General features: G+C 43.0%; 4 protein-coding genes across 7 annotated transcripts in view; all 4 read left to right on the plus strand.

Moving 5' to 3' along the window:
* Positions 1–544, plus strand: part of adamts7 (a disintegrin-like and metallopeptidase (reprolysin type) with thrombospondin type 1 motif, 7) — a gene marked incomplete at its 5' end in the record, with an annotated part of 85287 nt that extends 84743 nt beyond the window's left edge. The window contains one exon of the mRNA XM_083680584.1: positions 341–544. Coding sequence (XP_083536710.1) covers positions 341–489 — 149 coding nt within the window. The 3' untranslated portion in view covers positions 490–544. The remainder of the gene's footprint in view (positions 1–340) is intronic.
* Positions 545–12802: 12258 nt separating this feature from the next.
* LOC310811632 (neuronal acetylcholine receptor subunit alpha-7-like) lies at positions 12803–28483 on the plus strand. The gene is made up of 10 exons (XM_083679860.1): positions 12803–12926; positions 16933–17072; positions 17809–17853; positions 18775–18884; positions 20388–20467; positions 22140–22307; positions 23128–23322; positions 26119–26205; positions 26614–26723; positions 27008–28483. The coding sequence occupies exons 1-10, from the start codon at positions 12872–12874 to the stop codon at positions 27551–27553; spliced, it is 1536 nt and encodes a 511-aa protein (XP_083535986.1). The 5' UTR covers positions 12803–12871; the 3' UTR covers positions 27554–28483.
* Positions 28484–29547: 1064 nt separating this feature from the next.
* On the plus strand, positions 29548–70973 carry trip4 (thyroid hormone receptor interactor 4). Its single transcript, XM_083680050.1, has 13 exons — positions 29548–29687; positions 30590–30765; positions 31130–31260; positions 31585–31803; positions 32306–32384; positions 32502–32601; positions 32770–32985; positions 33268–33394; positions 33941–34134; positions 34328–34452; positions 34624–34715; positions 47308–47410; positions 70551–70973. The coding sequence occupies exons 1-13, from the start codon at positions 29608–29610 to the stop codon at positions 70613–70615; spliced, it is 1707 nt and encodes a 568-aa protein (XP_083536176.1). The 5' UTR covers positions 29548–29607; the 3' UTR covers positions 70616–70973.
* Positions 70974–90505: 19532 nt separating this feature from the next.
* LOC310812440 (zinc finger protein 609-like) lies at positions 90506–137828 on the plus strand. Of its 4 annotated transcripts, none has more exons than XM_083680997.1 (9): positions 90506–91336; positions 119883–120108; positions 129099–129186; positions 130799–131888; positions 132202–133545; positions 133770–134205; positions 134523–134879; positions 135117–135195; positions 137433–137828. In XM_083680997.1, exons 1-8 carry the CDS (start codon positions 90578–90580, stop codon positions 135188–135190), a joined length of 4374 nt encoding a protein of 1457 aa, XP_083537123.1. In that variant the 5' UTR covers positions 90506–90577; the 3' UTR covers positions 135191–135195; positions 137433–137828. The 4 variants fall into 4 exon arrangements, with proteins under 4 accessions (XP_083537123.1, XP_083537121.1, XP_083537122.1 ...); XM_083680995.1 differs by having other exon boundaries at positions 135117–135186; positions 137433–137490; XM_083680996.1 differs by having other exon boundaries at positions 133773–134205; positions 135117–135186; positions 137433–137490.
* Positions 137829–144179: the final 6351 nt, after the last annotated feature.

Genomic DNA, 144179 nt, shown 5'->3' on the forward strand with positions numbered 1-144179 from the left:
CTTCAGGCTACATCTTAACGGTCCCTCCTAAAGACCTCTTCACCCCCACTACCCCCCTGTACAAGTTTCTCTCCTGTTAATAAAAAAAACTAAAAAAAAGCCAATGGCCCCTGGTCCGAGCATTGATTATTTTATCTTATGATGACTGATGGATAGATGATTCACTTACTTAAACAAATGTATTTGTTGTAAGTTGCTTTGGATAAAGGCGTCTGCTAAATGGCATAAATGTAATGTAAAATGTAATTAGGATTTTCCTATTTCGGTTTACTCACATGAATGACTCATAGGATGTAAATGATGTAACAACTCTCTCTCTTTCCCTCCCTCTCTCCCCCAGCGCTGTCATGTCTTCGTGACCGTCTCACGTTCCGTTTCTGTCAGACCCTCCAGTGGCTCGGACGCTGCGCCCTGCCCACTGTCAGAGTGCAGTGCTGCAAGACCTGTGGACAGCGTTCCCGTGGCAACGAGCGCACATCCCGTCGCTGAGATCCCAAGGGTCAGACACAAAGCAATCTGTGATGGACCCTGTGTCACACTCACACACAAACACACACACACACACAAACACGCACGCACACACACACACAGACCCATCTGTCGTTGGAAGGGTGATTCATCTGCAGGATACACACACTCTCACACTCACTGTCACGTGACAGACATCTGTCTTCCTAACACTAGTGAGGCACTCCTGAATCTGCAGCTGAGAGTTTGCCTGTCACTACTGTTGAAAATAGAACATTGTTGGTTTGTACAGTTAGGTTGTAAATGTTGTACATTTTTGTTTGCACTCTTTCACTCTCTCTGATAAATCTGAGTTGTATCGTATTTGAACTACAGTAAGAGGAATCATGAAGCTAGAGTAGGTGGTCTCATGTCTGGTTTACACAGTAGCAACATGAAACCTGACCAGAGTACTAACCTACAGTACAGTAGTATGCAGCCGCTACACATTAGCTAAACATAATTATTATTTTTTAATACTTGTAGCTTGTACAATGCTGTCAATTGATAGCAGCTGACACTGTGCAGTATGTCCAAGAAAGAAACCTGAGCAAAAGTTGGTAGCAATCTTAGGGCTCTATTTTCAGCCAGCAAAACGGACACAGGTCCAAACGCAGGCGTATTGGCAATTTGTGTCGGCGGTAACAGGTGAAATTACCACAGCGCTGGAGTGCTGTCTTGCCTGCACTGAGGTGGGTGGAAGTAGCTGTAATCGAGGCATGTTTATGACAATGAGCAGGCCAAGTACCATCAGTTGCACTGAAAAATGTTGGCCTTGGAAATAGCACTAATAACATTTCAGACACACCCCCTAGTGCCTCAGTTTTTACGCCGTTAAAATATAGCCCTTAGGGTGAGATTTTCCTTCCTACACATGCAGTGAGCAAAGACACAGTAACACTTTCACCAGGATAGAAAAAGTGTGGAAATGACTTACACATGACGGAATCACAATCTGTCTTAACCGTTTTGAAGTTACTGCAGCACATCGTCTGTTTGATGTGTTGTAGGGGCTTTGCTCACTGGGTGCTTGAGGAAAATCTCTGTAGTTATAAGTGGAACACCTTTTTTTCCTTTACTTCTCATTGAAAATGGTGCTGAGAACATTCACCTGGTGCTAGAGGCAGCCACAGGCTCCAAACTCCTTCAGGTGTTGGGCCAGGTGTTGGCTGGCCAAGTGCTTTATCTACTTGAATCCTTTATTCTAGTATTTGTCTCTAATATTCCAGTTATCTTAATATAATTAATCTTTAACGATATTTGACATTGAGGGAGAGAATTGTTTTTGGGTGAAGAGAGGGATTTATTGAAATAATGTTATTGTTGTTTTATGCCATGTTTGGATATTCTGATGGATATAGAGACTATGGTCCCTCTTTAAAATAAAGTTGATCTTATAAAGGTCTTCTGAAGCCTTCATAAAGCCCAAAATCATACTATACAGTATACAGTATAGTCATCTATAACAGGTACTTACACCTGTTGGGTTTGTAAAGGGTTTCTGAAGGCTTTGTTAAGCCATTATTTAATGTCATACTTTGTTTAAAGTGGGACCAAGGCTTTTAACCAACACAAGGGAGGAATTGAAATTAATCCATAATTTAATTTATCAGTGCATTGCTTCTAAATTCATTTGTATTTCTGTATGCCTTTATAATTGAATATTTCTTTGTTTTATCAGTTTGAAGATGTGGACAAGTATGCTTATTCAGGCAGTATGCAGACAGATATATGTCTTCCACATTCAAGTCGTTATCTATTTCCCCTAACTAATAAGTTACTAATGAAAATCCATTTTGACCCTTGGATTTAATTTCCTGTGAAATAATGTTTTTTAAAAATGAAATGTATTCAAAAGGTTTTTTCGGATCCTCGAGTTGAGATTTCATGTTTTAAGCAGTAACACCAGAGGGTGTGCTATACGGTATATCCTGGGCATCGGAACGGCTGCACATCCGAGTGCCGTCGACCATCAAAGCTTTGAATGTGTTATTGCTTTAGTATACAATGGGTTTATAGCAACTATTCTGACAAAGAATGGTGTAGTTGTTTATGCCCTCCGCCTATAAAAGTAATTAATAAACTATCACTTTATAGTTAGGGACGCGGGTTCATTGATAGTTCTGGAACGCATGGTCTAATCTGATTGGCATGGCAACCCAGTAAACAAATCTCTACCTGGCTGGTTTCTAAAACCTAGCTAGCCAGTTTGGTTTGTAGCCGCGTAAGGATGACAAAAACAACCAGGAATAATAATCCATTATTGCCAGAATCCTTCCATTGTTCTAGCAAAGTTTTCATTATTGAAAAACACGTTATAAAAAAGCTACAATATTTGAAGAGTGTTTATGGCGTATGTATACATTTTGCAAGTCAAAGTGATGAGGTACCCCTGCTGATATCGTGGATAATGGCTGGAATGCTTCCCGGCCGATCACAATGCTTGATTTGACCAACCTGTTGTATACAGTAATTCACACCATAGCACTGATAAACCTTTCACTGTTTTCCATCTCTGAGCTCTTAGTTTTAGCCACTTTATTGTATGATTTTGTTTAATAGCAGATGATGTGTTGATCTGTGACCACTACGATATTTGTCACTTTTGATTTTGAAATGTCATTTTTAGCGTGACCCTGCACCTCAGTTACCGAGTTACTCAGTTGACAATTGGCTATGCTACATCATCATTACTCAAAAACCTGCCAGAGGGTCAAGATATTCACAACCCAACTCCACTAGTCCTTATTCAGGGATCCATTTTGACTTTACGAAATAAGGTTTTGTAAGAACATTTGAAAATCGAAATGTGCAATTTATACATGATGTATTCTAAATGTAACTTTGTATTTCTGATTTGGTGAGATGTAGAGTCAGTGCTCAGCTCTGTACTGTATTGGAACAATCTCTAACCAACCTATTAATAATCTACTTAAACTTAAACCAACTGCTCATACAAGCCATTTAGTGGTGCCATTTGTGGATAAAATGTTGTCAAGTTTTTTAATCAATAGTACATTTTTATTTTGTATTTATGCCACTCCAAATAAAGTCCTCAAAACAAAATATCTGATTGATGCTTGATTCTATTGCATTTCATGATTTTTAAAAGAGGGAATTCCATACAAAGTATTTCCAATCAAAGCGCAACAAATCCGTTGGTCTACAGTAGTAAGTGTTCAATCTGTATGTCTCTCTCAGCTGAAGCCACAGATCTGAAATGATTTATGCATGCATGACGCACTTGAGACAGACGCCAAAATCCTCCGAAGAATCCTCAGAGGAAGAAAGGCAAGATTTTAAATCTGTTCTTCAAAACATTACTTTAATGATTTTCTCACTTCTTTATTGGTTATTCCTTATCCAGTCTTCCTTATCAGACAGGATGAGCCTGCAGTGAATAACATTTATATTACAGACCGAGTTCAAATTATAAATTGGGTAAATTAATGGTGGTTTTGAAGACAGAATTGTTCAGTTTTTGCCTGAGGGACTTTTGTTCTTTCAGCAAGGACTGGGAGGCTGTTTCTGTTATTACTGAGTTAACTTTGTATGCACAGGGTGCAGTTTTGTCAGCCCTTTTGAGTAACAAAGTTCAGGTGTTTGGGTAACTGTATCTGAAGATGTGCTTGTAAACCCTTATTAACACAGATAATGCTGTGCATCCTTTCTGCCACTGTAGATATGTGAATTGTGGCTTGGACTCCAATGAGGCTTTACTAAGGGGCTCTCACAAGCCTGAGGCTGAGAGAGACAGTAAAGCCTCTCCATTGTGCTTTGTTTTGTTATGGGTCTTAACTGCTTGTTAAAGGGCTCAGTTAAACAATACAGCGTAGCTAGTCTGTCCTTGCTCTACCCTATGACAGTAAGAGACCCACTCTGCCTGTGTGATACCCACGCAAGTGACATAGACGTAACATACAAAGCTAGCATGTACTTTAGTACTGCTGCTGTGTGGTGAAATAGGGTAAAAAAATAAAATAAACATGTTTTGTGCACCTGGTTGAGGGCTTTGCATTTAGTTGATAAGCAATGTAATCTTTTTTATGATATCATTCTCAAATAATTTACCCAGAAAATACCTCAAAGACGATTTGAACCCACAACGTATTGGTTGCAAATTCACAGAACCGTGCAGATTATCAGCCAACCATAATAAAAGGCACAAGGCTCTATGTTTTGAACCAAATTCGATCTGTCTGTAGACATCAAACAGTCTGTATAACCAGACATCAAAGTTTGTGACATGAAGTGAAATGTACCATTTCATTTCCCTAAGCTATCCCCAAGCATTGTTTGATGTTGACAACAGTTTGCCAGAGTAATCTTTACAGATGGAAAAGGAAAGTTGGATTTGATCATCTATCTATATAGACTAATAAAGGTAGACAGCATTTGACCCGAGGCCAAGCTCTAGCTAGACATTGCTGCTTACAGTGAATAACTTCATTAGTAAAATCTCCAACCTCCTCCGACCTGGGGGCACTGAGCCCAACTCTAACTCTTCTAAATTACTGTCACTCACAAACAGTCCAAGGGCAGTCTTACCTGTACCTGTCCTGAGACGACCCTCTGTTAATCAACAGAGAGGGCTTTTGAGTAGCACAAACATGCAGTGCGATGAGCCTGTCCTGCACATTCATTATCATTCAGCAAAAAAAAAAAACATCTAGAAGCAGGGCTGTTGCTCCTTTTGCCCCTACCTGTGTACATGCCTGCCTGCGCGCACACACACACACACACACACACACACACACACACACAGTATTCCGCATCGTGCCCCGTCTAATTATTATCCAGGAAACCAATACTGTTTTAGCACACTGCTAGACTATACATACAACAGCGCTGGAACCTCTATTCTCTGTCTAGACTCTAGAAGAATAGGCAATTAATACACAGGAGATTGCTTGGAGAACTTATTTTAAATGTTAATACTCCACCAAAGTGATTGCACTGCTGCTTTAGAAATCTACCACCAAAGCCCAGTTAATACGACCTAAATACAATAACATTCCAAATAGCTTTGTGATTCAGATGGCTTTACTTGAGTGAGGTTATCAGTTCCATTATTCTCCAAGGCCTTTCTATTATGTAAAAAAAAAAGTGTGAGTACTCTTAGTGTAGGAGTTCAGGTAAAGTCATGCACATTATCATTTGAAAGGTCAATCTCAAATATGGTGATTACTGTTCTTAAAGGATCACACACATGCCACACCACACACTGATATACTCATGTATTTCATATGTTCAGATGAGATGCTTTCAAAGATCTAGTGGGTTTGGTGTATTACTTTAATATTATATGAGTAATGCTAGTATTGATACTATTCCATAAATGTAAGTTATCAGTAACCTCATCATACTAATCTTCAATGATCTATGAAAGAACCCAAAGTAGGCAATACAAATGTTTTCCTCCACTTGTGGGACAAGAATGGCCCAAACTCTATTACAGAACAAGGGTCTACTGTTATCATATGAACATATGTTCCAGCTAAGTAATTGATGATGATGCAGGCTGTGAGACCTATGTTTAGAAGAGACACAGCGCCCCTCAGTGGTGACTGAAGTGTGTTACAACTAGGGTATATGACACCATATGCAAGATAACAGAAATGTCAACATAAAGTATAGTATATATATATATATGTCGGTCTGTGAGTCCTTAACCTGTTAAGTGTATGGGAGACTTACGGTGAGGTTTCTCCTGCTGAAGTGTTAGGGGATGGGTGGGTTAGGTGAGACCAGATTAAAAACAATGAATGTGTATACTGTAAATGATGATCACAAGTCTTAGCAAATGTATACAGCTGCATTAATTTGGGAAAATCCAACAATGTTTTATTTTTTTAAAAAAACGTTTGTTTTGTGTCAGCTTGATTGTGTTTGTACTTGCTACAGTAGACAGATATTTGATGGACGCATCTTTAACAAGTTCCCCTTAAAGTAGGTGGAAATGGGCCTAATGTGGTGTGTAATCCAATTATTCAAATCTGAACCATCTGCTTCAAGCAGTTAGTGCATCACCACCTGTAACTGGAACAGGGACCCAGGGGGTCTTTGGAGCTAAAGAAAGACTAATGTCATGTCGTGTTTAACTCAATATTCCCAGTTAGCAGAGAAATGACTGAAATTTCTCTGCCAGATAAATTACTTTGCCAGATCTTGGCAGGCATGTGGATGTGGCCCAGTTATCACTTGATAAACAGCCAGATATGGGCCAGGTCAGATTGCTTAAGGCTTAGATGTGGTAATCGTATCTGGCCCATTTCTGGGCCATAATTCCAAGTGGTAACTGGGCCACATCCACATGTTGGCTAAGATTCGTCATTTTCATGGTGATGAATGGCCTTAAGTACGGCACACCAGAGCAAATATTCTGGCCCAGGCTTGGTCTTACTCAGATCTGGCCTTGTCCTACTCAAATTATGGTCAAGATCTGGCAACTTTACTGCAACCAGTACTGGCAACTGTACTGCCCACTTATGGTTGCATTGTTGCCAATATTTGGTTTGCTTATGGCACCATAACAGGCCCATTTATAGATGTACTGATGAGTGTGCTGAGGTCCAGCTTTATGTATGGCAATCAGACCATGGTTGCATTGTCAGAGATGTCACATTTGTATGGTAACTATAGTTCTGTTCCTCTATTCCAAGTGGGATGCATCAACATTTCAATTGGGTTCACTATGTGCTTATTTTTTAGAAGATATACAATTAAAGAAGACTTTTTCATCATAGTCAGAAAATTATTTTCCATAAAATTAATCTATGGGTCAGGAGAAACATAACCTTTCAGATTTGTTCAATTTGCCAATGCTAACTTCAGCTAATTGTAGCCACTGCTAACAAAAAAGGTGCTATGGAAATACTGATTGAGTTTTGAATTTGTGGCCAAATCACCACAAATTCACATTTAACCAAGTATTTCATTTGATGATTTTTTTTTTATTTGGTTGTACAATTTAAAACTTGGTTGAATGCCCCTAGCACATAATTTTTTTGCGGGGGCTAAAATGATCTGATGTTAGCTGATTTGTTTACACAAATCCAAACCATGGATAATGCTACATTCGGAAACTTGGAACCTCAGAGTTAAAATGAACATAAGTTACTTGCATAGAGCTTCCTATTGGTTGGTTCTGATACTCTCCAAGTGGGAAACTCAGGTATCATCTTTCTACAACAAGTTTCCAAGTTGCAAATATCCTAGTTCCAACATGTCATGAATGCAGAAAAAGCTTTTCCTGGCCCAAAGATTACTTTCCAAATAAGGATCCATCTGATTATGTATTAAACATTAAATACGTTAAGTCAAACCATTGGGGCCCTAATTACAAGAGAACTGTGCTACCCAGCATACCAGCACCACAGCAATCTAAACAAATAGCCTTCGGCCTACTGCCAAAGATGTCCCACCAAATAACACTGAGGCCATAGCTTACATAGTGAACTTAGTGTGTTGTGTCTTAATTGGCCAGACCTGAGTCTAATTGGGTGTCTCCACTGTGGAGGATGTCAAGTGTTTGGGGAGCTTTTTGGAGGCTTGTTTGCTTCTCCAAGTTGTATAGAAATAAAGATGTATCGATTTTTCTTCAGATGGTCTGTAGGTTTCATCTCATTCGGTTTTTATGAGTCTGTCAGTGTATTACAGTCAAACTCTTCAACATCAGGTGAGATGAGTACATTTTCTTGAATGGTCTGTGTATTTCTAAACAGACAGCTCATTTATGGAAATCTACTCCTCTAGTCTTGACTGGTTTTGATAAGTTTGACTGGAACAAGCTGTAAAACTGCTAAAAGATGGCCCATAAGCAAATTCACCCAGTGTCACCCAGTACTAGTCCCCCACATTTAGACCAAAAGTGGCAGGGTCAGATCTATAGCTGTCCCTTGAGCAAAAAGGGCTTCAGAGGGTCACTTGGAGAGAGATGAAACTAACGTTTTATCTCATCCAAACAGTTATGCAAACATGATCAATTATACATTCATTGGTGCTTGTTGTGGCTTGTTAAAAAGGTTTGGCACAACAGCTGGGGGCAGTATTAAAAGAACATGAATTAATTGATGAGTTGCAAGAGGAGAGCTTTACTATTCCATGTGTTGGATCATTACTCCTGATAATAGGCCTACAGCAAATGTAGAGAGTAGTAGCTGGAGCAGGACTCAACCTGTGACCTAAACCATTAGGGTATATACCATTCGGGAAGAAGAAGAAGAAGAAGAAGAAGAAGAAGACGAAGAAGAAGAAGACTCTTTATTTGGCCATGCAATCAATTGTAGGAATTTCACACATATATATATTCTCATTTGAAATAGCCTTTCAAACCATTTGAACTGACTAATCAGAACAAATGCTGTGTTGAATATAGGCTAGTATATTTTCACAGCTTCTCTGAGTAATGCATGTGACTAAGCCCCCCCCAGACTACTCCAAGTCTGTAAAAGGCATGGCATGTAATTCTGTGTGATGATCACCAGATGTCAGCACATCTTTAGAACTTACGTGTTTTCAACACTCCCACTTCTTGTTGGTTTTATCTTTTGACTGTAAATGGAAAATAGATGAGAAAAAAAAAATCTGTGTCATACTTGAAATATCTTGAAACAACTCTACATGCTGTACTTCAAGGTTATCAAGGATGTTTTACACTCAAATTTAAAATGTTCTAGGGCTATCCTTTTAAGACTACTGATCCTTGGTGACAGAACGCATTTGGTCAAGGTGAACAACACTCTCTCTCCCCTGCTGTGGTCACCAACTGCAAGGGTGTGTGAGCTCACCCGTCCTCTTCATTCTGTACACCAACGATTGCACTAGTCAAAACAAACATCACATCATCATCATCTTAGACGACACCGTCCTACTGGTCCGTCTGGCCCTGATGGATGACAACAGTGACCTCTCACTGTACCTAGACAACGTAAACAGCCTAAACAGTAAAACAGTGTAAACAGTGAAACACCACCGCACCGTAAACAGTGTGGTGGTGTTTCACAAACTCTCTGGTCCTGAATGTCGCAAAAACACAGGAGGTTATCTTTGACCCCGGGTCAGTGGCTGACCGGAGCCAGGTTGTCATTCACAATGAACACAACCAGCAGGTGAACTCCGAAAATACCTGGGTACATGTTGACAATGTCCTGAGATGGAGTCTGTGCTAAGGTGCAACAGTGCATGTCCTTTCTGCAGAGGCTGAGGTCTTTCGGGGGAAGCTCGGAAATACTCAGCTTGTTCTTCTGCTCAACTGTCAAGAGTGTTTTGCAGGACTGTGTGCAACAGTACTGTGTGGTACAACAATGTCATGGCACAGGCAAAAGCCAAGGTGACAAGTCTGCTATAAACAACTTCAATTCTACTATTTTCCCTTTCTGGTCTTCAATAATTCTGCTCTGAAAACTTTCTTAAAAATAAAGGGGAAATAAACAAAAAAAACAGATAAATGTGTCATACTCGTATCAAACAACAATACTGAACATGTCAATTGTAAGATGTGCACTACAGAGGAAGACAACCTGTCACAAGCACCAAAGTTGTGGCAGCAAATAATTTCAAGGTCGTGTTAGATAATGTTCCCTTGTCACATAGTGTACCTGAACAGACAGAAAGTGTGTTTTTAAAAAATATTATAACAGTGATGTTGATATTCCCATGCATCTTAGATTGGCTGTATGAGTATAATTGTGTATTCAAAATTGAATGTCTCGCCCTGTTCCTTAGTTTATGTTTGTCTTTGTTTCATGTTATTTATTTATTGTTTCCTGTTTTATTTTGTCTCTCGTTTCAGACACTTCACTTCCTGCCCCTGTGTATTTCCCGCCTGTGTGATGTCTACCCCGCCCTGATTGGTGTCACCTGTCCCTCATTATCCTTCCCTCTCCTGTGATTTTAATCTGTGTGTTCCCCTGTCTCTGTGCCAGTTTGTCTTTGTCCTTTGAGCCAAACGTACCAGCAATCTATCCTTGTGTTATTTGTTTTCCCGGTTTTTGATCTCCGCTATTTCCCTGACTGCCTGTTGCCTTCTCCTTATCTGATTTTATGCCTTACCCTTTGACTGTCTACCTGTGTACCGAACCCTGTTTTTGGAAAGTAAAGACTATTCTTTTGATTCAAGATTTCAAGAGTCGTGAGTTTGAGTCCTTTGTCTGAGTAGTCCTGCCATTACAGTATGAACTATGGACTCAGACACTGTGCGCTCTGCACTTCAATCCCAGGGAAACTTTGAATGACGTTAACATTAAGAACAGGTATCCCCTCCCTCTTATCTCAACAGCATTTGAACTGTTACAAGGGGCTAAGATCTTCACTAAGCTCGATCTTAGGAATGCTTACCATTTAGTAAGGATAAGGGAGGTGGACAAGTGGAAGACGGCCTTCAACACTCCTAGTGGTCACTATGAATACCTTATGATGCCTTTTAGACTCACCAATGCCCCAGCTGTGTTCCGGGCTCTGGTGAATGATGTTCTCCGAGACATGCTTAGTCAGTTTGTCTTCGTCTATCTGGATGATATCCCCATCTTCTCCCCTGACGAGGAAACCCATGTCCAGCACGTCCATCAAGTTCTCCAGCGCCACCTCGATAACCAACTTTTCGTGAAAGTGGAGAAGTGTGAGTTCCATGCCTCCACCCATGCCTCCATCTTGGAGGACAACATTCAAGGTCAGTGCTGTTGCTGACTGGCCCACGCCTACCAGTCGCAAGCTAGTGCAACATTTTGGGGGTTTTGAAAATGTTTACAGACGGTTCATCAGAAACTTTATGGTGGAAGCAATGTTGTTTCATGTTTTCCATATCCATGGATTCCCTAGGGATGTGGTGTCAGATCGGGGGCCGCAATTCATTTCTCAATTCTGGAAGGCTTTCTGCTCTCTTCTCGGGCCGCCATCAGTCTCTCCTACGAGTACCATCCCCAGTCCAACGACCAGAGCCAGCGGCTCAACCAGGAGCTGGTGACCTGCCTACAGTGTCTCGTATCCCAGAACCCAGCCTCCTGGAGCAGTTACCTCATCTGGGTTGAGTATGCCCACAACACCCTGCAGGGCTCTGCTTCTGGTCTCTCCCCCTTCCAGTGTGCCTATGGTTATAAGCCCCCGTTGTTCCCTGACCTGGAGGCGTCCCGTCTGCTCAGGCGCTCATTCGCCAGTGCCGCTGCACCTGGAGCCGGGCCCGGCAGGTGCTCCTCAGGACCTCAGCCCGGTACAAACAGATGGTAGACCGCCGGCGAACTCCCGACCCACCTACCGGCCTGGGCAGAAGGTCTGACTTTCCACCCGAGACCTCCCCTGCGTGTTGAATCCTGCAAACGTGGGTGTTGATATGGTATGTGGGTGTTGATCTTCGCTATTTCCCTGACTCTGCCTGTTGCCTTCTCCTTATTGGATAATATGCCTTACCCTTTGACTGCCTATCTGTGTACCGAACCCTGTTTTTAGAAAGTTGTGGAAGGGTGGAAGTGGACAAATGAGGAGAGTTACTCCAAGAGGGTTTACACAGTTTTATTAATGCAGATAATAATATTTGCACGAACAAACTGGGGTCTCTGCAGAGTAATCCAAAGAAGTTATGATCATGTCTCCCCATTATATACATAAACAAGTGAACAATATCCACCCTTTGACCCAAAACCCATTGGCTTAAAAACATTTTTTGGATCAGAACATAACATAACGTAATTTTGCCAAAAACATAATAGTTGCAACATCATAATGACTTGTTTTTCTTACTCCTGTATCAATACCAACATCTGGATCCTCCACAAAGTAAAGACTATTATTTTGATTCAAGATGTTGAGTGAGTCATGCGTTTGAGTCCTTTGCCTGAGTACTCCTGCAATTACAAAAAAAATCATATTTTTTATTGATTCATCTGTTAGACGTTGCTGATGCTTGCAGGTGACATATAATGGATTGCATCTGTAATTGTATATCATGTTGATTCATTTTGGTGTTAAATTGACAAATTGCGATAACAACTCAACAATTAATGTTCTGAATTAAATAAATCATGTTAAAATGTTCTTAAAAATGCATGAAAACACTTGGAATGCAATGGTGACATGTACGTAAACCATCATCAATTAAGTTGTACCTTAGACACCACTTGAAACCACAATGAATAGAGGGGGAACACTATCTGACAAGGGAACACATACTGACACAAAACCTCCCCAGGCTTCTTGTAAAACATAGGAGGCGGGACTGCGAAACTATCTGAAGCTGCTGTCCCCTCTCCTTTGCTACCCCCATTCTCACAATTGTGTGGCTTGACAACTACATCGATGTGAGGAAAGGTGTGTGGCATGCTGATATTTTTATGAATTAAATATATTTTGGACTGCTACGGTTCCTTTCACCATGGGTGCATGTAATATTGTCCTATACATAGCAGTCACCGCCTGCTTATTGAAGGGTAAGTCTTTCATGTCTTTCAGTCTTATCTTATGCAGTTATGTTGATGCGTTAATTGCCTGTAGCTTTTCGACATGTCAATCCATACAGCTAATACACTACAGTTCCTACAGTTACATGTTCAGTGTAGACCATGATATTCCATGTTTTCATTTAACAAAAATCCGTTTGTTAAACATATTCTAGGGTATTCACGCACTCTCCCCAGAGTGAGAGAAAACGCGCTTCATAATGTTATAATAATACATTTTAGCAAAATAGTATGATCCTTCGTGTTGTAAATCGTTCAGTGATATATTTCTCTAACATATCATCCCCAAAGTCGGATTTGGTAACCTCATGCATCCGATAATAAGCACCAAGCACTGTTGACAGAGTACCGCTGTCTCGCAGCAACTTTTGAGGATTCTACATGTTGTGGTGGTCGTCTTCAAATATGTTTCCGCAGGTCACAAACAGCTAAATTAGAATGACACGAGCTGAATTAAATGTAAATGTGCTTTGAAAATAAAAGCTTGTTTTTTGTGAGAAATCTTCAAAAAGTAACAATAATGTTTGCGTTAATATGAAATGCTACATGGCAAAATCGATATCTACCTTACATCTGCATTGTTTGAGATTTTTTACCACTTTTTTGGGGGACTCCACAAATTTAGTCACCCTAATTTTGGCTTCAAGGGTATAAACGCCAATAACCTTTGAACAGATTCTGACAGACAGACATGCGGTTTTGATCAGTGACTTGCTTAGAGGATTATCTACACAATGAACATATATGACATTTCTTTGACTGGACACCCTTCCTATTCATGCATCAACAGGCATAGATAGTTTATAAATAGATACAACATGCGTATTTGGATCACCAACCTCAGTTTGTAGATGGCTGTAAAATGCACAAAAGTAATAAAAGATGATTTACATTTAAGACCAGTTACCTCAGAACTGCCATGGAATACATGCATGCATGCAGGTTATTTCCTCTGTGAAGCATACTCCCCATTACATATGATGTGTAGATATGATCTGCATAAAAGCAATTTGACAAACAAATAAAGCAGAAATATATTGTGACCAACCTCCACAATTATATGCATCATGCAATATGCATCTCAACATATTTTAGATTTTTATTCACATTTTGCATCAGATATAACCATGAGGAGATTCAGTCAAATGATAAATGAATGTCAATCTATTGACCATTGTTACGGGCTCTCCATTGGTATTGACATAGCACCATGTCTCACTTTCATTGTCACAGTCATCTTTCCCACAGAGAGCTCCATTGTTACAGTTATTGAATGTAAACAGTGATGGACAGTGTGTATTGTAAAATCAAATCAGAAGTGTATTTATCACACTGTATGCACAGCAGTGATACAGCACAACATGATACAGCAGTAAACAGTACAATAAAAATGAAAGCTACCTCTCAACAGTGCAATACATGCATAGGAATCAAATATAAGAGTAATAAAAATACAAAACACAATATACAATCAGTAGTACTAACAATGAGACAATAAGTGTAGACATGCGTGAAATAACTGTACTGTACCGTGCTGTTCTGTACTGTGCTGTTCTGTACTGTACTGTGCTGTGCTGTGCTGTACTGTGCTGTGCTGTACTGTGCTGTGCTGTACTGTTCTGTACTGTGCTGTTCTGTACTGTTCTGTACTGTACTGTGCTGTGCTGTACTGTACTGTATGCAGACAGTGATGGACAGTGTTTGGCATATAGACAGTGTTTAGCATTGGTTTTCAAAGCTGTCAGGAATTGTCATGACTTTACCTACTGAGTACCAGTACCCCTCCACCCCCACCCCCTTCCTGTCTGTGTGTTAGCTGTGTAGGAACACGACTCCTACATTAGTGGGTCTAGTGCTGGTAATGTAACGCTGTGGCTTAGTGGGTGTAACTATGCAGTAGCTATCTCACTTTACCGGCCTATGGCTTGTTGCTCACCCAAATCGTTGCTCATCCAAACATGTCAGCCACTGTCATATTTATGAATAAGCCTAGTTCTTAAATGTTTTTGCTTTTTTAAAGAGGTTGTCTCGCAAGATAGAGTAGTGATGGAGAGAAGCTTCAAATCCTAAGCAACCTGCCGAATGGTGAGTAGATGTTGTTTAAAGTACAAACAACATGTACCAACATAGCTACAGCACTCGTAAGCAGGTGTCAAAGCTGTGTCCAATGCGTTTTCAGTAGGATGGAGGTCCAGGAGAGGACGCAAGGAGTCTTGTTCCTAACATTTTAGAAAAGGCTAATGTATCTACTCTCTGTCCATCACTGTTTGCTGAGGCACTCAAATTAGTGTTAATTATAGAGAGAAAATGGGTAGCGAGGGAGAGAGATGGGGAGGTGGAGGGAGAGAGAGGGGAAAATGTGTGTGTCCTGGACTGCCTTTATGCATCTTACAGACATTAGGGGTCTGGTAAATATAATCAACAAATACAGGACTTGCTTCAACCCCCCTATATAGTTGTTAGCTCCCTTGGTATGGGCAAGACATCAGAAAGCTTCTTTGTATTTCGATATCAGTAATGTCCCCTGATGAATTACAGATACACTTTTGCACAATAAACATGATGTCATCTCATCCGTGGTCAGACTGAAATTGGATTAGGCAGGGGCCCCGGGACGTGATCCAAGGGGAATTCGATTGCAGAGACAAAGACATGCTTTTAACTAATCTCTCAGCTCTGAGGCTCCTTGTATGAGAGGAGAGTAACTGATGAGAGATGCAGTCAGCAGAGAAATGACGGCCCAGATCTGGCCCGCGTCTGTTTTCTACCGGCATTTGGATGTGGCCCATGTACAACTTTCTTCCCCGGGCCAGAAATGGCCCAGCTCTGGCTGACATTCCTGAGCCTTATCTTTGCCATGAAAAGGCCAGACTTTGGCTAGCATGTGGATATGGCCCAGGTCCCAACCACACTCATACCAAAGATGGCCCAGTAGCTACAGGAACTTATGAGGGCCACATTCCTCATACCAGAGCTGGCCCACAGCAAATTGCCAACTCTCAGCCAGGGTGGTTCCCCACATTTGGACACATTTGGCCAATATAATACTTGCCATTTCCGGCACTCAGCCATATGTGCTACAACAAGCCCAGATCTGGCCCACAAGTATCTGCTGACTGGATACTGTCGATACTTTTGAGAGAAGTTGGAAACAGTCGCAAACAAACAATCAGTGGACTCGCCTTGATTTTTCCCATGCCCCAGCCTAAGATGTTAGAGAATGAGTTTAAAGGAAGGAAAAGGCTTCTTTGAGGACTGAATACACTGTGTTACTGTTCCAGTTGTACAATACAAATGACTGATTACTATTTAGTACTACTAAATCCTGAGTTCTCCACAGAGGAACAGTGTCTTTCGGTGTGCAGGCTTCCAAGTGCATAGAAGGAAAAAAACAAGCCCTCACTGGATTGGTGGGATTCCCAATTCTTATGTTCTGTTTTTTTCTAGTTTGCATAATGTCAAAGCTTAGTGGGTGTAACTACGCGGTAACTATCTCACTTCACTGGCTAATGGCTCGTTGCTCACCCAAATAGGTGCCTGAAGTTTTGTTTTGTATCCAAACATGTCAGCCACTGTCATATTTATGAGTAAGCCTAGTTCTTAAATGTTTTTTGCTTTTCTAATGAGGTCGTCACGCAAAATAGAGTAGTACAATTTGTATGCATAATTTAATGTGAATAAAAATTGTACACAATGTTGTATTAAACCGAAAAATATTGTATTGTCTGTCTTGTCTTCTGTATACGTCAGTGAATCTCTCCACCATGCGAACCTTGGTTGTGATGCAAAAAAACAATATTGTATCTTGTATATCTCACTGTGCTTGACAACTACTTAACATGTTCCAGGTTTGACTGAGAAAAGGGACATCACATCACACATCTGTGCAGTATCAACAATCCTCAAGTTAGATTCATCCCATTTCAAAGTAGATTTCCTTACATTTTATAATGCTCTTATTTTCTTTCCCGTGCAGTGTCTCTTCAAGGGGCTCCCCAGCGGAGGCTGTACAGGGACCTGATGAGCAACTACAACCCTCTGGAGAGACCTGTGTTCAACGACTCCCACTCCCTCACGGTCAACTTTAGCTTCAGTCTTATGCAGATTATGGACGTGGTGAGTTGCTATGCAATGCTACGCAGTGCCAGTCCACCAGAGTTAGGTCAAATGGTGTATTCCATTGGTTCCATTTTACCTGCCAAACTAAGTGTTGGACTGCAACTGAATATCTCAGTATTGCCATTATACATGCAATTATTGAAGTGCTATAGCACACAGCATTTTACCCCAATTCATGTCTACTGTACACTTGTTTACAGTTTAGACATGCTAGGTTTTTGCCTGAAAAGAGAGTTTGAAAACCCTCCTGTCTCTAAGGATCAGTTGATATTGTATTGTAATTAGCAAGTCCAACTATTGACTAACTAACTATTGATCTTCAACATACTTATCATGTTGGGCTTGCTTCAGCATTTGCCTGAAATCCAATCTCTGAATTCTTTTCGGCCTGGCACTACAATTCAACTTTAAAATATGTTATGATTGACTCCACTTAAATAAGTTGCATTCAGATGTTTGATACTATTTAGACTTTTTAAAATACTTTTTAAAGTCGCATAAATTAACATTGGTTCCAATGAAGAGCATACTGTACTGTTGCTATGGCCATACTCAAAACACTACTCCTCTTTCATCCTTTAAGCTTGACTGTCCAATCCAACTTTAAACTGTATCCATTGCCATATTTAGTCCTTGCAAGCCTAAAAATGTCAATTTCTAGTTGATATAGCTACAGCACATTGTATTGTCTTCAGTCTAACATTCATGTTCTCTCTGTATCTCTGGATCACAGGATGAGAAGAACCAGGTTTTGACAACCAACATATGGCTACAGCTGGTAAGACATTTATTTTTATTGTCTGTTTCTATGTGAGTTTGTTCTAAGATAGAGATACTGTATTGGGAACTAGAAACTGGGCAATGAGGTGCTGTAGATGTTTTATAACACAATGTCCATTCTATGCCACTACCCTCCTGCTTCAGCAATACGTTAGGAATACATTATTGTTTTGTCTGTTTAAATCACTTTTAAGAGACAACAGCCCCCTAACAGATGGATTTGACCTCCATCCACAAATGCAGTATACCTCAGACTGCATTTATTGACTATCCATCCTCTTTGGTCCCATCCCCTGGTGGGTTAGGGAGAGAAAAAAGCATTCACAAAATGAAATCTTCTGAAATCATATAAACAAATTTCCAATTAGATAAACTATAGTACAAGATGGCCTGGGTGGTCTGTTTCTGGTAAAATACATATTGTAAGATAATGTGTTCCTTGCTACTCTTGTTTATTACTGAAAGACACAGATCTTTAATCTGATCTTTCCTTCCCGTAAGATACAGTTATATTTATTTTAACAGAGAGCTCTCTCTCTGTGATGTCTTTAGTCCTTTTAAGGTGAACTCTGGGATTCGAACAACAACAAAGCGGGGTGGGGCTGGAGAAATGTTACCACGCTCAAATTCATGTGATGGCTCCTTGTTTCCTCAGTTATAACCACATATGTATATGTTTCCCCGTCACAGCTGTTTACATTAGTCTCCCTGGATGGTGGATACTTTGTTTATGAAACGGATTCGTTTCACCCAACGACAGAGGCCATCACTCTAATGTAAAGCCCTTTGAGCACCTGTCTAAGGTGGAAAGGCGCTATATAAATCCAAGCAATTCATTAATTAGTGCACTTAAAATGTGTGTGGAGATGTGTTAAGAATATGACCAATGTTCTATGTGTCTGTATGTTTGTCTCTTCAGTACTGGAATGATCACTACCTGCAGTGGAACACATCTGAATACCCTGGTGTGAGCAATGTCAGATTTCCTGATAATCTCATCTGGAAGCCTGACATTCTGCTGTATAATAGGTAAGCATTATTAAAGGGATAGTCCACTTGAAACAATTGGTCTAAAATAGAGATGAATCCACATATCACAGCATTTGTTGTACAAGTATTTGCTTAAAAATATTGCTAGTATTATGAGGCATGCTTTGATTACATATTATACAACGGTTAGATACAGTGCCTCTGATTGGCATAATCTGATTGAAGGTGCATTTCAGCCCTGCTCAAATAACACTAAACAATCTCTTCACTGTCTATTTGAATGATCACTGTGTACAATGTGACAAGAAGAATTCCCAGGTTTCCCAGGCTTATCTCACAAAATGCACTTCACTAAATAAAGATTGATGATTTTACTTTGCTTGTTACATGAGCATGATTCAGGATTTGTGAATTGCACCAGCAAACCCATTTGATGGTTAGAATGTTCCCAATTTTGAGTCGCAGGTGCACTGAGACTCTTGTCACATTGCTGCTAATAATGCTAATAATATAATCCTCAAAACAAGTGAAGCAGTCAAACTGACATGCTGACCCATATCCAGCAATTAGTACTAGCACTAATGTTACGAATGCAGCTAGCTAGCTAACATGCCAGTTCAGTAGCTGGCTTTCATTGCCATGCCAGTCATATTTCACCTAGCAACAAACCTGTGTCCCTGACGACGGAGGTAGTTTTAGGAACTATTTCTCTAGGTGGAAGGCAGAAACAAATACAATCTATCACGAAAAGAAGCTCCAGGACTCATGCTTAGTGTCATAATTGTTGCTGTCGGTGTAAAATTGTTGTGGTACAAAAGCAGTAACACACTTGAGGGTGTGCTGCTGTATATCGTGGTGTGTACTGTATATCGTTGGCACTCAGCTACCATAAACCATGATATAGCACACCCTCTCATGTGTGTTATTGCTTCAATAATGTAACTTAAAGAAGCACTTGTAGAGGACAAAATGAAAATTAGATATACCACATATTGTACAATTATATGAATATTTGAAATGTTTGTCGAAAAAGGAACAAGAAGCATACAGATCTCTTGTGGAATGGACTCTCCGACAGAGGGGCTCCTGCATCACCCAATGATGTTCTCAGCCTTGTTTGTCTCTGTCCCATTGAACAAAACCTGTGTTTCAGACTTGATTACACTGCACACACCGCAGTGGCTGTTTTTCTGTTAGAGCGTCAACTCACAAATGCACACAGACACACACACACACACACACACACGCACACACACACACACACACACACACACACACACACACACACACACACACGCACACACACACACACACACACACACACACACACACACACACACACACACACACACACACTTGGCTTCTGCTGTGCTACTGCCATGTAATCCTTTGTGGCTACTTGTACATGGTGCTATAGCAATGATTTATAGGGCTTGCTGCACAGTGGTTTGTTGTGTATTTCACAAAAGCATGAGTTCAAATTCAACACAGTCATAACATTATTGTGTACTTTACACTAATGTAGACCAATGCTCTCTATAGTGCTGATGAGAGGTTTGATGCTACCTTTCACACAAATGTGTTGGTCAACTCCTCTGGATCCTGCTCCTACCTGCCTCCAGGTAAGTGTAGCATGTACCAACGTCTCTATAGCCTTTGATATGTTTTTTCACTACGAGTGTCCCAGATGGAGGAAGTTGACACTGGATTTGGAAACCAGCAATCCAAAATGTAATCTTTTTTTAAAATCGTTAAAGGTCCAGTTCTGTATGTAGATTTACGCTTAAAATTGATAGCGATCCATGATAAATTGGTAGCGACCAAGAAATTAGATCACATGATAAAGAATGTTCAGTGAAGAGCGCTGTTTTGGTCAAAACGTGGAACGTTTTACATAAGGCTTGTAAGGGAATCAGACACTCCCTTCTCTTTTCTTCTCTTCTCTTCTCTTCTCTTCTCCTCTTCTCAATTTTTTATATAGTATTTTCATTGTATCTATTTTATGCTGAATGTGATATCCTTTTCATTGCTTCATTTTAAATATGTGAACTGTGTTGTACCCTGTTCTTTAAATGCACTATTGATACAGTTGACTTTGAATTCAATCATCTGTAGCTGTTGAGTGGCTGAGTTTCTTAATCTTGGTTCAGGTCATTTGGAAAAACACCTTGCAGAAGATTGAGGCTCTATTTTGTTGATGCATAGACCTCTTTGAGTAAAGTGCCTTCCTGACCTAGCCCTCGCTCACCCTGTCAAGTATTGGAGGCTTATAAGATCCATGATACTGACTAATCAACCCATGCACACACACACACACACACACACACACACACACACACACACACACACACACACACACACACACACACACACAGACACACACACACAGACACACACACACACACACACACACACACACACACACACACACACACACAGAACTCTCTGCCACATGAGGTGATTACTGTATTCATTGGCAAACTCCACTCTGGCTTTTCCCTTACTGTGCAGAAATACATCACTGGGTCGCACTACCTCAGCATCCTTTAATCAGTACGAGAGTACATCGCATTGACAAATTGCTTCATGAACTTGAAATTAACTGTCATTGAATCCCACAACCCACTGGTACGAAGCTCCATTTTAGTCAAGGCTCAAACAATGAGACAATTTCAGTAAGTGCTTCACAGCTCAACCAAGTCATCAGTCAAAGTCTGGAATGGTTGGGTCGTATCAGTGGAGACAAACAGAAACTTAGGCAGATCCAAACCAAATTGATTTTTTAAGCATTTGTCTTTGCTGACAGGGCTCTCTATTGCCTGTAAATTGCTGTCCCTCTATCTATTTCCCTCTCTCTCCATCCATTTTCCTCTGCCTTCTCTTTTATTGCCTTTGTGTCCCACGAGAGAGTTCTTTTTCCATCCTGTCATATCTTTGTTTAATGTTGTTGAAGATTATTTCTGTGCATGTCTTTCTTCTAAATGATAACTGTGTTCTCTCAAATCTGATTGTCTGATTGGATTATTATTATTTTTGGGGGGGGATGGATAGGGCTCTGACTTCATATCATATCACAATGTCTGTCTTCCTCGTCTTCTCTGTGTTTCACTCTGTTTCTCTTTCGTCAGACTCTTTTTTTTTTACATTTCCTTATCTCTCTCACCCCCCCCCTCTCCCCCTGCCCTCCCCCAACCCCTCCAACCCTGTCCTTTCATGGCTTGAGTGTCATACTGCTTTTCTTAATCTACAACACCTTCCCCCTCAGTTCGTTCTCTTTCATGTTCTTCCACACAGGCATCTTCAAGAGCACCTGCTACATTGATGTTCGCTGGTTCCCCTTTGATGTCCAGCGCTGTGACCTCAAGTTTGGCTCCTGGACCTACGGAGGCTGGTCTCTGGATCTTCAAATGGTTGAGGCTGACATCACTGGGTACATTGCCAATGGAGAGTGGGATCTCGTAGGTAAGAGATTAGAGAGTAGAGTTCAGTATGAGCAGTACAGTTCAGACTGCAGAAAGGTTACAGTCCTCGTCTTCATATAGAATAGGACAACTTACTAATTACACCATCAACATTTACAGAATTCAAGTCTGCCAAGGCTGCCCTGGTAAGTAGCCCCTCTGCGTTTAACAGGACAGTTTTACCCCAATCAGTACTGTATGTTCATGTTTTCATCATTTCAGTTTATAGTGTCATTTATCTTGAAGGGTAGATAGGTGCATGCTGAACTACTGTATTTAAATAAGACACCAGCATGCAAGAAAAATATTTTCCAAGCAGAGAAGCCAGCCAGCAAAGTGCTTAATTAAATTCAGTAAGCACCATATGATGTGCGAATACAGTCCATTAGTCAGGATGTCAGTAGTGTTGTGGAGTCCAATCTCACAAAAGATCTATACTCCTATAAAATAAACATCCTTTGATCCCCCATGCAATGGATAATGTCATGTTGTTAATGACAACTGTACTGTATCTTGAAGGTTATACCCAAGCAAATTATTAGCAGATTTTAAATCTGTTATTATTGAAGTTTGAAAGAAGGAAATAGAGCTGCTCTGTTTGAGTATTGGGTAATTAGGGGACTGTAAATAACCTGTGTGTGTGTGTCTATGTGTCTGTGTCTGTGTCTGTGTCTGTGTCTGTCTGTGTGCGTGCGTGCGTGTGTACATGCGTGTATGTGTGTGTGTGTCTGTGTCTGTGTCTGTCTGTGTGCGTGCGTGTGTACATGCGTGTATGCATGTGTGTGTCTGTGTGTGTGTGTGTACGTGTGTGTGTTACACAGAGGTCCCCGGACGGAGGAACGAGCGCTTCTACGACTGCTGTGAGGAGCCCTACCCTGACGTGACCTTCACGGTGGTGATGCGTCGGCGCACTCTGTACTACGGCCTGAACCTGCTCATCCCCTGTGTGCTCATCTCCACCCTGGCCCTCCTGGTCTTCCTGCTGCCTGCTGACTCCGGGGAGAAGATCTCACTCGGTGAGCTCAATCCACGCCAGGCTGTGCTCAATCTAAAGCTGTGCCTGGGTGTTTCTGATGTGATCTTGTTTGAAATGGCCATTTTTTTACTTATTCTTTCATGGTATTTATGCCTATAGTAAGAAAAGCAGCCACTGGAAAATATATTCATGAGTAGCATCTGCAGCATTTCAGGCGAGTTCATAAGCATCTCTGCAAACTCAGGTTTTAGTCCTCAGTTTAGTTTATGCAGGGAGACTTTGACTTATAATTTAAGACTGAGAGGAGCCCATTGAGAGTCATATTTCAGTCTGGCTGACTGCCTCTGCTGACTTCAGCCTGTATAAATTGTGGGAATTCTCATTTTGGCGAACCGAGAGCATGCAGAGGGACGATTTATACAGAGGAGTCTTGTTCAAAAGATTAGGGTGCTGCATGCAGCTGGTTTCCGGTTTTAACAGTGCAGTTCTAAAGAGCCAGATGTGCAGTGTGTGTGTGTGCGTGTGTGCGTGTGTGTGTGTGTGTGTGTGTGTGTGTGTGTGTGTGTGTGTGTGTGTGTGTCCGTGCATGCGAACTCCAAACAGACAACCAAAGAGCTACAACAAACAGAAAATGTGTTTGATACAGTCAGTCAAAGTCAAAACCACTAAAGTATATTTTACTGTAATGCATGAATTATTACTAATACTCGTATTTAGGGAAGAATCACATATGGCATGCATCATGAAGGATTTATTAATCAAATGTTTTTTTTAAGCATGACCATGAAGTCTATGAATCATTATCTTCTCCTCCGATGAGAACTTAACAACCACAGATGCTCATCATATAGCTGTCAAGAAGTGATCAATGTATATAGGAAAATGTATTTCATAAATGCATTCATTTCAAGCTTCAATTCCTTTAGAGGAAACTACCATGTGCAAATGAATTGTAAAGAGCCAGGGAGTGGTGATCATTTGAAATATAGGAAGGAATATCTGGGCTTTGCAGAAGTCTTAATGGTCCCTGAAAGTGCACTCACACCTGTCAACATTCTGTCCCAGAGAGTGAGTCATTGGTCAAGCCTCAGCTCTTACAATCAATACCTATCGGAAATTAAATACGCCAGCCGTCTTCTCAGTTTAAATCTTATTTATACGTTATGCAACACTTCTTTTATTTATGGAGATGTGCTCTAATTAAATCTGAAAACGAATCGATTGAGTAATGCGTCTTTGTTGTTCATTGCTCATAGTTGTTGATCCATTTATTATCTAACTTTAGCTGATGCTCTGTCTGGGTGGATGAGATAAAGATAGATGAGATAGAGATTGATTAGATACTTTTTTCCGTAGCTTATCAGTTGAAAACATTTAAGTATTTGTACTTGAGAAATACATATAAAAGTTATGATGGTCGGTACTTAAGAGAAGTAGATTTTTATGTCAACCCTAAATATTATGTTCTTGTTTATAAACACATAAAAGCTTCAACAAAAAAGTTGCCTCATAGTTTATCGATTGAGTTGAAATTGCTTCCTGTTAGTTACATTGTTATTTCAGGCAGGAACATTCACGTCTTTAGTTGAACCATTTATCGAATAAAAAATGGATATACAATTAGGCTTGGTGTATCTGGATGGTTCCGCTCTATTGAGAGCTCCCTGCCTGGGAGTTATAAATTAATATACATACAAGTATATTACATGGCTGGGAGCCCATGCATCTATCAACCCCTCGATAGATACAGAAACAAAGCAGGTGGCGGCTGGGGGTGGTGGTGGGAACAAAAACAATAGTGACACTCTCATAGAACAACCAACAGTGACACCAACAATATTGTCGGCTACAGAGAGCTGCGTAGACTGACCACTGAAATAGGCCACCATATCAACATGTAACGACAATGTTGCAAACATGTGATTGTATTGTATCTGTATCTGTATTGTATCTGTCAACTGACAGACAGCTAGTACTGACTTAGAGTGTCCTGCCTGAACTAAGCTCGCCCCACCAATTTAAAATTGTCCCTAATGTGACATTTGAGATAGGCCTACTCATATATGTGACACAAATCCCTTCAAAAGGTTGAGGCTCTGCTGAAAACTAGCTCTGAAATAAGAGGAAGTGGCTGTTGCCATGGCAATGGGAATAGATATGTACTCTGGGAGTTCTACAGCAGTGAAAGGTGTGTCCGCTTGCGTGGAGACAACCAGGGGCTGACTCCTAATCACTTGGATCAATCATCCCCAGTCTTGGAATCTGGGATCCAGTGGGCTTGGCCATGCAGCAAACTCATTAGTTAACTTCAGGGGGGCATCGCATCCAAATCTCTTTCCACAGGTGTTTGATGTAGTTCCCTTCCCACCGTGATCATTTATGTACACAAACCCTGCGGGCCTTTACACAGTAGTCCAGTATGATGTGCCACAAAATACAATACTAGATTAAGCTATTTCATATTCATCAGGCGTTATTGTGTAAACTTCAGTGGTCCAGACTTTGGTATGAAAAACATGAAATTGAAAAAAAGGAAATTAGCATCATAATAAGACGGAGACAATACTGGTTGTTTGCACATAATAAAGAAGCACAATACAATGCAATGCAAGAATAGAACAGAATAATAAGTGACATCACGTGTGCTGAAAAATTCTGGCCTTGAAAATAGCACTAATATTTCAGCCCCCACCCCCACTCGTCAGTGAACAAGCTCAAAAAGTTATATTTTTCACCCAAATAACTGTATTTCTTTACTACAACAAATATGTTAATGTTAATGTTAATGTTAAATGTTAATGATAAGTTGAATCCAACTGTTGAAATGTCCTTCTAGGGATCACAGTGCTGCTCTCACTGACCGTCTTCATGCTCCTGGTGGCAGAGATTATGCCTGCAACCTCGGACTCTGTGCCTTTGATTGGTAAGCTTGTTTATTTCTAACGTCAAACTGCAATATGACTTGTAGGCTGAAATTTTTTTTTATGTACCGCTACAACTAGAGGTAGAAAATCTGTATGAGAAACAGTACCTCTGGGAGTTTACCCAAGTCAGGATAACAGTATTTACAGTACCACACACATCTGTGAGAGTTGTTTCTCAGGCTTAAACACAGTGAATCGGAATGGGGACTAGAATCTCCCAGAGAGATAAAATGATGCCCATTCAGGAAATGATAGACCAGGCATAGTAGAGGAAGTCAGATGCTCTGTCATTTTGCCACCTCTATCCCGTCCATCTGGGTCAGATTCACTTTCTCTGTCTCTCTTCCTCTCTCTCTCTCTCTCTAATTTCTCACTCTAACTCCCTTCTCCCCTCCTCTGGATTGCAGCCCAGTACTTTGCCACCACCATGGTCATCGTGGGTCTCTCTGTGATAGCGACGGTTCTGGTCTTACAATACCACCACCACGATCCCGATGGAGGCAAGATGCCAAAGTGGGTGAGTATCTTTTCATCCGAACCCATTACCTAGAACAACAGTGGAATCCTATTAGAGGTTAACTCAGAATTCTGTTAGTCACCTACAGATTACCTCAAAAATGTAGAGTGGATTATAATGATGGTTGTAACGGATTGCAATTATATAGAGTGCTTTTCAGAAGGTCTCAACGTGCTTTATAAGGTACAGTAGGGGAACTCATCAACTCCATTAGCGATGTATGGTACACCCACCTAATGCTGCACAGTGGCCACAGAGTCGTTCTGTTGTTGTTTCTCTCTAAGACCCGGGTGATCCTGCTCAACTGGTGCGCGTGGTTCCTGCGTATGAAGCGCCCTGGCGAGGACCGCGTGCGCTCTGCCTGCCACAACAAGCGCCCCCGAGGCAGCCTCAACAGTGACCTCAACACCAGTGCGTCTGCCCCCCAGGCAGCTAATGGCAACATGCTCTATATAGGCTTCCGCGGCCTGGAGAGCATGCACTATTCCACGGCTGCCACCTCCCCTGACTCAGGGGTCCTCTGCGGTCGCATGATGGGCAGCAGCACAGGAGGGGAAGACGAAGCACTCTTACCCACAGGGCAGACCGCCTCAGTAGGCAATGCGGAGCCGGAGCTGGCTAAGATTCTGGATGAAGTGCGTTACATCGCTCAGCGCTTCCGCGACCAAGACGAGGAGGAGTCAGTGTGTAACGAGTGGAAGTTTGCCGCCTCAGTGATCGACCGGCTTTGTCTCATGGCGTTCTCGCTCTTCACCATCCTCTGTACCATAGGTATACTCATGTCAGCGCCTAACTTCGTAGAAGCCATCTCTAAAGACTTCTTCACTTAATGGACTCACAACACTCTTGTCTTTAAGCCGAAAATGCACTACACTGTGTTATTAAAACCGTATGGTTACATTCTTGAAACCACACGATATACAGGTGTGCTCTATCCCAAATTGGTGTGTAAATCTGCCTCTATCATCAAAACATGAGTGACGTGAAGGTCTGTACTATACATTTGTTTGTTACTATAAAGTCACAACAAAGTTTTCACGTTAATCTATTTCACTGTGTTGCATCAGGAGTTTGATTCTCATAGAAACTGTGATCGTAACACAATTTATTTCAACAAGTGATGTGTCTTAGATGTTACAGCCATCTCAGATGAATAAAACTCCATGTTGTGTACAGCTTTAGGCCTATACATTAACGAGGCTCCTTCAATGTTAAAAGGAAAAAGAATGTCCATTCAAACTGTTGTTCTGCTCCACTGAGTTAATAAAGACGATGACACAAACAACTGTAACATCTGTGTTGTTCAGTTGTGTTTGTCATTGTGCTTATTCTGGTTAGCCTTGATATGGCTTCATAAAGTGATGTAAATGTTCTCTGTAAAGTGATGTAAAGAAATATTGTTGGGCTCTGTTCATGCTTGTTATGAAGGTCATTGTGGGACTTTTTTTCTGGTACATAAAGTGTGTAGTTTTTGTGATTTGAAAACATTAATCTTTAACATTCAACATGAATAAACAGTCATTTTGAGTTTTTACAACTTTATAATCAGCATTGTACAACCATATTTACATTGTACTCCTGTTAGTGTTAGGGTCATATTTTTTAACCTATTGTACACTTTTAAAATGAATAACACCTAATTAATGTCCTTTTTATGTATCACCAGAAAAAAAAAAGATGGATCATGTGCTGTTGTTTCATTTTCTCTTTTTCATTCGATTATCCAGCGTGTACAACATGTATGTTAATGTTCTGTTGACCCTCTCAAATAAATGTACTTTTCTAGATCTGAAATATGACGTCTTGAATTGGATTTCAACTGTACATCATACTTAATTTGCAGATTTGAATGTTTCTAATTTAAAAAGTTTGTGTGCATAGATTTGTGATATGTGTTCTTGAAATGGATATTTGGAGTGACTTAAGAAATATCATTTACAATGAGAATGTTTAGCCCTGATAAACTACTGTACAATGCAATAGGCCTATCCATCAAATCATCAGTATCCTTCATAGGTTTATTTTGAACTTAATTTCCTTATGTGGGACGACAAGGAAGGAGATCTCAAGGAGAAGTCATTGTTCAGTAAGCATCACTTTTGATTTTGAACGTTTATAACTTTTATACTTTTATTTTGGGATAGCTGAACGCTGTGTAACACTTATGGAAGTAACGCATGACCCACTTCGAAAATTGTATTTTATGAAGACAGTGGGCATATTTTCACACATTTCCTTCGACTTAACATTTTGATGGGTGGTAAGGATGTTTAAGGGGCTCGAGGTGAGAATGGATGTGCCAACTGCGGTCAGACGTTACACACAAAGACACAAAAGTCAGTACCACCATGACCTCTAGCGGCCGGTCGTTACGCCTACATGTATCCCTAAACTTCTAGTGACTATAATCCTAACATTTGCCGCTACGAAAAGACATGTGATTGTTCACATTTTCGTCAAATGAATGAATGATGCTCTGAAATGATAGCACTGTAATTTGACATGTCTACACATTTCCTCAGTCTAAATCGGGAGGAACCCTTTCAGTCCTACACTGTTTCCGATGGGAGAGGAGTATTCGCTGCAACGTGTGCGACTGTCACGTCGGGTGATGCTAAATGGGATCCTTGGGACGACCCTACCATAAACCCTTACCCTATTCTTAACATTACCCTAACCATAAACCCTTATCTAACCTTAACCCTAACCCCAATATTAACCCTAATTTTAACCGTTTTCAATCTCAATTTCGAATAGGGGTGACGTCAGTCAGGTCGTCCCAGGCATCCCATTTTAGCATTTGTCCTGTCATTACACCGGCTGACAACAACACTGGTGTGTGCAGTAACATAATCAGTCTCGTCATAGAAAGTTTCCTTTCACAATGTCGGATGCTTTGCTTCGCTGGTGTGTGGACCAGCTACACCACGTATTTGGCTTGGAGGCCAGTGATGACATAGTCCAGTAAGTAGACATTTGGTGAGAGAAGTAGACATTTGGTGAGCTAACTCGTTGATAGTGGTGACAGCACTACTAGTACCGTCAACCGTAGAAATAGAATATAATAAGAAAAGAACGACAGCATCGTCATCATCCAGGCAGCACAAGTTGTTTTCCCAATAGCATAGCTATTCACAAACACGCCACATTGGTGTCATCATTGCTGTAGCTAATGTTGACAGAAGAAGGCTAGCTAGCGATCATAGCTGTTTATGTTGTTTGGTTGATGAGTTCAGATGGCCACATGGTCATCGAAAAGCTGATAGAATCGATGATCAATTACGCCTTGTCACCTGCTTTGAAAAGCAAAATAAACAGATCCGATTATATGATTCAAGCAACGTACGATTCAGCCATACGTGCCTGACTAATATCTCTTCTTAGTGATACATATACCCCCTACAAATTCATCAACAGCAACTTCAAAAGTCCACAATCACTCCGTACTTAAGCTTACCGTGTTACCTATGTTTGTCCTGCGCTATTACGTGGTTGTAGTTGAGTGTTGAAATCCATACTTTTCAATAAAACCTGCAGCAAATACAACCACTGCTTATATTTTCACAATTCTCTCTTGTTCCAAACTATTACCATAGATCCCCCTAATAGTTATTGGAGACAGTATCGAATGAGTGTGGACTTTTGAATTTGCTGCTGATGAATTTGTAGGGGGGGCATATGTATGACAAAGAAGAGATATCTTCATTAGTCATGCACGTATGGCTACGAATTAGGCTAACACATGAAAAGCCTCAAGTGTTGTTATAGGTCCTTATGGCTATAACTCCTGTTCCATGACAGTTCCACCAATTGTACTAGAGTACCAGTGATAATCAATACAAGTGTCATTGACACTTTCTCACCAGATATATTTTGTCCATTGACAATGAGGAAGAGATTGCAGAGTATGTTGGGGACCTCCTTCAAGGCACCGATGGGAAGAAAAAGCAGTTTATAGATGAACTCCTGGACAGGTGGCAGAGGACTCAGAGACAGACCCCTGATGGTGCTGGCCTGTTCCACACCAAGGACTCTATCTCAGGTAAGGCTGTGTCACCAGGCTGCCCCTGACACTTCACTTACTATTCTAATAGTTAATTTATTTTTCTGATTTAGATTTATTAGATTTAGATTTGTCTTCTTTCTGAAGCTGGTAGTTTAATTTATTCACTTAGGCATACTCTATCTTTGAGTAAGTTATGTTGATTTCACATGGGACTTGGCTGGGGTTTCTTGCCTGTATTGCTCATCTTTTCTGATGTGACATATTAGAGCAATGGATTTTGAGGGTCTTTGTAGCACTTCCAATTGCCTTCCATTTCATAATAAAATCAACTGTTTAGATTTCAAACCCTGTGAGGAAAAAACCCTGGGAGGGAAGTTTAATCGTGTCTATACGTTTTCAGATGCTCAAGACCAATCTAAGGACTCCCAGAAGAAGTCCAAGCGTAAAGGAAGGAACAAGCAGGAGGCCATGACTGTTAGCCAGGTGGAGCCTGAGCCTGAGGCTGTCAAAACTCCCATTGATTTGATGAAGGTGAGGGGCAATCTCTCATCCAACTAGTGTAGTTCAGAGTTATAACATATGGATTGTTTTATTTCCTTCTTACCTTAATGGAAATGTATGGATGTGGAATGAATGGTAGTTGTCTCAATGTCTGTATGCTTGCTTGTTTTGGCATGTTGTCATATTTGGTTAATGTAAAATGTCTTGTCTAGAAATTCAACCTGGGAAATATAAAAAGCTATTCTATTTGATGTCCAATTGAAGTGGAAGGATTTCAACTCTTATTCAGGTCATACTAAACTGGAATGGAAAGCATCATTCTACCATTCAGTTTTACACTCCTTTCTCTTTCAGGCCCAGGAGAGTGTTAACACCTCAAGTCAGAAGAAGAAGAATAAGTTTGTGAACCTTTATAACAAAGAGGGCCAGGACAGGCTGGGTATCCTGCTGCCTGGACGCTACTCCTGCGATTGTCTGGCCCAGAAACACAACCTCATCAACAACTGTATGAACTGTGGACGCATTGCCTGTGAGCAGGAGGGGTCAGGGCCCTGCCTCTTCTGTGGAAACCTGGTGAGAAAGAAAATATTTCTGTTGTGTTGGAGTCCAAAGGTCTAGCTTAATGCCCATGTTCATGTATGTTTTCCTTTTAAAGTCAGACGGAAATTACATTAGAGTGACAACAACATAGCACAAACTCAAGGGTCAACGTTTATTTTAAGGTAAAGTTAGTCAAATCAGATTTTATTAATTTATAGATTTTCCTCAGCTCAGAAATTGAACGAAAGCTATTTTACATATGCTGTAAAATACAAAACAAGGTGGTGCTCATGGAAGCAACAAAATCTGAGTGTCATTATTTTGTAGTCAACTTAGATATAAAATGTACCCTTTGAAAGACAAGAATTACAAAGAAAAAAGAGTTGGGGCATTACTGTGAGGGTCAACTAGTGATTTCCATTTCAGTCCGACTTTAAGTTCTTCCCATAGCATGTCACAAATGTGTTTCTATACCAATGTTATGTATAACCCTGACATTTGAGGTTTTGACACTGTCTTCTTCATGATTTCCCAGGTATGCACCAGAGAGGAGCAAGAGATACTGCAGCGGGACTCCAACAAAAGTCAGAAACTGCGCAAGAAACTAATGGGTGGTGAGAAGCACAATGTATTGGATATATCTAATGTGTAAATAGCACATGAAAAAGAAGTTACATTTGTCTTGAAATTGTGTCTGTCTGTGTCTGTCTGTCTGTGTGTCTGTGTGACAGAGGACAGGGACTATCTTCCCCACCAGGAGGCCAAGATGAAGGCAGGGCTGGAAAAGGCTCTTCAACACAAGGATAAACTGCTGGAATACGACAAGAACAGGTAACGTACCATCCAGATAACGTCATATCCTGTTCAAAACTCTCTTAGCAAAACCATAACGAGGATTGATGGATTTATGCAGACATGCACTAATCCAGGGTCAATAACCATACAAGCTTAATGAACACTGACAGGAATGACATCACAGGGCTCTTATCAAACCAACAGTACAAGGCGAACACAGGTTCTAGACGATGAGTCAGACTATTTTGCCACCGACTCCAACCAGTGGCTGTCGCCCAGCGAGCGCGAGAACGTTCGCAAGAAGGAGGAGGAGCTACGTGAGCTTCGCCACGCCTCCAGGAAAGACCGGAAGATCACCTTGGACTTTGCCGGCAGACAGGTGCTTGAGGAGGGAGATAACCTCAACCAGTACTACAACAAGTAAGGAACTTCCAACCCCTACGGTCCCCTAGCCCCGAACTCTAACCTTTAACCCCTATTCACTTGAAGGAAGGAATACTTTATTTTTTTGTATTCACTCCTAACCACTCAGGGTTTAATTTGATCCATTCTTAATTTGGTGGACTCACAAAAACTAAGACTGTTATTGTGTCCAAAAATGTTGTTTAAAGTTACAATTATTTTTTTTTTTAAATGCCATTGCATGTAAATAGTCCTGTGATAGCACAGGCTTTCAACAATGTTAAATAATTACCTTCTCAGGTTTGACGAGTCAGTGAAGGCCCTTAAGACTGGCTCACAGGTCAAGTCTCCACAGCGTTCAGAGGGACCAGGGAGCCAGCCGCTCAGAGAGTTGGTGAACCCCAACATCGTGCAGGCTGCACCGGAGGTGGGTATCTACCTGCCACATGGGTCTGGTGACCCGATATGATACAATATATTATATTACAAGCTTACAATTTATTGCAGTTTATGTCATTCTACTGCTCATAGAAATGATGAGGTATTTGCTCATGGTTAAAAGTGTGTGTTGGTGTCAGGGTTGGGGCGAATTCGGTAATTGGGGAAAAAAGGGCAATCATTTTCAATGGCTTTTCAATTCATTGAGTGTCTGGGCACACTGTATGTTCCAATAGTCAGCAACTCAACTGTGAGTGCTGAAAAGAAAACGCTTTCGGAATTGAGTTTTAAAACACTCCCTGAATTGATGGTATTGAAAAGGAATTCACCCCAACCGTGCTTGGTATTTTTGTGCGTCATGTCTGTCTGTTGGCAGTGTGTTTGTTTCCCTGCATAATCCAGTAGTATGTTTCCCTGCTGTGTATGGTTGTATTGGCCTTGTATCTCTTTCCATCCATACTGACCACATGCTTCTCTCTCTCTCTCTCTCTCTCTCTCTCTCTCTCTCTCTCTCTCTCTCTCTCTCTCTCTCTAGTGGGTGGATGTGGGAGGGGGTGAGAGCTTCCGGAGGAGGCAGGATAAAGGCGTTGTCGCTGAGAAGGACCGGGCAGGGCCGGAACGTTCCAGGCTCCGCCTGCAGGACAGAGAGCTGCAGGAGATGGCAGATGGGGGGTGGTGCCTCAGTATGCACCAACCGTGGGCCTCACTGCTGGTCAAAGGCATCAAGAGGTATGGAACACACAACGAACAGACAGCCTTATTATTATTAGTGTTATTATTATTATTATTGGTCCAAGGCTGCATTAGAAAGTACATACTATAGCACAAACGAGCCACAAGCCTTGCTGTAGGACAAAGGCATCAAGAGCTACATGATATAGGGCTATTTTATATGTGTGTGTGTTTGCGCGTGTGTACATAGGGTGGAAGGGCGTTCCTGGTACACGTCCCACCGGGGTCGTCTGTGGATTGCTGCTGCAGCCAAGAGACCCACTCCTGAGGAGGTCACTCAGGTGGAGAGCATGTATCGCCAGATCTACAAGCGAGGTACACACACACACACACACACACACACACACACAAACAGTAACATGAGGATGTTTTATCTAGAGTTGTAGAGTTGGAATTGAGCTGTAAGCTGAGTTGGTTATGTAGTGTTCATTTTGACTGATTCCATATGATCTGCATGGCTCATTGACTGCCCTTCTATCTCTTCAGATCCCAAGTTTCCTAAAGACTTCCCCACTGGCTGCCTTCTGGGCTGTGTCAACATGACTGACTGTCTCTCCCAGGAGCAATTCAGCGAACAGGTGTGTCCCGCCATCTATACACACACAGGTTGCATGCATGCACACTCACACATCAATTCTATGGGGATATACACTCACTGAGCACTTCATTAGGACCACTATGCTAATACTGGGTAGGGCCTCCCTTTGCTCTCAAAACAGCCTCAATTCTTCGTGGCATTGATTCCACAAGATGTTGGAAACATTCCTTTGAGATTCTGGTCCATGATGACATGATTGCATCACGCAATTTCTGCAGATTTTTCAGGGGCACTTTCAAGCTGTGAATCTCCCGTTCTACCACATCCCAAAGGTGTTCTATTGGATTCAGATCCGGTGACTGGGAAGGCCACTGAAGAACACTGAACTCATTGTCATGTTCATAAAACCAGTTTGAGACCCCATTTGCTTTGTGACACGGTGCATTATCATGCTGGAAGTAGCAATTAAAAGATGGCTAAATTGTGGCCATGAAGGGATGCACATGGTCAGCAACAATACTCAAATAGGCTGTGGCATTCAAGAGATGATTGATTGGTATTAACGGGCCCAAAGTGTGCCAAGAAAACATTCCCCACACCATGACACCATGAGAAGGTGTAGAGGAGTTCCTAATAAAGTGGTCGGTGAGTGTATACTGTGTATTGTATTGTATCTCTGGGTTGTTCGAAGCTCTCATGGCGTGTGTGTGTGTGTGTGTGTGTGTGTGTGTGCGTGTGTGTGCGTGTGTGTGTGTGTGTGTGTGTGCGTGTGTGTGTGCGTGTGCGTGCGTGCATGCGTGTGTACACACCATACTCACAAGTTTAGGGTTACTGTGTGTGTGTGCGTGCGTTTGTGAACCACACACACATTCCTACAACACAGGACACCCTCTTAGCACTGGCAAGACGCATTGAAGACGTCTGTGGACTGTTTTTCCTCCTGCTCTGCCAGGAAAACACACCAAGAGACTAACTAAGGGTCTGGAAAAACTGATGGGATTATTAACTCTCTATTCCTGGAAATATTGTTGCAGTGTGTTGGGTGGCAGTTCCACAGGGTCGTTATCTTCTTAGTTTAAATGTGGAGGAAAACTAAATGATTAAAAACTACATTTTTAGCATCGAAGTTAATGAGAGGTTTACAGCGTTACTGAGGTACTGAAGCCTTTTTATGAACAGTTAATAGTGGTAATTGTTTATTTTTTTTTATTGTTTCTGCTTTTTTTATTAGGCTACAGGTCAACCTGAACTACAGTATTATTCGGTCACTCACATCTGTAGAGAATTCCTTTTTAGATTTCTTCACTGCTGTGCAGCATCTCAACAGCAGAGGGCGACGTGCACCACAGTAGCACCGCGAACCAGGCAGCCTGACATTTTGCTACAGTCTACAGCTAGCTGTAAAAAAAGAAAAAACAGCCATCGACCAACCATTCCTCACAGATTACCGGCATCCCCCCCTATAAGATCAGCAGTAATGTGTGATCATGAAACACACCTATTGATGCCAACCAGTTCTAACTACAGCAGTATATAAAGAAACCCTTTGGCTTTGGGGACAGGAGATTTCGCTGAGATCCCAGCGTGATTAATAATAAATCAATAGGGTGCACTGCTGCTCTCTGTAGTCTCGTCTTTTATCCTTCACCTTTCATGCTGCGGAGATGCCTGGGCCCTGTAGGCCCACAATCTACCCTGAATGTCTATGAAGCCGTGTGCGGCTCTCTGAAGACAGCTACTGTACCGGGGGTACGTCCCGCCCCCGTTTTATTCATGATTTGGTCTATTATTTGGCGGTGGTTGGGTTTAATTTAGAATAACTTGGTTTGGTTTTCCTCCCATTTCTTCTTCTTTATGTGTGGTTCCTTGGGAGAAGGGAGTGGGGGTTGGAAAAGAGGGGAGATGGGGGAAGGGAGAGAGAGGAGAGGAGAGGAGAGGTTTAAGACAAAGAGACCTGAGGTGTTGTTATTCCAATTGTCACATGCTTGTTTTAGTCACTAATGTTGACCAGTGAAACCATTATTCTGTTAAGTAAACAGAAAACGGACTGTATGTTCATGTGCTTTCATACATGTAGATTTTGCGTGTGTGTGTGTGTGTGTGTGTGTGTGTGTGTGTGTGTCGGGGGGGGGGGGGGGGGGGGCAGGGAAGCGTCGCCCTACCTCAAGAGAAAAAGCATGTGTCTAAAATACCTTGCTCTAGGCTTTATTTCGTCAATGCGATCGTGACTGTGCAAAGAACGCTAACTGCCTCCCTCTCCCTACCCCCTCCCCACGCACATTCACTCACCCCTCACACACTCACTCACCCTCACACACACACATTAGCTTTAATGAGATATTGACACAGACACAGTTGTTGAAGTTGTGCACGCTTCTTTTCTGCTGAGATACTAACTGCTTTGGGGAAGTGTAATTGCCTCTGATTAGGTTGCAAGGGTGAGGCTGGTGTGCGTGTGCGCGTGCGTGCGCGCATCCTTTGACTTTGTCGAACAAATAGGAGTGTTTGTGTTTAACAAAATGGCCTGGTTGCTACTCTGGGCTTCTGATAGGACCCCGGCCTGGTGGGACCTCTTGAGTTCAGGTGTCCGTCTTCCACCGTTTGTGTTGTTTTGATTCTTTTTGTTAAAGGAGAGCGTGTTGATATATTCCAGACAGGAGGAATTGCAGAGTGGTGCAGACAAAGAGGACAGGACAGAAAGGGGCGAGACCAGAAGTGGAAGTCTGGTCGCTGGGGTGGATGTACGTGTAGCGTGCTCGTGTCGTCAGGCAGGCAGACCCGCTCCGCCACCCCCCTTTGTGCCTCGTCTCCTTTCTCTCCTCTCTCCTCTCTTCCTCCTCTCATCTCTTTCACAGCCACTGAATCAAGTGTAGAGTCTCAGCCATTTCATCCTGTGTGTCTGTGTGCGTGGGGAGCAGAGGACAGCCGTAAATAAGACCCATGCAATAAACCCTCCCAGAAGAAAGAAATGCAGAGAAAGAAAGAGGGAAAGGAAAAAAAAAGAGAGGAATAGATAGACAAGCAAGACCAGGGCATATGGAATCACTCACTCCAACCGTCCTAGCCGTTGAGCAAATCAGCTGTTCCATGTAAGGTAATAGGAGTAAGCATATCATTGCTAGTGCCTTTTGAATACACACACAGAGGCTGGCTAGCTCCCTGGCTGTGCCGCCGTGTGTGGGAATGGATTTACTGTACTGCACTGGGGGAAGGGGCTGGGGCGGGGGCTGAGAGGGGAGGGGGTGAGGGGGGGATGATGAATCATTCCCCACGAGGCTTCCAGCCCACTCTGAAACCTCCTCCTCCCGGTGATCCACATCCTGAGGGGGGTATGTGGATGGACAGAGAGGGAGGTTGTGAGCCATCGAGGAGGCATGGGATGAAGAGTCAGTGAGGTGAGGATATTAAAAGGAAGGGTCCTTTTTATATGAGAAAATAAATATCAAGACATAACCAGATTCCCATCTGTTTGGCTTTAACAATCCCTCCGCTTATTAAACCACACAGTTCATTGATCTCCCTTACCCTCCTCAAGCGTAGTGTGTGCACACAAACAAACACACACACACACACACAAACCCTTCTATCCCTCACCCCCTGGTGATTACCGCACAGCCATTAGTATCCATCCTCCGCCTCTCTGCCGCTCTGCTCGCTCAACAAGGGATAAAGACACACAAGACCTGCCTGCTGCAGAGAGAAGGGGGGCGATGGGATGTGGGGGGAGGAGAGAGAGGAAAGGAATCAGATGGATTTTCCTCCACACGTGCATTCTTCCACATGCGAGTCCACTCGCATGTGAGCGTTGTCAGTGTTGCAGCTAATTCACAACAGTAGGACGCCCACGCCCCGCGCGCCAGCGTCCCTACGGCAGCCCCTCCCTCCCTCCCTCTCTCTCTCTCTCTCTCTCTCATAGAGCTGAAATGGATTCGATCGATCCACACTCTTTAACAAGAAGCTTGATTTATTTTTCCCTACTCTATAGCTTATTCAGCCTTAGCGCTGTCTCAGTGATTACAGGTCAGATAGCCTCATCTTATTCTCTTAAAGTGGACAGAGGGAAAAAGCCGGCCCCCTATTTCTCCTTTAGTGGAGCTGAGTGCTGCATCGATCCGTATCGACGGACCACAGGGCAGGTCGCGTGGCAAACCAATCTGTGTCAGCGAAGGTTCGCACGTGTGCGTGTGTGTGCGCGCGTATCCGCGGACACCGCTTCCATAGCTCATATCATAAGTATCGTGGCCAGCGGGTTATTAGAGCGGCGGTCTGGCCCCGCCCCGTGGTGCGTTGCCTCTCGCCTCACTCCCAGCTCTTGACCAGACCTCTAGAGCGGCTCCTCCTGTCCTTGTTAGTTGTCAGAGACTCCCAACTCATGCCTACATGCATTTCCTTGTGCGGTAATGTGATATTTATATGCTGGAAAGCCTTCCTGCCGGCCACACACACACACACACACAGAGAGTGTATATATTGGAGACAGGGCAAAGGAAGTCAGGCAGGTCTATTTTCCCCTCCTCTCCTCTGTTTGTAATGTTATGTGAATCTTCAGCAGCCCTGCTGTCTTTCTCTCCTGCTGTCTTTCTCTCACACCTTGATCTTGTTCCTGTCAGGGCTGTGAAGGTGATTGTGGTCGTGAAGAAATCAATCTGACAAGGAACAGGCTTCATTATTGTGTGGCTTCATTATTGTACGCGCGTGTGTGTGTGTGTGTGTGTGCCTGTCTGTCTGTCTGTCTATCCCCGTCTGCCTTCCTGTCCGTCTGTCTGCGCATATGCCTGTGCATGCTAGCAAGTGTGTGAGAGGGACAGGCATCGAGCACTTACTCCAAGTTACACACACTCTCACACACTCCTCCCCCGACTCCCTGTTTCCGTACTGGGCAGTTTGCCATGGCAGAGAGGTGAGACAGACACCATGTGATTCTGCAGCGGTGTGTAGAATGCATTCAGCCAGGCACTGAATGACAACCAACCAGCCGACCTCAGCCACAGGTTTTATAACTCCATGAAAAATACATGCGTAGGGCCATCTGTCAGACTAAATGGCTGCACTACTTAGAGTCTCAGCACCGCTTTCCAGACCACCTCATTCAGTTAGGATTGTTGACAATACAGACAACTGAACATTCACCTCAAGTGAGTTGTTTTCGATGTTGGAAGGCAGAGGGAGAGAGAGAGAGAGGCAGGCAGGCACACACACACACACACACACACACTCAATGTTGATGGCAATTAAAAGCAAGTGAAGAGAAATAATTGAATTCCAAGCTAGATTATGCATTAAATGTTGAACAGGTTCAAAGGATATAATAAGATACGCTCCACTGTCAGCGGATTTCTAGTCTTTCATTCCGAGCATTGTTGGATGTGGAATGAAGCAGAAATAGGACTTTGTCAGGGTATGCTGCTATTCTATCAGATGGATAACATCTCCAAACAATGAAAGCTTGTCAGATGTTTTATATATTCTCCCCCGAAGCTAAAACCAGAGATATTTTTATCCTCTCATACATAACGGCTCAACAGGTTGATTCCTTCGGGAGTATCCAGCCTCCTTGTGCTCTGTTGACCAATTCATGTTTGCCAGTGTCCTTCTCCTGGTATTAATGTTAACTGAGGATTATGTTGCGAGCATGGGGATATGCTAAATAAGCCAGTTGTAGTTGTAACAAGAACAGTGTGCAGCAGTATGTCTTTGTTTGATCGAGTACAACAAGACGTAGACTGCTTTAAATGCAGTGATCCATCAGGCAACTTTCTACTAATATGTTTTTAATAAAGCAGAGTCAATATGTTTGCCATTCCTTTCAACAAATCTGGTGTTCACTGTGTTTGGATGTCCCAAAATGGCTCCCTGCAAGTGACAGTTTTCTGTTGGGAGTAGGGCAATGAAGGCAGTGGATGACGGCCATCTTGCTTTTTGGGGCAGTAGAGTAATAGGGTTGTATGTGTTTTGAGTGGAGGGACTGCCATAACAGACTGGACTCTTTTTATATGATTATTTTCTCTGACACAGCCACCATGCTTGAGGCTTTTAGAGCCCAGTTTTGGTATTGGCCATGAAGCCAGTCCTGTCACCCAGGCTGGTGCCTGTCCCTAGTCTGACATCTGGCTGACATTTAGCCTCTTTGGTCGCGTCACTGTTATGTGGTTGCAGACAAGCCATCATTTCGCTTTAGAGGAGAATGCTTGACTTTGTGTGTGTGTGTGTGTGTGTGTGTGTGTGTGTGTGTGTGTGTGTGTGTGTGTGTGTGTGCGCGCTGCACAGAGCAGGAGGCATCACCTTGTCAGGCTTCCACGAGCAGCATCAGTGCTACAAGCATCTGTCTTCATGACAGAGGGAAAGAGGGGGGGGGGGGAGTACAAAAGAGAGAGAGAGAGGGAGGAGCGAGGGAGAGTGGGCTTCAGTTCTACTGCGGGTCAGAGATTTCAAACTCAATTGTTTCCCTCCGGCTGAGACATGTCTGCTCAACATCTTCCTCATGGGGACAGACATCAGAGAGAGGGCTGAGGAGGGAGAGTAGAACGCCACTGCCTTCACTATTCATCCCTCTCTCTCCCTGTGTGTCACACACTGTAAGGCTAAGAGGAGTGTGTGTTGGGGGGTGGGGGGCTCTCCCTCTCCCTCTCTCCCCCTTTCTCTGCCCCACAAAATCAAGGCAAACATTCACCTCAGGAGACGCGTTTATAAACTCTCCCTCTCCATCTCTATCCATATTATGAAATGAAAATTCCCACCGTGAAGCGGTTTGTTACCTGTCTTGAAACCAGAGCCGTTCGGCTGACAGCAACCCGCGCTAAAAAGAGCTGGATTTGTGGCAGCGATAAAAGGACATTGTGGAGGGAAAATAATACGTTTTAATGCTTCAGATTCCCTGGTGTTCTTTGAAGTCTCGGTTTTAAAAGCAGACATGGTAATTGTCCCCGGGGGGGGGGGGGGGGGGAGTGTGTGTGTGTGTGTGTGTGTGTGTGTGTGTGTGTGTGTGTGTGTGTGTGTGTGAAGCTGGATTGAGGCAGAGGAAGTGGGTTAAAGCTCTGTGCTAGGTAGAGAGGCTGCTCCTCTGGCTTGAACTTAATGTGATGCAGCTGTATCACCATCATCATCATGTGTACTGTAGCGGATATAGGGTGACATAACTAACATTGTTAGCAAGCCATATTTTGGAAAATGGACATTCCTGAAGTGGTTTTATTTTTCCCTAAATTATAATTCGGTTGAACACTACTCGCGTGGGAATCAGTGAAAATGATTCGCTGTTCCGTTTTGAACTGCCTATTGGCTGGTTGGGAGTGTTCCAAGCACGTTCAGGTCTCCACCCCTCACTTCTGAACCCTCTGCCTTGAATTTCCCCAGAAAGAAAGACTGAGAGCTGATGTTAAGGATACTTGACTAGAATATCTTTTCTATACTATACTGAAAGAATTTCAGTTGCATGTTTTATCTCCTAAAATAACCTCAAATAAAAGTCAGGATACTCCACTTTTGAAAAAAAGTATTGCTACTCCTTACATTTTACATTTACATTTCATTTATGGCATTTAGCAGACACCTTTATCCAAAGCGACTTACAACAAATACATTTGTTTAAGTAAGTGAATCATCTATCCTTCAGTCATCGTAAGAAAAAGTAATCTATGCTAGGACCAGGGCCATTAGCAGTCACAATGATAGAAGAAGGAAAAATTACACCTAGTATCGGGTTGGACCCCCTTTTGCCTTCAGAACTGACTTAATTCTTTGTGACAGATTCAACAAGGTGCTGGAAACATTCCTCAGAGATTTTGTTCCATATTGACATGATAGCATCACGCAGTTGCTGCAGATTTGTCGGCTGCACATCCATGATGCGAATCTCCCGTTCCACCACATCCCAAAGGTGCTCCATTGGATTGAGATCTGGTGACTGTGGGGGCCATTGGAGTACCTATACCTGGCGTGATTGTATAGGGGTCTCCAGAGAAAGGTACACTAGAGTGTGTTTTCCATAGTGAGGGGTCTCCCTCGTCTCCTTTCAGAAAACCTGGGTTCCATTCGGAACCTCCTAGTTTTCTGTCCTCAGCAGGAGGTGATGTCATTAACATGGGCTGGGAAAGTGGAACTTGGCTAAGGCAATCTGTGTAAATCTCCCCTAGCTAAAACACATGACTTCACCCGTCAGCACGAACGCTAGCTTAAATGGCTAATGTGTGTCTTGCTATTAACCGAGGCTCTCCCCGCAAGTGAATCATTGTTTGTTGAACACCAAATCCTGCTCCACCCACTCGTCAATCTACTGGAGAGCTTTAATAATGTCTGTGGTTGTCATTGGCAGTTGAGTAGGCCGATGTTAGCTTTTGCTGTCAGTTATACCATAGCTAGAACTGTGTTATAACATATACCTACCACTTACGGCATGAAGTCTTACTTGACTGTAGGTGAAGTTGATGTATCATTGCCATCTTCAGCAAACGTCAGTCTGAATGAAGCTGTGTTTTTTGCAGTTGAGTAGATTGACACAATGGAGTAACTGAAAAACCTCTAGCTAGTGATGAGCTACTAATAAGCAGACATTGAGGGTATTAATAATGTAAACATACTAGAGCTAGGGATGGACACTTTTAGATAATTAATGTAAACTCTCCAATTTGACACCGGTTGGTTCTTTGAGTGCAGAAGTGTGTTAAATTATTAATCCCATCGCTACAGCACAACTCAATATCTCTGAGCTGGAGAGAAAAAGCTACATAAGCTGCTCACTCTGATATAGTAGTTTGATATTGATTTTGATTTCTCCCGCTGCAGACCTGTTGTGGTCAGTATATGGTGGTGGTGGTGGTCATAAAGATTTTTCAGCTGTAAAACTAAATGTGTTTATATGCTGTTGGCTGCTACAGCTAAAGGGGTTTTGGAGTTTTGGACCTTGTAAATGTCTCTGGGTGTGTTGGCTTGTAAAGTAATGGGTTGGTCACTTTGTTTTTCTACATAAGTGACCCCATTCTGTCTCCATGCCTCTACTCTTTTATCCAGCAAGACATTCAACACATTTGAAACTGAGTTCTTAGTAGCAGCCCTACGAGATAGCTGTTATAGCCATCAACAGCGAGATGAAGGTGAACGGTCCTCTCTTTCAGTGGCTTTGCAATGCAGACACAGGTCCCTGGTGCCTGATATATACAGAGGTTAACTGCCTCTCACCTCACAAACACGGCCTATCAACGGGACCTATCATATGACTCGGATCATACGAGTCCATCTGTTTCTTTATGCTTAGGGTAAAAGCAGCCTTGACAGAGCCACTACTTACATCATCACCACCTTTTCCTTTCTGGGAGGCTCGGATCTCCTTTCTTTCCTCTCTTGCCTCTGCATCTCTATCCCTCCCTCATTCCCTCTCTTACCCTCTCCTTTTTCTCTCTCTGTGTACCTCTAAACCCTCCCTTTATTCCTTTCTGTCTCTGTCTATTTTATCATCTCTCTATCCATCCCCATTCCCTCGCCTCCATCCATCCCTCCCTCCCCTTATTCTCACCCTCGTCATCTTTAAAAGCCTCCCCCACAGCTCTCTGCTCCTGTGGCTCAGTAGCTCCCTCCCTGCCAATGAAGGCCTTTTTATTGGGCTGAGATTGAGTGCAGCCAAGCGGATCCGGGCTGGAGCTGGAGCTGGAGCACAGCCCTATTACCACACAGCCTCTACACATGCCCGGCCTGGCCCATGGCCTCCCAAACGGAGATTGGTTGTCACTGCCGCCCCTAATTGCCGACAGCAGATGAAAAGGGCCATGTTAGAGAGGGAGAGGGAGAGGTAGAGAGGTAGAGGGGTGGAGAGGTGAGGAAGGGAGTGAGTGAGAGAGGGAGGGAGGGAGGGAGGGAGAATGAATAGTACTAGTTTGTTGAACTGACCCAGACAAGCAGAGACCCATAACTGTGAGGGGGCCCTGGGCTGCATTTCTTGGCTTTTTTGGGGGGTTTGTGAATGATGATGCTTCTCTAAAGTGTGTGTTTCACCCTACCGCCCCCCTGATGGGCAAGGTTAGTGTTTAGGGTAAGCGGATCCTGTCAAGGACATGGGTGGGGGGGTAATACCCACCCTCCCCCAGCTAAAGGCCTTCCTGTGAAATGTATTTCTCTTTTGCCTGAATTTTACATTATGATTGACTTGGCAGAGTCTGCAAGGCAGCGAATGGTGAAGCTGTAACCTTTCTCCCCTTCCCCTTGTGGTCCTCTGTGGCTTAGTTGGTAGAGCATGGCGCTAACAACGCTTAGGTTGTGGGTTTGATTCCCACTGGGACCATATATACCGAAATGTATGCACTCACTGCAATGTAAGTCGCTTTGGATAAAAGCGTCAGCTAAATGGCGTGTATATATATATATATACTTTCACAGGAGGTTGTGTTTTTGTTCAAAGGGGCTCTCCTCTGTGAAAGGTTTCAGTTGCAGTGAAGGTGCTTGCTCGACTCCCACCCCTTAAAGTGCTGTGTGTAGCCTTGAAGCTTTTACCAGACCACAGACTTTCAAAGAAGATTCTGTTGAGACTCAACTATTTCACTCACTGTCCTTTCCTTGGCCTTTACTGTCCCGAACATTTTGTTTAGGAAACATTTTTTAATGAGGGAAGCTACTTTCTTAAAAAGGGGTTGACATCGGTCACCAAAACCATAGCAACGGGGTCGGGCAGAGGCAGCAATACAAATTTTAATCACTTTTTTGAAAGAGTTCAACCAAAAATTGGTTTTAACAGCAAACACAGACCTACAGTACGTGATCTGTTTAGTTCTGGAGCCAGTGTTTCTGTGGGAGTTCAAAATGTAATTCCTTTGTTAGCGTGTCAACGTTGACTGCATTAGATCACTCCTGATGAATGTGGAGTGTTTTAGTGAGTGGTGGTGCTGCCTGGCCTCATGTCTCATGCCCTTTTGATTAGCCCAGTGTGGAAACAGTTAGGCTGGGGGGAGGGGAGGCAGAGAGACGCCTGGGCCACATTCAACTGCGCTAAATGCTAATTAGCTAATGGAGGATGAAAGGGCAGCCAAGCGGCTGGGTCTCAGATGGGCGCTGGGTACAAATGTGCTCGATTCATCTGAATGTGTTGAGACCACCACCACTTCCATTTTGTTTCCCCTTTTTTCAAAAGCTGGAGAAACAAAAAAAAATGACCATCAATTCGTCTCACGTGCTTTATTAGTATAGTGAGGCTGTGCACCGGTAAGTGGGAAGACAAAGCAGCAGGAGAAAATACACTTGTAATGTCTGACTGCACCAGTCTTAGACATACACCTCCCCCCACGTCTAGTTGAAGCAGGGAGGGCTTCTCTTTCTCTGATCTGCTGGTCATAATTGCTGCACTGGGACACTTGCTGAAAGGATGTCGTCTATTTCCCCTGACTGACATTATGACAGTACAGTGGATATGAGCTGAGGTATTCGCCCATAGAATGCTATTTTAGTTCTATGCCTGCGTATGTTATAGTGCTCCCATGTTCCCGGTGTACAGCTGAATGTTTTGAAGTTTAGTAACCCAACCCGGATAATCACTCATTGTTGAGCCGTTACCAGCCGTTGGTTCTAGATGCTTCTATTTCTATCTTCAAAATCAACTTGCTTTTGTTGTCTTATCATCTTATTGTTCAATGTTGCGGTGTATAGGAGGATTAATTATGAAACATAACCATATTTAAGAGGGAAACATTCCCAGGATAAACGTGCCTCCGGTGTTCACTGCTGGAGATCTTTCAGACTTGAATGGAAAATCATCACTTGAATAGGTGTATCGAAAAAATGAAGAAACTCCCATTTTAGAACCTCTACTGAGCCTCACGGTTCCTGAATGTTTTTCTTCTTTCATCACAGACCTGATATTACAGTCAATCCAGCATTGACTGTGATCTGTTATAAACATCTCCATCATCTACCCAAGCTAGTCAGGGACCACAAACACACGCAGATAGACCCCCCCCTGGCTGTCAGTCCACTCCCCTAAAACCCCTGAATTTGTCACAGCCTTTAGTGCTCCTTTCAGAGAGACAGAGGTGTAACGGGGGAAAAGTGTTCTGTCATGAAAAGCTGCGTGGCTTCCTGCCTGCCGAGATGGAGATGCAATCAAAGGCACTATCTGATAGCTGGAGAGGAAATTGGATGAGCTGAGAGCTGTTAGCTCTGACAGATTGCAAAGATGACTCCTTTATCATGGAAGTGTCAGTCAATTCTCCACTCTCACCTGAGCAGCCAATCAATAAGCATGGAGAGGTTATGTCCCAGCCTTCTATTCTGCAGTGGGTGGGTGTCATACAGTCTGTCATAGTGTACTGTCTCATTAGGAGTTGAATGTGGTGTGATATGTCATATTGCAGGCATCAAGCTGTCATGGGAGAGATTTGCTAATGATATCATAACAAGCCTGAACAGATAATGATTCAACCCCCCCCCCCCCCCCCCAATCCCCTCCACACCCTCGAAGACAAGTTTGATTAAATTGGATCATGTCATTCTGATTTATAATGATTATACATAACCTCAATGCATCCAATCTTAGATAGTCTTCACAACAGTAGTGTCTCCAAGTGGAATGTTAAAATGGGGAAAATGACTGCAATGACTGTGCTTTGGCTGTTGGTGTAACTGTGTTTTTCCTGGGTCTCTCTCCCCCCCTGCAGTTTCCTCAGTCCTGCGAGGAGTCTGCTTCCCCATTCGTCTTCATCTGCACCAACCCCCAAGAGCTGGTGGTTAAATTCCCCATGAAGGGGAAACACAAGATCTGTAAGTCCTGCCTCTTTCATGTGGCACACACACACACACACACACACACACACACACACACACACACACACACACACACACACACTTAGCCTGGCCTCTTTTATGTCGGGAGTCAAGCCGTCTGAGGAAAGTCCCCACACACTGTACATCTGCAGAAGTGTATGCTCTGCACACATTGTACACCTATTCACAAGTGGTACACAAACACACACTTGCATTGTACACAGTCACACACACACACACACACACACACACACACACAGTCACACACACAGACTCTCACACTCACAAAGCCATCTGTAAAAGACTAGATTTTGCTTTCAGGTTGCCCAGGGGAAGCAAGACGTTGGAGCTGCATTGTGTATTGTGTGATTTATAATAGACCCGGCACAGTCTCCCTGCTGTTGCTAGGACTGTACAATCATGTAGCTACCTGAGAGCTTTTTCTGTTCATATTTCAAAAACCCCTCAAACATGAAGGGTTGTTTATTACACCTTTTTGTTTTCTGGTTCTCCAAGATTGATCGGTGCTCTTTGAGAGATTCCAGGTAAAAGGTTAAATCTATTATTTTCTAGCGGAGATGATTTGAGCGGTTCTGTCGACTGTGTTGTTTTTCCTGCGTCTGAAAAGAACAGCGCAGAGGGTGAAGGTCCTTTATGTATAAAGACAACCATTCAGCCTCATCAGATGCATTCTCTCTGAATACAATTCTTTCTGGGATAGTTCACTTAAATTAGAGCATACTATTCAGAGCATGCTAACTGTGTTCCCAGCCACTCTCATTGTGTTGCATTCAACAAAGCCTCTGTAGCTATGGCCTATAGCTAAGTAAACAAATACAAACCTCACTGACTCTCCAGGTCTACATTCTAGGGTAGTCATAAGATGAGGCAAATATACACTCACCGAGCACTTTCTTAGGAACACTATACTAATACTGGGTAGGGCCTCCCTTTGTTCTCAAAACAGCCTCAATCCTTCGTGGCACTGATGTTGGAAACATTCCTTTGAGATTCTGGTCCATGGTGACATGATTGCATCACGCAATTCCTGCAGATTTTTTAGGCGCACTTTCAAGCTGTGAATCTCCCGTTCTGCCACATCCCAAAGGTGTTGTACTGGATTCCGATCCGGTGACCGGGAAGGCCACTGAAGAACACTGAACTCATTGTCATGTTCATGAAACTAGTTTGAGACGACTTTTGCTTTGTGACATGGTGCATTGTCATGCTGGATGTAGCCATTAGAAGATGGGTAAATTGTGTCCATGAAGGGATGCACATGGTCAGCAACAATACTCAAATAGGCTGTGGCATTCAAGCGATGATTGATTGGTATTAACAGGCCCAAAGTGTGCCAGAAAACATACCCACACCATTACACCACCTCCACCATGAGAAGGTGTACAGGTGTTCCTAATAAAGTGTTCAGTGAGTGTATATTTTGGGTAAATTATCCCCTTTGATGCAGTAGATCACACACCAGAGGTTCTTACTCCCAACTCGTTTTTATATCCAGCCTTCTTTCCCTCCTTCCATTCCTCTCCATCCTCTGAAGGCCTTGTGGTGGTCTCCCGGGAGACAACCTTTGAACCTCACAAAAGCACTGCCTGGAGGAGGACGTGTGTGACCTGCTGTTACGAAGCAAGTCCAGTATTTAGAGGGGTTAGCTGGAGCCATGGTGACAGATTTCCTCCCAGTGTCAGAGGCTTACACTGCTTACTCTTCCCCCTCCATTTCTGTCTCAACACATGGGTCAATGGATCTCTGGCTACTCGCTCAGTGGGAGTGTTCTTCACTTCTCCACAAGTGTGTTAGAGAGAACTCATCCAGCCATCAACATTGTGTGTATGTGTGCGTACGTGTACGCACCGATCTTACCCTTTCAACCACACACACTTGTCTTATAACATAACCACTTCATCTCTCTGCGGTGAGGCTGAAGGTCACTCTGGCTGTTGAGAGCTGTCAGACAGGTTGAGTGCCTCTCTCTGCTATACTCTAAGCCTGTGTTTGACCATCTAGAGGCAGGGGGCTCTGTTGCAGTATGTTCTAGGCCATCAAATTCTTCTACCCTCCCCAACCTCCCCCCACTCTCTCACACACACACACACACACACACACAAACACTTGATATGGATCAATGTCGCTCCCAGGACCTGTCAGTCAGCCAGTCAATCAGGTCATTTCATGAGGTACTGCTGAGCTGATCCATGCTTCTTTATCTGCTGCTGTACAGTTTTAATAGTATTCTGCTAACAGCCTTTAGCATTTAACGGTCTGAAGACTCTAGTATGTAACCCAGTTCATCTTTAACACCTTTATACACTTTGTTTAATTGGGTCTTAACTTTTCTTTATGTGGTTTGGCTGTCTCACGCACACACACACACACACACACACACACACAAACAAACGCACACACATGTATAGGTATCTACAGTATGTCAGAAGCTTTTCAACAGTGTTTGCTATATGTGATTAAATACAGTACTTTACACGATGTACATACAGGGCAGAATTCAGTTAGAGGCAAACAAATCTATATTTACATGTTCAGTCTGAAAAGCAATGTGTCAGGGGAGGCAAATGATATATTTATTTGTTTGTTCTGTAATTTAGCCCCTTATCTTATAAAGCCCCTCAGGCTGTCTTGTCAATGTCATGTGCATGTTTGAACATGCATCAAGAAGCTCTGCAATATGTATGTTATCCCTCAGGATACATGCATATGGAAATAACTTGATATTCCTGCTGGAGCCTCAGAGGGAAATTGCTCTACGAACCATCGACTGCAACTATTACCTTGCGATTGCCCCTTTGTTTCACGTGTGAAAACAAGCCACCATAGGATTGAAAACAGAGAAAGCCAATTAGCGAACCAGTGTCCGGCTTTTTCTCCTGAGGTGGTTGTGCATTCCCCCCCCTCCCTCCTCCTATCTCCTTCTCCCTTCTGCATCTCCCTCTCTCCTTCTACCTTTTTTCTAACTCATCCACTGGAAGACAGAAAGAGGTTAAAGAAGAAGTCCCTTTTTCATTATTTATTCATGGGTTCTCATTTCATATTCATGCTTTTTCCAGGGCTATCTGGGTGTGTGGGGGAATTTTGCTGCTGTGGATGCAGCAAGGACAACATCGGGTTTCCACTTCAATATGAGCCTCATGGATGAAGGAGAGAATAAAGAGAGAGAGAGGGAAAGGCAGATGGATCGAGGGAGAGGGAGAGGGATTTATGTGTCTTTCAGTAAATGGGAGGCAGGCCTGAAAGGTGACAGGCAGAGTTTATTACTGGTCTGTCAGCCGGTTAATGGGGAGAGTAGAGTGGAGCGTTACAGCTCATATAGAAGCTCGACCAGGCAGGATACTGTGTTGCCAGCACAGAGCTCTCAGTGACGGACTCAATGATAGCACGACCCAGAGGAACTAGTGGCAAGACTACCTTACAATATATCCCTATTTCTCCTCTTCTCCAATGTTTCTCTCTCTCTTTCCCCTTTCTCTATCTCTCTCCACTTTAGTATATTCTGTTCATTATTCCTCTACTCTTTCTCTCCTTTCTCCATTCTGTCCCCTCTCTCCCTCCCCTCTTTCTTTCAGTTCAACCTTCCAGGAGTATTGATTTTGATGGGTTCTGTGGCGGGGACTCAGACAGATGGGGTGTGTGATCAATGTTCCTGATTAGGCAGAGATTACCCCGAGTGTGTGGAGGTAGCGCTGCCTCGGTAGCATCGATCACACTTAGACTTCTGGCTTGTTTTTGTTAATTTGTCAGGTTAGAATTCCCAGATCTATCTCAGGTTTATTTGGCTCGTTCAAGCAGCTTGGAGAGTTAGGATGTTCATATGGGCTTTTTGTATTTGAATGGTCACAGCTCCATTTAATGGGAAACAATTAGAGCAATTTGTTTACGTTTTTTTTGTGTTGCAACAATTGGTTTTTCAAGAGACGAGGAAGATGGCGTCAGTCCCACATGGTGATCACGCTTCTGACCAATTACCATGCAGTCACAGATAAGCATCACTGGCAGATGTCGTGCCTGGGGCCAATTGCGTCTTTCTCGTGCTGTTTCCCCGAGCAACGCATGTGTAAGACTAGAGTGGGAGGCTAGGGAGAGGCTAGGACAGAGCCGAATAAAGTGTATTTTTAAGCCATTACAACAGCTTTTTACGATCAAATGACCGCATGCAGTGTTTCTACATACTTGAGTGATATGAAAAACCAAAAGGAAAAGTGATTAATCCGTATCATTTTGATGTGAATTTAGTTGCTGTCATGCCCTCCTTTTGGCAACCTGTCTCCGACCAAGCCTGAGAGGCTTGCTTTGAAAGAGGCTTTTGTATCGTGAGATGCATCGTATTGTGTGCACATACCACATTCCTACAATTGATGAGAATTGACTGCATGGCCAAATAAACAGTCTTCTTCTTCTTCTTCTTCTTCTTCTTCTTCTTCTTCGTATTGTCAGTTCCAGTCGGCTTTGCTGTCCGTTGTCAGCTTATGCTCAACTAGCTCAATTCAAAAGAACATGACACTTCTCATTCCCACTCATTCAAACCCTGTCCGTTTGAGGAAACACAGATGCTATAGCTGTTAGTGTCAGAAAGAGCAGCCATGTTAACAGAGCTGGTCTTTTACAGTCCAAGTGAAGTCTAAGCAAACAGTGCCTGTGTTTAGACCCGGTGTGGTTGAGCAGTGATCTGGGAACACGGTTGTCATTTCTCCGTGACTCCAAACAGACCGTGACTCCAGTGCTCATTACAAGAGTGGGTCAGACCACCAGAGCATGGAAAATAAATAATGCAGAGAAAAACTGAGTGCTGTTGCCATCTCACCTCAATACACATATACATACATTGATACACACACACACACACACACACACACACCCCTATTTGGCACCTGGTTGAACCCTTAGTCCTGGTGGGACAACTTGACATACCTTATCCTTTCTGGCACCCTTATTTAGTTGGTCGACTTCATTTGGATCATCTTTCGTTGTTGCCTCAGCTAATCTTCCTGGGTTCCACACAAACTAGGTTATAATATTAAAAAACAATGATACACGAAGACAGAGACAACAAAGTAGAGTCAGCAGCACACAACAATCTAAATACAAACTGTAAGATGGTGGTTCCCTTAAGACGTCCATGTGAATGGCCTCTGGGCTGTGTTCAGCAGGGCATTGTAGATACAATTCTGTTGTGTGTGAACAGATATGCCTCTCTGACATGTAGAGTAAAGAATCAGCTCATGGAATTTCTATCTGCAACGTTCAATACAGCACGTTGCACTCCTGTCCTGCCACCCAGTTCAACCTCCCTTCTCCACATGGCTCTCTAGTCTATGGGGTTTCCTGTGTGTGTGAGCAAGGGCCAGCAGCTTCAGTCTGGAAAAATAGCCGCAAAAAATCTAATTCTTTATCTTAATTTGATTCTAATTTGCTCCGACAGTTGCATTGAAAAGTCCAAGATGAAAGAGTTGAGATTCCGATGAAGAGGTAATGACAATGGCAAGTCGATGGTGATATTCCCCCCACAACACACACACACACACACACACCCCTCCCCTCGGCATGTTTAACTCGCTCTCTCTTAAAATGTATTTCCTACTTTGTTAGAGCCCTTGACTCTCTGCCCCCCCCAGCGTCTGCCAAGACAGCCATTTAAGCTGTGATTAAAAATTAATTCCTGAGTGAGAGGTAGCCAGAGAGAGAGACAGTGAGAGAGAGGGAGGGGGAGAGCAAGGGAACAGAGGGAAGGAGAGAAAGAGAGAGCGACAGACAGACAGAGAGGGAGGGAGGGAGGGAGGGAGAAAGCTATGGTGATAACAGAGAGCACATTTTGAGAGAGGAGCAGTCCAGGCAGCTGCTGCCTGATAGTGGGTTGGAAGGTCTCCTCAGTACTCTGCAGTGTTCTGCTGCCTCTCCTCATGCCCACCATAAATATTACATTAGACCACTACAGGGTCCCTTGTGTTAGCAGAGAGTAGTGCAGAGTACACACTACACACACACATACACACACACCCACAAACATACATACTTTCACGTATGTGAAAGCCCTACAGAGAGCAGAGTAGAGCAGAACAGCCGTGGTACAGAAGTGTACGAGTCTGGCCCACACACACTCCTCCCCTCCCCCACAGTGTGAGCCTTTTCTACATCCCATACTCGGCATGCGCAGGCAGACGTGCCAGGCCAGCAACCAGACCAGTTTTCACACTGCATAATCCCTACACTGACTCACAGAGGACCCCTGTCTTGTTATGTGTCAACAGCAATTATATCAAAGTGCACCCGCGAAAATGATTTGCTGGCATTTACGAGATCGTTTTTTTTTTTTGCGCTTTCTTTTTGCGCGTTTTGGGTCAGGCAATGATGTCTTAAAGGGATCCTTTTTGTCGGACTTTACCACATTACTGACTTGTTTTGAGCTAAAAAAAGTCTCCCAGATCTAAACGGCGGAAACATTGCAGATGAAAATAGTGGCACAAAGCCATGCCTGCATTTTGCCATTCATTGCATCGTCATGCTAATCATAAATTATCTCATACTCAAACAAGGTCAATGGAATAGAAGGGGCGGCCATTTTGAGAGGCTATCCTAGTTGGCTGTAAGCTAGTGTCCATTAGACATACATAGAGAGACGAGGAGTGTTCCTGGCCATTATCAGTTCAGGAGCCGAGGCTTTTGCTTCACGACCTCCTCCTCATTCTCCCACCTCCTCCTATTCCTACTCCACCTGCATAGTTTTTCATCACAGTGTTTTCATTGAGTCCATTACACAGCCGTAATGTGCACTTAGCCATCAAATCTATGCACAGTGGAGGCCGACGTGCAACTCCCCCAGTGCACTCTACACATAACCTCCCATACATCCTGTAAGAACACTAATCCCCCCCTCCCCTCCCCTCCCCCTCACCCACTTTCCTATTGCTGTACACCACCCTTTTTATGTAATTTTGTTAATACTGTCCTATTTCGTGGTTGCTGCTGTAGGCGCTTCAGGTGTTATTTGCAATGCTAATGAGGCAAGCAACGGTTTGTGGGGAGCTGGCTGGAAAGACGGTTATAGTCTATGGCTCGCTCAAGCAGCTTCTATAGGAAACGGACATGCTGGTATATGTGGGTCACCATGTTTACTCCCGCAGTTCATCCTACTGTAGGTCCCATGAAACCTGAAAAAAAAAAAAAGATAATTGAAAAAAGAGCACAATGAGACTAGCCCCTTTAACAGACACAACTGCATGCTAGGTAAAGGACGGCATTAGCCACAGCTTTCTCCAGTTAACCAGGTTTGGGCTCAACTTTCTGAATTTCAATTGTAAGAAGTGATTTGAAATTCAATGCCTGAATTGAAAACAGACTATTTAAGTCATTAATTGAATTTGGATTCATTGAGAATAAAAATGTGAATTGGCCCTAACCCTGAAATATACTAGCTGCTCTGTCCAAGCTCCTAGATAGTGGGTTGTGGAATTCCACTGTAAGCCTCCAGCAATCCAACTAATGTGTCTGGCAATCCCTAATGTACTGAAACTATCAACGACACCCCCAGCTTCAGATTCACAGAGGTTTTTGCCTCTCCCAGCAGAGCTCATGTTCCATATTAGCAACCCATCAGGGTTTTCACACCAGAGAAAACAGCCACATAGGAAGACCTATTGGGAAGTATTACATTATTTCCCAAAATGTACAAGTGTAAGTCTTGTTGAAGAGATGCAGTGCAGACAATGCAGTGCAGTACATTATTGCCTCGTACCAGATCTGTATGTGCTTTAGCCAAAACCCACAATAGCCATAGGAGTTGGCTCAAGCACATACAGATGTGGAGTCAGGTAAGTGTCAGGCTGTGCATCTGTAAATAATCTCCCTGGTCTTGCATCGTCAGAGTGGATGTAAGAGAGTCAGCGATGGGGGAAGGAAGAGATGTCAAAGTAGCTGCGGCTCCATCTCAACCAATTCCACCTGCAGGCAGCTTTCACTGAACCTTTCCCCTTTTTTCTTTAGCTCACCACAGTTCAAGCCATATAAAACTCCTGCTGCGACCAGAGCTAAAGAAAGTACTCTGTGAATGTGAATGGATTCACAGGGAACTGTTAGCAATGTCACCATAGACAGTTCGCTACAGATGCTAAAATGACTTGATAGATCTGTCGAGAGATGAGAAATAGCATCATGTTCACTTGCCCCCAGGGTGAACACAGCAGGTGGTATTAGCTTCAGTGTTTAGCTGTAGTCTTGTTTGGAGTCTATGGGAAGCATTTTTCAAGCCTTGGTTTTGCTTCTATTCGGTACTTTGCCACCCACGTCCTGAATTCTGAGGATATGCATACATTATACACTCAATGTATTATTCCATTCATTAGTGATTCCTGTTTCACCTGATTGAGTATAATACCTCAGGCTGGGTTGAAGGCGACTTAGTTTCAATCAGCAACTCTTTACTTGAACCCATGAGGCCTACGTAGATGAAGCCTACATGTAGATGTTTATGCTCATAAACGGAACACTCCCTAAAGTATGAGGCAAACGAATATAAACCTTGCCAAGTATGACTTACAAAACATAACATCATCAACTGGTAGTGATAGCTTACCCCGTCTTGCCTTCAAAGACTTTTCAGATCTCCTTTACTGGTGGGGTTTGTTTTCGCATTGCTTTGAGGATCATATTAACAGAGCTTCTAGACCAGACACATAAAAAAAACATGTTTGTGAGACAGGCTTGATACGGTGTTGTAATCGTATTATAGTCAATGTTAACTGCTACATCGGGTGCTTGTCTAAAGCATAGATGTTTTGAGGCTCCTGTAGCAGCAGTGTAAAATTATGTAATCTACACACATAAACACCATACAAAGTGCCTGAAATAATTATTTTGGCATGCTTTGAACACATTCCCTCTGTGTCATTGTATGGGAATGTAAACATTAATAGTAGTAGTACATACATACAAGAGTAGTACCTGTCAGAAAAAGAAGCTTATAAACCGAAATACAGTTTACCTAGTTTATATTTGGAGGTAAAGGATGTTCAGACAAACCCCCATTCGAAGATATTCAGATTTTACAAGGTACTCAACATTTTTTCTGCTGTCCATGCTTCTGGTGTAGCAGGTAAAATGACTGCACTGGCGGGACATGCTTTGCGTACGCTGTATATAACAGTCTTGTAGCTCTGTTGCTCTCCAAGCGTCTGAGCTAACCATCTTAACCCAGGATCAGAACCCTGAGCTGGATGATCCCCAGTCTGGCCTGACCCTCACCCACAGCTCCATCCTCACCCTCAGCACATCCATGTTGGACCAGCAAGCTGTCTTTGTGCCGTACTCATCCTGAGGTGAGGCGGGGGATGAGTGAATGAACTATTTATAAACGCCCTGGGAGTGCCACTGAGCTCCAATATCTTTTCTTTTATAGCTGCTGGCTGTGTGAATATTAGGGCTGTCAGTCAATTTGTTTTCCTATAAATTGATTTATCTTAAGGCATATCTACTTCTGAATCAGATTCTTTTTGCTGCGTCTAGCAAAAAAAAAATAGAGGAACCAACCAAGTTGTCAGGAAGACGCAGTCTTCGTGATTTACCTCCCTCTGTTTTTCCTCTTTCTCTGCATGATGCTTCTAATCTAGACACATGCTTTTAGCTTTTTCACTGCATAGCCTATTTGCTAATGAAATCAGTGTGTGTGTGTGTGTGTGTGTGTGTGTGTGTGTGTTGTAACGTGCCCTAGATGGCGAGCTGTCAGCCTGGCATCATCCTGTTTACTCTTCCTCCTCACCCCTTGCTCTCGTTCCCAGATACTTCCGACAAACGCTGGTGGACCAACTCGTCAAACTTACCTAAAGCCATTGGCTTTACCTTAATCTTCTCCCCCCCCCCCCCCCCCCCCCCTAGTGCTTGCACACCACATGTGTCTGATTCTAAGCCCTGCCTTGCAGTCATGTGATTGGCTGAAATCAGAAATGACAAATACTTTACTAATGAATTCACTCCCACTCAGGCCAGGTTTGAGCCCATGTTATTCCAGGCTTATATGCGCTGTGCCCAATAGCCTGGGGACGAAGTTACACCCCGCTTGAGAGCACATGAGCTCCCAGAGCAGAAGTATGTTCACAAGTGTCAGCCCCAGCTGAGCCTCTTCTTACAGTGGGGTTACGAGCCAACCACATCTCCCCTCAGGATCACAAATAACCTGATTACCTCTGGTAAAGGGACACAAGCTGAGCCTACAAGCTGAGCCTACATACTTGAGCGTTGTGGAGTGCTTGAATGGAAGGTTTGCGAGCACACAGTAGGTACTGTACCTTCTTGTTACAGCATAATAGTTTAATCAGCCCATTCCAACCCCCTACCCCTCTGCTTCACACGCGCCTCCTCTGCCTCTCTACTTCTTTGTAATTATCAAGTGTGTTGTATAATGCCTCTGGTTGCTTGTTAAGCTCTCCAGGAGCGGCGTTGACCCACTTTACATGTGGAGTTACTGAGCCCTGGTGAACATCTCCTCTCCTGAACGACTCTCTTTTTCCCTCCCACACAGCAAGAATCCTTGGTCTCTCCCTGTACACCAGTTGTCTTCACTAATTTTTCTTATGGAGCCCCTTTGGCAAATCACTTTCACGTAGAGAGCTGTCCTGACTGTATGTTAATAGAATATCATAGGCCTGTAATTGGCAATAAGCCTAGCAACAGTCATTTTGTATTCGTATGCAATGCAGTATTTTTATATCATAACATATTTCACATGGCTAACAAAAGCACCAATTATGACAGCACTAGTGTATACTGCATAACAAATGAGTGACTGTTTGGATTTAGGCTAGGCTCATAATGCAGAATCAAAGAGAAGTCGTGTTCGCTTGAATTACAGTAAGCGTACTGTGAAATTGGCCCTGTCTCAAGCCAGACGGACACTGCGATTTTCACAAACGCAGCCGATTCCAACCGATGAGAGTGTCTCGACTGCAAGACAAATTACCCACGTCACGCTGTCTTGATGCAATGTACACTGCACAAGCAGACCCGATGGTAACTCACACCGGGCAATGTGATCGAGCCCCCTCTCACCCTCCCCTCCAATATTTGTTTATTGCCATGGCAACGGCAGGCCACAAAATAGTAAGAAATTGCAGCGGTAGGCATAGCCTTCTTATGCACAGAGAAAAAGGCTTAAAAAACTAAAGGTTAATTTGGACACGATAGCCAGACGCTGACAGCAGGTGCTGTCTATTCTTCAAAAAGCAGTTGGAATTGCACAGTGTCTGTCTGGCTTAATTTAGAGGAGTCAAGACTGGAGCTGAGTGGCAGGATGTGAAGAGCAACACTGTCATAAAACGAAGTCTCCGCACGCTCAGCAGCAGAGAGATGGGTGCACTCGTAGCACAATAGAGTTTTGTCGGCAACTCGATACGAACGCATATTAGCTAAATGACACCTAATTTACGAACCATACTTCTTATTATTGCGCAATATCAAAATCCGGAAATAGACGCTGCCCGAGTAGTTATTCACACCGCGTTGGATTTCCGCTCACACCGGCTTGCGAGCCGTGCAATAGGGAGCAGAAGTGGACATGATGTACTGGCAATGTCCGGCTCAGTGTCTGCTATCTTTTAGAGCTTAAATGTAGCCATTGTAAATACTGTGCAATGTGTAGGTCTGATTGGTAGATATGTGTCTGACGGGATCATTTACCGTGATTCAATCACCATTTAGCATAAAACCGTTCGGTTCCATGCTTCATTTCCCAGCTAAACTCCACAGACCCCACTTCCTGCGCCTTGCTCTAGACGCAGCTAAAGATTATCTACCATGTTAAGTAACCTTAGCAAACAAATCCATCGTTTCAACTCCTTCTCATTAATGGGAAAGATAGAATGAACATTTCTGCTTTGATGGATAATGTTTGCAGTCATGGGACTGCAACGATTTATGACAACTTCCCAGGGATATTTATTGTATTTTCCAGGGATATGTAGTTCGGTAGCTATGTTTAAGGTACACAGTCTGGTACCCAAGCTGTTTTTTCAAGACTACCCTTGTTTGATAGATAATGGCACATTAAACAACGACAGGGAACCTTTAGGACAATGTTTTGCCTTTTTCGGCTGTAAAATGGGTCATCGTATAAGACTAGACACGACCTCTGAGCCAGACGTAAAAAAAATATTCCTGCTTCTGCCCCCTATAAAAACTACTGACAGGCTTTTAAAATGTTATCTTTATCAAGAGCCGCAAGTTTGGTCAAAGAAGCAAAGCAGAGGCCAGCTCTGCACTCTCACCAGGGGTGCATTCAGAATGCTGAAACGCTTAGAGTACTGCAGATAGGAATGGCATGTACAGCTGACAAGATTGCCGTACTTGCTCTGTGACAAAGAAAAGTAGTTGAAATAGTTGTCTATTCAAACATTTGGTGACGTTTTACCCTCTTGAATGTGACCCTGGTCTCTCTCACCTTCCCTTAGAGGATGAATTGATTTGAGAGCACCATGAAGAGAACACACTGTCTGTAGAGATGTTCTGTGGCTCATGCACAGGATGACAGATGCTGTTCAGTGACTAGTATGCCAACTCTGTATCTGTGCCCATTTTAGCAGAACTCCACAATAAGCACTCAGTTGGTCACTTGACTGGAAAGTGAGATCATACAAAGCATAACACTGCAATATGCTATCATGAAATTTAGGAGCTCCTTATTATAATGTTTATACAGCCTTTTGATTGTTAGGGTATTTCACTGTTAACTATTCATGAAAGTGTAATGAACTTTGAAATTGGACCATATAATATTCAAGCAAGGTTTCATGGAATCTGATTAGCTTTACATGAGGGTCAAAGAATCTGCTTCCAAAGTCAATACTTGCTTTCAGGCAGAGTAGATGGGGATACTAAACAGTAATTATCTATTAAAAACCCTGCCTGCATATCCTTGCCAATACTGAAGTGCTGCTGGAGTAGCTCTCTGAGCCTGAGACATCATTGCCTTCCTTGTCTTTTGGAGGTCACACACTCTGTCCAGTGTTACTGATCTATCTCTGGCTCAGCCAGCTATTAACGACATAGCTCTCCATAAAAGCATGTCAGACATTCAGAAAATTTGGACCGTTAGATACACCTCCCCCCCCATCCCCAGGAAATCTGTAGCGTCTGATGGCGTGTCTAAGGCTGTTCTGCTGCCAAGGCCTGGAGATGGGGAAGTGTGTGAAGCAGGGGGTGGGCTACATTGATTAAATAACTCACTGTTCTTTAAGAGATGACGGATCCTCAGTTAGACTGCTTTCCTCGGCCAGTTTCATTTCTGGGGCGGCGATAGCTGTAGATCTGTAGCTACTCATAGAAAGTCCAGTATGAGACATGAAACAATGCTATGCTAATGAGGACTATCCATGACCATGAAGAAGCTAGCTGCATGTCACATGAATAATGAGTCCTCCAAAGCCTAGATTTAATTGTTAAACCTCCTTAAGTCTTGTAATAGGAAACACAACAACAAACCCTTAATTAGGAAGAGGCTTTGCCCCCCCCCCCCCCCCCCCCCTCTCTTTCCTCTCCCTCACCCCCGTACCCTCCTCTCCATCTGCCCCCTACTCTACCCTTTTTGTCGGTTGGTTATCCATACATATTTGAGGTGTGGGTTTGCTTTGATGAAAAGAGGAATGCAACAGTGGCTAAGGGTGGGTGTGCTTTTATACTGTATGTATGTATGTATGAGCGTGGCATGGCTCAATTTCCATTTTTATTAACAATCCGGTTACCTCTGTCAGGGAGACTGATAGAAAGGGGCCCGGCAGATCAATGTCAGCGTGCCTCTGGCATGCTAAGATGCCTGAGCATGGTGTCAGAGAGTGTGTGTGCATCACATCCTTGGAGGATGTCTTTCTCTTCTTTTCTCCCCTCCCCTCCCCTCCCCTCCCCTCTCCTCTCCTCTCTTCTCCTGTCCTCTCCCTCTTGCTGAATGGAGATTGACAGTCCCATCAGCATTCCCCCTTTTACTGACAGAGACACATTCACAGCCTTGGGAGACTGTAACATAACCTTGGGCTAACATGACCTTGGGCTAAATGGGTACTTCCCCAGGCCCATCGGATCTTCATATCTACCACTGTTAATAACTCTATGTTCACAAATAATTCATTCAAAACGGCAAGCTGATATCAAAGCCTTGTCAGAAATGATGATTGCTATCGAATGATAGATGCTTAACTAGACCCATCATGGTTTGTTTTTTTGGATTCTGCCTTCAAAATACCATTGGCGGCTCCTGAACTAAGCATGTCAAATACCTGCCAGAAGTGATGATCGCTGTCAACAGATCTCATTTTTCGGGAAAGCATTGATGTTGATCCTGTGAGAACTGCTGATTGCTCTGCTAAAAACACTGAGTTAAGTGTACAAAGTCATTTTAGACAGCTCACCTGGAGAAGTATGAATAATGTTGACATCCTGGTGGGGTTTGACTGTCAAAAACAAGAATTTCCTCTTCATGTGCTCTGTCTAAGGCAACTTAGTTGACACACACAGAGTTATTACACACATGCAGTAGGTCTTTTACATACTGCAGATGCTGCAATGTTAGCTTCTGTACTGTATGTATCCAGTGTATTCAAGAGCAGACTGTGTGAGCATGTGTTGCTCTCCCATGGTACTCACACTAGAGTGTGATTGGTGGCACCGCACAGAGTTATTTACCATGGGGAGATCAGGGTGAGGTAGGTTGGTGTTGGATGTAAGCATAGCTTCTCTCTCTCTCTCTGTCACACATGCACACACACACAGATGTCTCAGTGTGCCCTTTGAGCAAGGGAGTGCTCCAATGGGTCATTTCCCCAGAGATGTGCCTTGCACTTGAACTGACCATTGAATAAACCAAACGCTACTGCACACTGCCATGTGGGAACAAAGCAATGCACAAAGCCCCCATCTCCTGACGAGAGAGAGAGAGAGAGAGAGAGTGAGAGAGAGATGCCCGCAGGGGTGTCAACAGAGGTTTAAGATATTCAGCGAGCTGTCAGCACTGACACATTTCTCCCGCTGCACTGCTGCACATATATGGAAATCCAGCCTCCTCTGAATGCAGAGCACTAGATCAGCTTCAATTTATTCCCTCTTCTGCTTTCTCTCTCTCTCTCTCTCTCTCTCCCCCTCACTGTTTTTATACATCTCCCTTTATCTCTGACTCCCTCTGCTTCTGTTCTCAGCTTCTTCCCCGTGAAGAAGATGTGTTTAGTTTCCTTTACACGGTAGAGTGTTGGTAAGGCAACAGAGTCTAGGTTTAACACTCAATCAGTTGTGTTAGGTTCAATCATCTACAAGGTGTGTTGTGTGTGTGTGGTGTGTGTGCGTGCGCACCTGCTCTTATGTGCGTGTGTGTGTATGTAACAACAAATTAATTTCTCCACTCCCTCTCCTTAATTAGCAATGATAGAACAGTGATAGCCTTTTACTGCCAGTGGTGAAATACAATTAGTCAGTCACCCAGCCTGTGGAACAAGCTATCTCCCCAACACACACTGTGTCATCAGTAATCTAGTCTCAGCCTAATCTAAATGCCAGCGTCTCTCTCTCCCTCACTCCCTCCCTCCTGCGTGATCCATCCACAGCCCCCGCTACATTTACATTCTAATTAGATGAGGATAGGCTGTTTTATACAGACCCTTCTTCATGATGGGGCTATATTCACACTCATTCCCTGCCCTAGGCGACTATAGGAGAGATCCGAATGTTTGTAAACAAACGCCATTCTAGCCTGCTGGGCAGGACAGCTACTTCCTTTCTACACTGGAAGCCAATAGTTACTAGCTAGCGAACAAGAAGAAGATAGTAGTTTAACACCTATACTGAAATCATGCTGTGTCTGGGGGGGTGCAAGGCCACGTTTAGGAGAGGTAAATGCAAATGCATATTTCCGTCAGGTAAATGCAAACCAGCTCAAAGACATGCTTGGATACATTTACATTTAGTGGAGGACATAGAAAAACACATTGACAACGAATTAGGCCATGGTTATCTCAATCAAAAATGCCCAAATGCTGTCGTAAATGGGTGGACGGTCCCATAAAGAGAATATAAGGTTATGCGGTATTTCCATTTCCACCAGCGAGAAGCCTAGATTAGCCCCTTACGTACAGCTGATGCCAATGTTGGGGCTTGAGCTACCTTATTTTTCGACATTCAAGTATGATTATTTTTATTCAAACCTGGCCCTAAAACAAGACAGCATTCTAGTTGTCGCCTATGGCTAGTTGAATTGAGATGTTAAATAAAAGAGTTAAATAAATGCCAATTATAGTAAGTCTGCAGTCATTCTTTTATTTATTAAGCATCTGTTCTATTTTAGCAGCACAGCTCTTTGCAATGAATGTAGTTGTCTCCTAAAGTGTTTCATTTTAGGGACGGGCACTGAAAATGACGCTAACGTGTTATGGTGCAATGCATCTGGTTTGTTGAAATTTCAATATGTCAATGTTTTTGCATCTTTCCCTACTCACAAAACACATAAATAAATCAAATGTAGCAGTGTTCATTGCCAACTATACAGTATATTCTCAGGCAAGTGGTTTTTATGTTCTTGCAATGGCCTGATAAAATCTGGTGTTGTGGCCGAGCACTGGCCTTTACGTACCATTTGTACGTTTTGTGGATAGGCACACATTTGCCACTATTAGTAAACGTAGCATATTGTATGTTTTCAGATTTGTCAGTGTCTCCAAAGAAAGCAGCGTGCTACATGTAACTTTCCAATACTTTCAGTGCATTTTACACTCGGGTTTTAAGAATGGAACCCTCCAGGACAGATAATGGCTTCTTCTAACTGGAGTGCATAGCTACGCTCTGTGCACTAGAGCCCCATATCTCTCTGTAACACACTGTACTGCAGCAGCCAGTAGCTGGGACTAAGAGCCCACGGTGATTGATAACCACCGAGGCAGCAGCCCCTTCTAGACATTACTCCTGGGTGCAGGAGAAAGCTGCTCTCCCTGTTGGGCCACATTAGGATGGCCGACCCTGGGTACTGAGAGATTAGTCACTACTGTGTGGAGTTCCCCAGTCACTGTGTAGAGAGAGGGCAGGTTACAGAGATAAGACTAGAGATGGATTGAGCAGAGTTATTGCCACACTATGGTCTGTTTTCTCTTAAAAGAGCAATTTTGGAAACCAGAAAATGGTCAACCCATCTTAGAATGATATAAAGAAGGTTATACAACGGGTTGGTCAAATCAAGCATTGTGATTGACCGAGAAGTATTCCAGCTGTTCCGATATCATCACTTTCACTTGCAAAATGTATACATAGATACATCAATCATGAAAACCTTGCAAAGCAAAAGTCGTCTCAAAATGGTTTCATGAACATGACAATGAATTCAGTGTTCTTCAGTGGCCTTCCCAGTCACCGGATCTGAATCCAATACAACACCTTTGGGATGTGGTAGAACGGGAGATTCACAGCTTGAAAGTGCACCTGAAAAATCTGCAGGAATTGTGTGATGCAATCATGTCATCATGGACCACAATCTCAAAGGAATGTTTCCAACATCTTGTGGAATCAATGCCACGAAGAATTGAGGCTGTTTTGAGAGCAAAGGTTGGCCCTACCCAGCATTAGTATAGTGTTCCTTATAAAATGCTCAGTGAGTGTATTTACACAAGGAAAATTGGAGCTGTCTCAGTATGACCTTTATAAATAAAAATATCTATTAATTCATCTCAGAAGCGCTAAGGAAGGCCAGCTCACCCTCATATAGAGGGTGCAGTGATGAGTGAGGGCTTTGGAGTTGGTAACAAACCTCAGCGCCCCTTGGTACACAGTGTCCAGCAAACGTAATGAGACCACAGAGGCATACTTGTATACAATATCACCATAATCACTTACAGGCACAAATGTAGCAGAGACGAGACTTGTTCTCACTTAAAAAGAAAAACATGACTTATTCCCAAAATAATTCCCCCCCCCCCCCCCAAAAAAAAAACAACTTGAGCCTGAGCTTTTTCCCCAAGACCTTAGATGTGGGGTTTAAAAGTGAGACCCTCATCTATCAAGAAACCCAAGTGTTTGCAAGTTGCTACTCTTTCTGTTTGCTTGTCCTGCTTCGTGACTATACTTGGAAAGAGACTGGTTCCGTTTTAGATTTTGTGAAAACCATTAACTTTGTCTTTTCAGTATTTAAAAGCAAGTTCAGCTGATAGAGCTGAGTCTGAACAATAGTAAAGGCAGGACAGTTAACATATTAGGTGACTTGCCATCAAACTGAACACACTGAGTTCTATCTGACCGGTAGCCATTGAACCATGAGACTGCCTGATCAGATAAACCTATGATGACAAGTCTTTGCAGCATGATGTCATCATCAATGGTGTCAAATGCCTGAGACAGGTCGATAAAAAGGGAGACACGGTGCTGTTTCTTATCTGTGGCATCAATTACGTCATTAAGGACTTTTGCTGCCGCAGTAGTCGTGCCGTGTTGTTTCCGAAAACCTGTTTTGATCCTTATGCTTCTACACTCCTCAAAAACCAAACTGGCTAGCTAGCTTTTATAAGACAGCCAGGTCGAGATATGTTTAGTGGGTTGCCATGCCAATCATATTACACCATTCGTTCCAGAACTATCAATGTACCTGTGTCCCTAACTACGGTAATGAACTACTTTTATAGCCGGAGGGCATAAACCAATACAATATATCATGAAAATCCCCACTACACCATTGCTTGTTGTCAGAATTATTGCTGCTGTAAACCAGTTGTATAAAAGCAATAACACACTCAAGGGTGTGTTATATCTAGGATATCGGAACGGCTGTGATGGTCGACAGCACTCTGCTGCGCCTCGTGCCCATGACCTCATTACAGCCATTCCGATATCCACGATATAGCACACCCTGGAGTGTGTGTTATTGCCTTAATTAGAAACAATTACATCCCAGTTGAAACATGGAGGCACACATGGCAGCCAGGAGGATTTTTCTATTTGGGTCTTGGGTTTCAATTGAGCTGAGCTCTTCATACAGGGTGTGCTTCCTGGAGAACTGTTCCAATTGAATACCACTGGGTTATTTATTTCATCCTTGACTGACCTCTTCTACCCACACACACACACACACACACACACACACGCCACCCCATTCCCCTTGACAAGGTGTGCGGCAGCAGGTACAATTGATCCAGCGTCACACCCTATTTAGGCCAGCAGCTTAAACGAGCCATCACCCTCCCTGTCCTTGCTCCTCAGAGTCCCCACCCCACCATGCTAGCTCTGTCGTTTCCTTCACCACTAACCTGTCAGACACAGGCCATGTTCAGCTGCTGTGTGTGTGTGACTAAACCAGCACAGCAGCAGTGGTGGAAATCACTCAGCCATTTCAGCCCTTTGGTGTCTGTGAAAACAACTTCAGGGGGGAGAATGGAGAGAGAGAGAGAGAGAGACATCCTCCAAGGAGAAAGAGCTTGCTTTGAGAGCAGACAGCCAGTGGAGCAGCAGCCGTGTTAAGCACACAGGAGCAGCAGCCTTCCCTACTCCTCAACCTGTGAATGTAGCAGCTAGCAAGAGCAGGACAGGAATTTAAATTAGGTGTGACTAACGCGAGTATGAGAATACTGCATGCGTGCGTGCATTTTTCCTCCCCCGCTGCTGCTGAAACATTTGTAGATATCCACTTTGCTGCAGTGGAGAGCTGGTGGGCTAAGGTCTGGCATGTGGAAAGATTCCACTTTGAGGTGCACGCTCTGGCTTGAGTCTGTCTATCGACACGCACGCCGTCTTGGGCGCACAAATTAAACTTGAGAGCTTGCAAGTGTGAGGTTGAGCGAGTTAAAAATCGAGAGATCTTTTTTTTTTTTTATTATTCTTCCTCTGAAGAAATATTCATCAAATGGAAAAACTCAAAGGTTACTGCGTTCTTACAAAAACACTTGCTCAGCGTCACACTTGCAAGCCCTCAAGTTTAATTTGCGTGCCCAACACTGCCTATGCGCGCTCGGTAAAGTTTATACGTTCGCTCAACTGAGTTTAGGCTCGCTCGATGAGCAAGTTTCTTGCTCGACAGCGCCATCTCGCACGTGCTTGACATTTGTCACTAATCTGACATCATATGAGGCCAGATTCAAAAAACAAGATGGATGCCTGTTGGACACTGGTCTATGGCCAGTTTTACATTTCCTCCCTTAGATTTTGGGGTGGGTAAGCTGGTCCTAGATATGTGTCAAAGGGCAACTTGGTTTTTTGGCCCTGTTTGCGTCGTGGCCAGAAACGAGATGCCCTGGTGGGTGTAGCCCCAGAATTGCTTTTTTGAGAAAGACCTGCTGAGAATACAAAGATTTATTTGTGTTCTTTGCTAGGTAATCATTATTCCTAAAATAGAAAATCAGCCACAGTGAGAAGGGAGCATTGCCTTTCATTGTTGTTATAAGGTTGTTAAGTAAGTGTTGTTGTCAGTCGGCCCTCTCGCACTGTAGTAAATACTCCTTACAAACCTCTTCACTCTATCCTGGGTTTTGAGAGACAGAATTTCAGCAACACATTACCTTCTCCTGTCTGTGTGTTGCGCGTGTGTGCGTGAGAGCTATCTTTCTGTGGACACACTGCTGCACCTATTATTGCCTCCTCCCCAGCTGCAGTGTGGGTAATAAACCTCTCTACAGCAGCCTCCACACTGAGCAGCAATCAATGGGAAATTATCTCAGCCGATCGATGAGCTTTCTCCCTGTATCTCTTTTCTCTCTCTCTCTCCTCCTTCCCCCTCTCTCTCTCTCTCTCTCACACTCCCTGTCTCTGTATATTTTCCCGCTCTCTATCTCTATTACCCCCCCCCCCTCCTTCTCTCTCTCAACCGTCTCCCCCTCCACTCTGAAAGCAGCGTCTCAGCAGCCCTACACGTTAAACAGAGTGAGGAAAGCTGAAGCAGCCTGTGAGCCAGAGCATTACCACTTCCCAGAAACAATCAGCCTCGCTGGCAAAACAACCCTCTTCATTACACACTTGAGAAGTGAACTATCATCTCATGATTTCAGACTTGTTTTTTAGTGGGTTGTTTTTGTGTGGGGTTTTTTGGAAGGAGTGTGAAATAAGGGTAGCAATGTTAAATGAAAAAAAATAAAAATAATAATAAATCTTTTATTTGGGACAGATATAGGTTTGGACATTTATTCTAACAGGCTTTCTCACTTTGCAGAAAAATGAAATGTTATCTAATCTTGAATGGATTGATTGAATAGGACCATTGTTTGTGAATATGCATTCTTTGATCATGTTCAAAGGTTTCATTACGGCACCCACTATCCTAACCGTTTTTGCTGACTGCCATAACGAGACAATCCACAGTCACTCCCACTCACCATGGACGTTGTGCTCCAGGCATAGCAGACAGACACATACGTACATAAACACACTAACAGTATTTTCAGACACATTTGGAAATGGTGAGCAAACAGTACTTCTCTTTAACACTTTGTTTACACTGCCTCTAACCAGGCACTGTGTGTGTGTGTGTTTGTTCGTGTGTGTGTGTGTTCATTGTACGTGTGTGTGTGGGAAGAGAGACACGAGATGGATAGAAAACAGAAGTGACAACCTCCGCTGCCTGTTACACTTACATCATAGTTTTCCTACCACAGCTACTTGGAAAACAGGGCTAGCTAATGTCAGCACCAACTGTTTTGAATAGCATGAGAGGTTTTGGACTCTTTGAGGCGCTAGATTATTATGTGCTTAGACATTAACGGCTGGTTCCACACAGATTATCAAGCCTAATATGGGTCTCTGCTGGGCAGAGGGAGTGCTTGAGTAGCCTGGATGTACTGCAGGGGAGGCTGGTGGAGACAGACATCGGAAGCAAGCTCATTGTAATGCATGGAATGGAATGAGGAACGGTATCAACGTGTTTGTCCATTCCATTACAATGAGCCCATCCTCCGATTTCTGCCTCCACTGAATTGCTGTGCTGTGAATGAGCTCTGTTGGGGGATGTTAATGTTGTTAAGGGGCTTTGGAAATGTGGTTTGGGGGGGGGGAGGGTAGGGTTATGAAAAGAGTACTCTAATTCCACTTCTTTTATTATGATTACTAATTCCGTCCTATCATGTTGAAATTATCCTCCACACTGATGGCTATACACTGAACACTTGTTATAATATATATATATATATATACACACACACGAACTTTATTAGGAACATCTGTACACCTTCTCATGGTGGAGATGGTATAATGGTGTGGGGAATGTTTTCTTGGCACAATTTGGGCCCATTAATACCAATCAATCAACGCTTGAATGCCACAGCCTAGTTGCTGACCATGTGCATCCCTTCATGGCCACAATTTACCCATCTTCTTATGGCTACTTCCCACATGATAATGCATCATGTCACAAAGCAAAAGTCACATCAAACTGGTTTCATGATAATGATCATGAATTCAGTGTTCTTCAGTGGCCTTCCCAGTCACTGGATCTGAATCCAATAGAACACCATTGGGATGTGGTAGAACGGGAGGTTCACAGCTTTAAAGTGCACCTGAAAAATGTGCAGGAATTGTGTGATGCAACATGTCATTATGGACCAGAATCTCAAAGGAATGTTTCCAACATCTTGTGGAATCAATGCCACAAAGAATTTAGGCTGTTTTGAGAGCAAAGGGAGGCCCTACCCAGTATTAGTATAGTGTTCCTAAAAAAGTGTGTGTGTGTGTGTGTGTGTGTGTGTGTGTGTGTGTGTATATATATATATATATATATCATGATTACCTCCAGCCCAGAAAATGTGACTCTGAAAACCACATTGAAAGTATAGGGATGTTCTTGTCCCATGATTTTTGACCACTAGGTTATAAAGAGTTGATCCTTATATCCCTGATTCTATGTAAAACTGAATGCAGTACATTGAAATAGATAAATTAAAAGACATAGCTAATTGTCCCGACAACAAAAGCCTGTGGACTAATCCATGCTAGCAGTGGGATAAACAGCCTCTGGCCTTTTCTCTTGTCAGCTCTCTCTCTCTCTCTCTCTCTGCTATCTGCTGAGAGGTCACCTCTCTTCAGTGGGCTTTGAGCTTTTAGAAAGGTCACTCTGTCCCTTTGATGGTGTTTTGATTCATCCCTTCCTCCCCTCTTTCCTCTCTCCCCCCCTTCCCCTCCCCCTGCCCCCTCACAGGGAAGCTGGAGAGCCAGTACCACCAGGGTGCCAAGAATGGGTTGGTTCCGTCGGCAGCAGTGTGACATTGGAGAGAAAGGGCAAGAGGAAAAGGAAGAAAAGGACAGAGGAAGCGTGGCTGGTCTCAACTGGAGGAGAGAGGTTTGACTGGGGCTAAAGGGGGACGCAGCACCAGATTGGATCACACAGTATCTGCCAACTATGTTTTATCAGGAGTTCCAGTTAACAACATGCACACTGTATAAATGTGTTATGAATCCATGTCATCTAATTAAAGGATTTACAGTTGGAGGTCCATGACCAGGCAGAAATGCACCATGCACAGGAATGTCAATAGCCAAGATCTCTAGCTAGCCTACATTCTGTTATGTACAGTATGTTCTTGAACAGCTGTATTTTCTGCAATAAAAGATATTCAAGTTGCTTTGATTTTTTTTCCTTGCTTCCTAACAATTAGCAAATCGGATGGTGGGGAAAATGAATGAGAAATCATTTGAAAGAATGTAATCGTCTCGTTTTAAACATATTTGTCTTTTGTATGTCCTTATTTCCAGATACAGTACATTATTTTAGTTTTTCATTATTTATTTAAAATCGTCATTTTCACCACCTTCATTTTATAGCTAATTACGTTCCCCAGACACTTCTGCCCAAATGCTAGGAAGGTCTGGTGGACCAACGCATCAAACTGGCCTTCGTTTACAATACAATTCTCACATAGCCATTGTCTTAATTGGCTTAATCTACCAATCAATCATCTCCCACATCACCTCCCCCCAACGCTTGCACCCCACGCGTTTCTGAAATGTACTACCACTAAGGCCAGGTTTGAGTCGTCGTTATTCCAGGCTTATATGGGCTGTGCGCAAAACCTAATTCGTCTTTTACATTCAATGAGGTGGCAGTAGCAAGAACATGGAATGTTCAGTGTGACTGAAGTACCAATTGGCCACAAGAGTGATTAAGTCCCAGTTCTCTCTTCATCAGGTCACAATGGCTGTCAGAAGCAGGCCTCTGGGCTTCAGGCCTGGCCTCAGAGTGATGGAGTGTCCTCATGATGACAGCACCATCTTTGCCTCAATAGGAAATAAACAAAGGTGTCAAATGAACACCATTACTCCAAACAGAGGCCTGGTCGGAGAGCTATAAATACACTGGTTAAATTGGTTAGGTTTTATTTACTCTTATTTATACCATTCTCAACCTCGCACACAAAGCTCTCAAATGTCATCTTCAAAAGTAGTCCTGTTGTGACATAGCAAACCAATATAACTAGCTATGTTGCTCTATGATTTAACTACCCTTGTGCTTGTGTGTGTTTATTTCCTTCAATGTTTTGAGTGGCTGTTTGACTTGAGCTGTTTCTTGCCTGATGTTTTTTTGAGAGACGTTGCATGAATCACCACCACACACACCCATTGCTAGTTGTGGTGTTTTTGTGTACCCATGCCTAGCATTGTAATTCACCATTGATTAGCCTAGATTTACTCTTGTTTGAGTTGCAGATTAACCACACAGCCCCCCCTTTCTCCACAGCATTCAGCAGGAGACCACCTAATTGCACCAAGCCTCCCAGTCATCTCAGCCACCCAGAGAGCGTAAGAGCTCTCCTTTGTTAACTCCCCCCCCCCCCCCCACAAAAGGTGTTCCAGAAGGGGGTGTTCAAGAATTCGCCAAATTCAGCCTCACTGAATCAATGATGACAGTTACTTGCCCTGTGGGTGGCCTTCAGATCAGGGCATTTCTCTGGATGAGAACAAGACACCCAAGTTCACACAAACACAAGCTCTGTTGGTGTTATTCCCTGCATTCAAACATTCACAATTTCACTAAGCATGTTTAAATAAACACTGCATAGATCATTCGCATCATTTCTCATGGGCAAATGATGGAGAGATCTAATTATGTTAACAAAAGGCCCAGTGTGAGTCGTTTGAATGAGAGAGAGCCCCTGGTCCTGAGTGTGTGCTGCTGTGATCGCTGAGAGAGAATGAACACTCACGGATGGAATGGAATGCCAGTGGCAGGCAGCTCTTCCTGTTTCTCATCACACCAGGCAGCTTCCTCGCAGCCGTTTCCTTAGGCCTGAAACAACCAGAAGGTGGTTGTGTGTCTCTAATTCCTAGTAGGCCTGGCTAGTTGCCCGTCGCCTCTCAGATGCCCCATTTGTCCTCTCACATCATCCACATGAGTAGATGACCGAGGGACAACCCCTGGAATAGCAGCAGCTTCCGGTGCTTTCCAAAAACAACTCATAGCACGCCCCCCCCCCCCCCCTCTATTTCACTTGTGTTGGTGTGAAAAGTGCAAAGTGGTGTAGATAAAAATGATTGTAAAATGTCCACCAAGCCTCTCAGAGGACTAGGTGCTGTTGCTACAACCTTACATACCCATCCAATCCTTTCAGGTCTACAGAAGTGTCTAGGGACTCAGGGGACTCAAGGACTCTAGGGACTCGAGGAGTTGTTTCTGGACAGGGCACACCCTCTCTCTTCCCCTTAAGGCTGCTGCTGCTACTCCACAGGCTGTCCCTCTGTAATCCACTCCTATAAACCGGAGAGACAGAACAAATGAAGGTACCTGAGGCTATGAGCTCTATCTAGGTCTCCCAGGAATTGGAGAAAGCACCTTCCTAAAGTTCCAACTCCAATTCCATTCATTCTAATCCATACTGTAATTGATAACTGAATATGCTATTAGAAAGGCAAAATGCAATTTGGATAGTTTCCAATTAGATTGACCTGCATGTCCAATCACATTTCTGAATGTTATTGACTCCACCCTGTGGTTCACCCTCCTACACCTGCCAGGCTAGAATTCACTAAATGAGTAGTGGCTTTTGTGTGTCTTCTCCAAACTGGGATGTGGAATTATGCTGAGGAACACTTGAAAGTGGCGGCTGGGGAACAATACAGCACAGGAACATCTTGTGCCCCATCTATCTATATGTCGTAAACCACCACTCCTACCAGAGGTTTTACTATAGGTTTCTGGCCAATGGTGATATACGTTTTATTATGTGTAAGCAGGGTGAGATTTGCTGGCCGGGGATGGTGGGTATTCCCCTCCTTCTGCTTTATCCCTTCCTCTGATCAGTGTCTTGTATCCCCTGTGGGGAAACGGTAGGCTATATCCCCACTTCTGATATGCGTTTGTTCATTCATTTCAAGAACAGATCCTAATGCGTCACAGCAAACACAGCGAATTTCAAATTTTTTCGCAATGCTTTTGTTTTTCGGGAGAGGCCTCTCAGACCCTCCACTCTGAATGTGTGCAAAGTATAGAAACACTTCTGGCTTGTGGCTTAAGCTACAAATCGCACTCTGTGTGTAACACAATTTACAGTAACACAATGTGCCACATGTAAGATGTCACCCTGTAAGAATGTTGTCTTTCATATGTGTGTTAGGGCATTCAGGATTTCTGACCAATGTATTATCAAAATGAAATGGAATAAAAAGCATTGTTAAGAAAGTGAAAATGGAGATGACCATGAATACTGTGTTGAATCATCCTGAAATCAGCAGAGATTATCCACAAGCTGCCACCGTCTAATGCTTCATTTTGTGACAACACCGATCCAGTCAGTTGCTATCTGTTCTCTGTCTCCTCCAATCTCCTCCTCCAAGGTCTTCTGTTCTGCCTGCATGGAACACATCATTTCCACATCACACCCATGATTGCCTGCTTGTGTGTGTGTGTGTGTGTGTGTGTGTGTGTGTGTGTGTGTGTGTGTGTGTGTGTGTGTGTGTGTGTGTGTGTGTGTGTGTGTGTGTGTGTGTGTGTGTGTGTGTGCGCGCGCGTGCGTGTGTTCATTTGGCATGCCACAGATTCTTTGATGTAAGACAGGGTTATAAAGCTGTTAAGTAGAGCAGAAGTCCTGCTGTCTGCAGCCTCCTCATTTCTGAAGCTGTAGCCTGCCAGCTCCAGTGTTCATCTGCGGAGCCTCCAGTGTAGCTCATGGCTCGTCAGCTTCGCTTAGTCACGAGGTCTGACTGAGGCAGGCCCTGACAGCAGGAAGTGAAGCACATGAACTTTTGAACGCCCCGGCTCCCTCAAGGCTATTAAGTGGGTAAGATGGTGTATGAAAAATCTGACATCAGCTGAGGAGCTGACCTTGTCCCCCGGAGACGGTGCTGGGAAGATGATCAGATTTATCAAAGGTTGTCTTCTGCCTCCGAACGCTCTTGTATTTGGAAGTTTTTGCTATAGGTGTTTGACCAGCGACAAAAGGTCTGATAAGAAACATCAAGACACTATCCACCATGCGCCCAGATACCTGTACATTGCTTCTTACTAGGACTTCACAGGGTTTCTCAGTGCTGTATAGCACTTGTCAGCAGCTGAGAAGATTGGAGCGATTCCTGAGTAAAATCAAACAACCAGCGTATGTAACCACTATCATGAAGTAACCACAAGGCTTTCTTCTTTTAAGATGGGGTGGGTTCTGCAACAGATACAGTATGTGATTACTGGTATGCTAGATTTTCTATTAGCATATCCATCAGAACATGATGGAAAAGAAACACACTGAATCATTTTCTTGCTGCAGGCCTTATGGACTGTGTGGTTTTGTCATTTACTCTCTTGACCTCCAAAGTGTTATAAAATGATAGCCATCATCCTCCTCAGGAGTCCATTATCTTCCACACTTGTCAGGGAGATCAAATATAATACACAATTGTCTCCCTTAGCTGCCACATTGTTTCTCTCAATTTTCACAAATCTCTGGTGCTTCTATCAAGCTTTAGCACTTCCTGTCTGCTTGAAGAGGGAACATCTGAATTAACAATTCATGTCATTGGTGGGGTGACAGGCGGTTGTTGTCTAAGCATTACATTTTATTTTGTTGCCTGAAATTATTCATAAGAAAAAGTACAGTAGGTTATGGCAATATTTTAATTGGTTTCCTGGATGAGCACCAAAGCTCAATGTCTGGTAAAGACAAATACCACACAAATCAAGCCAGAGCCTCTGTACTTCCACATGACTGACTGATGAGCCATTTTTTAGTTAGTGGTAATATACGCTGTCAACACAGATGGTTCTTTAAAGGGATGTTCCACCCCCCAAAAAATTTTCTGGTTTGGCCCTGACCTTGGTTGTAATTGATTAGCCCAGGCAGTTTGTAGTTACATATTTTGCTTCCTTAGATAGTTAGTATATTTTGGGCCCCATTCATTCTGGAAATATGTCCTTGCACTTTGCAGACACTCCAATCCAACTCATAGTATGACAGAATCCCTCTCTAAAGACATTGTCTGCATTATTTTTCTGAAATGTCACTTTGTTACACTGTAATACACTTTTGCATTTTGTTGTCATGGTACATGGATTACAGTGTAGTAAAGTGACTTTTAAAGTATGCAGAGGGGGGATTCTGTCATAATATGAGTTGGTTTGGAGTGTCTACAAAGTGTTTTGGACATATTTCTAGAATGAATGTGTCCCTATGGGGCCCCATAATATGACTACTCAGTATCAAAGGGAGACAAATATGTAGCTAAACTCTTTCTGGGCCAATCAGCTACAGCCAAGGTCAGGGCCAAACCAGGGGAAAAAAGGGTGGAACATCCCTTTAAGGACTTGGTTTGAAGCCTACGACGTGAAGAGCGAGTCATCAGTGATCTCTCTCGCCGCTGTGCTGTTCGCTGACCAATGGAGACTGACTGGTTGTTCCTTTGGGGAGCTTGGCATGAGTGTGCCTGCCAGCGGGGAAGCAATGCACATGGAGGAAATGTGAAAATGGAGAACAGGACAGTGGCTTGCTACTGTTCTCTCTCTCTCTTTGTGAAAATGAGCACATTAATTCAGTCCCCCCTCCTCCTCCTCCCCCCGGCCTCCCCGTGCCTGTTGTCTCTGTTTGTTAGTGAGATGATTCCTTCTGTCATGTCAGAGGCAACATTATCATAATGTTGCCGGGGAAACCAGCAGCAGTGAGGGAGAAAGAGAGGATCCCTGTAAGCCGCCACCACGTTTGAAGCGAGTAAACATGAAAGGCTATCTTATCTGTGCTGTAGTGCTGTATGAGCAATGGCATCCTGACATTATTTTCTCTTGTGTCTCCTTACTATAATTCTTCTTGCTGTTATATTAAAAAAAAAAGAAAAAGAATTACCTTGGTTGAGAGATGCAAGTCTCTCTAAGGAATTGCATTTCAGTATAGGACCTCAGTACGAATCTTGTGAGAGCTGGGCATAGTTCATGCAATCAGAGTTGCACACATTCTCTGATTGACCTGCACACACAGCACTTTGAACTGTTAAAAGGAAAAAAAGACTGAGGATCAAACATTTGCCTCATGCCTCACATTTTTGTATCTAATCAAAAGCAGAATTGAATACCTTCAAGCCAGTAAAAAACACTATGAGGGAGAAATGGGCCACAAATGTAAGAAATGTTATGCTCTAGTACTGATTATGTCTTCTCATATTAATACCTTTTTGTGTGCAAGGGATTTCCTCCTGTCTCCATCGAAACCAATAACTGGCAGAGACTGTGAGATATTCTACCCTGAAATATGTTATGGCCAAGCACCCACATGGGAAATGTCTTATGGTCTGTAAATATACACTTGTTATGAAGATAATGACAAATGCAAGTGTGTAAGGAGGGGAGTTATTGATATCTTTAATTGGAGAGGCACTCTGTAGAATGTTGTTGCCTATGGGAACTGAAAAATACTGTATGTGTTATCACTTGTACATGCACATGTTTAACACTGCGATCAAGCATGTAATGCTTATCATGTAGCCAGAATGGATGATAAATGTTTAATTATATTGACTTCATACATGTAGAAAAATGAGACATTGGTTATTTGTAACATTTTACATTAAGATTGCCTTTATAAAGGGTTTATAAGTAGTTTGTTGACTGTTCATTATGTTGTTTATCTTATAAATGCTTTTAAACATTTACAACTCATTGGTTGAAAAATTATAGTTGTTTGGAGCTACAAACATGAGCTTATGTGGCACAGTGACTATACTGTTATTAAAGGTGCATTATGGAACATTTAAGCTTTCTAATGGTTCTAAATGACTTATGTTGACAATGTTTAATTGGTAGCAATCAGGGAATAAGATCCCTTGAAAGAAATACTTCAGTTACAAATGCTGTTTTGATAATGAAAAGCGCTTTCTAAAATCGAGTGTCTAGGGGCGACACCTAGGTTTGTTTACAACTGCCCAGGGATGTTCTAGGGGAGTGGACTCATCAATTTTCGCCTATCTGTCTCTGGTGGCTGCCTCTTCAAATCCTGCTCGCATGCAGAAACACAACAGCTCATGTACAACACTGCAAGTTCATTTCGGGGGGTTTATATTATTATTAGGGAGGATTATTAGAGCCTCTTTTCACAGGCGAGAAGGTCTCTTATCCTTATATTGGCATTCAGAGATTAAGATCCCCAAAACGTGATTGGATCTTCCTTGAACACAGAAGTCGAAATTCTATTGTTGTTCAATTCTATTGTCTATTGTTGTCTACATTGTTATTTTTATTTTTCGTCCTAGATTTCTTTATGAAGCCAGCTAGTTACAAGTTATGAAGATGTCCATCAGTAAAAACAAACAGCTTGTTTGAAGTTTTTAATTTCAAAACAAGTGCTGGCTTGTGAACTGGCTTTGAACATCAACTGCCCTATCACTTCTGACTGCTCAGTAACCATTTAACAAGCTATGTTCATGACTCAAGAGTGTGGAGCGTGCAGAGCGCTCAGAGTCTTTGTGGTGAGACAAGGGAGGATGTTGTTGTTTGGAACTTCAAACTGAATTTCGCCTCTGTGGCCAGAGGTGGCAGATGTCCAACAGATTTACGCCCTATTTTTAAACCCTTACCCTTTATATATATAATAAAAAAAACTCCATAAAGACAAATAAAGGCCTTGTGCCTAAAGCTTGGGTAAACAAGTTAATTGATAATCCTGGGGAAAACCTTCTGAAATCATAATCCGTTCCATCCAGTTCCGTCTATTAGATAGTTCAATCCGAATGGAGCATGTGTCCAGGGTTTCCCGACAACTCGTTCTGCTCGTTGGTTACATTGTATCCATCTCCTGTATTGGAGGATACGCACAGTCAACAAGATAGCGCACAGAGTACACCGAAAGCGAAGGATTTAACTTGGGCAGAAATCTATTCTATGTTGGATTTATGATTAAAACTTTGAAAGGTTTGAAACGGAACCTGAAAATGCCCGCTCGAGCCGGTATTCTCGATTTGGAACGGGATCTCGAAGTGTGATGGCTGGAGTCCAGTGAATCGCTGGCCTCCGTTGGATTTCTTGGGGAGTGCACATTGGTCTGTGGTTATTTTTGATAGGTTTTTTGTTATCATTCTAGTCCATTACTTTCACTCATTTGCATTTGCATCTATGGAGTGTACATAGACACATCGTTGGGACCGTGGTTCACAATCCGGGTAAGTGGTGTCGGAATTGTCCCCTTATTTTTTGATGTGGTGGGAGTCACTAAAGCTATTTGGCTAGGGGAAGCTAGCTAGCCTCAATCCAAGAGCTCATTGTCTGAGATACCATGCTAGCTAATACAGAAAGCAAGGTTCGCAGTGGTAACTAGTTACAGTGTAGTGGCATAGTATGCTATATTGAAGGAGAAAACAAGTGTTTTTTTATCTATCATATTTGGCACTAGGATAGCTACCTAGCTAACTAGCTCAAGAATGAAAACAGAAAACAATATTCTGCAACAGCTCGTGTAGTAGAAGCTAACTAGCTAGCTAGCTTGTCAGCTTAGCGAGCTTGAATGACACGTTTCTCTCACCGTTACTACAGATGAGCAATGTTATTACAATGTATCAACAACTGCTAACCCACGTTGTCTTTCTGTGCTCCTATCAACCGCGTGTGGTGCGATTCGAGGTTTAGCTATGTTTTGGTCACAGCAAGCTAACTGCCTACCAGTAACCGGTCCTTAGGTCAAATGTGGTAGTAATGAGAACACCAATGTCAGTAGGTAAACTCGCTGGGGCATTCATTATTTGAATGCTCAGCCTCATGCATTGTGGAGCCTGAGTGTAGTCTGTCTGCTATTCTCCCTTGTGCATGTGTAAGCTTGTCAGGCACTGTGTTCAAATCTCAGATATTTCCCCCTCTCAAGCATAGTTAGTTGCTGCCATCACACAGACTCCTTTCAGATTGCTTATAGTTGGTTGGAGTAAGGTTGGGTTTGAGTCCCTCAGGTCAGTGGCTACATAAAAGCCACTGGTTATGTATCTGCTAAATGTATAAAGTCTAAAGAGGAACACTGATCATTTGAAGAAGGTTGAACCATGAGGGTTGAACCTGATCAAAACATGGTATGAAAGTGTATCCATTCACCTGAATTGAGGAAAATAACATGAGGTCATCCCATATGCATTAGGCCTAATACAGACAAGAGACAATAGTACATTTAATCAATGAGAATAGGTTTATGGATTGGATGATTCTTTGGCATACAGTGCAGCTCAGTAAAACAAACATGTTTGTTTTTTTCATAGCTTGGATCAGTCATTCACCATTGGAGGTTGCATTACTCATGTAGGGCTGGTGAACCAGTAGGCCTAATAACAGAGCTTTAGCCCAAATCACACGGTAGAAAGGGATTTTCAGCTTGTTTTTAGAGGCCTACAGCATCTGATAGTTGCATTTCAGGACAGCGGATTAAGCCTGTGAGGCTCCAATCATCTCATTGAGGCACACCAGTAGATGACAAACTAGATCGGATTTAGGCTACTAAAAGGTAGCTGGCAATTCAAAACCTCTCAGGGGAATCACTTACAATCACTTGAACAAAGCCAATTAGCTAGGTTGGCTAAATGTGAAGCCTAAATTGGAGGTTCCAATTTGTCAGGCAAGTTTTGAAACAAAGTGTGATTGATTTGGATTGATTTTCCTTGGATTCCTTGGAACACAGTAGGTTTGGACAGGTAGGCCTATAAGGTAGGCTATTGCCAGGTGAATAAGGTATTTAAGCGAAATGTATTTCTGTCAATACCGTCCACACAGTCTCCACCTGTATTTTGCCATTATTCGTTTAATAAACATTGTCCAAATTAAACTTGCACACAAGCATCACAAGGCATGACCAGTAACTCTTGTCTAAGGGCAAGGGGTGGAGGAGGTCATAAATCGGACTTTTAGGCTGGTAACTATGGCGAAAAACTAGCTGTAGATTTCGAGTCAAGTCCGCTAGAAGGTATTACTATATGCTGGGGTATTTTGGATGGAATGTATACCGGTTTGAGAATTCTAATTTCAAGCCCAAGCCTAATACACAGTATCAAGGGAGATATTTACGTCTTTACTCTAGGTCCAGATAACAAGTGTTTGCCTGCTTTTGATTGTCACCTATCATTCAAATGTATTGATGAAGCTTTCAGTCCATTGTCTAGGCAACCACTGTTGGCAGGCCATCATGACCTATGCAGCTTCTTTACTGTGCTTCACCATCACTTATCAACACACCAACAAATAACAGATGTAACACAAAGGCATAGGTTAGTCTACCCCCCCCCCCACCCCCACCCCCACCCCCCCAATACAAGTGAACCAACTTAAAAGCCCATCTCGTAGCGTGAGGGACCTATTAGGACTTCATGTGGCAGAGTTTGCGAGAATCAGGGGAAGAATAAACCTAGAGATTAATTGAGGGCGATACAGATTAGGCTACTGTTAGGCCTACTCCTCAGGTGACATCCTGTATATTACTCTAGTTTAGTCTTGAGTCTTTCTCTCAGTCTGATGGAGTCTTAGGACGTGTTCAGACTGAAATATATGTTTTGAAACGAGCACGTTTCATCTTGTCTGATCAGACAATGTAAAAGCTCTTTTGGTGATGCTCTGACTGACAGACACTCCCCGTGACACGTTTTGTTTACCAATGACGTAATTTGAAATTGTAGCTAAACTTCCTGTTCCGAAATAATATGTAGCCTAGATACGCCAAGCGCGTGGAATTCAAGGAACCATGGAATATTCCGAAATGCACTGATCGTGCACTTTATAACTCTGCAAGTGTGAAATACCAAATATTTTCAGACGATGGGAAACAAACTGAACGCAGTCTGAATACAGCCATAGAATGCTGAATTTATCACTGATGCTGGAATTGACTTTAAGTTAAGTTCAGTTATACAGCACTTTATAAGACACACAAACTAGCCTACACTACTGATGGTGTTGTCAATGGTTCCTGAAGCATAGTCGTTCTTTCAGATCTAGGGACTTTTTGTGTTATTGTGGCTAAATCAGTATAGAATTGTCCTGATTTCTGTAATTGAGTTTACCCTCACTGAGCTCAGTCTTTGCAAAATACAGGGTTGTGGCTAATCCACTCAGTGGTTTGTCTGGCTGTGTCTGGTCTCTTTGCATTCACAGTGATTTACGCAGCAGGGACATGAACTGAAAATCAGTTGGGGCTCAAATTCATTGGTCACTATGAGCCACTGGATACACACAACATGTCTCTGGATAAATTAGAGCTGCACTGCACCATGCCAAATTCCTGACAGAAATTATTTGTAAATTCTCATGGGGAAACATGAATGATGAGCTATGATTATAGAGACCATGTCCTACTAAAAACAGGGTTCCGCATTACAGATAAAGATGGCTTATTAAAGAGCCTGTTGCACTGTTCATTGTCTTCAGCGTTACGAGAATGATTAGGCTTAGTTGCCATGGCCAGGTCCTTACCTCCCCCTCTCGTCCCTGGGTAGGCTAGGCTAATTATTATTCATTTGGCCCGTTTCTCGACAGGTGTCGGGGCTGTTGACATCCTGTTAAAATAAGGTGCTTGCCTAATTGCATTAAACATATTCAACGTGCTATTGCCTTTGAAATGTGTGTGAGTAATGCAGACGCTTTTTAGAACTGTCTTTACCCCCCCCCCCCCCCCCACCATTAATCACTACTTCTCTCACCTCGCTCTCCCCTGACAGTAATAATTGTTTCATTGCACCACATGGCTTGCCTGGCATTTATTCTCTCTTTGTGCCAAATATTTGTGTCTCCTTATAGAGATTGAAATTGTTAAAGGTTAGGCTACACAATTAGCCTGCTGGAAGTTTAAGGAGTCCAGGTTGTAGGCCTAGACTAATAAGTCTGGAGTGGAGGGATGCCTTGGTGTAAGGTTTAAGATATTCAGTCTGAAACAGGAATGTCTTGGTTATCCAACATGCCAGCTGTGGCCAGTTTAAAGAGTCAGTTCAGGATTTTGGATGCTTTACCTCATTTTCTACTTGTTGTGTTGTAGGCTCACCCAGACACATTTTTCGGTCATAGTGATTTTCTTGAGCAACTATTGCTGGGCTTTGCTGCTAGCATTATCCATGCTAGTGGAAGTGGAATAAAAACACAGCTCTCAGTATGACTACTTACAAACATCTCCACAAGAAGTTCTACAGCCGTATCATGGCCTATACACGCATGTCGATATGAAAAACGTAGTTATTTCCGCTATTACAAGCATAGAAGTACATTAATCGAACCGAGAACGCTTTCTGTTTTGAAACACAGGCACTTGGTTTGGAATTGGTCCCATGAAAAATGGGCATGCTCCAAGCCTAGTGCCTGTTCTCAGTTTGAATAATATACATGTATGCTTCTAATAGTGGAAATAACCAATCATTTTCATATCAGTCATGAGATGAGCTGTAGAATGTTTTTGAGTACGGCTAACTAAGAGCGGTGATTTATTCCCAGTCCACTTCCACCAGCATGGCCTCTTATGCTAGCGGCCAAGCCCACAAATAGCTTCACAAGAGTGCAATTATGACAGGAAAAAGTGCCTGGATGAGTCTACAACACTCTAAGTAAGTGGACAATTAGGCATAACATCCAACATCCTGAACTTACCATTTAAGAGCACGTGTGTCTTCTTTTTGGCCAACTGAGCTTTTTTCAAATGAAGGCACTGTAAAGCAGTTCTGTAAAGCAACATTTGGAGTCCTGTTGCATTATCATAGATTTTGTATGCTGAAGGGGTGATGTCTCAAATCAAATAATTTTTACCCTCACTGAGAAGTTTGTAAAACCTGTCTGGCTACCATGAACCGTAGCACTTTGTTTGTCTAGTTGGAAATAGCCTAGTTACTAAGCCTATACAAGGCTTAAAGGCCCCAGTCTAAATTCTAATTTTGTATGGTATTTGCACAATGGGATGTTGAAACATATACAAATTGGAAAATTATGCATTTTAGAAAGCTTACATTTTGAAAAACCTGCTTGTTTTTATAACCCATTTCATCGAGGCGGTGTATTGGCCACCTTTTAAACGTCACAACGTCATTTTAATAGAACAGTCACCATTAGGCTAGTCCTTAGTGTTTGCTTTATGTTAAGCAATGGGGAGGGTAATATGCAGTAAAAGTAAATGCACATCAATACACACCTGCATCCTGGCCTCTGTTGAAATAGTACTGCATTTTCGAGCTCTTCCCACTCAGTGTCAGGCTCGGGCTCATACAGAAACTATTAAAAAAGCTTTAATGCATTTGCATTGCACCTGTCTGTGTACTAATAACCTTGTATTTACACAGTAGGTTACACCAGTGCTTTGTATTGGAGCTGACTATGACACAAGTGGGATAGTTTTTTATTACACCTGTGTAATAATATCTACTTGCAGTTGCTTAATCAAATGACTGGTCTATGCCTATGTCATGTCTACCCTAATGAAATGTTATTACAAGTATTGGATTTCCTGTTTTTCTAAATATGTCTTATCTTCTTAGATTAGACTGAAAGAGTGGGCTGTAAAAAGATTTTGCTCGAGGCAGTTTTCATGGTCATTTAATAGTCACCTAGACGAGTGTTGCATTTGCCTAAGTGACTGCATATAAGAGGTTATCTGTCTGGTGTGTCTCAGTTAGCTAGTTAGCTACGTTCTTCTTTATCATTGCACTCACATTTATTTTCTTTATTTTTCTTACTTTTCAGGCTTTCGCCTCGAGGTTCATCTGCTTTGGTCTGCAGTAAGATCAAATATGTCGGGTTCTTATCTTATCACTTGACAGTTTGTCATTATCAGAGACATTTTGACTTTCCACAAGCATAGCGTTTATATTTTCGACTGGTCTTTTTACGAGCGCTTAGTCAGCAGTAGGCTACATGGTGTCTCAAAGGGCTGGACATGATTTACAGTGGACGGACGCTTGACAGATTTCTTCCCCTCCTGACTTTTCATGTGGCTTTTCAATAACTGTTAGTGATTGGGCCTAGGCTAGATGTTTTCCTAAGCTTTTGCCAGCTGTTAAAAAAGGAAGGCTAGGACATAGAACATGAGGAACTCTGTCAACTGAATAAAGTCTGCTTGAATTCCTGAAATTCCATATTGGTACGTAATGGGATTTCTTTGGGTGTGAAATGAATGTCAGAGTCATTTTACCGATGCGGGGAGGTAATAGACTACAGGGTGCTTCTCACTCGCTCTCACTCTCTCTCTCTAAAAAATAAGCCTGTTCACTCCCGTTATTGCTTCCCTCCTTGTTTCATAGCCTAAACTGTGTAGAGTGGGCTTATGCTATTTGAGGCCTTGTTTGTTTGCTCAACCTCTGTTTCTGTGGCAGTGTAAACAGGCGTAGAGCAGTTAGCCTATTCTAAGGTTAAAGGCATGGTTCACATCCTTAATGGCTAGAATGCAATGTATGGTAGATCTTTGCTAATCATCGTACCATTTTAGGCTAGCTCTGCCTAAGTGTCCTGATGAACCTTAAGGTTTCAGCGTCTTAGTCTTTTAGACTTTACATTTGGAAATGTGTGGGCAGTTAGTTTATTTATTTAGTTTATTTAGGCATAGGCCTAGCTCAATATTTCATCCCTATGCCGAGTTAGAAAATGTATTTTAATTTACCGAAAGCTGGTGTCAGATTGAGGAAAGATTTGTACGTATTCAAACAGGGCCCACGTGTCTGTAGGTCCCTCTGTAGAGATTGGCTGTTGTTATGCAGGAATCATGTCAGATGGCGAAGCTGAGCTTGTTAATGGAGTTGCTCTTTTTTCATCCAGGCTCCTCTTTGAGCACAGGAAAAATCAATCTGGCAACTTGTCAGCCTCTGAAGATGGGGCCTCCCTTTCACTACTGGCAACGTGAGAGTGTGTTTTTCCTTCCTCCCCCACTGTATCAATTGCCTGGAAGAGATCAGTGACATGAGGCCACAGAAAATTTCTCTTCAGATCCATTAGCCAGAAGGCTTTCGCTCAATTTACTAAAGCATTTTCCCCATGGGCTCAAGGTGTGATCACAGGACATGATGACAAAGTAAAGATCCTACAACAGTTTCACTTCCTTTGACTCAAGTTCAGAGCAGGCCTAGGCCGTCTACAGTATAGTGTAACCTAATTTCCCCAAATATAGTCAATTCTGCAGACCTAATGTAGACATTTAAACAGAGTAATACTGGCATCGCTTCTGCCAACGTTGCAGAGACGTAACACTGGTCTCTAATGAGCTCTGCTGCATGCCACAGGAAATTGAAGTCCCACTGTGATTCAGGGAGCTAGGCTACTCCTCAGTTCTCACATTAACATTTGCTGAGATGGAAGCTGGCTGACCTGGAGGCTCATGATTCCCCTCACCTGGAGCGCCCTGTGCATTTCTATTTTGGTAGCCAGCTCAAGCACACAATCCAATTACATGGAGGTTACTGTGTGGCTGTCTTTTACCAGCAGGCAGAGAAAAATTGCTCCTTGGCCAGACTCTGCACATTCAATTGAAGTTGTTATTGGGTTATTACTCTGCCACAGTAAATTATTGGGTAGCTCATGGCAGGTGCCACAAAATATCGTTCTAATCTGCCGACAACTTTGTCAGCTTTCTCTGCACCATTCCCCTGTGGCTTGCACAGTAGTGTGGAGCAGAAGGGGGGGGGGGAGGAGACTTCTCCCTTCTTTCATGGCCCCTCAAACAGCAGTTTATTGTTAAGAAACTTTCTCCCCTGGATCCGTTCACTGAAGTCACTGTGATTGATATTCTGCCACACGCTCCGTGGATTACAGGGTAAGCTGTAACATCAGATCGATTCCAATAAGACAGAGTTTGGAGAGAAGAGCAGAATGAGTGGCAGTGTTGCTTGTAGTCACCAATTTAAGTTGTTGATCCCTGGTTGACTGATTATGCTTGTTGTCATTGCTAGTTTCTCACAGATGGAACCCTCAAACATTCAGATGCTGAACCTAAATCAGGCCATTTAATTAGGGTGCAGCTTAAACTGGGGGAATACATTCCACAGTGAAAAGACAGAATATACTTGTAATACGTGAGCAATAGATCAGGCCCGTCGCTAACTCGCTATTTCTTGAAAGTTGTTTTCTTCTGGACAGTTGCGATAGAATCACTCCGACAGGTTTTCTGTGATGGATGGCTGGAGGAAATTGGATCTCAGAAAAAAGGGACAAGCACCAAGGGGGGTAACATCACCTCATGCCTCTCAGTCAACATGCTGCCTACTGGGATGTTTCCTCAGTGGGGCGCTTTAAAAATGGGCTTGCACTGCAGTTCTCGTTAAGGGCAGTACAGTAGGTCAACTGGTGATAGAGTTACAACCCTTCTTTTGTGGAGGTGTTGGACAAATTGGACCCCACAACTGTTTACCCAGCCAAATAGGGGACAGCTGCGTTCTCCCCCCACCAACGACTGCTCTTCCTTTGGGGAGAGTCATCTGCGAGTGGTGAGCAAGCAGGGTGATCAGATTAGAGTTTACCAGTTCCTGGTGGTGAGTTCCATGAATTGGCCCTTAGAAGAACCTGGTGAATTGTGGGCCTCCTATAAGAAGTCTGGCAGCCATACCCCCTCCGCTCCAGAGCAGCTGAAGCAGGCGTATGGAGTGTCCGAGACCGTCTAGTCCAGGCGTCTGCAACCTTTTGGATGTAGCCTGCCAGCTCCTTATGTTTTCAACCAGCCCTATGTGCCAACGGAATGTTTACCGTACCATAATGATACACATTTGCAATAACGCCTAAATAATAACGCACTCCGACCAGTCATTTGAGGAGCTACGTTATGTCTGCAAGAAGACAGGAATATTTAGCGCAGATCTAACAGCACGAAAAGGTGATGCACTCTGCAGTATTTAAAATTATCTTTCCATCAACAATATTAAATTAAAAATGGTTATGGTCCATTTGCATGCTGCAAGGCAGTGGGACATTACATGAGTAGCCAGAGCTGCATAGCCTAAAAAAAAATGGCAAAAGAACGACACAGCTGCAAGATTAGTCAGACAGCCTATTTAGTACTTGGCAATAAATCCAGTTATCGAAACAACAAAACAGCTAACCACCACCACACACGTTTTTAGACCGCCAATTTAAATGTTTTGTTGCGATGCCCTCCATCATCAAAGTACTCAAACCTAGTGATCGAGGCATTCGAAAATGAAAGGCCTGGGGGCTAACAACAGAACAGAAGCTCTTTACAAACAGGTCAGGGAGATTTGGTCCAGGTCCCTTTGTGTACTCACTGTTTGGCCCTGTGTTTTAGTCAGTGGGCGTTTGCAGCAGCACAAAGAGAATCGTCAGAATTCAGACCTCTCTGAGTAGTATTGATCTCATCTCCCTGCCTGCCCCCCTCTGAAGAGTCTTTTGTGCTGTGTTTATTTGCCCCTGCTGCAGGTTCCCTATCACAGGGGGAGACGAGCACTGCAGATGTGAGTGTTAATTATTTACTAGTGTGTGTTGGTTGGTTGGTTGGTTGGTTGGGGGGGCGGGGGGGGGGGGCGGCACACAGTGCTCTGACAGGCAGGAGGCAGGGTTTGACTCTGCTCAGCCTCAGCCCTACCCGAATGCGCTGCGCTCAGTCAGCGACATGTGAAAGAGAATGGTAAATGAGTTTATGGAGGTTATTTACAGCCTCTGAAGAGGCACCAGTAGCAGCAGACAGGCTAAAGCCCGCTGCTCGTGGTGGTTTTATAGGAGGCTGTCGGAAGGGCCACCTGTTCGGGCAAGGCTAGGGGGAGTAGGCCATTGGAGCCGTGCAGGCAAGCGTTCAAAGTGCATGATGATGTCTCTTGGACAAGATCAAGATCTGGGTATCAAACATGTCTTTATCAGTGTTTAAATAGATACAGTAGGTGAACAAAATGAGTTTTACTAATTGAAAGCCACAATGTAAGAATCACAGGTTTCCATTGAAACTTCAGCACAATGCAGCGGTTTCCCAGACACAAAGGCCTAGTAAAGGCCTATTCAAAACACATGATAACTTGGCTGCAATGAATATTGTGTTTTACGTAAATGATCCTTTTGTCTGGGAAACTGCCCCATTGTGCTCAAGTTACTTTACACCCTCAATCCCCAACCATCAGAAGAGGTGATGAAAGTGTTTTCATGTCCATGCTTGATCTGTGCGAGGGAAACCACCCCAATAATGTGTTTGAAAAGGCACAGCGTGAACATCAGCGTGTAGAGCAGGGATAGGCTGGTGGGGGGGGTGAATGAAGTATACTTACTATGACAGGGCCGCAATGCCACGTACGTACACAATTAACCAATTTATGCATTTAATATTAATTATGTCTCATAACCAGTTGTATTATACCAGTAACAATCAACATTCTCACTTTATAATTGTGGAGAGTCGAGACATTAACATAATCTCACAATACAATTAAGAATAATTTAATAAAGGTTCTTTAACAAGGTTTTTTTTTTCAACATAGCAATGCATCCCTGACTATTTAAAATAGCTTTTTCTTGCTTTAGAGGATTAGATATGATATAAACAACACTATTGGACAGAACTTGAATGAATTCTGATATTTAAAGGGGCAATCTGGGATTCAAACAACAACAAAGTGGTCACCCCGTCACTTCTTTGGTAAACAGCTGAAGGATGGGGCTGGAGAAATGTAACCACTCTCAAATTCATAGACTATGAATAGCTATGGATGCAAGGACTGACAATCCATGAGATTAAAATTATAGTGTGAATCAAGTTTTGAAGCTAGCTACCCTATGGGATAGGATGGTTGAAGTAAGCTCATGAGGCATTTATAAGTTAATCTTTTTGTCTTTCGTAAACAATGGTTATATATCATTAATTTAAATGTCTGAATATGGATGCATCAATCCCAGACTGATCAGTTGCCCATCCCTAGTCTAGGGCATGGAAATGAATGGTGCTCTAGTCAAGTTATCCCGACTAGTGCTGTCTGAGTGTTTCTTTCAGCTGGCTTGTTGATGCAGGGTTGTCAGTGTCTACTTGACAGAGCATGGCTATGTAAACCATTTGAGGGTGAGTGAGGCCAGTTAGCCTGTTCCTCATCCATCAGCAGTGACACTATCAGCACTCCTGGTGGAAAGAGAGCTAGTCACTCAGAACAGCATGGCTACATTGGCTGTCACTCAGGATTTAGACCGACGTTTCCCAAGGTTGCCATGGTGACTGTGGGAAATGGTTATGATTTCTGAGCAAAGCCATAGCATGCTCTGGGATTACTATGGGGTTTGTTTAATGTTCAGACGATGTTTAAAATAGATGGTCTCTTGGCCCAGAATGCAATGATTCCCCCCATGTTTTAGAATATTTCTATGGTAAGAAGTATTATGTTATGATTTCTGCTTGAAAAATATAACCACTCTCAAATTCAAAGACAGAGTTATGGGTGCAACTGACCATCCATGGGACATCTATCACGTATGTTTACTAATGTGCATCTTAGCTTTGACGTGCCCTCGTGGCTGGCTGGGAGGTGCAAAGAACTATGGATGTTGTAGGATTTCAACATTCAGACATATTACTTCTGGTCCGAAAGGCTATTTTCTCACGTATTTGCTGGCTAGACAATTTAGACAACAAAGACCCCTAATAGTATTAACTGTTGAGTCGTGGTGACAATCTGTGAAATGTTCCTTTTAAAGTCTAACATCTAATTAACTCTCCTTTTCTTTTCTCCTTAGGGCAAGATGTGGGTAAATGGGAAGGGGACACCTAGACCTTAAGGATTCTCTTACCCCTCCCCTAGTGCCCCAACACTCTGAGAAGGTGGCAGACCTCATCGAGGCAAACCTGGGCCGTTGGCACTAAGATGTCCCTAAGTAGTGGCACTGCAGGCGGGAAAGGTGTGGACTCGAATGCGGTGGACACTTACGACAGTGGTGATGAGTGGGACATCGGTGTTGGAAATCTGATAATCGATCTCGACGCCGACTTAGAAAAGGACAAACTTGAAATGTCTGGCACCAAGGACGGAGGGGGCATGGCAGCACCGCCCAGCGCTGTAGCGGCTTTGCCTGAAAACATTAGGTTTGTTAGTCCTGTGCCTGGCCCTCAGGGTAAAGAGAGCAAATCCAAATCCAAACGGAGCAAGAACTCAAAAGACAATAGTAGCAAGGCCTCAGCTGGAGATGGGGCCAAGAAAGACACCCAAGGGCGGACCCAAGGGGAGCCAACAGGCACAGCGGCCATTGCTGGAGCCACTGGCAATAATTCCACCACTGCCAAAGGCATTGAAAAGGGTGGCAAAGCCTCTCGAAATGTGCCCAGTGGTAAAAAAGACAAGGATGGGGCAAGTGGGAAAAGTAAGAAGGAGAAAAGCGAAGGAGGGCCAGTGGTGGCTATAGCTATCTCTGAGAAGGAGGTGGTTTCTCAAGCTCAAATAGCGTTGGGGGGCAACCGTAGTGCCCCCTTTGAAAACACACAATCTACGGACTTGGCAGGAGCCGATCAAATGGGGAATATTGCACTTGAGTCTGTTGGGATAGTCCCGGCGTTGACCATTAAAACTGAGCCAGAGGAACTAGACAACAGTGAATGCAGAACGTTGAAGAAAGTGAAAAATGAAAAGGTAAGCTAATTGGTGTCTTCACTTCATTTACTGCTGTGGATATTGTGTTTTTTGTAGAGATTTATTTTCTAGGTTTTGTCTTTAGTGAGGGTAACGCTTGAGCTGTGTCTCACCGCCTATTCTCTCGTCAGGAGATTGCTGTTTATGTGTCAGTTGTTATGATTATCAGTCAACACAATTCTGACTGAGGAACAGCTTTTTCCCCCAGGCCATAAGACTACTAAATAAATAACACACACACACACAGACACAACCACCCCCTATATAGTGGCACACCACACCACACACACACACACAAAGTGCAATCCAACCCCTGTGCAATATTCTGCTGAATGTATATTTTTCTTGCCTTAAATGTATATCATTTGAAATTTTATTTTATTGCCTCTTATATTTTTTGCTATTATATTTTAATAGCATCTCACACGATTGTACTTGTATAACCCGAGTGACTTAATCTTATAATCAATTCACACACAACAGCTTTGGCTATAGGCTAACAAAAATATCCTGACTCTCATTTGACAAACAAGAATGTCATAGACAATCATGTGGCTTTTGGCTACAGTTGAATTAGTCCAATTCCACCTGTGGTGATTTAAGTAATCCAAATGTTCAACAGGAAAATGAATAAACAAGGCTACAGCTCCTTGTTAGCTAACTGTTCTTAGCTTGCTGATAGTAGGGTTAATTTTCTTCTCCCCTTCAAGCATGGACATTGTAATGCAAGAAACTCATGAACAGTTGCTTAACTATTTACCCGCACTTATCCTGTCCCCTCATTGAGCTGGTCTATCAGTGTGTCTATTGTGTGCTCCAGAGTAGTCTTTTCATGCTCTTCTGAGTACAAAAGACAGCAGTGCAGGGAGGTGCTAGTGGGGGCTGTTTTGTCTGTTGTTGTGTTCTATGCCTGGTGGGTTTGGTTATGCTAGGTGGGGGAGGGGTAAGGGCAGAGCGCGCCTTCGCTTTCCCTGCTGCTGTGAAAGTGAAGTCGGGGGGGGGGGGGGGAAGAAGAGGAGTCCCTTTGACTCCTTAAACCCAAGCCCTGTCAGGAATGTCAAGCTGTAGAGTCTCCTTAGATAACTCATGTGGAAATCTGAGGACCAAAGTGCGAGCAAACAGAAAATAATAATTCCCACGCGTCCTGGAAAACCTTGAAAATTGAAGACTAGTCTGCCAGGTCTGGAAAACACATGAACAATTAGAAAAACAATAAAATGTACTGGAAAACTTTGGAGGGTCATGGAAAAAAAAATCATGTAAGATAACAAATACGTTGTCTTAACCCTTTTCTCTGCCATAATAACTCTATTAAATAAGCAGCTGCATCAATTAAAAACGTAGCATAGCTTGTTTCCGTGCGTGACGGAAGAGTCCGGGGAAGGCCGGTACAGAAGTGCAGGTTGAAAGCGTCATTGACTGCGCCCTTTGGCTATGGTCATCAGAAAAGTTGGGTAGCATGTTGGATTAGCGCAACTGCAGTTGGCATGCCACACATACTGAGCTGCAGTGGTGTTGGCTACTACCACAACTGGTGAAGTTTACCAGCGTGCAAAGGTTACCTACTGGTTAATAGAGAGGGCAGGATCAAGTATTGGAAAGAACAAGTCATTAATACAGTTTAGACCATGGCATGAGTGTCAGTGTGTTGTGGTTAAACAAGGCGTACATTAACCCTAATTGCGTTAGTTTGGTGATTATAGGCCTACACACATTGTTTTGGAAAATCCCTATTTCTATCGGTTCTGTTATGTAGCCCATTAGACTAACTTATTTTATTGTAATGCCTTGTGGGGAATAGCCTATGCAGTCTTCGCTGAAGCAATTCATGGGTGGGTTCCTGTGTCGCCAAAGCAAAATAATGAAAAGATACAACGGTAAAACATTTTTAGTCTAAAACAAGATTAACAAAGTTAATTATTTGCATTTGAACAGTACCTATGTTCTCTCAATGTGAAATATGTGCTGTGATACATAGCACTTATTGACGCAGTATTGCGGGTTTCCCAGTATTGTGGATTGGTAGCAAGCAAACTGCTGCTGAAAACTATCTTGAATTGCATGAAATGCGCTTACAGAACACCACATTTTCCTGGGAGAGGACTCTCAGCCCCTCCGCCCAATTTAGGATTCGGTATTTATTCTAAGCCAATTGTTCTGCCACACCCTAGTTTTAGCGGAAAAGATGCCTCTGTAGTGCTTCTTCACTGACTTGAACACAAGACTGTTAGTAAGTCTTGGCTAAGGCTATTAAAGTAGTACAATAGAGGGAGGGTCAATATTGCTGTTTGAGGAGAGTGGAGAGTACAAAGGGGGAGGGGTGACATGAGATACCTACTGAGGCTGTGTGACAGCCAGCCATTGACAGTAACGGTGTGCTTGGTAATGTCTCCCTATTATTTATCCTAATATGTCATCGAAAATGTCCGGGAAATGTCCTGGGAAATGATTTCTTGAAACACGTGGGATACCCTGAGAGCTGAGCATGGACAACCTTTAACAAAGAAAAAGGGACACTGGTGGCTCCATTGTACCCTGACTCGGAGGCTCTGGACAACGGCTTTTCTTTTACTGTATTGAGATTCTATGAAAGGTCTATTTCACATTCTGTGTAATGCTAGGCCTATTATTTGATGAAAATAATTATGTTTTGCTTTATGACATTGAATATATCTTGATAATGTCACGCCATTACTCTTTACTCCACTCGTTCTATGGTTAAAGGGATATCCCACTCAAAATACTACATGATTTTCGACATACCTTAGCTGTATAGTAGTTGATTCACCCAGACCTGATGATTCAAGTAGGCCTACCTAGAGCCAAGGTAGATAACCAAGGAATATCCCTTTAAAGTCACCTCTGGCCAAACTCATTATCAAATCTACAAGAAAATATCAGGTGTTCATGTAGTTTGTTTGGTTGTTGTAAGGATATTCCATTTGGGGAAGTCTGATATGAGACTAGTAAGGATTCTGTACAGGTTTGACTGTAACATTCGATGTAATGCTTTAATTTGTCATCCCAAGAGCACTTCATTTTTTTTTTTTAATTTCTTTCTTTTACAATGATGAGTCACTAACATTCAGGCTCTTATCCTCTTTGATTGAGAGTGTGGCTGTGTGCTCGCACCGTCTGTGTCTTAAGATGTAGCCCCCTAAAGCATTGGCTCTTGATTCTGGAATAAATCATTGCTGCTTCCTCAACTTCAACACTGCCCGCACTCTCTCCCCCTGCTCTTATACAAGCCTGGAGGAGCCAGGCATTCGTCAGCTGCCTCGACATGATGCTAGCCTTGACGAATGGAGTAGCTCTCATGGAAAATTACATTGGCAATGTCACTTCAAACAGGGAAGGAGGGAGAAAGAGTGACTGCTCAAAGAGTTAAGGAGCATGGCCACCACTCAGGGTAGTCGCTGATGTGCAGCTTGAGGAGAAAGCTGAATTTCCTTTTCTTGCCTGTGTGACAACTGACTTCATTCCTTTTAGCTAGTGCCAGGGCCTTTAAGGACTCTGAAGACGGAGGGAGTGGATGAATGAGTGGATTTTGTATCGTAGTGACAATTTCATAGAATAGCTCCCCTTCACTTCACAAACTAAGCTAATAACCCTACCTGCTCATGTGCTGGTTTGTCTAATTCTATCACAAGGCTTTGGAGCTGTTTGCTGAATTGTCCAATTTCAGTTTTGTGTGAAAACACGTGTCAGCACAACAGGGGGAAAAAAAATCTTTATTTTTCTCTCAACCCCCGCCACCAAACTCAGACTTGTGCTAGGATGTTTTGCCATGATGAAGCCACATTGTTTTGTCGCACTACATCACAAAACACTTTACATTAAGTTGCCCCTATAGCTGTGTAGTAACACTTAACTCTAGTAACAACGTAGTATTTTGTTAAAGTATTAGATAGTAGCCTACATGGTAAATTGTGTTGAGCAGTTTGTGTAATAGGGAACTGTTATTCTCATTCCAAATTGTACTGCTCCACACCATTACTATGCAATAATAAAGCCATTACTTATGTAGCCTACTATGTCATTGCGTGTCTACAATGTTGTTACGAGAGTTGTAACAGCGTTACTAGACAGATGGGCGCAACTCCACATAAAGTGTTACCAAACCCTCTTTTCTTGAACGACTTCCAACTCTCAAATCTTGATTCAAACAAACACCAAGAGTAACCGATAGACAAACTTCAACTCATCCAATTAGTCATTCTGATTCAGGACATGAAACGCTAAATGACTGTTCTTAATTTCTCCCTGTAAAGCTGATAGGGTCCAAATTCTCAGCCCTAGTTTCAAACATTAGACAGCCCCTTCATCTGATAAGCAGACATGCCGTGCTTTGCACACTGCTCTGTTGTCGCCTCAAGCCACCGTGGAGAAGTGATTCCTCTTGATCAGCAGACGTGCGTGTTACGTTTGATAGCAACTAATGAAGAGCTCTCATTCAGGCTGCCATGAAGTCTCTAGGTAGCTATGGGGAATATATTTTGTCCTAGGTTTATTTTTCAGTGTTTAGACAAGGCAAGTTTATTTATATCGCATATTTCATACACAGAGGCAATTCAAAGTGCTTTACATAAAATAGTTAAAAAACAAAAAAGCATAAAAGACATAAAAAATAATAAAAGTCACAGAGCATTTTAGAGTCAGAGTACAATTATTAGCAGCAATTTAGTAATATTAAATTATAGGCAAAGGCAAGTTCTATTGGTAAAGATGATTTGTGAACCTAGGTTTATTTTTTTCCCTTAGTGGTAGGCTACCCAAGCACTCTGGCCTAGCTTGGATTGATTGGACTGTTTGTAAAATAGGCTAGATCAGGGGAGGCATTTTGCCGCAGCAAGCTCAAGGGTGCTGTGATTCCTGTAGTGCTGCCTCTGCCTGTTTCAAACACTTACCTTCAGGGAGCCCCTAGTACTCCAGTAAAACACACACCACACACACACACACACACACACACACACTACCACACACTACTCTAGTAAAAGCAGTCAACACTAGGCTAATTGTTTTCCACATGTCTGCCATTAGCCTCTGTGTCTCCACAACAATCTAAAAGGCTTTGAGGTTACGAGCTAAGTACAAACACAGGGCTATAAAGATGTGGGGTTGGGAGTACGAGGGAGGGCTTGCAACAATAATTCTACTGCCCACTGATTAAGTCAATATACTGTCTAGGCTAGTTTTTGATGTAGGATGAAGTGCTGATGATGGTCGAAGGTCAGTTTAACTTTTTACCACCTTTTTAATGGTTACGTTGGAGACATGGATTGGTAAAGCGATCTTAGCCTAGGCTACTTCTAGCCTTGGTTTCTCTCAGATCCAGAAACATTAAGGCTGGAGGTTGCCTGAGGTTGCCGTTAGTAATATGTTTGCTTTAGTCTCTCTTTGTTTAATTCTCTTGTTTTCAAGCATTTGAACTCCTTTTCAACTGAAATACAAGTATACAGTAAACATGTTGTGCCCCACGAATGATGTAGCTCCCCTCCTTGAACATGTGAATTGGTGACAGTTATTCAAACGTATGATTGGAAAGTTACCAGAATGTGTAGTGCTTATTTGATTCATTATCAGTCTTGCTTCTTACAGCTTTGCATTTATTTGAAGGCAGTTCACAGGTTTGAGGTAGGCTGAAAAATGATTGGAGCATGTAGTACTTATTTGATTAATTTCCAAGGATTTGACAGTATCATTCAGCCAAGTTTCGTCAACATTGTCCCAGTGGTGCCGGAGATAAAGCGTGTGACATACGTACAGACAAAGACCAATCCACAGTCCCCTCCCCGATTTTATCGTGGGGGACAATGAAAGGTCTACATAGACAGAGATAGAAAATAATGATATTCCTGGGATTACCATTTATTTTCTGTGTATTGTTCTTAAAGAGTTAATACTGAGACAAAATATCCAACTTTTGTCACACTCTGAGGTTCTCTTTATTGCCTCAATCTATTTAGTTTTAATTTTGAAATGCCAGCAAAAACAATCTTCAAAAGTATGTGGAATGTGTACCAGTGTTGCTACAGGCATCTCTGCCGTATGTTTAAGGAATTAGCTTTGGTATGTAGGTCTTGCTGCCTTTCCAGCTTTATCCTAAGCTGTTCTCCACTCGAAAAGGCCTGGTTATCTGGGGTTGCTATTGTTGATAAATGATGAAAGTCTTCCCAGGCAGGTGGATCCATGCCTCTTTTGTTTTTTTACTCAAGGTCTGAATGATTAATCAGTCCACTCTCTTAAAAGGGTACTATAGCCTATTAAGCTAGGTGTGAGAATTAGTATTACTGCTGTCACCATTGTTGCACCATGGGTCATGGCCTTGAAATAGGGCTGCTTCAAAATAATTCATAAAGTAGCAAAATAGGCAACATGTTTTTATGCTGCTCATGGATTTTGGAGCTCATGGATTTGTCTCTCTGCTTGCCTTTAGCACTCGGGGTGTTCAGCGTCACCTTATTGAGGCAGAGTTGAAAACGATAAGAGAAGAGTCCTCCAGGCAGCTCTGGCAGAGTTAATCAAAACATAATAGCCTAGATTTTACCTCAGGAACAGGGTTCTGCCCCATCCCCCATGGCAGTCCAGAGGCTTTGCTCTGCTAGTGAATGGGAAATGGAAATGCTGCGGGCCACTGAGTTTATAGTCCTGTCGGACAGTGTTCCAGGAAATCCTCGTCAAGAGCCATGAGAAAGCCTTGTGTGGAAATATTTAATATTGGAACCGGGTCCTCACTGGTCATAAACTCTGCCTGTAGACGTTTAGTGGTCTCCTTGACCTGGAGAACACTGGGGCTTGATTTGTGCCCTCTTGCTCTCTCCTGTAGGCAGCTTGGGAACACTGAAAGAGCTGCTTTTGTACACAACATTATGGCAGAGATTTAACCTCCGCGAGTTTTATGATGAATGAAATGAACTCTCACCATCAACAGAATGATTTAGAAAATGAGTTGTTCCTAAAACAACGCTAGAATTGCCTTTTTGAAATGCTTTTGTTATCTGTTGACTATTCTTACCGAGTCAGAGTCTGACGGCGCAGCCTGATGGAAGTGGTGCTGGGAGGTAGATGCATCTGCTGAAAAGGTGGTGTATTGCGATCAAAAAACTTTAGGGGTGTGGGGTCTTGCCGTCCCCAGTTTTTAATTTCCTGTGCCCTCAGAATCTCAATCGAGAGATTAGGCTATCTTTTGACTAATGCGTTAAAATGTGTTGTCTCTCAGGATTCTCTTGGACATTCCTTACAATTCTATTTAGAACTACAAACAAACAGTTTTCCGACTTCAAAAGATCCCCCTGGATTAAAATGATTACAATGATGAGGACACTTGTAAAGAATGTCCTATTGCAATTAGTGAATACTAGCAAGTTCTAAACATGTTCATGTTCTGTAGTAACCAACTTTTTCCATAACAAACGGGCTCTTTGTCAACAGTGGGATCTTCCTGTTTTTCATTAGTTCCTGAAGGTGTTGCAATAAAACGTAGACTTTCACAGTGCTTGTCTTGGAGCCTATAAACCGTGCTGCACCATGCTGAGAGTCCACATGCCACGGTGTTCCTCCTCTAAGTTACTATAACAAGGTGACTTTGGTGGGAACGGCACCACTGCATCCCCCATGCTGAAAGATAAAAGGCATATGCCAGCGTCAGTTTCCATTATGATAATTGACAGTTTTGTGGGGGTTTTTTTCCATTTAATTTGTAAACATTGCGTTCTACAACAGAGAACCTGACTTTCATATTGACGGGTGAATTACCCTCGTGTTGTTAGATTGTAGATTCAAGTGGGGTAAATGTAAGAGTATGCGTAGCGTTATCATGTTGATTTTACAGTGAGCCTGTTATGTGATGTCTTCTCTATGTTCATGTTATGGTTTTTGTTATATGCCCTAGTAGTTCATATTGAGCTCACATCCATCTCTTTTCCTCAGGTAGTCTTTTTGTGTCAAAGCCTGAGCTTTTCCCATACACAGCAGTAACCTCATCAAATATTGATGGAGAGGTTGGCTATGGATACAAAACGTCTTGAGCTTGTCCTGCAAAAGCCATCACTGATCTGCAAAACAAAGCCCTTTCATGCCTTGTCTTTCCCCTCCCTCCTCTGTCTCTCCTCTAAGCTTTGTACAAGGCGTGTGTGGATGTGGGTGTGTGTGGTGTGTGTCTGGATCAGTGTGCTGTGGGGGGAAGGGAAGAGAGGCGAGCTTGTGCTGCTAATTCAGCTCATGAAAGACATGCAGCGAGAGCAGCTGTCTTCCATTGTCAGCCAGCAAATTTCCAACGCGCCTCATTTCGCCTCTCAATGCGTGAGTAGTAAGGGGGGGGGAGGGGGAAGAGAGAAACAGAGAGGAACAAACAAACAAAGAATGAGAGGGAAAAGAGAGAAGGCCAAGATTCAAGATTTTGAGTGCCTCAATGTCCTAATAATACATGTATATTCCAGCTAGGCTAGGCATGGTGAAGGAAACATGGCTGTGCTGTGGCGAGGGGGAAGAGAGAGGGCACATGGGGGGGGGGGGGGGGTAGAGGAGGGAGGAGGCAGAGGGAGGAGAACGAATTGAGAACTGAGGTTAAGGAAGGAAAGGGGGGAGGGGAGGACAGCGTTATGAATGGATGAAGTCTTTAACCCCATACACACTGAATAGTTTGTCCGCGCGCACTCTTTCAGCTCTATGGGGCTGGTGGAATGGGAGGGAGAGGCTGGTTGAAAGGGCTGGTCTATTAAAGCAGACACAGTTCTAGGAGTTCCTGAATCCTTGAGGCATGTGGTCTGATTAGCAGAAGAACAAAACCCATACAGTGGGGAGGAGCAGACGTGGCTTTTCCCCTCAGCCTGGAATTTTCTGCCTGTGCGGGAAAAACTGGCTCTAATGTTTGGTTCTGAACCACTGAGGTTGTAGCCAACGAGAGCATGCATTTTGAGGTTGTTGTCTGCTTTTGAAGGCTTTGGCTTGGTGCATCAGGATGTCTTGTCTTTGCCTAAATGTGGCTTGTCTTCAGTTGGTTTGTTTCCAAATCTAAACCCACCTTTTAGCCAAGGACTTGCCCAAATAGTTGTGTTATGATACTCTGACAATGAAACATTTGAGTTGGCTTCCTCCACTAGAGAGACATTCATGACTCGACCACTGATGAGGAAATGTGGAGTTTATTTTATCAGCTTGACGAAAATGCGGGTTTGTGTGTAGGTGAGAGAACTCTTTAAAAAGGTTTAGCAAGAGTTTTAATGGTGGAAATACGGAACCCCCGCCAAGTTCCTCTGTGTAGAGAACATCACTGTGCTGTGGGAGAGAAGAAAGGATGGAGAAATGGGTTGGAGAAAAACAGGAGATGTGAGAGACTGATTGAGTCTGTTTGATGCTGTCACCCTGTGCCTGCCGTTATATTTATCCTTTTTACAACCTCAGGCTAGGGAAAAAATATTATTCCAGGATTGTCCAACAATTCAAAGAAACTACTGCTGTTATATTATGGGCACACTAGGGATAGTATGCTACATTTTCAGGCTTACTAGTAGCCAGTTTGTTTTTGAGTTTCGAGACGGTTCACTGGAAATCACCTACCTTTCTGCCTCTTTAGAAGCCCCTTATGTTGGCGAGGTTACGTCCTAGAAATCCCCTAATCCTTCGATCTGATCGTGTTCCGAATCTCAGGTTTCTTGCTACAGTTTAGAGTAGGCTACTTTTGCACGTCACGTAGGCCTGAATATGTCTGCTCGGCTATATTACTCCCTAACTCAACAAACTTATCCTACAGCAACAAACGGTCACAAGCTTTCATTCCTACCTCTTAGCTCAACCTGCTGGTGTGGGCAGCCTAATTGGTCAATTAAAGCGAGTCGGTATGAAGCACCTGCATTCATGTATCACCCCTTTTCGCTGCCCACTTTTTATAGGCTTGCAATGGGTGTGAGTGAGAGTTTACATGTGAGCCTGTTGTAGAAAAGGTCGTTCCCCCCTCCCTACGCTCGTTTCCCTCATAGGAAGTCCATTTTACTGCAGATTGAAAGAGTCTGGTTTCGAATGGCATTAGCTTCATAAAGGTATTTGTCAGAGAGGCTTTGGCCCTGGTGGCTCCATTCTACCCTAGGACAATTCCTAAACCGGGGTCTCATACATTAGCACTAATGGGTAAGAGCCAGAGTGTCAGAACCATGTATTACACATTGGTACCTACTCAAACTACTACCCCAATTTAAAACTTAGACTGCAGAGCTATACGACTGCCAGCTCTGGCAATACAATTAGGCTATCTCGCTGTGAAGTCTAATGCATTTTAACCTCCTCCTTGGGGCCTCTGTAACTTAGCAACTGTACCATTACCAACAGACACCATTCTAAATGGTCAAAAGTCACATTATTTGTCAAAGCTTTCTCAACTGGCTCTCAAAAAACTAGGCTACATGTTTTCTGAGGGTTTGTTGGTTTTGGAATTCTGCATTATAAGGAGTGTGATGTATTAGAAACAGACTATGAAGAGGCTGCAAAATAGCTTACTCCTCCTTGCTTTTAAAACCACAATGTCATCAAACCACAGCCTACTTCATCAAACTCAAATCCATTTTTTTTAACGATAAAATCTTGCCAAATTGTTGCAGTTTTCATCTTTTGTTATCGGTAACACTCTAAAATACGAGGTCTGAGCATAACAGGGCTAAGCTTTTGTGATAATTTTAGTAAGCCTTTATGATATTGTTGTTTTGATATTTTGGAATCTCCAGAGACACTGACCAGCATATGTGTCCTCCGTACAGAATTATCCTTGGCTTAATCAACTAACCACACAGTGTTGGATGGCCAAGTCGACAGGTACACTGATACATCTTGGCCTAACAGTCTTTGGCTGTGGCTTTGTGGTTTGAACCTCTTTTACACTAATGAGGTTAGTGTCACAGAGAGGAATCCTTTAATGCGATTAAAAGCATTCTTAAAGACAGTGGCAACAGTTCAGGGAGAGCGATGTAGTGTGTTGCTCGGTAACATGTCCCTGATACCTGTGGTAGTAGCCTAGTTCTAACACTTAACCATGTTTCATGTTACATTTGCACTATTGCTACTAAGTTAATAGGCCTGCTTCATAATTGCATAGCAATAGATTTGAGATGTTTTGTGTTAGCCTACTACACAAAGAATAACTGTTCTTTTGACTTGATCACACCAATGGGTCTTGCTACTATGATAGGTGTTGACAACCATTTGCTGTTGTTTGCACCTGCTCCATGTAGCCTGCAGCAGAAGACGGCCATACAATGTGTTATGGTGGGCAATTCTCAGCACTAACAAATCCAAATGGCTCCACTCTAATAGGTCAGTCCAGATACCACAGCTTTCATTTGGGCTTTTCTCCAATCCTGCAACTATCACATCCCATTTTATCAACATAATTGAATATCATCTAGCCTTAATTTAGGCTACACAAGGCAGAAATAGCTGGCATTCTTTCCTAAAATGGAAATTCACCAGAATCTGTTGCTACATTTTACGCGTAGGCATTTGTAGATGCCGTGTGAGTGTGTGTGTCTGTGTGTGCTTCTTAAAGCTGGGAAGTGCGGATCTGAGATGAAAGGATTTTCTGTCCCATTCTAATCCAGGCAGACAGCTAGGCCCTTGTGATTATTACCACCCCCTTCTCTCTCCACTCATCTCTGTGAATACAGGGCCTTTCTAATTCACCCTTAAAAGGGTTTCTGAAGGGGATTATGCAGCTGATAGAAATTAAAGAGAGAACACGGCTGTCCTTGGGGAGCAACATGTCTAACATTTGTGATTATCTGTCGAAGCTTGAGAAGCGCATAAATATGGGGATTTTATTTGGAGAGATTGTAACTGGTGCTCATATTTGAGACTGCCTCTCTGCACCATCCCCCACCTGACTCTAACCTCACTAACCCACTGGCCTGGTAAGTATGGAATGCATTTTTGTGGCAAAGAGATTATCAGAAAATGTAGGCATATGCTTGGTTGTTCCATATAGACAATGTTAACTAAAATGTTAACAATGTTAGCAATCGAAAGAACAATTTTCAAGGACAAATTTGACATCTTACATTAAAAACAAACACACAATTGTATTCCCTTTTTAAAGCCTAAAGATAATTGGATTAATGAAATGAATTTGGGATAATTGCCCAACCTCTTTATGACATTGAGCAGGCTTAATTAAACCAGATGGCCCCTCCTTCGTTGTGGTTCTGCGTTGGTTTGAGTCATGTTAGCCATAGCTGTAAGGCTTGTGTTCTTTTCTTGACAGTCAAACTGTAGAACTGTTGTAGAACATGTGTGGAGGAATGACGTGGTGTGTGTGTGTGTGTGTGTGAGAGAGAGAGAGCGAGCATCTCACAGCTTACTGACCTGGGCCTCAGGCCAAAGACTTGGACTAATGCGTCATCACCACAGAATCACCTAATCCTCACCCAAATCAAATACTCCTTGATAAGATTTTTATTGGAACATCAACATCCAAACCCTGTTGAATTGTTTTTCTTTTCCTTTTTCGGCCCAGGTTTTGATGCCAAGGCCTTCGAAACCAGGTGACACATAGCAATTGACTTTGGCATAGCCCACACATGGCATAGCCAGTTAGTGTTCACATGACATTTACAGTCATTCAGTTTGCAGCACAGTCTGTCATCAGGGCCAACATGATGAACAGAGTGCATTAAACAAACACAAAGTAAAGAGAAGTAGCCTAGTCCTATGAGACCTCATACATTGACTAGTACTCCATATAGAGTTATGAGGGAGCCATCAGGGCAGCCAGGGACCATAAACAGCATAAACACAGTGTTTGCAGTGCAGGGTAACGTTGCAAGTATATTTACTGCCAAACACGAGCCGTAACATGTTTACACAGCCCAACGAAATCATGTTTTCTCTCTTCTGGCAACGTGTCATTTCTAATGTTTGTCTTTCTGTGGAAGACCAACAGTTTGAGTAAACTAATAAAGGAAACCATTTTGTTAAAAGGTCTCTTTATTCCTAAATGCAGCATTGACACCTCGTGCTAACTTCATGATACATTACAATTGGCTTACTTTATGAAGCAGCTGTAGAACAAATTGTCAAGACATTTTATTTCATGTTTTTTCTTCTATACAATCATTTAAGAGCTTGCTTTCGCAGATCTGCTTTTTAAGAAGACATCGAATCCAACACGACACACTTTTATTTACACATTCAAACTCTTGCTCTCTGTATCATATACGTAAGTAATTGCATGATTTACCACATTAAAGCACTAACTGCCACTTGTGATGAATGTTAGCTCGTCATCTGCTTAGCCTTCTACTTAAAACTTGGTTCAGTGCAAGCAGGAGAGGCAGTTTTCTTTCTCAGACGATGGTACCACATGCATCAAAGTCACCTCGCAGAGGAAGAGCCTCTCTGATGAATGCTGATGTGCTCAGTGTAGACTGCAGTAGAGTGTCCTTGAATAAACTAAGCCCTACACAGATCGTCTGCTCTGTATAGGAAAAGCTCCTTGTCAAAACACGCTTCTCTGTTGGCTTCATCTCCTCAAACTATTTTTCTCCCACCTCTGAACTGACCAGTTAATCTGGATCCTGGTCAATAACATGCTATCCAGGAATGAAAGCTGTAGATTCATTTATTCTGCTGTGCTGTGTTGTACATTTTGAATGAAACAACATGATTTCTTTTGTCGAACCGGAATGAGATTACAATATGACCGTTGATTAACTTTTTGTTTGTGTATCTCAATACTCCCTGTGGTGTGTTGCTCCACAGATGGTCAGAGGGATTTACGAATTAAACCTGGCGTAGTTTCTGCAGGCTATAGAGAATGCTTTCATTTTATGTTAACTTCATATGCAGGAGCACTTGGATTGACTATGTAAGTAATCTATTATTTTACAAAGTATTTGTTCTATCAACTCATCCACATTTGGTTAATTGTTGATGAGGTCACCATCAGTGCCTGCTCCATTTACATTTTCTAACTTTGAGACAACAGCACTTCACAAAATGGCTCCATTGTTTTTTTTATGCAGTGCCGGGGAGAGGACGTGAATGCGTCTGGATCAATAAAGGTGAAGTTAGTATGGAAATTGGCTCCTCTTTTATAGGAGAGGCTAGGGAGTTGTTGGGTCCTTGGATTATGCTGAGCTTGCACACTCAATTATGTTTTATTAGTGGGCCTGCCTCTTTCTCCATCTGGAAAACCAAATAGTATTTAATCATATCAATTAGGTATAGGTATGGCTTAAAGAGAATTAGAATTAAGTCTAATCACTCAAGTTAAATGTAATTATTATGGTATTTTCCTAATGTTAACAACATAGCTGGGGCTAATATTCAAGAACTCCTGTCGATTGGTTCTTGTGTTGGATAGAGGCCCATGCCCAGAGGAAAATAATAACGAATAAGGGAAATATGTAGGCCTTGGCCTAATCCTCATGCTTTGCCAGATGAGCCTGCTGGCCTTCATATGCCATACACTGCCCTTCATCTCCATGTCAACTGCTGTTTGTTTTGGCCTTTTAGAACACTAAGCTCTCCATCAACGTCATTCACTTAACTAGTTGATATGAATAAAATGCACCCCATACTGAGACATTAAAGGGATAGTTCACCCAAATAACAAAATCACATATTTGGTTCTTTACCCTCAAAGGAGTCTATGGACAAGGACAGACTTCAATCTACACATTGGTTCTGTTTATTTGGCCACTGTCACTAAGCCGAGTGCTTATGACCACAGCACAGACGTGGGGAAAAACCATGGTATACCACACCCTCTTGTGTGTTATTGCTTAATTGGCTTACCTTGTTGACTTGGATTCGCCACTATGTAAACATTTCACAGCAAATTAAACTGATATTTAGTAACGATAGAGAAATTATCTTTGATCAGCTGTAACGTTGTTGAAAGCGAAATTGAAAGTGTTCTATTCCTCAGTTAATTCAGCATTTTAGCAGTATTTTTAGCACATTTTGACATGTATAAACGCGAGTCAGTTTTGTTAATGCAATCCAGCGCCATCTTGTTGAAAAATCCTGAGTGGTTTGTGTAAATGATGGAAGTGCCTACCTCCTTGCACATACGGGACAACATCGCAGCTAGCTTATTGACACCCATCCACTCGCAGCTGTACCAGATGCGGTCTGTAGTGCTGATGTCTCTCTTGGGCTGAAGGTAGAAGTTGGGGTCTTGCCAAGGTACTGTTCTAGGGAAGCGATAGGGCACATGGGACACCCAGGACGTTCAAACGGAAATCAGTTTCTCTGTCCCTCTCTTGCAGATCTTTTTCGTATGCTCGTTGAACATCATGGTGCGGTATTTGACCCCGTTTTCATCCCGCTTGATGGCAAAGGAATCTAGTTTAAATTGGCTGTTGCCCTCTTTGGTCACATTTGAATTGCGCAGGATCTGCATGTCTGCTTCAGTGATAGCAAAATGGTGTCATCTTATCCCTGCTTGTCGGATCTTTTTCTCCACGCCGGAATAGACATTGTCTGCTGATGTGAATTCTGTGTCTTGCGTCAGACACCATGAGCGGCTCAGGGGAGGCACCGATTCAACCCGGCCCAGACCCCAAATATAGCAATCTGAGAGGAGGGAGGAATGTTCATGTCCAAAACCTCAGAGATTGTGTCAAAAAAAAGATTTCCAGAAGATTTTCCAAACTGTCAGTTTAGGGCATCAAAACATCTGTGTCAGATTACCTGGTGATTGCGAGTATCTATCACAGGAGTCTGTCTCCTCTGAGAAAATGTTAGCGAGCCTAGCCTTGCTATAGTGGATTCTATGAAGGTACCTTAAATTGGATGAGGCTAAGCCTGGCACATGAGGACAAAGAGTTGAATCAGACTAGTGCATCATCCCATCACTTGTCTGAAAATGAAATAACAACTCAAGCTCTGATTCCCAGTCTGTCCTCATCACAGAGGGTTATACATACACTTACCTAACACTTTATTAGGAACACTACTAATACTGAACACTACTAACACTACTAATTTTACAAAGTAAAATAATGGTCATGAAGGGATGCACATGGTCAGCAACAATACTCAAATAGGCTGTGGCATTCAAGCGATGATAGATTGGTGTTAACGGGCCCAAAGTGCGTCAAGAAAACATTCCCCACACCATTACCCCACCTCCACCATGAGAAGGTGTACAGGTGTTCCTAATAAAGTGCGTGAGTGTAGATCCCAAAAGGGTTCTACATGGAACTCAAAAGGGTTCCAAATGGAGTTCTTCCACAGGGACAGCCGAAGAACCCTTTTGGAGATATTTTTTCTGAAAGTGTACAGTGGGATATCATAGTAGTCACAAACCACCGCATCTACACCTCACCAACCACTGTATCAACCTCCCTCATGCTCCAAAAAGTGGAAAGTTCATTGTTGTTGAGTCCATTGGAGAGCAAAGCCAACAAATATTACACATATGTAGTGTAAGTAACTGCCATTGGGAATAATAACATGCATGTAGGCTAAATGACAGGGGATTTGTCTTTAAATATGTTTTTATTTTATCTCGAAGGCAGACTAGGAGCAGATTGAGTGTCTCTGTGTGTGTCGCACATGACTTGCCGACCTGTCTCTTTTTTTCAAATGTGTAGGCTTTTTCTTTTACAGATGTACATGTGCATAATGAAGAAATGTATATTAAGAACAACACGTCTTCATTGATTTAAATCACATTTAAGGCAGATTTGTTTCTTGTGTTTTATGAGTTTTACCAATTTCTAATACAATATTTTGATAAAGAAGAAATTACCTTGATGAGAGCATCTATTATATACCTTTGTGTCCCTATTGGAGCAGATATTCAGGTCAGACAACAGGTTAGGGTGTGCAAGCCTCATTTGTTGAACAGTTGATATTAAAGCATAATGCCTACTCCCCCTCTTGCAGGTTGTTTGCCAGTAAGGTCTTGTGCCACCGCCAACCCCTTCACTGAGAGATTGGATCACAGAGACTGCCAGTTTGACCATGCTCCCTAGTATAAATGGAGATGGCGGCATCAGCTGTGCCTGTGGATAGCAGCTGTAGAGGGGGGCAGGGATACTAGCAGGGCACCCCTCCCTGTTTATTTTTATCAGGGCATTAGCAGATAGCTCCAACTAACGAGGTCATCAAACTAGGATGGCTGAGCAGACTTCTGCTAAGGGACTGTGGACTGTGTGTGTTTGTAGGGGAATTCAGTTCACCCATGACACCTCACACTGACTTCACTGTTCCTTAATGATCTGAAGGGCTTGCAGATGTAAAGTCATTTCTTTAGTGAGATTCCCCACCAGTGGCTGTATGACAGCTCGCTGTGTTGAACTGACACCTCTGACACCTCTCTGCGTGTCTTCTGATTAAGCACCCGTCTTGGGGGTTTTTGAGGCCTCCATCTTATCATAGACACCCCTGCTTTTTGTAGTCACTCTAAAGAGTAACCCCAGAGAAACCTTGACAGACAGATTAGACTACCTTTAGAAGCAACATGGTGTATGAGTGGTGTATAGTAATTTAGGTCGTTGAGTGTTAGGGTTAGGGTTAATTCATTGCTGTAACTAGAGCAATTACAGAATTACTACACAGGTATAGGGGTTAGGTAAGAGTTAGGTTCCGGAGGTTGTGATTGGTTCATTTGCTGTAATTTGTCACTATGAATACATGTTGTAGTGGCATGCACTGTGAGGTGTGTTGTTCAATGCCATTTTGGGCTATGCTTGTATTTCCCATATAAGTGAGATCATAATCCAGGTACTACTCACTGGCAGTGTAGTTTCATTAAAGGGGCAATATGTAACTGCTATATGTTTGGACTTTTAAATGAATGATATACAGACATTGATTCTTAAAGTGTATTGCCTAAATTATAAATGCCTGATTTAGTTCAACTGTCTTACTCCATCAGAATCCAAAATATAATCTTGTTTTACGCTATAAACATATTGCCCCATATTGCTCATAGTGAATTGGTGATAATTATTCAACGTCAATTGGCCAAAAGGTGCGGTTTGAGGCGCACTCCTCTTTACATCCTATTACGACTTTTTTTAATGATAATAACCTTATCATTTTAGTCACACCATCTCGAGATGAACCAGCGTCACCTCAACTGCTAAGCAATATCTATGGCAAGTAGCATCATTCACCCAAGTTTAGTCAAAATTGGGCTAATCAGTGTCATTTTCTAAATGGCTTATCTGTATGGCAAGACTCATCATTTCGTGAAAGTTTTGTCAAAATTGTCCCAGTGGTGTCTGAGATAAAGCGTGTGACATACGAACCGACAGAGACTGAACCATAGTCCCCTCCCGATTTCATCATGGGGGACAACAAACACTGTATAGTTGGTGGATGGTCAGTCTATGCATCGATAGCTCGGTCTATGAAATTGAGAGTTGTTACATTTCTCCAGCTCCATCACTGAGCTACTTCCCAAAAAAGTGACGAGTAGTCCGCTTTGTTGTTGTTGTTTGAATTACAGATTGCACCTTTAAGCTAGACATGGCTCAATAGGAGCATTGTGAGACAGCCAACAGTAGGAGTCAAGTAGAGGACCAGAATCCTAGAGTAGTGTGTCTAGCCCATCAGTAGGCAGGGACCAACCACCACACAGAAGGTCATAGTCTTACTCCAGCTCATCTGTCTACCCTTCAGAAGACCTCAGTTTTAGTTTTGAATTTGACGGACACAACAGTCTGGGGTGTTATTATATAGTATAGATTACTGGATTACATTTTTAAAAATATTTTTAATAAGCACATTGGATAGTAATTTACGATCATGAGTGATTCAGTTTTTCTTTAATGCAAAAAATTATGTTCAACGGCCAGCTAGAAATACAACCAAAACTCATGGAAGCATAAATGTTGGACTACGGTTAGGGTTTTCTAGAATGTGTGGTTGGAGAGTCACCACCCACAGAGAAGCCTCTGCAGTAGGGAAACAGGCTAATGCAGAACTCTTATAAATAGTTGTGTGGTCGTAGTCTCCGGGGAAATCTCACAGGCGGAATAACAACTTGTTTCCTTGTCTAATATGCAGGCTAGTAAATGGCTTTTGTGTCTCAGTTGTTGACTACTTCATAGGATTAAGCAGTAGCTCCAACACTAACAGCTTGTATTGTAACAACTTGAGCATTCAAAACCCTTAAGGCGCTTCGTATTGAGGAAGCCAAGCACTCTTGTCTGCCCTCAAAGAAAAACTTCAAAGATTGGACTCAAGGGCATCTGGGGTATTTTGTGTGAAAGTCTCCAATACGATTGGGGTGTAATAAAGACTGTAATCGTTATGTATTTTTTGTCTTGGTTATCTATTTCAAATTTAAGTGATTAATCCAATTAAGATATGATTCAGCGGTGCAGTTTTGGCAAAATATGTTGGTGTGAATAGACACTAGCGAGCAAATTGTCTTAACAAAGGGGCACTTGTTTTTCATCTTCCAGTCTAGACTTATTCCAAGCACCTTGCAGTCAAAGCTTTCTTTTTAAGAAGCCAGGTAGGGAATGATGGTGTTTAGGTGGGAAACCAGCCAGCTGATCTGTGGATAGCAGCTCCCTGGTTTGTTGTCAGGTTTTCCCTTTGGTGTGAGATAAGGTTTATGGCAATGGAGAGGGCCAGGGAGAGTGAGATCCTATGAGGCTCAGCACGGATTATCTGGCTTTCTGCTACCAGCACAGCCTCTCTCTCTTTCACAGCCTGAGTGAGTGACCTTGACAAGAATGTGGCTTATTATTGTAATAGATACCGTTGTTGTCGAATGAGTTGCGGTCAGAGTAGGAGGCTGAGCAAGGGGAGTTGGAGGGGGATGGGGGAGGGAATATCCGGTATTTTCCACTGCACAGATAGGACTTTGTTGGAACGTGTCATGGGAGTAAAGTATAAATGTTTTCTAAAACTAAAACTAAATTCACTGGATGTTCACACTAATTAGGCTATTCTTATTGATAATGAAGATTCTTTTTTTTTTTTTTTTTATACATACATGGCATTTACCAGACGCCTTTATCCAAAGTGACTTACAACAAATACATTTGTTTAAGTAAGTGAATCATCTATCCAACAGTCATCATAAGACAAAGTATGATTGTAAAGATTGTTCTGTCTGCACCAGCTATCATTAGCACTTTGAAAGGAACCCCCACATCCAAGCTTGTGAATGATGCAAGGGAAATACTTCCTGTGTCTGTTATAGGAGTCAGGCAGAAAAACTGCCTGCAACCATTTCCCACGCGGAAATCCTCCTCGATCTGCAGCAGTGCATAGTTCAGGTTGCTTGTCTTGCTTAGGGGAGGAAAGAGAAGAGGGGCGGGGTCTAGATATGACAAGAGGATAGTGTACCAAAACACCATCTGGTTGCAGGCCAGTCAAGCAGCCAAACAGCCAAATCTCAGAGCTGAGGAGGTACAGCTGCAATCAACCTCTCTGAATAAGAGTTTATGAAAGCAAATCAGAGAGAGTGTTTCCGAAGCTCCGAAGTGAAGTTAGTTATTGCCAGGATTCTGTTGTGGTAAAGGGAGGATGACCAACTGGTGGAATTGGAATTATTCTTGAGGTCTTGCACTCTCTATCTGCATATTGGCCTACGTGAACATGAAGCTTATTCCAGCTCTGTAGCATCAATTTATTTGATTTTCAACAAAATCTTTGAAATTATCAAAACAGGTATAGGGAATTCTCTGGTAATTGTGGGAAATCTATGATAACTTCCCATTAAAAATTCCTGTAACTTTCTGTTCGAAATGTAAAAGTAATATTCCACACCTACGCTACCCTAGACTCAGTTCAGGTTCTGGGATGGCCTTCATAAAGACCAATTGCAATAGGTTACTTTGGCAATTCCAAGTAGCCTACAATATTTGTTGTGAAACAGCTTTCTGCTGATGTGATGGAATCCTGCCCGTCTGAGTACAGATAAGGTGTAATCTTAGTCCAGCACCTTATCTTGATTATTGTGCTGCCCACAGATAAGATTCTCAGCCCCCTCTCTTTCTCTAGTCACCTGTTAAGGCCACATTACATATAAAACAACTGCTGCTTTTCTTTTAAGACAAACATACATTTCCCCCTGTCTTGGAAGCTTGGTTAAGCCCTGTAGCTCTCTTGGGTATCCTCATGCTGAAGTGAAATATGAATTGTGCTGTACATAAAACTAGAGAATCAAAGAGTATGTCAGGAGAGTTATCAAGAAACTCTACAAATCAAAGCCCTTCTGCTATCATAAGAATAAAGTGTACCGCTTGAGGAATGTTTTACCCATCTGGTTACTGCTATAAGGCATCATTGTTAAGATGTTGTGTGCTTTGGCTAGGCTTATCTTTCTCTGCCAGTGTGTTGAGAGTGGTAAATTAGCCTAGCGGCTTTCCTTCATCTCTTGCCTGTTACTGCCTCAGAGGCTTCAGTGCAAGTTATTATTTTTACTTCCATATTGCACCAATTTTGGCCTATTTCTGGTTTTAGAAAGCGGGGATTTTCATGTTTTCTATGTTCCTTTTACTGGCAATTTAATTAGGACACAGTAGAAAGACAATTGGTGGCCTATCCTAATCAGCTTAGCTCTCAACTCCTAGACTGATGTGCCGCCTTGTCTTTCGCTGTCACTTTCAATCTCATTCACATCATTTGGAGTACACTGTCTTTTGTGAGTTGTCCTTTCATCGCTAAATACAGACATACTGTATCTCTTTAGGTACAGCCTCTCGTATCTGCCTTATGTTTCACTTGCTGTTCAATAAAGCTTGTTGACTGTTCTGCCAACACGCATAGAACCTAAATCTCAACCTTTTTCTTCCTACAGCCTTGGTAACAGCATTGTATTATGTTGTTACATAGGCCTAGGCCTACTATTTAGGTATGGACTTACAAGTGGACACACAAAAAGCTCAACTCTTGTTACTATGCAAAATATATGTGCTACCTAACAGCATGTTAATATGATGTTGTTACTAGTTACAGTGAGCCCACTAGAGCCAACTTGATATAAAGTGTGATGCCGAATAGCTTGCTCTGTGATGTTTCCTTCAAAAACAATTTAACCTACATGCTTAAAGCAGAATTGCAATGTGTTTTCAACATCTAGGCCAAATGCCTTCCCCAATCAGCCCTCTAATATTGTTTTGATGGCAGGTTATTTCATCTCTGGAAGAGAAATCATGTTTGACTCAGGCCTACAGTATTTATGAGCATTTCTCAGAATTAGCCTATCTAGGCTATTTTGAATGAGAAGCCGTCTCTTCATGACTTCAGTGAAATTCTAGGTTATGCTTGACTGACTTCATCACAGTTGAGTTTCCCCTCTGTATTATTCATGTGTAGTTATGTGTCCTTGAAAGCCTACAATTAGGCCCAGCAGCTGAAACTGAGAGAGTTGCCTAGAAACTGAGAGTGCCTTTTGCCAGCTGGTGGAATCGGCTTACACTTTCTGTCAGGTTTACATTATCTGTGTAGTTTGTTTTTTTTGCTAACTTTAAGCTTGGGCATCTGTACACCCTTTTTAAGTAACCATATCATGCATAGCTCTAGAAGCTTAATGCTACATCTAAGGCTAGTCACTAAGAAAAAGGCTCTTTGATTTGTCTACTTCTGTCACCATGATGTCCTTATAATCCACACAGAGAACAAATCTGGCAACACTTTACTTGAAAGACATAAATAAAGCATTCAAAACAACATACATAAAGCATTTATAACCCTGTGTAGGTAACATTCATAGTACATTCATTAAGCATCTGTCATTAGTGACACAAGAGTTGAATAGTAATTCACATGACAGGAGACTTAATGTCAAAGTAATAGCTTAATGTCATAATAATTTTTGGAGGGTCTGCGTTCTTAAAATGCAGACTTTTGAAGCTAATGTGACCCCCTAGTTGGTCCACCAGACTTTCTGAGAATATTGGGAGGAAGTGTCTGGGAATGAGATTACTTTCATACCCAAATGAAACAGCAATAATTATTCATTTCAGTATTATGAAACAGAATGCCTAGCCCAACTCTTTTCATCCACTGTATTGTTTCAGGACACAAGGCATCCATTTGTCAAAACAAGCAGGATGCCCTGAGTTAATAATTGTTTCCACTCAAACCCCTGTCTGACTGGTAGCCAATGCGGAATTGGGACCCTCTGGGCTCAGGCAAAGCTTACAGAGAGTAATGTCACTTGGCCTGAAACATCAGCAACATACTGTACTGTAAGAGACTATTCCTGAAGTCACAAGGAATTCTATAACAGAAATGAAATGGGTATAATGAAATGGGAATAATGAAATGGGAATAATGCAGTTTGGCTGAACACTGTTTTGTTGAGTTCCCCTATTCCTAACCTTGTTAAGACCAGGCTTTCCTAGTTAGAAAAAACATGGGGAAATCATTTGCAGAAAGTAGCTACAAAGGGGTGGAAACCTGTTTGAAAAGAGTGATGCCTCCCGACACATTAAATGTTAAATACCTTGCTTGGCAGAGCCAAAAAAAAACAGAATTCAGTTAGTTCAGGTTTTCTTCCATTTGCTTCCATGTTGCAAGCTAGCATAGGCAACAACTCTGCAAAATAGCCCTACCCGATCAGAAAAGACCACGCACATGACAACAAACAACTATTTTACGTGTAGGGGAGGGTTCTTAGAATGTAACATCCAATGAAATTGCAAGCACATTCTCCCATCGCTCCATTCGGTTCAATCCAAGCAAGAACGGCTGATCTAAAATTCCAGACCTCAAAGAGAGGAGTAAGAACAACGTAATTTAGGTATGGCTACGCGAGACTACCCTTTGCCTTGCCCAGGATAAAAGTGTAGGCCGATATGGGAGACTGTTACTAGCCTAGTAAGGGTTGTTTTACCTGAGTTAAGAGTCTTGTGTGAAGGTCTGTAATGTTGTGATCATTGGTTTCAGTGGGTTAGGAGGCATAACATTTGGAGGTCTCGTTGCATAGACCACCCCTTATTCAGGCTTATCCCTTGAAGCATTAGAGCTGTTATTGACAATTTCACACTTGACTGCACAATATGGTATGGTAAAGGACTCCCTTTTTGCCCCGATTGGCTTTGCAGTGTCACCCTTTTTTATTGAATTTTGCACTCAGTCTTTCAGAGTCAATCACTAGCTCTATCAGTCATTATGAAGCAGATAGAATAGGCTTAGGATGTCCACTATTGCAAGCGAATGCAGATTACTCGCAGTCATTCTCAAACAGAGCTCCTCTTTCAGTTCAGACATACAGTAGGCCTAATTTGATTCAGGTTGGGCTGTTATTCATTTCAGAGGAATAGCCTATCTGATTTGGCAGTTCTGATACTGTTACCCGATCCACAAAGGAGACCATCAAATCCACACTGAGTGTAATGCCAAGGCGATACTCAAATGTTTTGCTAGAGGAAAATGAAAATTAGATAAAGATTAGGTTAACTAGGCTACCTCCTCTTCCAAACCACTAATTTTGCCCTCGTCTCCGCTAATGGGAAATAAGGCTGGTTTCTGTGTGGTTTTTTGTTAGTGTGGTGTGTTGTGTCTTTGGATGAGTTTATGAGTTCTATATTGTAGGCTTGGCCTACTCCAAGACTACTCAACAACATTGTAATTCTACATTTCTACATGTTTGCATAGTACTGGAGTTCAGCTGTTTGTGTTGTACTCAGTTAGGACTGAACCAGTGTTCATTTTAGCACACTTTTTTATTATTTAGTTAGTTAGTTAGTTAGTTTAGTCTTAGCAATTTAGACTAAAAGTTTTTGTAATTTGAATAATGGTAAGTCTAGTTAGAATGGGCCGTTTTAGTCGACTTAATGTAATTTTATTGTTATTGTTGCTAAAACTGCCCCTCTCAAACACAAAGATTGACTGTCTTGACATTAGTTGTATTTTTTCCTGTCAGTTTGTGTTACTTTGCATTCAGTCTTGTTCGAATCCACATAACATAGCCCCTTTTTCTGCTTTGACCAAGCATATGTCTGTTTGCATTCATGATTAGTTTGCCAGGCAGAGATGGGGTGGTTGTGACTTGCAAATTATATTAAAGCAAATATCCATCTCACCATTTAGTCTAATTTCAGTCACAGAGATAATTTTGTCTTTTTTTGCCAAATATTTTCGTCATTACTTTTGTTGACGAAATTAACATTGGACTGAACATACTGGACTGGACTGAACATAAGGACTGTGACTCCATACCATGAAATGACTATGTACAAATACACTCACCAGCCACTTTATTAGGTACACCTTTCCAGTACTTGGTTGGCCCCCCTTTTGTAGCCCATCTGCTTCAAGGTTCGACGTGTTGTGCGTTCAGAGATGGTCTTCTGCATACCTTGGTTGTAACGAGTGGTTATTTGAATTACTGTTGCCTTTCTATCATCTCAAACCAGTCTGGCCATTCTCCTCTGACATTAACAAGGCATTTTCGCCCAGAGAACTGCCGCTCACTGGATATTTTCTCTTTTTCGGACCATTCTCTGTAAACCCTAAAGATGGTTGTGCGAGAAAATCCTAGGAGTTCAGCAGTTTCTGAAATACTCAGACCAGCCCGTCTGGCACCAACAACCATGCCACGTTCAAAGTTACTTAAATCACCTTTCTTCCCCATTCTGATGCTCGGTTGGAAGTTCAGCAGGTCGTCTTGACCATGTCTACATGCCTAAATGCATTGAGTTGCTGCCATGTGATTGGCTAATTAGATATTTGCGTTACCGAGCAGTTGAACAATACTTAATAAAGTGGCCGGTGAGTGTATGTTGCCTCATATACTGGTGAACTGCTAAACCTTTTGCTCGTTTGAGCTAAATTGAAGACACTATGTGTTTAGCCAATTTTTTTTAACCCACTTAGCTGCTCTAAGTACTGGTTCAGGTTTAGCAGTTAAACACTTTTGGACCCTGGACCAGCCAAAACATGAGTTTATACCTCCACGCACCACCTCAAAACTAGTCCAACAAAGAGACAGGTGTCTTGGCATGACACTATGGCATAATCCTCTTGTAATCCTTGCTCAAGCCATGTGCTCAGTTTCTTAATCCCAACTCTAATAAACAAGTTAAAGCTGAGGTTTATATGTCCGGCAAAATGTGCAGCAGCATCCTCTCAGTCAGGGGGAAATTACTGTGAAGATCACAGAAAATCCACACAGAGATTTCCTCTCAATCTAATACACACAGTGATTCTGTCAGCAACTTGCTATGCTCAACACCAGTCCCCAATCCATAGAAATCCTTTCACTCAGTTAAACACCACTCTCGGCCGCTGCGGCATGCTCAAGGAATTGGCAGGGGGCTACTTTTGAAGGGAAGGCTTGCGTGACACTGCAGAAACCTCTCAAACATTGTGGTTTGGTGTGTTTTAAGAAACCAGACTGTAAATCCAGCAAGAGGGAACAGCGATGGAATGTAGCGTTGGCTGAGTGTTGAGCGGAGGCTTGAGTAATATGTCAGTTTTGTAGTTCCCCTAGCATGCAGCTTTTGGAAGTGGAGTATTTTCACTTTCTCCACCTTCTGTTGCCACAGAATTAAAGTGTTGGTGTTTTGGTTGTGCTGAAGATGAGAGAAGCTAAACATAGAGAGGATCCTGTAATGAGGTATGAGAGTCTTTCAACCCCGAGATGGGCTAGGTTAGGCTACTGCTAGCATGAGAAAATGAACCCAAAGGTGGCAATGCCCCCTCAGTTTGAATTTTGTGCCCCAAAAATCGGAAACCTCTTTAATCAAGTCATTTTATCCACTCCACAAAGGGTTAGCCGTCTCAAAATCCCCTCATTGCTCCTTCCGTCTCCAAAAACAACGCTAATTTGGCTTGGGCTGGGCTGAAGGCATTGTCAGGTCATCATGAACATAGTTTGAGTAAATAAACCTACCTACCTAAAGAACTAACCAGCTAACTATAACCTACTGTATTTATGTTGGTATGTTTGAGTCGTTTATTTGCAAAGTTGTTGAAATGCGCTCTCTCTTTTAGCGGGCTAGCGGCATAGTAGCCCGCTTTCTGCTGGCAAGACAGTGGTCAATTATCCAACCTGTATTATGACCAAGCTCGATTGTTTTTTGTTGTTGTTTGTTTTATCCTCAGAAATTTCATGTGCCCTCTTAATTACATTACCTTGGCGCCAAGCCTGTGCTACAGTCTTAAAAGGGCTCTCCGTGGAGGCTTGTGGTGAACAAAAGGCTTGTTGTCATAGTAATTGGGATAGCCTAATGAGTGTTCATTGAGGAAGTAGGTCTGAATCTCTGATCCAGGTTACTTCAATTCTTTGGTTAGTACACTATTACCTACAATACTGTCTTGAAAGCAAGTAGGCTTATGAACAAAGTAATGGATTCAAGTCTAGAATCATCCAAGAGATCCGTCTCTGAAAGGTCTCTCCAGAAACGTGGCTTGAGAAGCTACAGTACGTGTATCAGAAGGCCCCCGACCATGCTCCTACTGTTTTTGTTTGCCTCTCGTCAGGGCTGTCACTTTCAGAGGGGTTTTTTCCATTGTGTCTGTGTGGTCTTGTCTGCAGCAGGCTTGCTGTGTCTCCATAAGGGCCGGGGTGGAACAGAGCAGGTTGACTGCCTGGGTGATTACCTGTCCTGTCCCATTCATTCAGCAGCACACAGCTTGGCCACGTCATGCATCATAAACTGACACAGAGTTATTACGACGTCATTAAGCCGCCAGCACACTGCAGTGCCTGCCATGTTCATTTGTTCAGTTGTCTCCTAGTAGGGAGGGAGTCAACAGAGAGCTGTTGGGAAGCTATGGCAAAATTAGGCGTGTAAGACCTCATTTCAAACAAATATTGATACACCCCCGCACCTCTCTCTCTCTCTCTCTCTCTCTCTCCCTCCCCCCTATACCCCATCTCACACTCACCCTCTTTCACATGCTCTCTCATTCATTGAACACATACTGTACACTCTCTTCTGCCGCCATAGTGTCACAGAAAAGGTGGAATCAATTACTAGCCGTCTGCAGCCTGCTCCTCACCACAATCAGCTTCTTAATAGAGGGAATTAGAGCGTGATCAGTCCATGGCATGGTGCGGTGTCAGAGATCTGGGCTGTGTGGCAGGAAAAGAACAGAGAGAGGGGGGTAGGATTGGAACACTTGGGAGTACGAAATACAAACTGACTCTTGCGGATGACTATATCTGAACTTGTGGGGGTGCCTGGATTGATAAATATTTCATTATGGAGGGGCCCTGATTTGTCATGGGGGGCCCAAGTGAGCCCCCCCTGAAATTCGAACCCTGGTACTTGGACCCTCGAGCTCTCTCACCTCCCTCCCAGAGTGAGACTAAAGCAGTCCAACGCCTACATGCCTGCTAATCAGGTCTTGGAGATAGGCAAAGTCCACACACACCACACACACACACACTCTCTCGTTCTCACTCTAACACACACACACACACACACACACACACAACAACCCGTTGGCCAATCGAAGCATCAGATTACATCAAGGGCCACTGGCATTCCTGGAGCTCACCCATGCGTTCAGATTTCCCCTCTTTGTGGCATCCCTCTCATATCTAACATCTGCTGGCATATACACAGCGGTTTTGAAGTGAAGGGTCTCATGTCTTGTCTCTCTCCCCCCCACCCTCTCTCTCCTGCAGATGGAATCTCCAATCTCAACGCCAGCCCCTCCCCCCCTCCACCTCCTGGCTGCTGTGGGCAACAGCGATGTCGCCTCGCCGTGCGAGCAGATCATGGTTCGCACGCGCTCTGTAGCGGTGAACACGTCGGATGTTGCCATGGCAACGGAGCCCGAGTGCCTGGGGCCCTGCGAGCCCGGTACCAGCGTCAATCTGGAGGGCATCGTGTGGCAGGAGACAGAAGACGGTAAGTGTGCCACGGCTCCAACCAAATTCGTTGACGCCTGAGAGGAGTGAATCTTTTCTAGTTTTATGTCTTGTGAGTCTTCGATAGACTAAACAGCTTTGTCTCGTCTCTTTGGATCTTAATGTAAACAAAGGCAATTCCATTTAGTTTAGCCTGGGCCTTGAACACGAACAAAAACAATTTAAGATCGCTTTTGTTCAACAGTTTTGCCCACCAGTAAGAAGCACACTAGGGCAACACAGTTTTCCAACTATGCAGCTAACTAACTATCCAACTCTATATCATTTAAAAAAGTTACATATTTATCACTCGCAGGCCTAGTTTGCAGGGTCTAAATAACCGCCATCATTCTAAGTCATGCAAAATAATGCAAACACCTAATCTTCAAAAAGGCTCATGTTCAATAGCTCGGCAGGCAGACAGGGTACAAATCGCCCACACAAACACAGTGTGCCCGTCTGTCTGCTCTGAGCCACTGAGTGAATATAAAGGCCCCTCTTCCTCATCAACATTCCCAGAGCACAGTCCAGCTCTTAAGTGTTTTTCTCTTTCCAGCCGTGGGCACTGTGTCTGATTCACCCCAGTCCTCCATGCCGGCTCCAGCCTGTGGGAGTGCACACAGCCAATCCCCCCCCCCCCCCCGACTATGTCTCTGGGCAGGGGGAGAGCTAGAAATTGTAGGGTTGGGGGTGGGGAAGGGGAGGCTGGTACTAGACAAGGCCATGTCTGTTTGTGGCATGACAACCCCAACACACACACACACACACATTTTCTCAATCTCAAGCTGCTGTTTGGCTGGAAGAGGTAATAGTTGATAGACCCCAGTGTGAGCTCAGAGGGTGGTAGGTTGGAGTGGGTTGGTGGTTTTGTGTGTGTGGGTGTGTGTATGTGGGTGTGTATATATGGAGGCCTGCCTCTGTTCTGCAGGTGAAGAGGTTGATATAGTCCTCGGTGTTGTAAACATTTGGGTTGCCAGAGTGCACATCCCCACTTTGAAGCGTGTGGTTTTTTTTTTGTTGTTGTTGTTTTTTTTTATCTCTGAAGTGGCCAGATCCATATCTTCGTGACACTCTGTGTGGGTGGAAAGTGGAACAAACAGTACTGTGGTGGAGAAACATCCCTTAGATTAAAGCGCTTAAAGATGTCTCCCTGCAGAATGTAACACAATATCAGCATGTGTTGAACAATCTGCCACTAAACCACAGCGCTGTGCTAGCCTCTGGTTCAGTGTCTTGAATGTTTTGCTCTGCTTGCATTTCTAGGACATGTGAAGAAGCTAGGCCTTGTTCATTCCTGGCAAATGCACAATTGTGCTATTTCAGGATTATGCTGTAGGTTATTGTAGCCGTTTGGCAGAGACTACAATGTGATCATATTGAATTGATGGGTTGTTCATAGAATGATGAAGTCGTTCGACGAGATGATTTTCTATTGTGACAAATCAACTTACAGTGATTGTTCTATCAAGAATTGTGAATATCATAGTGGCATTATTACGTGACAACAATATGCTTTTCAAAATGTAGCTAGCTTTTGATTAAACTACCCCAGTTACACTCTTACTTCCCCCGTCTCAAACTTTTCCTCGGGCAACCTAACAAATGAAAACCAAATGAGGAAATCTGGGCAAACGTGCAACCAAAAGCTAAGAGCCATGGGAGAAACAGTCTGATTAGGAATGATTCTGAGCAGTCCTCCTGCTCTGCATGACGACTCTCATGTTGCGCTACTTAGGACTGTGCGTGGGTGTGTGCGCGTGTGTGTGGAGAGCCCATTTAGCATGCCATACAACAGCTGCTTCCTCACCTCTCTGCCTTTTGCCCGTGTGGAAGTAAATGAACAACAGACTTGAGTGAGAATATCTGCACCTTGACCTCGCCAGGCTGGAATTAAAGAGGTAGGGAAAGTAATAACTGAAGAGACCAAACCCTGCCTTCTGCCCTGCTAGGTGAATGAGTCTTTTGTCACCGTTATCACATGACGTATTGATGTGTAAAGATTCAGTGTAGTCTGTGTTTCAAGGTAACGCGCTTCTGCGATATATTTGACAACCAAATCTTGACCTTTGAAAAACAGTATCTGTGAATCAATGAGCGTTTACAATGGAGATGCCTATAGAGGGGCATTTCAAAGTCACCCTCTCTTCTATTCAACCCTTAACATGAGACACAGAGAGGAAATCGAAAGAGAAAGGGCGAGAGAGAGAGAGGGGGGGAAGAGAAGAGAGAACGAGAGACCCAGTCATAGAGCACTTTGATTCAGACAGCTCGCGGCATGTGTGTGAAATGAAGAGCAGGGGAGGAGCAGGGACTGGTATTTTAAGGCTGAGCTTTGACACGAATCCCTGGGCACAGCACGGCTGCGGTGTGGTGGCAGCTCCAGGGTCGCCGTGGCGCAGCGGGCTAACCCCTCCCAGGCCTTCGCATGCTGATACCTCCAAATGTCATCTCTGAAATGGTCAGGAAGTTTATTGCTCTTGAATCGCAGCCCAGAAAGCTCTGGCTCTGTGTCCCAGGCCAAGGGAACACAGAGAGGTCCCAGCCAAACACTGCAGCTCCACGCCAGTACACACACACACACACACCCACCCACCCACCGACCCCCCCACCGACCCATGTCAACCCCAACTCCAATACACAGCAGGGTTTTCCCCTAGTGGCTCCCACAGGCACTTAAACGCCTTCATAGATGAATAGTACAGGCTGTTTGTCTGGTGGATTATTTATACAACATGTGTTACATCGTTGGGAGGATTACGAGTGTTAGTTTAAAAAAGTTAAGAGGTCAGGTTATTTGACGTTGGAGCAGAGAAAGAGGTCAGTATGAAATAGATATTGCTGTATACACATTTGGAGATGTCTCTTTAGCTAGAGCTGACTTTTATATCTTGTTGAATTTTGTATGTGTTGTTTTGTATAGATATTGTGGACAGCGTGCACATGCGAAAGAGGCCTTGACCTCAGTGTGTTTTCCCCTGTATAAATAAAGGTTAAATAAAAACTGTAATAAAAACAGGAGCCATGTCAGGTCGTTGGAAGGAGCCATGTCTTATGAAAGGCTTTCTGCTGGTCTGTAGTTAACTGCTGGACATGCTTCCTTGGTCTTTTGAGCACTACCTGTCAAAGGCTTCATTGAAATGTTTTTTTTAAATATATATATATATATATATATATATATATATATATATATATATATATATATATATATATATATATAAATAAAACAACGGGCCTGCTCTCAGTGAGCTTGCTTATGCCCTTGAAGTATGGAGTGAGCATTGACAAGTGGCCTGTAGCTGTCCGCCTACACAGACCAAAGAGTAAAAAGAAGGTAAGGGTGGAAAAAAATGAACATGAAAGACTTGTGTAAAATTAGTACAGAGGACATGTCGGCAAAGAAAGGACAACTGTCTTCTTTGAGTCCTACACTCTCTTATCAAAACACCCTAGTAGAGGGGACTGCTGATAAGGAGTGTATCAACATATCATTAGGAGTGTTCGGAAAGGGGCGAAGAGTGTCTTGGAGTTTTAAAAAAAAGAAAAGAAAAGGGGTTTCAATTCGGCACTTAAGGTGATTTGAAAGACTGTTTCATCCGACACCCGAGTTTTGAATCTCTTAGAGGTGCTTCACAACTCTTGATTTATTGGTGTAACCATGTCATGTTTCAAAGCAGCTCATGAGTGTTTCCTAAAACATGTCTCAAAACCTTCACAAAAATATGTACTTATACTTTATGTAGGGTCTGCAAACACCAGCAAAAGAAAGGCTTTGAATGCTTTAAATTGATTGCAGCTCAGTTGCCACCAGTTGTTGCGTTTCACAACACTATCTTCTAACAGTACACACATACACACACTAGTCTCTGCCTCATATCTGTCTGTCTGTTTAACCGTTGAAGTGGCCAATTTCCAACTCACCACTACACGAGACAAATTTAGAATTGAAATTCCATAGCTGGCAGTGGCTAGAGGCTAGCCCATTCTCCCTGACTGACAAGTACATTCTTTCATTCACTCAGATAGTCATAAGGAGTAATCATAAGCCTGAGGGGAATTTATAGGCCTTGCCAATTGTAGTCATGATGCTATACCACGCACATTTCAACCAGCATTTGACTAATGGTTCCTTTGGCACTCTTTGCTTGATCACAACAGTTTCACTTGAAGAAAAATGCCAGGAGGTTTATTTGAACAGTGAGATGGAGCTTATTTACAAAATGAGCCTATTATGAAGACATCCATACATCTTTGCCCAGTTCTGCTGTGGATGAAACAGGTAATCGTATTAAATATGTTCCATGTCAAACATGAACATCATGTTATCGATTTATCACATGAATTTATCACAGCCGTCCTCTTCTTTTACCACAGCTCCCCTGTTTGGTTTTCCAGAATGTTCATTGCACATTCTAGTAAATGTCACTTCTCACTCCCATTACAAGCGTCAGGGAGAGAAGCTGCATGCTGCTGATGACATTATGACCATTTGAAAGGCATACCAATATCCTGATTTCACAAAACCCATGATGACTGGAAGTTCAACACCATTTTCACAGTGTGCTACACTGATGGCCAGAGTGAATTAGCCAGTTAATGGAATATTTAATTACGGTGCCGGTTTGAATCAATAAATGGATGGTAACACTTTCATGCTCCCCCTGTACTTGTGTAGTAACTCTAGTTACAACATTATACTGCATATGAGTTTCTAATATGTCACAATTAGAATAGTAGTTTGCTATGACATCTATTATTCACTTGTAATTGACTGCTGTGCAGTCTCATAATGATTTACAAGACTGTTTTTCTCAGAGGTCTCATTTTCCCAACTCCACGGTCCCTTGATGAACGGAGCTCTCATAGCAGAATGGCTGGTGTGAGCAAAGTGCAATTTCCACTGGGAGATGGAAAGGTTGCAAACCTTATTAGCAGCTAGGAACATCAGCCGTGCAGCTTGTTGTGTGTGTGTGTGTGTGTGTGTGTGAGAGTGTGTGTGTGCGTGCGCAATGCGCATGCAGTGGTAATTACCACCTTTAGTTGAAAGTGCTGTTATATTGTTCAAGTGAATGATTGCTCTCTTGCTTAAGACTTTTACTAGAATCATTAGAGCAATCTACATTACTGTTTGTTTTGATTAGCCACCTCATCTGTAAATTTTAATGGATAATGTGTTGTAGCTGTCAGTTTCACGTTCATTTTCACATTTGAGCAGTTATGTCAACATACCTTCCCCAGTGGCATGATTCACACCATGTGGCAAGATTACAGGTATAAAGGACTTCTAAGCATTGCATATAATGCTCAGGGACAATAACTACCAACCAGTGTTAGTCCTATTGAGCAGGAGGAGAGCAGAGGTCAGAGTCTGAAGCAGTGGCCTGAAGATTTGACCTGCCAGCAGGAGACCTGATTACGTCCCCTCACTGCAGCCTAATGAAACACGTCAGTGGGGACCTGGGAGCCGCTGACCCGTGCAACCAGCCTGACTGATCCTCTCTGTCATTAGGCTCTTATTAAATAACAGTATACAAGGACCGGGAGACTAGTGGATGAGGGGGCGCTGCTTGTTGCTTAGTGGCATTAAGAGGAAATGAGAGGTGAAATTACAAGCCAATTCCCCTCATTAATGTTGGCTTCAATCAGCCAGCCAGGGTGACCCTAATGAGGTTGACGGAGAGTGGGAGGAGGGGGAAGGGTAACCACTGATACTGGCCTGTCCAGAACCCCCCCCCCCCCCCCCCCCCGCTCAACTCCCATTTCAGAGGGATAGCCTTGTATTTGTCTCTGTGACGGCGGTCTGGTCCTTCTCTCTGTAAACAACTGCAGAGACTAGAGTGAGCTATCAGACACACACACTCACACACACACACACACACACACACAGTGCAATGCTTAACCAAAAATGTAAATAGATTGATCAATCACTGAGTAACAGAAAAATACAATCTGATTAGCCATGTTTGTCAGGCAATGTCTTGAGATGATGGTGTTTGCTGATTTTGGCTTTGGGATTGAGTACCTTTGAGATCTCCTAATAATTAGAGAAGTAAATTGCGTCAGTAAAGCATTTTAACCTGATTATCTGTAGAAAGCACATAACTGATTTTCATATAATCTAGTAGGCCTAGGTTATTATAATTGGACTAGGTAGAATTCTATGTCAATATTGGAGCACACAGTCTCGGAAAAAACGAAACATTTGCCAATTGTTGACCCAGGTAGGATATTTGTTCTGTTGTTTTTCCCATTTGAATCATACCTGTGGCTGCTAGTGCCATTCTGTTTTATTATGTATTGAGAGGAAGAGAGTAGAGGGGGCAGGGTGTGAAAGGTGTTTCACAGAAGGCTAAGCCCTCTTAAAGTTACGCAAGACTGAACTCAAGGACTTCTGCTTCCCCTAACACACGAGTTGCTTTCCAGTTTGCTCCGGTTGAGAGAGCAAGGACCTGGACAGGGGGTGAACACATCTGTTTACCGTCTAGAGCAGCAGGGGCCAATGACCAAGTGTCAGCAGGTTCCTATACATGCATTATACACTCAGTTACTGGTTTCACACCAGATTCAGAGGCAGTCCTTCAGCGAAGAGAACCAGAAATGCTTGCTGCTTAAAGGGAAGGGAAGATGGAAGGAATGAGGATGGGGAAGGGTAAAAGGAACAGGAGAGGGGTTGAGGAAAAGGGACAGAGAGAGAGAGAGAGATTTCCTGAGCCAATAAGGAATGGAAGCTGCCAGCCAGCATTCTTGTGCCATTAGACAAGTTACTTCACTGCAGAGTCCAGTTTCTCTGCAGTGCTGAGATGGCATACTGAGCTCACTATTAGAAGGGAGTGGGCGGTAATAAATGTTGACTGTTTTTAGACGGAGATTACTTGCTCTCTTCTAAAGCCATAACCTGTTCCTTAGATGTTTCTTTTTTCTATATGTTAGTGAAAAGAGTGATTTGCCTTGCAAAGGTACTATGTGTCATAATTTGTCAGCAGCTTTTTATCTGGCTGTGCGTGTCAATTAGGATCGGCCTTAATCAGCAGTAGCTGTACAAGATTGTATTGCAGGGTCACTGAAGGAGAGTATCGAAGCTGAGGAGGGATGTGTGAATCTGAAACGCTGATTCTGAATGACTTGACTGACCGGTTTTGAGATGCGTCAGGTTTTTCCCTCACAGCCTGTGTCTTGTACCCACTACTGCTGTGTGTGTGTGTGTGTGTGTATGTGATACATACTGTACTGTATTGATCGCATGGGATGATCTCACTCTTGGCTAAAGTTCGATTCAAGAGGAATGGTCAGATATCATACTCTTTTCTGGTCATACCTAGATAGGCTAGCCGTGCTAAGCGCTACCAACTTATCACAAGTGAAATTGCAACACAGAAGCTTGTGGTCAGCCGCAAGTTGTACCGGTGATACCAGTCAAGGATATTCATGTATCACGCTCTGTTCATCTCCTTTAGTCCTGCTGATGCCTGGAACGATAGACATTCATTTAGCAGCTCTGTGCTCCGAGCATTCTGTTAAAGTCTTCTAGCAGAATCATTCAAGCATGACAGTTTAAACCCAGAGGCTGAAAATGAACTACAGACCCATTGCTTAAAGGATCTCTTTTTCATCTGCCGCATGGTTCCCCCATGATAATAGCTTACTGGAGAACAGCCTTCTCTCAGAGGGAGTCAGTTCAGTTCACCGGCAGCAAAGTCGGATGGAGGACAGCAAATTATTTTACATACAAATAACCCTTTTCGGTTAATTGAAACTCTGTGATCTGTGATGGTGAACTAGCCTATTTTGATGGGGATACTTTTCAGTGAATACTGAAGCTCTGATGTTAGGTCTCAGGTCCACTTTGAGGTCAAAGTTAGGTCTTAGGTTCACAATGGTGGAGGAATTCATGTTAATCTCCCAGGGCCCAGTATATATCTTTTATGCTATCCAGGATCAGATTTCCCCTATACTACTCAAAATCTGCCAGATAGATCTGATCCTGGATCACAAAAAACTATCATGATCATTCTGTAATACTGGGCCCAGGCTGTTAGATGGGAAATGTAGGCAAATTATTTAATTTCAATGTTTTTCCTTTACCTCTTAAGATAACAGCAATAAATAGGCATTGCCTATACAGCTCATATGCTGCTTACACTGTTCATACTGCATTCTATTTATTCTGCTTATAATGCTACTGCTAATTCATATACTGCTTACACTGCACTACTTATACTATACTGCACTACCTGTATATACTGTTCACACTGCACTTTTCTGCTTTTTTGCACTTCTGGTTAGACCCTAACTGCATTTCGTTGTCTCTGTACTTGTACTCTGCACAATGACAATAAAGTTTAATCTAATCTAATCTAATCTAAAACTAGAACAAAAGGTTTGCACATTGTAACCAGTCATTAAAGATGTATGATGGGGGACGTTATCAGAAGACCACAGAGTTCCATACTAACTAGAAACACAGTTTCAAGTGGCCATTATTTCCAGGAATGCCCTGTGAAGCAAACTAAGAAACTAAACTGACAAGACCGGGGATTGGGTGTATTGATATGAACGGGAGAGTTCATTTCATTCTTCCACATTTTGTTATTGTTTTTCTGAATATAAGAGGTAGTTTGTACATTTAGACACGGTTTTAAGTAAATTAATATGGCATGTACCCAAAATGACAAACTGGCAGATTTTCATTCTCATGAAAAACAACTTTGTTTTTTTGGGAGTGTCTCACCTTCACTGTATTTCAGTTTCCCACTCTGAAATGTGACAGCACCACATCATTCTGCCATGGATGCTATTGGCTATTGCCTGCCATGACAGCCTACAAGCGTGATTGGGGATTTCTATTGGAAAAGCAGTTTCTGGACCTCTTAGTATAATGTCTTTGGGAAAACAAACGGAAATCTATTAGCCTGTCAACCACACTTTGATACAGCTGAAAACATGCCTACAAATGAAAACCCCATAGCTCAGACGTTCTGTTTTCTTTTCCCACAGGAATGCTGGTGGTTAACGTCACCTGGCGGAACAAGACATACGTTGGCACTCTATTGGACTGTACCCGCCACGACTGGGCGCCTCCCAGGTAAATGCACATCCCCATAGAACCTCAAGGATCTTCACTTGGAAGCCAATCAAGATCGCTGTGTTCTGTGTTCACTTTACTCTCGGCTCAACATTGGTTTTGCTAGTGTTTAGTTAATTGCTTGTTATCTGGAGCTCTGCAGTTTGTGTTATTACACAAGTGGAACAATGAGTCGTAACACTAACCATTCAGCACCATTACTGTGCAATTATTATTGCACCATCAAAGCAATTACTATTGTACTCTGTAACAGCATGCTAATACAAGGTTGTTACATTGTATCTACATAAGTATAGAGAAACAACTAGCTCCATTCTATAATTAAGCCTATCCTGCCAAACCTTTACCTGCGTGCACAGCACACAGTATACCATTCATCAACCTAGCTCTATATTACCTTCACCACCTAGCCTATCTCTAGCCCGGTTGATAGCCCAGGTGCTGATGGCTATCTGTGGAGGTGCAGCAGGACTCTCTCCATGGTAGTAATTATCTATGCTCTGAGGAGACACAAGGCACTCGGCTCAACACATTTTTGCAAACTGCTGACATCCCAAGAGGAAGTAATGGAAATAGAACTCTATAACAAGGCAGATTGGCGAATCCAATTATTGTGCTAAAAGCTTTTCCCAGCACTGTATCACATTCCCCTACTGGGGTGGGCTGAGCCGGGCCATCAGCATTGTCTTGGTGGTGTCTCATTTTCTCTTTTCTATTTTGATGTTTTAATTCCTGGAATTCCATCTCATTTAACAAGCACAGAGCGTTTAACCGTTTTTGATGAAAATCTCCAAAGTCAAACATACAGCATTTAGAAAATGGTATACAAGACATTGGAAAAAAAAAAACATTGTTTGTTTAATAAGTTTGTCATTTGCACTCCGAGTACAAACTGTACAGCCTTGTTGTTTTCATAATTACATACAGTAAGTTACCACAGCTCTGAAACACTTTGACTTAAAGGCTTCCAGTAAGCTCATATCATTTGACAGTCTTTTCAGTGTGCAGAATCTGCAGGCTCTCACGCTTATGATGAATAATGGATGAGAATGAATTCCTGCTCCCTTGTCAGGCAGCCTATGGATGTATTCACATACCCTGCTGCTAGTGAAATTGTTTGGAGAGATTCGCAGGGGGAAGAGATGACTCATAGTGGCCCGGTGTCTTTTTGTCACAGATTGCTAACCTTCACTGTCGAGCAGAAAGATAATTACATTACAATTAGAGAGTCATGGGGCCTGGTTTGCTATTTTAAGGATGTGAATTATTACTGTATGTTATGATTACAAAGGCAGGTAGATGAGTTCACAGCCTTTTCAGTAATTGATGTTCACTTGTCGTTAAATAAGAAATGTATGGTATGTTTTTTTTTTTGCCTTTTATAATATGAGTTTCCTGTTTTTTATGTTCACCTGAAAATTGTTTATTTTGGCAAATGCAATGTCGTGATGTCAATTACTACGAATTATTTGATGATGTGATTACATTTGTTTTTAAAAACTTGGAAAATCACCTATGTTTGGTATGTACACAGAAATATAGAATTACATGAAATACAGAACTAATCAACAATCATGACAATGATTGATCATTGCTTCTTGTGTCCCTCAAGGTTCTGTGAGTCCCCCACCAGCGACCTGGAGATGAGGAACGGGCGAGGGCGGGGCAAAAGGATGAGGCCCAACAGCAACACACCCATCAACGAGAACAGCAACTCCTCTGACAACAAGGGCAGCAACAGCAGCAAGACACGGGGTGCCGCCGCCTCCAACAACAACAACAACAACAGCAGCAAGGGCCGGCGGGGAAGCCAACCAACATCCTCAGAGCGTCGCACACCGCCCAACAGCAACACAGCAGAGGATGTCAAGGCCAGCCCCTCTCCGGCGGGGAAACGCAAGACCAAACCCTCGGCCTCCGACATGGAGCCTAACTCCAGCTCCGAGGAGACTAAGGGGAACAAGCGAATGCGCACCAACTCCAACAGCGGAGGAGGAGCGCCCCTGCCTGCTCTCCCTGTCCCCTCCATTAAGACTGAGCCCCTCCCCCCTGCCCTCGACCGTACCTGCCCCTCACCGGTGCTCATTGACTGCCCGCACCCCAACTGTAACAAGAAGTACAAGCACATCAACGGGCTGAAGTACCACCAGGCGCGCGCCCATAATGATGACGACATCAAGTTGGACCTGGATGGGGACAGCGAGTATGGGGAGGACTCGACCCTCCACCCCGAGCCAGGGAGCTGTAACGGAGCTTCCATATCTCAGAAAGGCAATCTGTCTCCAGCGCGGTCAGTCACCCCTAAAGGCAGGGGCTTTGATGCCCAGAGCCCGTCCCCTTCCCCTGGCAAGTTTGGCTCAAAACAGACCAGTAAAAAGAAAAGCGGCGATGCCGACCCTGAAGCGTGCGGCATGCCGATGGACGGCTGTGAGGATGGACCTTGCCTCACCGACGAGGCCAGCAATGACGGCCTGGACGAGAGAAGAGGCTCGGACAAGGACAAGTCCAAAAAGTCCAGCAGCGGCGCAAAGTCTGATAAACTGGCACAGAAAAACATGAAATCATCCCGCCCTCTCCCCCCGCCAGGGGCTGTAGCGTCCCAGCAACTCTACTCCCTCCAGACCTCCTCGTTCCCTGCAGGAAACCCCAACGCCTCCCCAGGAGTGACCCCCATTATCCTGGGGGTCCCTAAGAGCCCTCAGGTAGTAGTAGTAATAATAGTAGTGTTAGAAGTTGTAGTGCTATGGTACAGCACACTAGACTGTAGAATGTAGATACACATACAATGTTTATTAGTTAGAGAAGCAAGTACAGAGGGTAACAATTATCACTATGGTCCATCTTCAAGTCAATGCTAGCAATCGAACATGAAAATACATTGACAATTTGAAAATGTGTATTGCTGTTGTATCAGTGTTGCATTAGTGTGCTATGAGGTGGAGTAATCATTGTATAATATCATATATATTGCATTTGAAAAAGCCTCTTTGTAAACATCTCTTGCATCCATTGCAGATGAAGAGCCCCCAGCCCAAGCCCGCCACCCTGGGAGACCCCTCCGCTCTCAATCCTGCCTCCACAAGCTCCAAGGACAAGAAGAAGAAGAAGAAAAAAGATGGCAGTGGGAAGGAGGCGGACAGCCCCAAACCTCTGGTGAAAGGAGGGAGACCAGAGGAGGGGAAGAGCCCATACTCTGAGTCCTCCGACCCAGGGAGCAAGAGTGACGGGGGGCTCCTCAACGGCTCCTCTGACCCCCACCAGAGCCGCTTGGCCAGCATCAAGGCTGAGGCTGACAAGATCTATAGCTTCACAGACAATGCCCCCAGTCCGTCCATAGGCGTGGCCAGTCGGTTAGATGCCGGGGGGATGCCACAACCCCTCACGCCACTCCACGTAGTGACCCAAAACGGCGACAACTCCTCGGTGAAGACCAACAGTCCAGCATACTCTGACATCTCTGACGCTGGAGAGGATGGAGAAGGGAAGGTGGATGGGGTGAGAGTCAAGACAGAAGACCAAGTCATCAGGGAAGGGGCTAAGAAAGCCCTCTTCCCCAACCAGAACAAGGAGTCTCCATACTATGCCAACTACGAGACCTATTACTCACCCAGCTATGCCAACCCCAGCCCTGGCGGGCCCAATGCGGGCACACCACTGGCAGAGGGTCAGGGTCAGATCAAGGTGAAGAAAGAGAGAGAGGAGGACCTGGACCAAGTGGAGGAGAAGATCAAGATTGAACCCCACGAAGACCGCAAACCTGAGATCACTGCCTCCAGTCAACAACAACAACAACAACAACAACAGCAACAGCAACAACAACAACAGCCCTCAGTCATCCAGCAGCGTGCCAACATGTACATGCAGCCCCTCTACTACAACCAGTATGCCTATGTCCCCCCCTACGCCTACCATCCAGACCAGGCCTACCACAACCACCTACTGAACACCAACCCGGCCTATCGGCAGCAGTACGAGGAGAGGCAGAGGCAGGTGGCAGAACAGCACCGCGTTGCAGAAAAGAAGTCTGATACCGCCATGAAAGAACGGGAGGCCTCTATGAAGGAGGACTGGAAACAGAAGGCCTCTATGCCCCCCACCCTCACCAAAGCCCCCGGCCCGTCAGACCAGGGAAAGGCTATGCAGCAGCAGCAGCAGCCCCCTGGCAAGCCCAGGGACTCCCCCTCAGAGCCCTCCTCCAAGGCTAGTATAGGAATTAAAGCAGAGGACTCCAAGTCCCAGCAGGCCGAGGGGCTGAAGATGAAGCTGAGTGAAGGGGGACATCATGGGAAAGAGGACTCCAAGGCGGGGGTGGAGTCCAGAGGACAGGGGGGGATGGAGCAGGCTATGTGGTACAGACAGGTAAGACACCCTCCTCTAAATATAGTGTTATTGTACGTCTCCTGCATGTCTTATGCGCACTGTATGTCATGTTTACATTTTTTAAGGTCTTATATGTGGGTGAAGCTTAGTGAAAGGAAGGCCCCATACAAGGCAATCAAATATGATTAGGTAGACACCATTTAACATATATCTACCCCCAACCTGTACCCTGACTAACACCCCTGTCCTTCTGTTTACCCCAGCAGTATCCTGAGAGCCAGAAGACCCAACAGGACGACGAACAGCAGCAACAGCAACAACAACAGCAACAACAACAGCAACAACAACAACAACAACAACAACAACAGCAGCAGCAGCCACCGCGATGGAAAGACGAGAGAGACAGAGAACGGGAACGCGACCGGAAAGGAAAAGATGACCGGCCGAGACCTAAGGAGAGTCAGGGTGGTGTTCCCAAAGAGGAGGGCAAAGAGGGCACGGACCCCAGGACGTCTTCAGAGGACCACCGTGCCATGGGGAAAGACCCGCGCGCCAACGCCCACATGCAGTTCTCGTCTCCCCTGGCACAGCACCAGGGCTACATGCCCTACATGCATGGGTACCCCTATGCACAGGGGTACGACCCCAGCCACCCTGGGTACAGGGGCATGCCCTCTGTCATGATGCAGAACTACCCAGGTATGAGATCACCTACACAGGAGTGAATCTACAATCGAATCAAATTCAACTTTGATTGAAGTTTGTATTTAAAAACTATAAAAAGAACAATAAAAGTCTAAGTAACTGACATATTTTATTCAGACATATGGTCAATTTGTTCAAATTAGGCTAAATTATTAAATTAACAGATGTTGTACTGTTTGTTGGTTTGTTTTAGCCAGGTGTTTTCCAGGATACAGTGTTGATGCTGTCACATGTCCCAGTGTTGGTATGATGTTGCTTTAGCTTTGGCACCCAACAGAAATTGAATTTTAACAATCTTTAATACCCTCCAGGTTCTTACCTGCCTGCAGGCTACCCGTTCTCCCCTTACGGCGGCAAGATGGCCGGTGGCGAGGAGGGAGGGGACAAATCTCGTGCCAGCCCGACAGTCAGCAAAGCAGCATCAGACTCTAAAGCCCTGGACATCCTGCACCAGCACGCCAGCCAGTACAAGAGCAAGTCCCCTACGGTGGGGGACAAGCCCTCCTCCCATGAGAGGGAGAGAGAGAGGGGCGGTGGCGGGGTGGACCGGGAGAGAGAGCGGGATATGGACAGACCCCGCTCCTCACCCTCCCAGCGGATCATGCCCTCCCACCACCACCTAGGCTACCCTCTGCTCTCAGGGCAGTACGATCTATCCTTTGCCACAGGTCAGTATGAGACTTTCCTATAATTCCTTGGTCATTATGTTGATTTCTATTTTGCGGTAGTTGGAGAGTAGGTCTTTGGATAAGTAATTATAACTGATATGCAGTATATACATAACTGATACAAACTCTCACTGATATACATGCTTAACTGATATAAATCCTACAACTGATATACATAATGTAAATTACTGATAGACAACCTATAACTGATATCCATACATTCTCCACCTCACCCAGGTCTCTCGTCATCAGCTATTGTTGCCAGTCAGCAAGCCGCTGCCCCCTCCCTCTATCCACCGGCACGGAGGTGAGAACGGTAAGGCCCCTCGTCAGACAGACAGACAGACACATACAGTAGATGCAGACACACATGTAAGCAATGCGGCAGTTAACTCAGTGACTTTTGGACAGATGTGTTTAAGACGTGAATGTTGACAACCTCTAGCATGTTGTTTTCCAGCTGTGCTTCTTTTATTTTGACCCTATAAGAATTTGCAGGTTGACATAACGGTAAGTCAACTTTGTTCTAAGGGCAGAAAGAATCTTATTGCTTTAGGGCAGAACAAATCCGATTGGTATCTAAAAAGTCAATGGGCAGAGTTTAACAGATGAATAACTTTTGAAAACATGGTGCCGGTTTGAAAGGAGAATCTTGTAAATAAAACTTTGAATTGAATATAATATTATTAATAATAAATCATTATTGTGTAACAGTAGTCAGACAAATATGACAATATGTATTGAGAGTAAAATGTAGCAAGCTAGCAGCAACATGCTACTCTAAGCTAATTATCTTAGCTAGCTAAGCATTTAGCAACCTCTTAGCTACTCATGTTTAATTAAGAAATAGAGCTAGCTAGTTAGATGTCAACTATACAAGTAAGTCAGCTCACATTTATTTTTGAATAAGTTGTATAGAAAACAAACATGGATGGACAGTTATATAGATAGCTTTCTCTTACTTATGACAGTCATATAATAGAGCTGGCTAGCTAGCTAGGTCTCAAATATGCCAGTAAATTAGAACATTGTAAAAGTAAGCAAAAATAATTGGTAAGATTAAGTTTAATAAAATAGAAATTGGAATGTACTGTTTTAATGTTGTTCCAGGGGCAGTAATGTTAGTTTGGGGCAAGATTGTCAAAGGATAGAATTAAGGTAATTCCATACCTGCCACTAGGGCAATAAATACCATTTTTATTACCGTTTGTGCTTGAAATCCTTTAAATCATTTTCTTCACCAAGTGTTCTTGGCCCAAAGTAACATTACTGCCCCTGGGGAAGCATTTCAACAGTGATTACAATAGCTGCTCCAAGCAGTAACTTCCTTATTACCCTTTGAAATTTGCCCTTAGGGCAGTTTGTTGAATTTTAAAGTTTATATAGCTTTTTCAACTAAATGTTTTGATAAAGTAGTGGGAGTTGAATTACTGGTATTTCAGTCAGGACACGTCGGTTTAATCATGTTTAATGAAAATGGTAATACATTCAAGTTTGGTGGAATTGAATGGCTCCGGTCTGTATGGATCCCTGCCTGAAATTTAATCAACATAAAATACAAAATAACAGAAGCATAACTATGAAACCCTCCGGAGGTAGGTAAATACAGCGGGACTGAGCGGGTGGAGGCTGGGGTGGTGGGTGAGACGACCAACAAGTGAAACACTCATAGCCAGAGGCGTGACACTGTTTAACCAAGGGTGTTGCATACTCTGCTTTTTTAAGCCTTGTCCCTGAGATATGTGGTGATGTTTTGCATACTTGTGAATCAGCTGTCTGTCACCTCGACTTAGTGTCCCATCTGCACTTAAGTAAACTTCATATCTGAGACGTAGCTAGCCAGCTAGCTCTATTCTATGACTCAATAATCGGAAGATATGGCTATCTGCTAGCCAGCTAGCTCTGTTTAGCTTAGCATTTTACGTTTTACGCGGCATAACTGACCATACCTGTTTTTTTTGTTCATATATCTTATTCAACTAGAGTAGCTAAGAGGTTGTAAAAGAGGTCCCTGCTAGCTTGCTACATTTGACTTTCTTTCAAGTCAGGAGAGCAGTTGTATCTTAGAGATAATGTCACATTGACGTTAAACTGCTGAGAGCTTCTGCTTTCCATTAAATATATTGTACAGCATTTGTGATAGCCCCTCACTGTGTTAGCTACAGCACCACTACCAGCCTCACTGTGCAGTGCAGCACTTAGACTTGAGCCCTCCAGTTCTTCATCCTAAACAGGTATTTTAAGGACGGCAGAAAATACAGAGAATTGCACTGCTGATAAGAGAGATGTTGTGTTAGTGGTCTGAAAGGCTTCGCCATCAGGCTGCACTGACCTCTATTGGCAGACTAGTGCATTTTCATGGCTTTAGAAATTCTTACACTGGCTTTTTGATTGGAAATTGAGAATCTCTATTGAAAGGCCAATGTGTAGTCCAGGATTTGACTTAAGCTGTATCTAGGGAACTGCCCCTATATGTGGAGATCTCAGAACAGGATTTTGCTATTGTAATTGTATTAAAATGTGCATCTCTGTCTCTTTGTGTCGTTGCCACAGGGAGACCTGAGCGACTCACCTCAACGCTGCAAAGATTCATGTGACTGGCTCATATGACAGGAAGTCCCTCCCGGCTTGGAGGCCATTGTAGACATCAGTTGAATGGTGTTTCTATATTTTTAGTTCCCTGCCTGAATGTCCGGCAGGTTGTCGTTTTTTTTTTTCCTAGCATCTCTAACCTCTTGACCCCTCCAACCGTGGGACTAAAAGACTGTTCACACAACCCAGGTTCAAAGCCATCACACTGCTCACTGCGCAGACAACCAACCAACTGACTCCTGATGTCCATCTGTCTTTGCACTGTTGACAAACACATGCAGAAAGAGACCAACTGACTGCCTGAAAAAGCTGAATAGTGTTTGACTGCATTGTTTTTGTCATGTGCAGAAAGTATAATGGCAGGGGATTGGGGGGTGGGTGGCTGAAGGGGGGGTGGGGGGTCAAACAAAAATAAAGACTGACAAAAACAAAGTGAATCATGTTGAAATGATTGAACTTGTTGTCGTTTGGCCTGTTGTACTTACTGGTATGTCCTGAAAAGACACATACTGTATATTATGTGGGTTATGTGGTAAGAGGAATTTGAGGTTACTGCTGCTTTCCTCAGAGACTTAACAGGAGTTGCAGAGGATTACGGTTCTTAAATCTCGCCATCAACGAGTCCTCATTCGCTCTGTAACCGCCTCTTGGTTCACTTTTCAGGGATAAGTCGTATTTTGCGAAGGGAACACACTCACCTCAGTATCCATGTTATGTTTTGTTTTTCTGACATTTGTATTGTTCATTTCTCAGCATGACTTTTTCAGTTTGTTTCTTTGTTTGTTTGATTCCTTCCTGTTATTTTCCTTAGCTTTTTAGTGTGTCAAATGTCAGTGTCACTTCATCCTATACTTACACTGAAAGAGCCAAATGTGTACACACACACACACACACACACACATATACACACACACACACTCTGGCCCACTCAGATCAAGACTGCATTGGTTGAAGGACAGTTGTTATCATTGGTTTTCTTCTGTTGTGTTTTCAAGCCATGTGAATTGAGTCTGTTACCTCAGAGCTCCGGGATCAACCTCAACCGGGTATCTGTCAACCTACCGGTCCTTCAGTCTGCACAGCAACGTGATAGGCTCAAAAGCCTGGCAACTCCTAGAGGAAATTTCCTGAAGGCTAACTCACAGAAGGAAGAGGATAGAGGAAGAGGAATTAGGCAGGCACAACATGAAGCCAATGCCCAACAAAAGGAGCAGCGCCTGAGATGCAGAAACAGAGACAACCACGCACACCTGCCGGCTGCTAGCTCACAGAGCCATGTATTTACCTCTGTATGGTGTAGTACAGCACTGTACAATACATAACCCTATACAATGTCCCATCCCCAAGGCAAGCAGTAGAAAAGTACAGTACATCTTACGACAATTTCAAAAGGCAGATTGTTGCTCTTGGTTATTAGGCCCGTCATTAAGCAACGTTGTTGTAAGAAAAGGAAACTTGGCAGCATTACTAGTCTTTAGAAGTAGAAAGTCTCTGACAGTTAGAAAACAAATATGAACACTCCAGAACACAACATAGTCTAGGCCAGATCAGTGTAAGGTAGCTACATGCTTAAATTATTGTCTCACTGCCCTGAAACTGCAAGTCTGTTGATCCATAACATGGCATACCCCAGTAAGGTTCTAGGACTGTAAACAATGCCGGGCTGAATCGCTGTGCTCTAAAGTGGCCCGTCTTCTCCTTCTCCTTCACTTGCACTGATCTGAGAACATTGGACAGGTGAAAGCAACATGGTGGATGGCTAGCAGGCATGTGCATCCTATTGTTTCAGGTCAGTGCTGATGGAGATAAGGAAACGAGGCCACTTCAGACTATTGATATGTACTGTAGTATAGGTGTGTTGCCAGTTGCGTGTCCTTGTGTCTGAGTGCTTCAACAGAACGATGTTTTGACCATCTGAATGTGACAGTGTTTGACGTGATGGCGACTAACTGTACAACTATGTTCGCCAGGGTTGTTAGGCAGCTGTCATGTTGTCTGGACCCTGTAGCATCAGTGGGTGTAATTCTAATCTAACCCCAGCAGGTGGCATGACTATCTTGTCTTTTATCTTATTCAGATAGTTAAAGGAAAAAGGTCTTAATTCTGTATGTTCAATTGGAGGAGTTTCTATTTCACTCATTAATGGAGTGAGACATTTATGATTTCAGCAGTTTATAAGTGGTCTCATTTGGTGCTTAAATAAACACCCATTATCCTGCTGGATCGAGGACACACTTACTAATGTCATACATTTCCAGCATACGTTACAGACCCCACCTGAGAGAAATATGGTAAAGATCTTTGTCCCACCCCACTCTTTTCTTATCAAACCATGTACTGGTGATAGTTGCTCCTGTCATTCTAAATCCCTGAAGTATCAGTCACCAGTACTCTCAATGATGTTTACAAACTGTTTTCATTTCTGTGTTTGAATTCAGTCCTTAACACTCTCACCCCTCTTTCTGCGTTCTCCATATTCTCTCCTCCCTTCTGGAGTTTGTCTAAAGTGTACAATACCACAGTTCTTTTTTTATACAATACTGTAACTTGCCTTTGTACATTTGGGCGAAAAAATAAATCTTTTAAAGAGACAATCTGTCATATGTGAGTGGCTCACTTCATTCTGACACGTCATTCACATGGTGTTTAAAGATTCAGTCTGGATCTTTTTCCACTAAAGGCACTTAAGAGGGACATGTGAATGGCAATGAGGTCAAGACACCACTCAAGGGCGCTCTGTAGATAGGTGTGTATAATTCAAATTTAATGTAGAGATATAAATGTATCCATATAATATTTCAATCATATACACAACCTCCATTGACCTCAAACAGGGCGCTTGTAATGTTATACTTTAAACTAGAGGAAGTTATTGCTATTAAACCACTATGTTAGTAATCAACAAATGTGGAATAGGTTCATGAATAAATGTTCCTTTTTTTGGCACTTTAATTGTGTACAGTAAATGTCAACACCTCAAATTTTTTAATGCACCTTTCATCTTCTCATGTTTGTTGTTTCCCTTAAGCACAGATCAAGTAGCCCACAGTTGTGACATGTGCCTGAACTCCCCTGAGAGCCTGCCTCCCTCTGAGCGTGCTCCAACAACGTGATGATACAGCAGCAACAGTGGGGGGAGATTATGCGAGGGATGATTTTGTTGAGTGTAAATGTGAAATCTGATTATCCCCTATAGGGGGTGGGGGCGGGGGGTGAGAGGGGTTGGCTAGAGGAGAGAGAGAGTAGAGGGATGGGGTAGATCTGCTGAGGCAATGGCTTTTCCAGCGGTCGCTGGCGCAGAGGACAGGGCAGCTCAGTGGCACCGGAGCAGGTCGTCGAACGGACGGGACGTGGTGCAGTAGGAGAGGCTCCTCTTGCTCTGGGACAACGAGGGTACAGCGGCAGACACGGGGGGGGAGGGGGTTCATGGGATGCACTATCTACGCAGCCAGCCCTGAGGCCCTGGCCTTGCCCGATGACGAGGCCACAGGCTGGGACAGACGCCACCATCATCACCCCCATCTCCCCCATGGTACCTGCAGCCAGAGGATAGCAGCCAGCAGAGGCAGGTCAGTCACACCAGCCCAGTTCTGCTACCTGTGGACTGAAGGCCTTCAGAGTCAGTAGAGACATCTGGAGTCTAAAGACATGAGGAGGAAACAAGGGATGTTTTACTCACTGGTTGTTTTTGCGTTTTAAAGGTGTTTTTCGTGATGCACCTTATATTAACTTGTTGGCCGCCCCTTAAACTCGGCAGCTGACATTTTAACCTCACTCAGGAGACTGGTTTTACTCCACGTAATGAGCGGCTATGCTTGAATCAACACTGCGTGTATTGATACAGCATGCTCTCAGCACACAGGGAAGTGTTGTGTATTCACACCATGAACCATGCTCATGAAACACAGGTCAAAGGAGGGAACTTATCTCAGCCTATATGTTGTTGGATTGCTTGTTATACTATGAATATGGTAATTTCCCAGTGATGAGCCAGAGGGCAGAATACATAATCATAGACACTTACGGTGCATTCGGAAAGTATTCAGACCCCTTCACTTTTTCCACATTTTGTTATGTTACTGCCTTATTCTAAAATGGATTAAATAATTTATTAAAAATAAAAACTGAAATATCACATTTACATAAGTATTCAGACCCTTTACTCAGTAGTTTGTTTGCACCAAACAAACGCACCTTTGGCAGCGATTACAGCCTCAAGTCTTCTTGGGAATGGCGCTACAAGCTTGGCACACCTGTATTTCTGGAGTTTCTCCCATTCTTCTCTGCAGATCCTCTCAAGCTTACATTTACATTTACATTTATGGCATTTAGCAGACACCTTTATCCAAAGCAACTTTATATATTTATATATTTATTTTATTATTATTATTTAATTTTTTTAACAGGAGAGAAACTTATACAAGCTCTGTCAGGTTGGATAGGGAGCGTCGGTGCACAGCTATTTTCAGGTCTCTCCAGAGATGTTCGATCGGGTTCAAGTCCGGGCTCTGGCTGGGCCACTCAAGGACATTCAGTGACTTGTCCCGAACCCACTCCTGCATTGTCTTGGCTGTGTGCTTAGGGCCGTTGTCCTGTTGGAAGGTGAACCTTCGCCCCAGTCTGAGGTCCTGAGCACTCTGGAGCAGGTTTTCATCGAGGATCTCTCTGTACTTTGCTCCGTTTATCTTTCTTTTGATCCTGACTAGTCTCCCAGTCCCTGCCACTGAAAAGCATACCCACAGCATGATGCTGCCACCACCATGCTTCACCATAGGGATGGTATTGGCCAGGTGATGAGCGGTGCCTGGTTTCCTCCAGACATGAAGCTTGGCATTTAGGCCAAAGAGTTCAATCTTGGTTTCATCAGACCAGAGAATCTTGTTTCTCATGGTCTGAGAGTCCTTTAGGTGCCTTTTGGCAAACTTTTTTTTGTACCCTTCCCCAGATCTATGCCTCGACACAATCCTGTCTCGGAGGTCTACAGACAATTCCTTCCACTTCATGGCCTGGTTTTTGCTCTGACATGCACTGTCAACTGTGGGATCTTATATAGACAGGTGTGTGCCGTTCCAAATCATGTCCAATCAATTGAATTTACCACAGGTGGATTCCGATCAAGTCGTAGAAACATCTCAAAGATGATCAATGGAAACAGGATGCACCTGAGCTCAATTTCGAGTGTCATAGCAAAGGTTCTATGTAAATGTGCTATTTCAGTTTTTTTATTTTTAATAAATTAGCAAACATTTCTAAAAACCTGTTTTTGCTTTGTCATTATGTGGTATTGTGTGTAGATTGATGAGGGAAAACATTTTTTAATCCATTTTAAAATAAGGCTGTAACATAACAAAATGCCGATACTTTCCAAATGCACTGTAGATTACAAACAGGTTACAACCATAACACACTAAAAACAAATGAAACACAGACACACCAGAAAGAAATTACTGATGTAGACACACATACAATGCAGTTACACACAAACATACAATACAATACAATCAATCATACAGTATGTACCACAACAAAACCCTATTGACAATTACATTCCTAGAGTTTTTAAACTGTTCAGAGTAAGTCAGAGTGAGAGCAAAGCTGGTATTTATTTTCAGATTTTATCAAAGAAGAACATAGATAAAGCAGCATGAATGGCCTCAGAGTATACCAATGTACAATATAAGCCTATGTAAAGCCAATGAAGACCAGCCAACAGCACTGTCGAGATCACAATGAAGTGTCAGACGCTTTTTGTTAGTAATAAACTTTAGTGTTTGAGATCTGATTTGTGAAGCTCGGCTTCTCGTCTCCCAAGATTTAGATATTTGTTCGATTGAACACCCAGTGTTGTAATCACATGATTTTCACAATGAGAATGAGAGAATATCATGTATTTAGTTTTGGAGGAATTAAGAACAAGTTTCAAATCATACAAATTATGCTGAATAACATTAAAAGCCAACTGTGCATTGCTAAAAGCCGTAGATAGACTGCTACCACTTGAGTATAGTGTTGTCTGCATAAAAACTGAAACTGGCGGTATCAATATTGTTTTATATTAATTAATATTGTAAAGGCCTTAAGATGGACCCTATGGCACAGCTGAGCGCAGCTCTAAGATGTCTGACAGGCAGCTGTCTGCTGCCACACACTGATTCAGGTTGCTAAATAGTCTAATGAACCACCTCAGATCACTACCATTGATCCCATACAGCTCAGTCTATGAATTGAAACATCATGGTCCACTGTATCAAATGCTTTGGATAAATCTATAAATACAGAAACACAATGCTGATTTTTATACAACGTACACTGAATGTAATTTAATACCTTCAAGGTACCCATGACCCTGCTGTGATTAGACCTGAAACCTGACTGCATACTATTCAGTAATTTGTTTTCCTGGAGGTAATCTTTCAGCTGCCTGTTGACCAGTGACTCCAGGACTTTGGCCAGAACAGACAGTTTTGATGTCGGCCTGGATGTTATTTAGGTTTGAAAGATCACCTGACTTTAATAAAGGTAAAACAAATGCAGATTTCCAGAGCTTTGGGATTTTATTTGATACTAGTGTGAGGCTGATTATGTGCATCATAGGCACAGCAGTGATGTCTGCTGCCAGCTTCAGGAGATGCAGATCTAGTTCATCTGGGTCAGGAGATTGTTTTAGAATCAATAGAGCTTAGGGCTTGGTGCACCTCAGAAACAGAG

Source organism: Argentina silus, assembly GCF_951799395.1.
Source record: "Argentina silus genome assembly, chromosome: 11".
In the NCBI taxonomy this organism is placed as follows: domain Eukaryota; kingdom Metazoa; phylum Chordata; class Actinopteri; order Argentiniformes; family Argentinidae; genus Argentina; species Argentina silus.

Bases quoted from the DNA above. Each gene is read 5' to 3' on its own strand.
- LOC310811632 (XM_083679860.1), top strand. From the start codon at position 12,872: ATGGGTGCATGTAATATTGTCCTATACATAGCAGTCACCGCCTGCTTA. The intron at 18,885-20,387 runs GTAAGCATTATT...TGCTCTCTATAG, and splicing joins GACATTCTGCTGTATAATAG to TGCTGATGAGAGGTTTGATG. The intron at 20,468-22,139 runs GTAAGTGTAGCA...TCTTCCACACAG, and splicing joins CTGCTCCTACCTGCCTCCAG to GCATCTTCAAGAGCACCTGC.
- trip4 (XM_083680050.1), top strand. From the start codon at position 29,608: ATGTCGGATGCTTTGCTTCGCTGGTGTGTGGACCAGCTACACCACGTA. The intron at 33,395-33,940 runs GTGGGTATCTAC...CTCTCTCTCTAG, and splicing joins TCGTGCAGGCTGCACCGGAG to TGGGTGGATGTGGGAGGGGG. The intron at 34,716-47,307 runs GTGTGTCCCGCC...CCCCCCCTGCAG, and splicing joins AGGAGCAATTCAGCGAACAG to TTTCCTCAGTCCTGCGAGGA.
- LOC310812440 (XM_083680995.1), top strand. From the start codon at position 90,578: ATGTCCCTAAGTAGTGGCACTGCAGGCGGGAAAGGTGTGGACTCGAAT. The intron at 120,109-129,098 runs GTAAGTGTGCCA...CTTTTCCCACAG, and splicing joins GTGGCAGGAGACAGAAGACG to GAATGCTGGTGGTTAACGTC. The intron at 134,880-135,116 runs GTCAGTATGAGA...CACCTCACCCAG, and splicing joins CGATCTATCCTTTGCCACAG to GTCTCTCGTCATCAGCTATT.